The following is a 143,577-nucleotide window of genomic DNA, read 5'->3' on the forward strand; positions in this document are numbered from 1 at the left end:
GCAGGTTCCTGGCTCTGACTAGATTTAGGTGGACTGCTCCAGCTAAGATGGAGGCAATTCCCAAGGGACAGCTGGGACTTTTATTGATACAGGGATCCAGTGGACCCTGTATCGATGTGGAAAGGTGGGCAGTAGAGTGCCTGATTAAGTGCACATATTATCATGAGCAAGGACCTGGGTTCAAGTCCCCACTCCCCACCTGCAGGAAGGAAGCCTCATGAGCGGTGAAGCAGTGTTGCAGGTGTCTTTATCTCTCTACCTCCCCTCCTCTCTCAATTTCTGTCTGTCCTACCAAGTATAATAGAAAGGAAAAAGAAAAAAAATAAGGCAAAACTTAAAAAAAGAAAGAAAGAGCGGCCGGGTGGTGGCGCACCTGGTTGAGCTCATGTATTACAGTATGCAAGGATGCGGGTTCGAGCCCCCAGTCCCCACCTGCAGGGGGAAAGCTTTACGAGTGGTGAAGCAGGGCTGCAGGTGTCTCTCTGTCTCTCTTCCTCTCTATCTCTCCCTTCCCTCTTGATTTAGGCTTTCTATATCCAATAAATAAATAAAGATAATGATAAAATATTTTTTAAATGTAATTTTAAAATTTTTTTGTTATATTTATTTTTTTCCCCTTTGTTGCCCTTGTTTTTATTGTTGCTGTTGTTATTGATGTCATCGTTCTTGGATAGGACAGAGAGAAATGGAGAGAGGAGGGGAAGACAGAGAGGGGGAGAGAAAGATAGACACCTGCAGACCTGTTTCACCGCCTGTGAAGCGACTCCCCTGCAGGTGGGGAGCCGGGGGCTCAAACCAGGATCCTTATGCCAGTCCTTGCGCTTTGTGCCATGAGCACTTAACCGCTGTGCTACTGCCTGACTCCCAATGATAAAATATTTTTAAAGAGAGAGAGAAAATGGAAGTTGCAAAACCTGGAGGGACTTGATCAAAGTCTTTTTAAAAAAAATTATTTATTGGAGGATTAATGTTTTACAGTTGACAGTAAATACAATAGTTTGTACATGCATAACATTTCTCATTTTTCCACACAACAATACAACCCCCACTAAGTCCTCTGCCATCATGTTCCAGGACCTGAACTCTCCCCCACCCCTGCACCCACCCCAGAGTCTTTTACCTTCATGCAATACACCAAATTTTTTTAAATTAGGGGTTTAATATTGATTTACAAAACTATAAGATAACAGGGGTATTATTCCAAACCTTTCCCACCAGAGTTCTGTGTCCCTATCCCTCCACTGGGAACTGCAGTGGTTCTCCCAAGGTCACAGACATGGCTTGACTATTACATATATATTTTCCCCCACTTTTTTTCTATTTGACCAAAATCTTGACCTTGAGGGGGAGGAGGCTGAACTGCTATTTTTTTTTCTGTATTATTTCCAGGTTACTTTTTTCCCCCCTTACAATAACATTTTTCTTTCTCTTTCTTTCCATCTCTTCTTCCTCCTCCTTCTCTTCCTTTTCCTCTCCCTCCCTTCCACTACCTTTTCTTGAAATTGTTTATTGAATTTTAGTCAACATGGTTAAGAGGTGGGTGCAAGCTCTATTGCCCAGGGCAATCTTGAGGAAATTTGCTTGTCACCCCTCCCCCAAATAAAAGGCTGTGTCTGAAGCCTGAAGAAACTTGGGGAGAAGAACAAGCTTGAAGTGAACCCCCAAAGTACCCAGAGCAGTGCTCATGCATCTCCAGGGATCTGGGTTAATTTCAGCTTTTTTTCATTGCATCCAGAGTGGCCTGAGACTCTATTTCTAAGCTGCTCCCATATAATTGCTGGGAGGGGGGGGGGGAAATCCTGAAGAATGGGGGTCTGGAGAGAAATGTAGGGGAGGTAGTGCAGGTAGGGGACTCTGCCTGAGGTCCCTTGGTTCTCAGAAAACCCTGGGAGTTATTTGAACAACAGATGTTTTCTTAAAAAAAAAAAAAAAAAAGGAAATAAAGTAGATAAGTGCATTAGAGCGGGGCAGGAAAGGAAACCAGAGTGACTGCAGAGAGAAGCAGGGGACCCCAGAAACACTCCCAGTCTTCCCCCCCCACCCTCACCTCCAAACCCAGGACTGGGTCCACATGGATGGGGGGTGTGGCCCTCTGGGGGGGGCATTTAGGGAGGAGGAAAACTGTGTCCTTGGAGCTGATGACTGTGCTTGTCTTTCAGAAAGTTGGAAAGAATGACACCAGTCTGAATGCCACCTTCCAGATTCTTCTGGGGGGTCTGGAGACTCTAGGCCACAACAAAGAGGGTGAACTCTGGTGCTCAGGAAGAGGGGGGAGTCCCAGGATGATCCCCTGAAAAATTCAGAGGAGACACAAAAGTGAGCAGGAGGAAGAGGAGAGCGCATGTGAGAAGGTGTGGGTGTGGGTGGGGGAGATTGAGCCCAGCAGGTACCCCTGTGTCCAGGAAGGGGGAGGGCAAGTGGTCAGCTCAGCATGACCCCTAAGGGCCATGGTCAAAGGGTTAGGACTCCCTAACCTGAAAGCAGCAGGGGGAGACTCAGTCTTCTGTGCATTTGGATGTGGGGCGTCAGGCCACCGGCCCACCTACCACAGAGAGAGCACACTTTTTTCCCTCTGGAAACCAATGGCACAGAATGGTCACCAGTAATCTAGAAGACTCCCTCCTCCTCTCAGAATCTTGTTACTTCCATGTAACCCCAGACAGGGTCCAGATGTCTGTAGCCCCCTGGGATCCTGATTCCCCAATTTCTTCCCAGTTTAATCTCCACATGAGACAGGGACACCTGGAGGTGTACCAGATGGGGGTGTAGCACAGGTGCAAGAAGGCCCTGAGAGCTGTGGTTCTCTGGGCTGAAGACAGAACCTTCATGTTATCAGTATCTTCATCTGCAAAACGGGTCCAACACGCACCTCCCAGGGCAGCTTGTTGCTCACTAAGTTCTGCAGAAGCTGGTTCCATCCCCAGGCCCAACCCTCTTCAACTGACCTCATTCTGCTGTGAATTTGAGGAGCAGGTTGACATGGAGGGTGCTGTTCTATAGGGTCAGGGAGAGGGGATTACCCATAGGGGGAGTGCTACTGCTGGTTTGGAGGCTTGGATATCATCATCATCATCATCATCATCATCATCATCATCATTTTTTTTTATCAAAGCACTGCTCAGCTCTGGTTTATGGTAGTGTGAGGGATTGGACCTGGGATTGTGAATTCTCAGGGATGAGAGACTTTTTTTTCCTTTTAATCTCTAATTTCTTCTTAAAATTTTCCTTACTGAGGCCAGGTGGTGGTGCACCTCGTTGAGTGCATGTGTTACAATGCACAAAGACCCAGGTTTGAGCCCCTGGTCCCCACCTGTAGGGGGAAAGCTTCATGAGTGGTGAAGCGGTGATACAGGTGTCTCTCTGTCTTTCTCCCTCTCTACCTTTCCCCTTTCTTCTCAATTTCTGGCTGTCTCTATCAATAAATAAAATGATCAAAGAAAGTTACAATTTTTTCCTTATTATTCTTACTTATTGGATACAGACAGTCAGAAATCAAAAAGGTAAGGGGAGATAGAGAGGGAGAGAGGGAGAGAGAGAAACACCTAACCCCTGCTTCACCACTCGCAAAGCTTCCTCCCTGCAGGTGGGGACCAGGGGGCTTGAATCTGGCTCCTTGTGGATTGTAGCATGTGTGCTCAACCAGGTGCACCACAACTTGACCCCAGGAGGCTCTTTGCATAACCATTATGCTATCTACCCCAATTATTATTATTATTATGCTTTCATTTAACTTCCTGGTTCCTCTGTCCCTAAGCTCCTTGGTTTTTTAGTAGGATTCTACCTAAACCACCCACCTGAGACTGGGGAGAGGGCTCCTCAAACAGAGTACTGGCAGACCCCACAAGCAGAGAAAGCAGGATGTCATACAACCATTGCTTCTTTCTCTGATTCTCACAGAAAACACCCTAAGACCTCTGAGCTTTGGGGAACCAGGGCCCTTGGTAGAGAGCAGACACCACCCACCACCGCCAAGGTCTGGAAGAGTCATGGATACCTCCCTGGACCTGCTGCTCTGCTCTCCAGACCTCAAATAACCTGCCCTCTTTGGTCATTGTCCCCATCTGCACAAGCAGAGGAAGTAGAACCTCTCTTTGAAGTTGAGAGAGACGACCCACTGCAGACCTGCCCCTTGATGATTATTTTTTGCTTTTGATAGGACAGAGAAATTGGAAACAGAGATAGAGAGAAAGAGACATGTAGCACTGCTTCACATGATCCTGAAGCTTCCTCTCTGCAGGTGGGGACTGAGGCCTTGAACCCAGGCCTTTGTGAACTATAACAGCCGTGCTCAGCTGCAGATGTCCCTGCCAGTACCCCCTCCTTGCCCCGTCATCATTTAAAAAAATATTTTATCTATTTGAGTAGAAACCAAGAGGGAAAGGGGAGGGAGACACCTGCAGCCCTGCTTCACCACTTGTTTCCTCCTGTAGTTGGGGACTAGGGGCTTGAACCCAGATTCTTCCACGAGGTAACATGGAAGCCTAACCACGTGCGCCCCAGCCCAGCCCCTACCCTGTGGTTGTTAAGGTTCTGAGCCCCCTCCTCCCAGCAATTCCAGTGGTGTACCTTCATCAGCTTCCCAGGTGGGCAGTCTCTTGGCCAGGCTGCACACCAGCCGCCTTTTCCCACATGCTCACTCAGTGTCACCGGCACTGCACTGGGGGCAGGCAGGAGAGGACCCTGGACAGCTCCCTGCCTGTTCCCTCAGGAGCCAGATGTCAGGCGTTTCCAGGAAGTCCTCTTCTTGCTGTCTTCCTTGTGGTTTGGGGCGCAGAAACAAAGGCTGCAAATTTTGCTTCGTTGCTCTCCTTCTCCCTCTCTCTCCTTTCCATTTCCCTCTCCTTTCCCTTTTCCTTTCCTTCACTCTCACGCTCTCCTCCTCCCTTGTTGATTTTCCCCTCTCTTTCCCTCTCCCCTCTCTCTCCCTGTTGATCCCCATCTCTTTCCTTCCCTCCCTCCCCGCCTTCCTTCCCCTCTCCCTCTCTTCCTTCCTCTCTCCCCCTCCCTTTCCCTTTCTCCCTCTCCTTTTCCCTCTCTCCCTCTCCTTTTCGCTCACTCCCTCTCCCCTCCCCCCTCCCCTTACTCTCCCTTTTCCTCTCCCTCCCTCCCCTCTCTCTCTCTCTCTCTCTCTCTCTCTCTCTCTGCTCCCCCCTTTTCCGGTGGTGCAGGGGTCCAGGCCCTGCCAGGCCCCCCTCTTAGCTTGGCAGCGCTGCGGGGCTGCAGGAAAGGGGCGGCAAGAATGGGGAGAAAGGCCCGGGCGGGCCGGGGCGGGCCGGCCGCGGTGGGAGGTCTGCACCCCGGCGCCCTGAGCCAGCCCGGCAGCCTGGCACCGGCTCCTTCGGGGCTGCGCAGAGGAACCGGGCACAAAGGCAGGGAGACCAGCCTTCCGCTGCGAACCGCGGGTGACAGCTTCGAGGTGCGGGGGCCAGCCAGGAACCCCCAGAGCCCGGCGCTCAGACTCCGGGGCCCCCACCCCACCCCTGCGGGACCCGACGGGCTCACAGGGCGCAAGGCCTGGACCACTGCCTTGGACAAATGACCCCTGGAGCTTCCAATGAACCTAGAAAGTGTGTGGGGGGAGGTGGGGGAGGGGTGGGGCTGGGGAGACAGCTTGGTGGTTTTGCAAAAGACTTTCATGCCTGAGGTTCAGAGATCCTAGGTTCGATCCCCCAGCACCACTATCAGCCAGAGCTGAGCAGTGCTGTGGTCTTTCTCAGTATCTCTTTCTCAATAAAATAATATATATGTATATATATATATATTTTTTTAATTGTCGGCGTTGACTAAAGGCAGAATCAGGAACGAGAGCACAAGACAGTCCCCAAGGGCTCTGGCAACTGGAAGGTGTAGGCTGCTGAGAGCAGGGTGGAACCCCTAGCTCCAGGCGCCCCCGGAAACTCCAGCTCAGGCTCCGCTGCAGCTCAGGCTGGGCAGCGCGGGGCAGGGGGTCTGCAGAATCCCCAAGGCTGTCCACCCCAGAGACCTCTCCACCAGGCTCCAACTTCTCTCCTGAGCCATGTCTGCGCTCCCCCCCACCCTCACCCCCCACCCCAGCTTCGCCCCAAATTCCAACTTTTCCATCCCCCACCCCGGAGAGAGAGCGCCGGGGGTCGTAGGGCGCAGGGCCGTCACACTGGACAAAAGAAGGAACCGGGCTCGGGGACACGTGCCGCCCGCAGGCCGCTGCCGGGGCTCACAGATGGGGGTGGGGGGTGTGTGTCCGTGTGTGGGGGGCCGGGTCAGGAGCGCGCCTGCTCGCGGGCGCGGCTGGTGGTCTCCGGCCAATGTCCTCACCGCTGGTGGCCGGCCCCCACAGCTTTTCCAGCCTCCCCCGCCCCGGCAATGGGGGGTGCCAGTCCCCTAACTGAACGGCGGGGAGCCTGAGCTTGCGCGTCAGGTTTTAAAGACATCTTTAACCGACGGCGGCCGAGCAGCTGGGAGACACGGCGGGGTGGAGGCTAAGGCCGCAGCCGCCGCGGGGTTGGGGGGGCTGGGTGGGGGTCCTGGGGTGTGTAAGGGGGCGGCCCACTTACCGGCTGGAGCGTCACAGCTCAGCTGTCTTTTCCCGACTCGTTTGCATCCTCACTTTGCTACTTGGAGGCTGATTTCCCAGTATTTATTATTTTTAATATTTTATTTCATTATTTTTGTATTTTATTTATTTATGTATTGGAATAGAGACACAGAAAAGTTGAAAGTAGAGGGGGAGATAAAGACATTTGTAACACTGCTTCATCACAGGTGAAGTCCCCCAAAAGTCCTGGAGCAATGACATACCTACCCCACTGGGAGGGTGATGCTGAAACCCTGTCGCCCAGCCACCCCGGCTGGCGCAGTTAAGGGGCAATCATTTATGCAATTAATTAATTAGTTGCGTATCTGTGCAAGCACCCCCCCTACACACACACACACACACACACACACCAAATCTGTGAAATGGTTGGGGACTGAGGCCCCTCAGAACTGCAGTTAAGGGTTTTGTTTTTGTTTTTTTTTCTTCCTCCAGACTGGGCGTGATTCTTCTGGACCCAAAGATCAGGGTTTGGGGACCCAGCTGCGCTTGGCGTGGCCACCAGCGGGGAGCCCCCGAGGCCTGGAGCAGCAGGCCTCCTAGTCCTGGCGGGGGTAGAGAGGGAGAGGAAGAGGGGAAGGGGGTGGGCGGAGGGGGGGGGACAGGGAAAGAGGAAGAGAGAGGAGAGGGAGGGGAAACGAAGGAGAGGGAGGGAAGGAGGGAGAGAGAAGCAGCGAGACTGCGCCTCTCAGTCCCGGAGCCTTTAGGTGTCTGTCCCGCGCCCCTCGCCCCGAGCTCCGTGGCCCCCTCCACTCCCGCAGGACTCGCGCCGGCTCCGCAGCACCTTCCCGGGCTCGATCCCTCCCGCCTTCGGTCCCAGCGGGGGGCGCCACCCGCCGCCTACTAGACGCGCGCTCAGCTCGCTCGGAGCGCGAAGAAAGGACGCGCTTTGTGCCTGACTGTGGCTTGGGGGGGGGGGGTAGGAGGGGAAGCCCGATGCCCACGTGGGGGTGACACTCTGGAGATGGAGGCAGAACCCACCCAGGAAGAGAGAGCTAGCGAGCGAGCGAGGAGATTCCAGCCCCAGGCTCCTGGGTGGTCCGTTACCCGCGCGGACCCCCAAAGCTTCTGGGTGCGCTTTGGGCACCAGCTCACCGCACTCTCCAGCATAACCCCCAACACATTTTTTGGAATGTGTGGGGGGGCAGCGACAAAGTCTCTCTGCCCTCAAGTACCCACCCCTCTACTCAGCAGGACTCCCTAAATTTCTTTGGAGTGTGTGTGGTGGGAGGGCGGTGACAACCTTTCTCTATCTCCGTGTCCCGCTTTCCCCAGCAAGGACACCCCCCCCCCCAATTCGGGGAGGTGGGGGTGGCAACAATGTTCCTCTACCCCTAAGTCCCAAGTCCACTCGCCCCTGGGTCCAGACCCAGCGCGCCTGCTCTCCCAGCCCCAGGGCGCCTTGCTGGGCTCCCGCGTCCCTCCTCCTCCGGTCCCCCTCCATCACCCCGCTAGAATCTGGGGGCGGCGCCCGCCCATTGGCTGCGCGCGGGGAGGAGGCGTGCGCCCAGCCGGGCGACTTTCATTGAGCGGAATTAGCCGGGTGACATCAGCTCCCCAGCCCCGGGCGGGGCCAACTCATTGGCGCGGCCTCCGCTCCGGGCCCCGCACATCGTCCCCCGCCCCCGCCGCGGCCACCACCGCCACCACCGCGACCGCGGGGCTATAAAACCCGGCAGCGCCGGGCGAGGTGCGGGTGCTCAGAGGCGAGCGGCAAGACAGCAGCGCCCCGGGCTGGCGTCTGCGCTGCGGCTTTGGGGAGCAGCCCCCCTCGAACAGCCTCCGCAGTAAGTGTCCCCGCCCCCCTTTCCACGCACCCCCCATCACCTCCCAGGGACCCCGGAGGGGGTGGGGTGGAGAGTGTGATGGGAGGGGTGGGGTGACCCCCCTGCTGGTCTCTCAGAGCTGCGCGGCTTCGCTCACGCCCGCCCCAGGCTCAGCGCAGCACCCTTCTGCTCCCCGATCTGCTCAAGTGCTGGTGGGTGGCGAGCTCGCCCCCGCGCCTCCGGGCTCTCTGCGTAGGATGCGGGGTTCAGCGCACGCTCCTGGTGCGGTTTGTGCGCGAGTGTTTGCAGCGCGGGGTCCTCTAGAGGGTCAGCCGACGAATCTGGCTGGAGGGATGTAAGCAAAATTGCCAGCCTCCCTGTGTCCCGCTCTCTCCAAGAAAGCGCTCCCCGGTTTCTGCAAACTCCGAAGCTTCAACTTCCCTTGTCTTAACGAAAGATGGAGAAGCGACTGAGTCCCCAGTACCGCCCGGGCTGGACAAACTGGGACTGGTGGCTCATCTCCCTCTCTCCCTCTTCCCTTCTCCCTCCGCCCTCTCTATTCCTCTTACTTCTATCTCTCTTTTCCTCTTCCTCTTCTTTCACTCTTGCTCTCCCTTCTCTCTCCCGCTCTCTACCCTCTGCTTTCTCTCTACCCTGTGCCTTCTCTCTCTCCCCTCTGTCTTCTCTCTCTTTCCCTCTTTTCCTCACTCCCTTTTCTCGCCCTCTCTATCTCTCTTCCTCTTCCGCTTTCCCTCTCCCTTTCCCCTTCTCCCGCCTCTCTCCTGCCTGAGCGCAGTGGCAGATGGTGAGGTGGGCACGTGGTGACCCCGCTGTAGGGGACAGCCTTCTTTCCTCTGTGACTCACTCTCTGTCTCTCTTGTCTCTGTCTCTCTCGGTTGTGCTCAGCGCAAAAAGGACGCGCGGGAGTGACAAGCCAGAGCGGACCCCGCGACACCTGCCTCTGTCCCCCGGGACCATGGACTCGGATGCCAGCCTGGTGTCCAGCCGCCCGTCGTCGCCGGAGCCCGATGACCTGTTCGTGCCGGCGCGGGGCAAGGGAGGCGGCGGCGGCGGCGGCGGCAGTTTTTCCGGGGGCACCGTGTCCTCATCCACACCCAGCGACTGTCCCCCGGAGCTGAGCGCCGCCGAGCTGCGGGGCGCCCTGGGCGCGGCAGGCGGTCACCCTGGGGACAAGCTGGGCGTGGGCGGCTTCAAGTCCTCCTCGTCCAGCTCCTCGTCGTCCTCGTCGTCGTCGGCTACCAAGAAGGACAAGAAGCAGATGACTGAGCCTGAGCTGCAGCAGCTGCGCCTCAAGATCAACAGCCGCGAGCGCAAGCGGATGCACGACCTCAACATCGCCATGGACGGGCTGCGCGAGGTGATGCCCTACGCTCACGGCCCGTCGGTGCGCAAGCTCTCCAAGATCGCCACGCTGCTGCTGGCCCGCAACTACATCCTCATGCTCACCAACTCGCTGGAGGAGATGAAACGCCTGCTCAGCGACATCTACGGCGGCCACCACGCCGCCTTCCACCCCGCGGCCTGCGGCGGCCTGGCCCACTCCACCGCGCTTCCTGCAGCGGCCGCGGCCGCCGCAGCGCACCACCCGGCGGTGCACCACCCCGTTTTGCCCGCCGCCGCCGTGCCCAGCGCCGCCCTGCCCGGCTCGGGGCTATCATCCGTGCGACCCCCGCACGCTCTGCTCAAGTCCCCCACGGCTGCAGCAGCGGGAGGAGCCCCGCTGGGGGCCGGGGGCGGCGGAGGCGGTGGGGGCGGCGGCTTCCAGCACTGGGGGGGCATGCCCTGCCCCTGCAGCATGTGTCAAGTGCCGCCGCCGCACCACCACGTCTCTGCCCTGGGTGCTGGAGGCCTGGCGCGGCTCACCTCCGACGCCAAGTGAGGCTGGGCTGGCGCTTTCTGGCTGCCTGGGAGGCTACTGGGGGCGCCCCGAGGCTGGGGGAGGACTGGACTGGACTGGACGGCGCCTGGGTGGGGAGGAAACCTGGGAGCAGACACTCAAGGAGGAGGAGGAGGAGGAGGAGGAGGAGATGGAGCACAGGAGCAAGGGCTGGGGGTACAGACCCAGGCAGCCTGGAACTGCACACAGAGAGAGGCGTTCGCACCCTGCAGCCCTCCTGGCTTCAAACAGCACTGGCCTTCCCACTCCCCCACCCCAGTGCATCTTTGCACACAAGGCTGGCACCCCAACCTGCCCCCTGTAACCCTCCAAGACTGTTATCCGGGAAAGCCAGGCTGACCTCCGCATGAACTGAGAGCTTCCTAGCTTGGAGGAGCCTGGAGTGTGCTGGGGACACCCTTGCTTCCATCCTATCCCTGGCCCTGGGAAACTCTTTGGGGCCCCCTTTGGGAAGGGTGGTCCCCTTTGGAGGGGGCCCCCTTTGGAGTCCCCTGGAAGCTGGTACCAGAAGCACTTGAAGGCCCCTCGATGACTAGCATTTCAGTGGGGTCTCTGCGGACACCTACAAACTTTCCAGAACTGTCTCCGTTCCTCTCTGTCGCTCCCCTTTGGTCTGGGGGTGGGTTTGTGGTTTCCTAATAAATCTGTCCATGTCCCTTTCTGAACAGTCCGAGCAAGCTTTATATCAGGATGGTCCTAACAGGCCACCTTGGGGATCACTGGAATAAACACCAAACTGTGGACTTCGGGGTGGGGTGGGTGGGTTTTTGTTCTTTTAAAATAGAATCTGTCCCTTTCCCCTTTACTCTTCCTGTCTCTTGAAAACACACACACACACACACACACACACACACACACACACACACACACACACGTTTCGGCTTGAGAAAATTCAAAGACCATTGCTGTGACTAGAGCTTGGGTTATTGGGGGGTGAGGGTGGGTGGGTGGTGGGGTGATTCTGCTGACTTTTTCATTCTTTTCCTAGGGTTTGTAAATAGAAATATCCCACCCCCCCCCACCATGAGGTAAGTGTGTGGTGCTCAACTGTCTGCTCATGTGACTGCCAGCTCGAGTCTGAGCTGGGTTCCCTTTTGCTATCACTATTAACATGACAACCCCCCCCCCACACACACACACACACACACGTGGCTGCCCGAGCAGCAAGCCTTGCAACCCCGGTTCCTAAACACTACCCTAAACCCCCAGCAGCCCACCGCTGTCCCCTGCAGAGAGTGTATCTATCATCTGTTTTATTTTTGTAAAAAGAGAAAAAAAGTGCTAAATAATATTTATTACTTGTTTGGTTTCAAAAGAACAAAAAAAAGAAATAAATGATCGCGTGTTGAGATTTTAAATAAAACGTAAAACCGGGCGTTTTCACAGGGCGGATTGTGTTTGGGGAGCCTCTCGTGGGGGTAAGGGTGAGGGCAAAATTTTGAGCTTTGGGAGACGATTGGGGGTGGGTGGTTGTGGCCCAGGAGAAAGATCGGAGGATGTTCGCTTCACCTCCTTCTCCAGCTACCCTCCCCGACCAGTCCTGAACACTGAGGGGAGGGAAAAGTGTGACCACTGATTTCTCCTTACTCTCTTTTCTAACCCGGAACAGCTTATTTATTTATTTATTTTTGTTTATTTATTTATTTATTTATTTATTTATTTTAGCTTGAAGATTTAGTTGAAACTGTACTTCCAGAGCACTGGTACTTTCGTGTTCTGGCGTGTAACACTTAAGAGAGATTCAGGATGAACTTATTTTTCTAATCTTTTGCTCTCTGTTCAGGAAGAAGGATCCATGAACTGTGCTGACTTTAGTTTTTCAGCCCATTTTCCCTTCAACATTCGGGCATCAAGCACAGAACTTCCGAGGACCCCTGGCCTTGGGTCCTCTCCCAAACTCTATCTTTGGGGGCCCCTAGCAGAAGATCCTTGAACAACCCTGCATACACTGGGTTTCCCTAGCTGGGAACGATCTCTTTCTTTTTCCTTCCTTTCTTCCTGTTGGTAATCAATTTTTTTTTTGCATTAGTGATTTAATATTGATTTGCAACATTAAAACATTATTTATAAAAAAGAAACATTGACAAAACCATAGGATAAGAGGGGTACAGCTTCACACAATTCCCACCACCAGAACTTCATATCCCATCCCCTCCCCTGATAGCTTTCCTATTCTTCAACCCTCTGGGAGTATGGACCCAAGGTCATTGTGGGATGCAGAAGGTGGAAGGATTTACAACATTTTAAGATAATGGAGGTATAATTCCACACCTTTCCCACCACCAAAGTTCTGTGTTCCTATCCCCTCCACTGGAAACTTCAGATATGGGTCACAGATATGGGTTGACTATTATTTCATTTTTATGGGGGCAGGTTTTGCTCTTCTGCACTGGGCCCCAGTTCAACCTCCCAGTCCCCATGTGGCTCTGGGGCATCCTGGGGCCTCAGTGGGACTTCTATTGCTAGCATCCAAGATATGAGAGATTGTCCCCAATCTTCTCCTTCCACTCTCATGGCCTCCAAGAGATCTGCTGGCCCCAGGGCTCAGGGCACTGTGCCCTCTCCTCAATTAAAAAAAATTTTTAATTTATTTGTTATTGGATAGAGACAGAGAAATTGAGAGAGAAGGGGGAGATAGAGAGGAAGAGAGACAGAGAGACACCTGCAGGCCTGCTTCACAGCCTGTGAAGCGACTCCCCTGCAGGTGGGGAGTGGGGGGCTTGAACCGAGATCCTAACCGGTCCTTGCACTTTGTGCCATGTGTGCTTAACCCACTGTGCTACCGCCTGACTCCCTCTCCTCCATTATTTAACTGGACAACAAATAACACACAAACGAAGCCTTTGGGGGTGGTGTGTATGTTGGAGGCGGTGGTCCTGGGTGCAGGGACAAGCAGAATGACTCAAGTGCATTGGGGGGGGGGGAGTGGCTTCCAGGACTGCTAGCAAGGGACATGGGATAGGAACTGGTCCTCCCATTTCCATGGACCCGGCTAAGAGTTCCCGGGATGGGCCACTGGATCCTTTTTTTTTTTTTTTTCCTTGGGGGGGGGGAGGGGTCATTGGATTCTAAATGCTTCCCTCTACCCAAATCTGGAGAAATGTTTGTCTGCCTGTCTGTCTGACTGTAGGACAGGATTCACCTGACCAGCCACCAGAACTCCCTCTTTTAAGGGATCACCTCAGAGTCCCTCCCCAAATCCTAGAAAGCAAAAGACTCCCCATGTGCCAACTTCTCTTGTCATTTCTAAGTTCTTATCATAGACTTTGCCCTGTAGGGAGGGTGGTGAGAGACTCTTGGGGGGAGGGCGCTCAAGACTCGTAAGGGGCTTAAGACATCTATGGGGGGGCCAGGCCCTCTCCTGTCACCTTTGCTGCACATGTGTAAGGGTGACCAGAGTCAGGCTTAATTGGCTACTGGGTTCCTGGCTGCTGCTTGGGTCTCAGCCCTGCAGGGGACAGCAACCTGGAACAGGCTACTTTCCTCAGGTTTGAGATTGCAGCTGGTACTCCAGCTAGACCCCAAAACTCAACCCCTTTACTCAGTCAGAGAGGTGGATAACGATGGGGGCCAACCCAAGTCACACATCCATACATACTTCCTCTCTTTCTTAGGGGGCATTGCTGCAATTTGTGGAATGGGGGTACACTGAGTGATGGAGCTAGGAGGAGCCCAGAGACCAGTCCGAGTATGTATGGGTGCTCAGAATAGTGGGTGAAGGAGACCAGAAGAGGAGCCCCCACATTTATGGAAGGCTGAGAGGTCTTTACATCACTGAGCTAGTGGCTTTTTTGTATGCTCTGAATCCATCCCATTTCTCACCATACTCTCTAAGGATGCTGCTACAATGACTCCATTTTACTGGTGGGGAAACTGAGGCACAAGGAGGATCAAGGGTTCACCCAGAGCCACAGTGAGACTGTGGAAGTCCAGGTCTCCAAGGTCACCTATCTCTGTCCACCACCCTCCTGGCACTAGGGCAATGCCCAGACTGTGGTTCAGCCCCCAGCCTGGCCAATCCTCCAACACTTGTACCCACCCACCCACATCCTAGCTGTCCCCAGGTCCCCTATCCTCAGTCTCTCCATCTTCTCTTTGCCACCTGGGCTAGAGGCGCAGGACCAGAGCAGGTGAGTCTGGGAGGCCACCCTCAGTATCCCAAAACTACTGCCCTGCTCCCCTGCTGGCCAGGCAGTCCGCACTTCCTGCATGGGCTAGATGTCACGCGACTTCCCAGGAACTACTCTGTGCTTTGCTGTTGAGGGGATGCCCTCACCAAAGTGGAAGTGTGCACTGGTGCTGGGGACCCCAAGACTGCAGGGCCTGAGTCCACTGGTTAGGGGAGAGTTGGGGTCCACAGGGAGGTTGGGGTCCCCAGACAGGGAAGTGGGCACACCTGCTGTCCCTAAGTACCTCTGGTGCCCTGGAGTCTGGGATCAAGCATTTGCCCCCACACCCCTGCTGAGCCTCTGAGACTGAGGGAGCTGGAGGCCTGCATGCATTTATCTTATCTCAGGGTTGGGGTAGGGGTGAAGGTGAAGGGTGGGAGGGTGCCCTTAGCTTTCTCTCAGTCTTCTCAGTCTAGCTGTCTGCCTCTGGCTCCCCCAACCCCAAACTTCTAGCTCTTCTGGGCTGCACTGTGGAGAAGGGTCGGGGACTTCTCCCAGGCTCTCAGTGGGACCCTCTGGCCCTGCTTCAGTTTCCTCATCTGTAGAAGGCAGCCAGGCTGAGTGATTTCCCCCAAGCTCCCTACACTCCAGGACTTTTCCCCCAGGGTACCTGAGAAGAGTCCTGGGAGCCCCTGGCCCTGGGAGACAGTGTGGTGGGTGGGAACAGCTCTCCTGGGTTTCCTATGTACTGTTTCCCAAGGTCTCATCCCTAGCATTGCCTATGCCTGGATATAGTAGTAAAATTACTTATTTTATTAATGATATTAATTTTTATTTTATTAGCGATACTTTATTAAATTCATTATAATTATAATAAACATAACTACTGATAATTTATTTGCTATTAATGACTTTATTTTATATACTTAAAAAGTAAAAACAAAGAAAAAAGCAGGTGCACTGTATCCTGCCTGAGTGTGATATGTATTCCACTCATTATTCACACTGGAAATAGATGATTTTCCCAGGAACAACTATTGATAAAAATCAAGTAGCTTTAAAGAATATATTTTATTTGTTTATTTAACAGATAGATTGAGAGGGAATGGGGAGACTGGGAGAGAGACAGAGAGAAAGCTGTAGCACTGCTTCACCACTTGTGACGCTTCCCGGCTGCAGGTGGGGAGTGGGGGCTTGAACCTGGGTCCTTGCCCATCGTAACATGTGCATGAAACCAGATGTGATATGACTTGACCCCAAGTCAAGAAGTTTTCTCTTTGAGTTTGTGTTCAAGGACTCTTATTGCTGTTATCAAACAACCCACATTCCTCTAAAAGACAGCAGCCAGATGGTTTCACTTATCTGTGAAACATAAAGAATTAAAATACATGAGCTTGTAAAAAAAAAAAGTAACCAAACTGTTGATAAAACTTTGTGAAAACTATGAGGGAATATGGAAAGGTGAGCACACTAGGTAGGGTGAGGAACTCTATGCCTGCAATCTTTTGGTTTTATAAGCCTTTATTAAATCAAGAATTTAATTTAATTTACCATATTTTTTGTCACCAGGGTTATTTCTAAGGTGCACTGCCTGCACTATGAATTCACTTCTCCTGATGGCCATATTTTCTTTTCATTTCTTTTCTTTTTTCTATTTTATTTGCTAGGAATGAGAGAAATTGAGAGGGGTGGGGGAGATAGAGATGAAGAGAGAGAGATACCTACAGACCTGTTTCACTGCTCTTGAAGCTTTCCTCCCTGAAGGTGGAGAGCTGGGCCTCGAACCCTGGTCTTGCACATGGTAATGAGTGCTTTCAACTAAGTGTGCTACTGCCTGGCTGATCCCCTAAAATAATAATAAGAAAACAATGAAAGGTAAGACCATGAAAGCATGGATCAACAGTGGGAGAGCATGGAGGACTCAGGGAATTTTCTGGAGTGTGGGGAGGGAGACAGCAGGCTGAGAATTGTGTGCTGACAGGGGACCTGGAGACCTAGAGACTGAGAAGCCTGCCTGTCTCCTCCCAGGGGAGAGCTGGTTTTAGACTTGGACAGACCCTACAGGGAACCGGCAAAGAAGACCTTCCAAAGACTCTGTCTAGTCTGATGTTGATGGAATAATGAACAGTAGCTCTGGACAGTGATGCCACTTTGAAGAGAAAATGGTGCAGTCCCAGCTGTGACAAGGTCTGGCGACTGCCAGATCTGAGCCCTTCTGGGTTTTACTTGGACCCCCAAAGAGCAATATGTAGGTCATGGGGGTAATGGTTGAAACCCAAGGATAGTAGAAGGACAGCTGGAAGTAGGATGACCTGGAAGTAGGATGCCTGGGTTGGGCTCCCCCAGTTGTGTGACCTTGAACAAGGGATGTGGGTTTTCTGGGCGTTGGCCTCCCACAGCTGTGTAATGGATTGATATGAGGACCACCACCCACACCAGGCTTCAAGGAGACCTCTGGTCTTGGGCGTGTTTACTGGGGCAGCATCTTGCTGAGTCTTCTGGGAGGTCCTCTGGGGAAGTGACCCTCAGCCACATGACCTGCCTCAGAGCACAGAAGTGAAAAAAGGCCAGCACTCCACATAGAAACCAGACTTGAGTCCTTCTAGTTCTGGCCTCTGAGCCAGGATCAGAGGAATACATTGGAGGCAAAGCTGCCAGTGAGGTAAAAATCCTCATCTTACTGTCTCCTCCATCCTTGGGGAGAGCCTTCCTGTTCAGGGCCTGGCCTGTGGCTCTCAATGCCCATACAGGGGGTCAGCTGGCAGGAAAGGGAGCTTCCTGCTCTACAGGGAGAACAGGTGGAGGAAGACTCCTGGGAATTGGGCTAGGGGCTCTTAGCTACATCTTGATCTGCACTGCCCAGCCCCTGCAGTACTAATAATTGCATAAGGTGCTGGAGTACTTCCAGGCTTAGCCAGGCTGGGCAAGAAATGACATCATGCAGCTGGGCAGAAAATGAGATCATGCAACTGGACAGGAAGTGACATCATGCAGCTGGGCAGGAAATGACATCATGTAGCCAGAAAATGACAGAGGGGCAAGGAACACAGATGGCCATTAATTCCCCAAGACCAGCGCAACTTGGGGGGGGGGGTTGCTCCTCTTTCCCTCTTCCAGTGACCTCTGTTCCCTCTTCTTCTCAATATCACCCACACTAGGAAGGATCAGGGCGAGGCTCCTGCCTACCTGCAGAACTGTTGGGTTTCACCCACATTACTCTCTGAACCCACAAGTGCCTTCCTACTCACACCTCCTTTCAGTTTGTTTGAGCAGAGAGGATTCTCCCATAGTGTGTCATTAATCACTGGTCGCTACCAGTCCTGTGACACTGCCCACACTGTGTGAACTCCACCTGCCTAGTTCCAAAGTGTCTCCTCCCCTTCCTCAGTGGCTCCCAGGAAACCACCAGACTGCTTTCTATTTAGATCTGTGGCTTTCCCATTGTACAAATGTTATGTAAAGACACTCACACACATTTCGGGTTTCTCCCACTGAACACCAAGTTTTGAAGGCTCACCTGTCCTGTAGCGTGGATTAGTATTTCATTCCTGGGCAAGACTGAATAATACTCCATTGGTGTATGTGCATGCCACATTTCTGTTTATCTGCTTCTCAGATGACAGTCTCAGTCATTGCTGAGTAACTCCATAAGCCCTCGCATACAGCCTATATGGTGAAGAGGATGGTTAGGAATTAGAAGAAAAAAAAAGTCTAGGTCTCCGAGCAGGCTGGAACTACTCATCTGCAAAGAACAATGCTTGGCAAGACTATTTCAAGGCAGATGCTCCGTGAAGAATTTCTACAGACTCTGAAATTGATAGTAGGAAGAATCCATTGTGCTTTCTATCAGTCAAAACTCTGGGTCAGGGACCCTATAATAATAAGAAGTGTCTTCAGGCTTGGAGAGCACCCCTGCCTCACCCCTACCACATCAAGTTTTAGAGAAGTCTGAACTTGGTGAGAAGCTTGGTCAAAGTGGGTAGTGTTTTGTGTGCTACTCCCTTATTGAATCTGCAGTCTGATTCTTCTCCACTGTGATTTGGTGATGAAATAGGTCTCATGATGACACTGTTAAGAGTCCCATCTTAAGGAACTAGATGGTGGCACACATAGTTGAGCACACACATCAAAATGTGCAGATACTCAGGTTCAAGCCCCCGCTCCCCATTTGCAGGGGGGAAGCTTCACAAGTGATGAAACAGTGCTGTAGGTCTCTCCTCTCTCCTTCCTTCAATTTCTCAGTTCCTATAAAATAAATCAAATGAAAAATCAAATGAAAAATAAATCATACATATATGTATACCTTTTTTAAAGAGTCACATTTTAGGGACCATTTAGAGATTAAGCAGATAAAGCAAATGCTTAATTATACTTGAGGCCCTGGTTTCTAACCCTGGAACCACATGGGAGCACTATGGACAGCACCAAGGAGACCCCATCAGTGGTCTCTCTCTCTCTCTCTCTCAAGTAAAGTTGAATCAGATAGATGAGTAGTTTCATGCATGTATGTGATACTGGTCTTATTCCCAAGCACCATGTTCAAAAATATTTTCAGAAGTGGACAGTAGGGGCTGGGCTGTGGTGTACCTGGTAGAGCACACATGTTACAATGCACAAAGACCCCAGTTCAAGTTTCCAGTCCCTGCCTGCAGGGAGGGAGCTTCATAAAAGGTGAAGCAGGTCTATCGCTCTGCCTCTGCCCCACCCTTCCTTCTCAATCTCCCTCTGTCGCTATTCAAAACAAACAAACAAACAAATAAATATCTAAAATGGAAAAAGTAAGAAAGAGAAGAAGAAAGAGGAGGAGGAGAAGTAGTCGTGGTGGACCTTAAATTTGATTGTGAGGATTCAATATAAACCCTCAGGTAAGGGCTTAACACACAAGGAACACCTGCTGTCTGTCCCATCTGCTGCAGGTTGGGGACACTCTGAGAAAAATTAGTGACATCTTTGTTGTCTCTTTAGAGCTTTGAGACGAATCCTGATGAGTGGAGCATGGCTCCCTGATCTTTTGGAATCAAACCTGCTAGGGAAGCTGCCACTATCTCAAGAAGATCTGACATTTCTTTTTTGGAATGCAGAAGCTTAGTAAACTGAAACAACCCCACCTTGCCCCTTTGCAGTGCTCCTCTCTTACCATGGAACTTCCAGTCCCTTTTCTTTCCTCTTTACTCTACATGTGCGTTCCACTGTGTACTTGTTCAGTGTCTGTTCCCAGTGGAACACAAGCTCCCTGGAGGCAGACATCTTTTGTTCATCCTGACCCCTCATGTCCAGTCCACAGGAAGTGCCCAGTCAGTGTTCACTGAGTGACTGGAATGAATGTACACTTTTTTTTTTTTTTTTTTTGCCACAGCCCCTTTCTTAACTAGAGTGGGAGAGGCCTGAGGTTTTGCTGGGACTCCCACACAAGAAAACACACAAGCAGAATCTTACTCTGTGAAGTCTGCTGTTCAACTCCAAATGCTTTGTAGAAAGCTGGTAAGTCTTGAAATTGGTCTACTGGTCCTGGGTTGAGAGGTGAATTAGTCACGATCCAAGATAATTTATTATTTGAGAGCAACTAATATGTTAAAGCTTCAGTATTTCTTATTTTGAAAACAGGGCACTTACACTGCTTAAGCTTTGGCTTAAGGAGGTGCCAGGGATTGAACCTGGAACTGTGGAGATTCAGGCATGAAAGCCTTTTGCATTACCATCACGCTAGTTCCCTTACCCAAAGCTGCAACAGGTTTCACATTATTAGGACTCCAACATTTCTCCAGCTTACTGAAGTCACAGCAACCTCCCAATTAATAGAGCTGTGGCATTCCCCACTGTTTTCCTGAGTCCCTGGGGTGAGTCACTGCACACAACTAGCATTCCGACCTTGAGGTCTACGACTGACCTTAAATTAAATGGATTCATACTTGGGCAATTTGTTTGAATCCTCTAGGGGGCTAATTCTCTGGGTTAAAACAGAGGGAGAGAGAGATTGATTCATTTTGATCAGTCTTTCCAATGAGAAACATGTCAAAAAGAAGGAGAAGGAGGGAGGGGAAGGAGAAAGAAGAGGAGGGGTGGGGAGGACATGAAGGAGGAGAAGTAGAAGGGGAAGAGGGAAAAGGAGAAGGAAAAGAACAAGGAGGAGGAAGCAGGAGGAAGAAGAAAGAAGAAGGAGGAAAGGAAGAAAGAAGAGAGGTAGAAGGAGAAGAAGGAGGAGGAAGATGAGGTGGAGAAGGAAGAGGGAGGAGAAGGAGGAGAAGGAAAAGGAGGAGGAGGTGGAGAGAGAGGAGGAGGAGAAGGAGGAGAAATAGCCGAAGGGAAAGAAGGAGGAAGAGGGAAAAGAAGAAAAAGAAGAAAGAAGGAGGAGGAGGAGGAGGAGGAGGAGGGAAGATCATTATCTTTTGGCAAATTCAAGACTCTTATAAAGTACCCACAGACTGAGAAGATTATGGCAGGGGGGTGGCGGGGGGGGGGCAGTTGAAGCTATGAGGGCTGGCTGTCACTTTTCCATCCAGACAGCTGGTGTAAACCTTCACATTAAATATCTTCAGGAAAAAAAACAAAAACAAACAAACAAACAAACAAAACCCCCTCAGCGATTGTATTGATCTCCAAATGCAAAAGTGGCCCTTTGTTGAGGTCGGCTGAACTCAGGCAGCCGGAGAACAATGTCCAGTCTGCTGGTGGGCCATGTGCTTGTGTGCTCATGCATTACAGCCTGTGACAGATGGCTGGGGTTCGGCCGGCGCCTGCCTGGGTCAGGCTGCGGAGCCCAGGCCTGCCTCCCAGCCCTACCTTGTTAGCCAGACACTGCTTCTCCTCAGAGATACTGGGGGGTGGGCAGCCGTGCCCCCTCTGCATGTGTCAGACACCAGGCCTCAGCACAGGGGCACAGGGGTGCTGATTAGGGGCTGACAGTCTCCTGTTGGAAGCGTAAAGCAGCACTGCAGAAGTGTGTTCCTGCAATCAGATGTGGCAGGAAGGGAGACACTTGCTACACCGTCCAGCTCATGGGCCTGGTTCCCAGTTTCTATCTTCCCCTTTGCCTGGTGTCTAGTTTCTATTTTTCATTTGTGGGAGGGGAGAGGTGCTTACTTCTTTTTCAATTTTTTATTATCATTTTCTCTTTTTATATGTTGAATTTTTAAATATTATTTATTCTTTATGGATAGAGACAAAGAGAAACTGAGAAGGGAGGGGGAGATGGAGAGGGAAAGAGAGAGACACTAGTAGGCCTGCTTCACCATTCGTGAAGCTATCCACGTAGAGGTGGGACTAAGGACTTGAACCTGGGTCCTTACACACTGTTATGTGTGCGCTTAACCAGGTACGCCACTGCCTGGCCCCTTATCTTTATTTATTTATTGGATAGAGGCAGTCAGATATTGAGGGGGAAGAGGAAGATAGAGGAGAGAGACTGAGAGAAACCTGCAGCACTGCTTCACCACTCATGAAGCTTCCCACTTCCCTGCAGGTGGGGAACAGGGGCTTGAACCCAGGTCTTTGTGTACTGTAACATGTACGCTCAACCAGGTACAACACCATCTACCCCACTTGGGTGGGGGTTCACAACTCCTTTATCTCCCTTTCCTTTTGAGGAGCTTGTCTTCTCTTACTCTTGCATGTTCAGTGAATCACAAAGGGAAGGAAGTAACCCCACTTTTCACACACAAACAGAACTGGAGCCGGAGTCTCTGGCCAGCATGGAGAGGCCACTGCTCCCTGGGACACACCTGACCTAGCTCTGCCCCCTCAGAGCACAGGGTGACACCCTAGACCAGAAAGGATGACAAACTCTGACACCCCAACTCTCTGAAATAGACAAATGCACACAGGAGAACTGGTCTGCAGGGCAGGTATAAGTCTCCTAGTGCTTGGGGGTGGGCAGGGGGCTGCACCTGCAAGCTGCCATGTACCCCAATCTCTCCAGCTTTCTGGAATACCCAGCTTTCCTTCTGTTGTTGTTGTTGTTCTTCTTATTATTATTATTGGACAATTGTGCTGTTTCTAGGAGAGGGAGGACACAGATGGCTCAGGAAAGTATTGTCAACACCATATAGGGTTAGGGGACACTGGAGTCAGGTGAATTCTACCTGGAAAAGAAGCTGGGGAGGCTGGAGACAGAGGAGGCCGTGGAAAGGAGAATGGGAGGCATTACTATGATTATTAAGCTTACTTTAAAAATCATTTTTTGAACATTACTGAGAGGCTAAAATTCACAAAAAGGAGAACGGTTAGTAACTAGGTCTGGCGATTGATATTTTTTTGGAGATTTTTTACTTCTTTATTTTGCTTTAAGAGTGTTTTTTTTTAAACTTTTTAAAATATTTATTTTATTTATTTTTTCCCTTTTGTTGCCCTTGTTGTTTTATTGTTGTAGTTATTATTGTTGTTGTCGTTGTTGGATAGGACAGAGAAATGGAGAGAGGAGGGGAAGACAGAGAGGAGGAGAGAAAGACAGACACCTGCAGACCTCCTTCACCGCCTGTGAAGCGACTCCCCTGCAGGTGGGGAGCCGGGGTTCGAACCGGGATCCTTATGCCGGTCTTTGTGCTTTGCGCCACCTGCGCTTAGCCCGCTGTACTACAGCCCGACTCCCAAGAGTGTTTTAAAGCACCTATCCACCATTCCTATTGTTGCATAAGAGAGAAAAACAATTTAACACAGTCTTTTTATTTCTCTCTGCCAAGAACTAGGAAAAAATAGTACTCAAAGTTCAGTATTAATATATAGATCCATTTTCAAATCTTTTCAACTAGGTTACACATTCTGTCAGAGAGAGAAAGAGATAGAGACAGAGATAGAGAGAGAGACAGAGATAGAGAGAGAGATAGAGAGAGAGAGGGAGGAGAGAGAGAGAGGAAGGAGAGAGAGAGAGAGAGAGAGAGAGAAAGGGATCACCGCACAGCAGATTCCTTCACTGTGGTGCGGCTGGGGCTCGAACCTGAGTCACAGGCATGGCAAAGTAGATCCCTACCTAGCCCACTTTGCTCACTCTTAATAGTCTTCCTCTTCCTTTCCTTTCTCTCCCACCCCTTTCTTCATCTCCCTCATCTCCTTCTCCCTCGTCTCCATTTTTCACACAGATGTATCCTCAGCTTGCCCATCAGGGATGCTCACCAAAGATAGGATCAAATCAAGCCTGACAGGAAGAAGAGTGGTGCTTTAACAAATGACATACTGAATAGCCATCCTGTGAAAGCTCAAAAGTTGATCATGGTGGGGAGTGTTAAGTCAGTGGTGTTAAGGCATCAAATCTTCTGTCATCCTTGTGACATCTCTTCTGGTACCTTCTGCTTTATCTTCCTATCTCCAAGATTTCCTCCTGTCCTTCTCAGACTAACACCTGTGTCCGCCAAGCTAGCCCTGATCTCAACAGAAGTATGCCTACTAGCTATCTACAAAACGGAGACCCGCCCCAACACTTCATCTGCAGTATTCCAGCCTTTAGGTTCATGATTAGTGAACAACTTGTTTGGATTTATACGTGAACTCTTTTTTCAGCCACTGGGTTCCAGATGCTACCATGATGCCAAACAGACTTCCCTGGACAGACAACCTCACCAATGTGTCCTGGAGCTCTGCTTCCCCAGAACCCTGCCCCACTAGGGAAAGAGAGAGGCAGGCTGGGAGTATGGATCGACCTGTCAACACCCATGTTCAATGGAGAAACAATTACAGAAGCCAGACCTTCCACCTTTTGCATCCCACAAAGACCCTGGGTCCATACTCCCAGAGGGTTAAAGAATAGGAAACCTATGAAGGGAGGGGATGGGATACGGAGTTCTGGTGGTGGGAATTGTGTGGAGTTGTACCCCTCTTATCCTATGGTTTTGTCAATGTTTCCTTTTTAGAAATAAATAACAAATTAAAATATTTTTTAAATTTTAGATAGAGATGAGGAGACGGAGAGGAAGTTTCATCCTTATGACTGATGAGAAAGGCCCCATAGCACTGCTTCACCACTTGTGAAGCTTCCCCTTTGGGTGGGGACTGGGGGCTTGAACTGGGGTCCTTATGTATTGTAACAAGTGTGCTCTACCAAGTGTGCCAACACCTGGCCCCAGAAGGTTATATCAGTGAGGATACTGTAGCCACAAGAGTAACTTAGATAAAGATAAAGACTGGGAGATGGCTTAAGGGTGGTGTACAGATTTAACAAATTATTACATATGGCACAGAGTTTCACTTAATGCAGAGAGAGAGGGAGGAACACTGAGAGAGAGACATACACACACACACACACAGAGAGAGAGAGAGAGAGAGAGAGAGAGAGAGAGAGACCAGAGTACCTTTCAAGTACATGTAGAGCTGGGGATCAAACTAGGAAGCTCAGGCATTCAAGTCCAATCCTCTACCAGCTGAGCTATGCCCCCCAACCACAGTGGCTTGCAGATTTGAGGCTATAGAAGACCCAAGTTCCTTCCCCATTTGGGCTCTGCTATCGGTAACACATAGCCGCCTCCACTGTGGCCAACATGGTGACGCCAAGCCTTGCATCACCATGAGCATGCTCCAGGCAACAGGAATGGGGCAGGGGCAGCCGGGCCCCAGCTTTCTTGGCATATTCAGATGTGGCATATACACTCCTGATCATAATCAGTGCAGGTGAGGCTGGAAAGCGTGGCCTCGATCTGGGCATCTGTGTGTCTGCTAAAACAGCCATCCCCAATGAGGTCAACAAGCTGTCCATGTCTCACAGGACTGAGCTCAGCACCCACACTACCTGAATCGCTATGTGCAAACACCAAGTGTGGGTTGTGGATTGGAAACCATTTTTTTTTCTTAATTTATTTATTATTAGATAGAAACAGAGAAATTCCTTTATGACTAATGAGAGAAGAGAAGCCTGGGCTGTTTTTATTTTGTATTTTTTTATTGAATTAACCATGGTTTATATCATTGTGTGTTTCAGGAGTACTTGCCCATATCTCTTCAAAAACAAGGTGTGACATCTTGTCCACTTAATAGCGCTATTCTGGCTAAGGTTGTACAAACCTTCCCCTCACTCCGTCCAAAGAACTGATGCTCTACAAAGTGAACCATCTCCCCGGTCACTGGACACACCCTTTTATCCTTTTTTCATTTTCAGTGCAGAAGGAGACATAGAGAGAGACTATCATAACACTGAGGTCTCCCCACAGAACATGGCACTTCCTTAAGGTGCTGGGACCCAGACCTGCGCCTCTCACATGACAATGCATGTGTCTAGCCAGATGAATGACCTCCCTTCCCCCCCCCCCCCAAAGTCTATGTTTTAATGTCTCTGAGGCTGACTACAAATAAACCTAGTCTTTGGGTAACAGGGACAGACTTTGCCCAGTGTCAACCAGAAAAGTGCTGCTGGTTTGACAAGGGACTTCAGATGCTCTGCTGAGGGTTAATCAGAGCAACGCTATTTCACTCTGGGCTGGGGGATTCTCTTCTTTTTGGGGGGAGTGGTGGGAGCTGTCTAATTTTTTTGTAGCTACTTTTAAAATTTAGTTTAATTGACACCAGGGTTATTGCTGGGGCTCAGTGCTGGCACTAGAAAGCCACTACTTCTGGTGGCCATTTTTTTTCCTTTTCCCCCTTTTCTAATTTTTATTAGATAGGACAGAGAGAAATTGAGAGGGGAGGGGGAGATAGAGAGGGAGAGAGAAAAATAGATACCTGCAGACTGCCTGCAGGTGGGCAGTGGGGACTTGAACCCAAATCCTTGTGCACAGCAAAGTGTGTGCTCAACCAGGGTGCCACTACCCAGTCTTATCTGTGGGTTGTTTCTTTGTATCCCTGATCTGTTTCATTAAATTCCAGCAGCATCTCACCCCCAGCTGGGGCAGACAAATGTCTCCAGACACTGCCAAATGTGACCTTGGGGACAGAATCACCCCCAGTTGAAAATCCTTGCTGCTTTTCCACTAGACACACTGTGAACCCAGACAAGAAGACAAAAGAGAAATGAATAAGACAAAAGACAAGAAGACAAAAGAGAAATAAATAAGTCAATAAATAAATGGAATTGATAAGGTCAGATATTTAGATCTGAATCCTTCACCATCCTAAACCTCACTCTCAGAGTTCTCATTAGCAAAGAGATTTCACCCCTGGACTCCAACAAATTGATAGAGATGGGGCCATTTTACCTTCTTTTTAAAAATATTTTTAAAAATTTCTTTATTGGTGGATTAATGGTTTACAGTCAACAGTAAAATACACTAGTTTGTACATGCGTAACATTTCTCAGATTTCGACATAACAATTCAACCCCCCACTAGGTCCTCCTCTGCCATCATGTTCAGGGACCTGAACCCGCCCTCGTTCCACCCTGGAGTCTTTCACTTTGGTGCAGCACACCAAACCAGCACCAGTTCTGCTTAGTGTTTTTTATTTTATTTTATTTTATTTTATTAGATAGAGAAAGAGAGAAGCTGAGAGGCGATGGGGCGATAGAGAGACAGAGAGACACCTGCAGCCCTGCTCCACTACTCGTGAAGCTTCCCCCTGCAGGTGGGGGCCAGGGGCTTGAACATGGGTCCTTGCGCACTGTAGTGTGAGAGCTTAACCATATATGCCACTGTCTGGCCCCAGAGACCATTTTACCTTAATAACTCTAGGACTCTTTTTTTTTTTTTTTTTTTGAAACAAGAAAGTGAAAGTCTCTTACATAGAATAAATGTGAAGTTAAATTTTAAAATCCAGAGATCACCTATCTGGTTGTCAGAGAACTCACGAAGCAGTTTTTGTACAGTAAAACATAGGAAAATAGTCATAACTTTTCCAACACCCCAATATAATGCTACAACTTACCGACTGTTGGCTGAATTCAGTAAAACTTTAGCAGGAAAGGCGTACAGTGACCAGGCTCTTAACAGATACTGAGCATTGTCACAGGTGTCCTGATTCAAGGTATTTTCACTCCTATTTCACAGTGAGGAACCAAAAGCCCAAGGTCTCCTGATTTGTGTGTTTCTGAGATGGGATATGAAATTTCATGATCATGAACCTACCCCATCAAACAATACATGGGTTCCCTCTGAATTTCTGTGACTTAAAAAATATATATTGATTTTTAGACTGGTGAAGTAGTGCACTGCTTCGCTGTGTGTGCAACCCAGGTTCAAGCCCAGCCGTACTTCTTTGGTGCTGTGGTCTCTCTCTCTCCCTCTCCTTCTCTCTCTCTCTTTACTTCTCTGTCTCTACCTTAAAAAATATTGATTTTTGGGAGCCGGGCGGTAGCACAAAGGGTTAAGCTCACCTGGCGCAAAGCACAAGGCATAAGGATCCTGGTTCAAGCCCCCGGCTCCCCACCTGCAAGTGTCTGTCTTTCTCCCTTCCTCTCTGGTTTCCCCTCCTCTCTCCATTTCTCCCTGTCCTATCTAACAATGGTGACATCAATAACAACAACAATAATAACTACAACAACAATAAAAAACAAGGGCAACAAAAGGGAAAATAAATAAATAAATATTAAAAATTTAAAAATATTGATTTTCATACTCCCAGAAGGGCAAATGATAGGGAAAGTAAGTCAGAGGGCTCTGAACTCCAATTCCACCAGGACCCAAAGTATTTGTCATCAGGAATCTTGTTTTTATACCATCACTGAAAGGGAAGTGAATTTTGAAAACACCAGAGGAAGCCAGGCATTCTTTCTCTTATCTCAGAGAGAAAAGGGGAAAAAGGAAAGACACCCAGAAGTAGTAAGAGCTATAGAGGTGACTTAGAGAGGAAGTGAAGGCAGGACTATTAACAAGAAATGGGAGACAATATATAAACATAGTTATAGACAGATAGCTATAAAATCAGCCTGTGTCAGTGATCTTGGGAGAACTACTGCAGTTTCCAGTGGAGGGGATGGGGACACAGAACTCTGGTGGCAGGAATTGTATGGAATTTTAGCCCTATTATCTTACAATTCTGTAAATTAATAAAGTCATTAATGAAAAATAAATTTAGGGGCCGGGTGGTGGCACACTTGGTTGAGCGCATGTATTACAATACACAAGGACGCGGGTTCGAGCCCCCGGTCCCCACCTGCAGGGGGAAAGCTTTGTGAGTGGTGAAGCAGGGCTGCAGGTGTCTCTCTGTCTCTCTCCCTCTCTATCAGCCCCCTCCCTCTTGATTTCTGGCTGTCTCTATCCAATAAATAAAGATAATAATAAATAAAAATAAATAACTTTAAAAATACTGATTTTAAATCAACTTTTCATTGGGGCATTATTTTATTTTTAATGATTTATTTACTTACTTAGAGAGCACAAGAGAACCTCAGCATTATTTTGGTATATGCCATGGTGCCAGGAATCGGAACCCTCTGAATGCAAATCCTGTGATCTCCTCCTGACTCACCTCCCCACCACACCGAGCTCCCACACACCCCTCATACTCCGGTATCAACATCCCACGCAACTCTGAAGCACTTGGCACGACTCTGGAATGGGCATTGCTACTTGGAAATTAACTGGACCAAAGATCCCTTCTGGAGTTTGCCAGCGTTCCCACCCGTGCCCTGTATCCTTATATCTGTTCCAGGGACGACCAAAGACCAACCAACCAAAGATGTCATGTTGCATATATCTGGTAGCTATTTATTTTTAAATTAAATCAAATTATTATTATTATTGTCACCAGAGTTATGGATGGGGCTCTGTGATAGCTCACTACAAATCTATTGCTCCAGGCCAATTTTTTATTCCTTTCAATTTTATTTGATAGGACAGAGAAAAATTGAGAGGGGAGTGGGGGAGTTAGAGAGGGAGGAAGAGAAACACCTGCAGTACTGCTTCACCATTCCTGAAGCAGCCCATCTGCAGTTGAGAAGTGGGAGCTCGAACCCCAGGTCTTTGTGCATGGTAATGTGTGCATTCAACTGGGTGAACCACCACCTGGCCCCCTTGGTATATGGAAAATATCACGGAAAAAATTCCACTGTTGTGAACAACGGAGGCCAGGAAAGCTAATCAGCCCTGCCTTAAGGCCTGGTAAAAGGAGGTTGATGAGATTAGGGGGGAGTCAGGTGAGCCTGGGAGGAAGTATTAACATCCCGGAGAGTGGAGGAGGCTTGAAACATCCCCAGAGACCACATAATTAAAGCACAAGAGAGGACAATTCCCTTAGAAAAGGAAAAGGCTGGAGGGAGAGAAGTGTTACCAAGACTGCTCCAGAGAAGCTGTTGGGGTAAGCTCTGTTTTTACAAGGCAGCAAGAGAAAGTCCCTCTCAGAATCTTCTGAGGATCTAATTTCTACCGTGACCCAGACTGCTGGGTGGTTAAGTGCTTATCAGGGGAAAGGCAAGAGAGAAGAGGCCTGTAATGGTTGGGGTAGCTGACTGTGCCTGTCCCAGAGCTGCCAGCAAACGAGCCAATGGGTGTCACTTGGGTAGTGGGGAAGAGTCTGGCTCCTCTCAGACCTGCAGTGTAGACACTCTGGAGAGCCCAGCATAGCAGGTCCCACAGATAAGGAACTTCAAGGTCAAGGCACCAGCAGCAGCCTTAACTGGCTCTTTCATTTTTTTTTTTAACAATCTTTATTTATTGGAAAGAGAAAGCCATAAATCAAGAGAGAAGGAGGTGATAGAGAGGGAGATAGATAGAGAGATACCTGCAGAACTGCTTCACCACTTGCAAAGCTTTCCTCCTGCAGATGGGGTCTGGGGATTCGAGCCCAGGTCCTTGAGCATTGTAACAGGTGTGCTCAACCAGGTGCACCACCACCCAGCCCCCTAGCTGACTCTTTTATTCAGTACTTTCTGTCAGGAAGTCAGGGTTCCATAGGAGGCCCAGATAGATTCAGGAGGACACACATTTCTGTCTGGCATATGACTCCTCAGTCCCCGTCCTGCAACACCCCCTCCCCTGACACCCCCAAAGCTCTCTCTGCTATCTCTTCATATACATATTCCTAATTTAGAGTCATCATTCCTTGCCTTCATATTTTCCTCCGTGATGAGAGAACATATAAACGGGTGAGAAAAATAGAAACGTGATGTCACAGAATGTCTTCTAAACCGAAGCAGAAATCTTCCAGATAACCAGAGAAACCTGACAACTTCTGGAAACAAGTGAACCCTGCCTTCAGGCTAATGAAATCCCAGGGAATGCACACACAGGGGATTTGCACGAAGGGGACTAAGATGGCTGAGCGATGCCACCTTCCTCGGGGAAGGAGAACGAACGGGAGGGCAGGTGCTAAGCTGACAGCAGGTGGAGTGATGGTCAGTGCACTTGGATGCTCATGGGTCCGGCCACTGGAAATCAGCCTCCACGTCTCTCTACACCACCTATGGGTTGCCTTGTTCATTTGGCACATGTAAGGCTTGACCCCAAACCTAGTAATCAGCATCTCCGGGGGCTCGGTTTCAGGAAAGGTGTGTCTGTATTCATTCTACTCCAGAGGGCTCCTCCAAGGCTCCATTTCAGAGGAAGAAAGCAGGATGCAGGGAGAAGACACAGCTGACTCACTGGACACATACTGCATCCACTTAGCAAGGGAATTTCCAACTGTCACCTCAGCCTCGCTAGGGGAGTACTCTGTAGCCCCTGAACCTGGGGGGCAAATGAGTGACACCCAACACTTCTCCTATCTCTTCCACGGAGTGAGTGTGAGGGTACACTGAAGCTTCCATACCACGTGGGTCAGCATCGCTGTTGATAACTCATGCAGTGAGAAGGAAGAGGAAGCAGGGCGGGCTGTGGTGCAAATATCACCACGTACAAGGCCCCACCTCCACCTATGAGGGAGGATCTTAACAGGCAGTGAAGCAGGGCTGCAGGAGGCGTCTCTCTGTGTCTCTCCATCTCTCTCTCTCTCTCCTTCCCTTTCAGTTTCTCTGTCTCTATCCAAAATAAATAAATGTATTCTGAAAGAAAGAAAAGAAACTATTTCCATGGCAGACACAGTTGAGTAAGTGGGGTGTGGGGTTGGGGGCTCCCATTCCTGAGTCCACAGTTCCAGATTGGGGTTCTCGCTAAGTCTTCTAGGCTCTTCTGTCTCTTTCTGCAAGGATGTATGCAAATATGCTGGCTCTATCCTGCTTCAGGCCAAATGGATGGGTCCATATGAAGCCCTCAGGGCTCCAGTGTCCCTCAGCAACTCACCCAAAAGGCCCGAGTGCCATCCCATCCCCTATCTAAAGGTTCCTCTCCAGATACTTCCGGATTCCTCAGCCAGACCATTGCCAAGGTCTGACCTGCCTGCAACACTTCCTCCCATAAGGCTTTGCAGCCCTTATGAGCTGGTTGCTCAGTCATCTTCCTCTTCTGGCACTGCCCACATCCCACATAGGCAGGCAGGCAGGCAGGCAGGCAGGCAGGCAGGCAGGTGCTGTAACAGACCAGCTCTTGGCTGCTTTTAACCTTGGTGGCCCCACCCTCTGGCTCGGTCCTCAATGTGTCTCTTTCAAGACTTCCTCCCTCTCCTTCCAAAGGTTAGGGGGTCTCTGGCCATTCTCTGTCACCTGCATGTTGTCCTTCACTGGGACAGAAGCTAAGGCATAGGATGGAGGACTCTGGCCCAGGTGGGTTTTCAAGAGCACATTACAGCTCTGTGTATCCTTCTCTCTTAAATATTCATTTATCTATTTATTCCCTTTTGTTGCCCTTATTGTTTTATTGTTGTAGTAGTTATTATTGTTGGTGTCATTGTTGGCTAGGACAGAGAGAAATGGAGAGAGGAGGGGAAGAGAGAGGGAGAGAGAAAGACAGACACCTGTAGACCTGCTTCACAGCCTGTGAAGTGACTCCCCTGCAGGTGGGGAGCCGGGGGCTCGAACAGGGATTCTGACGCCGGTCCTTGAGCTTTGCACCACATGTGCTTAACCCACTGCGCTACTGACTGACCCTCTGATTCATACAATTTTTTTTTAAGAATGGGAGCTAATTTCTACCCTAATCCAACTTTCTTGCCCTTTTCTCTACTCTGACAGCATTTTCTCAGACAATATTTTTATCTAGCTTCATGTTAGCTATCAAACTCAAACAAAAACTACCATAGTCGTGGGCCTTTAGAAACATGCCTAAAATGGACTTCCTAGCTTTCTTCCACCCTAAGATCCCTAATCTCATCTGCTCTGTTCCTATTTTTTGGTTTCTGCTCATGAACCATTTTGCCTCACTTTATATCCTGTCACCTTCCAGACACCAAGTTGCAGATGCTACCATGATTCCATACTGACTTTCCTGGGCAGCCGACCTCACCAGTGTGTCCCAGAACCTTACCTCTCCAGAGCCCTACTCACTTGGGAAAGGTAGAAATAGGCCGGATGTATGGATCAGCCTGCCAATGCCCATGTCCAGCGGAGAAGCAATTACAGAAGCCATTTTGCACCCCAGAAACCATTTTGATCCCTACTCCCAGAGGGGGAGAAGTGATAGGAGGAAGAGGATAAGAAGGTTCTGAACTCCAGCTCCATCAAGACCCAGAGAGAGAGGAGGAAAAAGAGAGAGACGTTTGAATGTAGTACTAGGGTTATGTGCGTCTTGGAGAAGAGAGGACTGGACCTGGAAGAAAAAAAGGGGGCAATTATGCACAAATGTAGACAGAATGTTGTAGAGATGACAGTCAACCTACGTCTGCAACCTTGGGAGAACCTCTGTGGCTTATAATGGAGGGACTGGGGATTCAGAACTCTGGTGGTAGAAACGGTATGGAATTATACCCCTGCTGACACGTAATTCTGTAAATCAATATTAAATCATTTATAAAATTTTTTAAAAAATCCCCAAGATCCTAACTCCCTGAGAAAAACAAGCAAACAATAAGAAAGTAAATCATAATGCTGGTATTTTTACAGATGGCTCATCTGCACCCCTTCACCCACACCAAGTATGAGCCTGGAGATATTTTTGTGAAAACAACACTTGTCGTCAGGCTCTTTAAAGGGATGAGAATGGGAGGCTCTAAATGCATTCTAATAGATTTCGAAAATATTCATCATCTTGTGCTGGGAGCGAAGTCCCATTTTGTGGTTCTTCAAGGAGAGCCTTGTTTGTGACAGCCCCGAGGAAAGGCTAGCATTGTGTGGCTTCATTAGATATTCGCTGTGCTAGTGTGAGTGACATGTGTCTTGTCACCAGGGCCCTGCTTCATGCAGATGATGGCTCGCAAGTGTGAGTTCTCCCAAGGACCTGAGGTCCCAGCCGGCCCTGGCACAGTCAGCTGTAATTCACCGATTGGTTCCGCTTTATTAACAGCCTATGAACTTCTCATCAGCTCAGAGGCTGGTCCTGCAACGGCTGGAGCCTAGGGTCCCCTGGCCTGGGAGATGGGCTGGGCCTGAGTGTCCTGGGCTGGGCCCTTTGGACTTTGAACACAGAGAGCTGTGTATTCAGAGAGCAGCCAAGCGCACAGGTGGACCAACAGCCCAGCATATAGAGAATTCCAGACAGGAAGGCTACCCCAGCCAGATTCAGAGATGAAAAGCTAAACTAGACTTGAATCTTTTCCTTTCTTTTCTTTCCTTTTTCCTTCCCTTTTCTTTTCTTTTTTTTCTTTTCCTCTCCTCTCCTCTCTTTTCTCTTCTTTTCTCTCCTTTTCGTTTTCTCTTCTTTTCCGCTTTATTGGGGGGGGGGAATTAATGGCTTATAGTTGACAATAGCATGCAGCACAGTTGGTAAGTGTGTGCCACTTCTCAGTTTTCCACATAACACTCTAACCCCCTCTAGGTCCTCCTTTGCCATCACGTTCCAGGACCTGAACACTCCCTGTCCCCCACCCCAGAGCCCTTTACTTTGGTGCAATACACTAAATCTATCTCTTTTTTTATTTCTAGGTTTGCCTATTTCTTTTTATGAAGACAAGAGGGACCGGACTGCTCGGCCTGGTACACGGCAGTGTTGGAGAACAAACTTGGAGAACAAACCTGGGGCTTCGGACCCACAAGTTCTGTGCTGCCCCTACATGCTGAGCTGTCTCCTTGGCCTATCGGAAAATCAATTAAATTTTTAAAATTTAAACACTTCTTTAAATTTCTATTGTTTCTTTCTTTCCTAACTTCTTCCCTTTTTTTTTTCTTCTCCATTTTGTTGCCCTTGTTGTTACCCTTGTTGTGGTGGTTATTGTTGTTATAGCTGTTGTTGTTGTTGGATAGGACAGAGAGAAATGGAAAGAGAAGGGGAAAACAGAGAGGAGGGGAGAAAGAGAGACACCTGCAGACCTGCTTCACCGCCTGTGAAGTGACTCCCCTGCAGGTGGGGAGCTGGGGGCTGGGATCCTTACCTGCTATGCTACTGCCCAGTCCCCTAATTTTGTGCTTTTCTAATTCTCTCTCTCCTTCCTTTCCTTTCTTCCTACCTTTCTAGAGGCAGAAAGAGAGAGACAGAAAGACAGAGACCACAGCACTAAAGCTTCCTTCAGTGCAGTGAGGGCAGGGCTCAGAGCTGGTCGCACACTTGGCAAAGCAGTGCAGGAAGTGAGCACTAAGTGAGCACTAAGTGAGCACTAAGTGGGCGCTAAGTGAGCGCTAAGTGGGCGCTAAGTGGGCGCTAAGTGAGCTTTTGCACTAGGTCTCACTCCTCAATTTAAAAAATGTGTATCTTTTGGTTTTATTTTATTTTTGTATTGCTGCAGGTTTTAGAGGTACACTGTCAGACCTTTGCAAAATGTATGTTATCCACACCAAACGCAGCACGCAAGCATGCCTTTTCTTCCACTGTAGAACTCTGGACCCCCTCTGTCTTTTTCATTTTAAAATTATTTATTCATTTATTTATATGGAGACAGAAATTGAGAGGAAAAAGGGAGACAGAGAAAGAGACACCTGCAGCACTGTTTCACCATATATGCAGCTTTTCCACTGCAAAGTAGGGAACCAGGGTCTTTGCACATGGTAACATGCACTTCACTGGGTACACCACTGCCCAGCCCAGTCCCCCTCCACCCTGTCAACTCTCTCCCCTGCTTGTCGACCTTGATGCTAGAGTTGAAAGATTTGTCTCTTTTTACTTTGTCCCCTAGCTTTCTTTCTTTTCTTTTTCTTTTTCTTTATTTATTTGTGAAGAAGATAGGCAGAGAGAGGGGGAAAAAAACCAGATGTCTGTACACTCTGGTACATGTACTGCCAGGGATTGAACTCAGGACCTCATGCTTGAGAGTCCTGTGCTCTATCTACTGTGCCACCTCCTGGACCACCTTGCTTTATTTCTTTATAGCTCATATTTGCATGAGATCACTCAATGTTTGCCTTCTTCTTCCTGAGTTCTTTCCTTCAGTGTGTCCCGCACAAAGTAACTTCTGGCTGCCAGGAGGCCACAGCCTAGTGTTGTTTCCTAATGTCTCAGGGAGAAAGAGGAGCTCTCTCCTCTGTCTAGAGCTGTTTTGGGGGTCCTGGTTTCTGGCTGAACAAATGACACCCAGAAGACTGGGAACAGAAGGAGGTAGGGGAGGCTAGAATTGACTTGTAGGAACGATATGCACCTTACCATGGACAGGGCCTGGCTTTGAGTAGAGTTAACCACACAGAAGCCCCGGGAATGGCACCAGGGGAAGCTCCACGGATGGTGCTGTGGTGCTGGGATGTCTCTCTCCTCTATCTCTGTCTCTCTAACATCAGTATGGTCTGAGGGAGGTTGCTGAGCAGAAGGTCCCTGCACACTCATGGTCCCCCATAAAAAATAACAGGAGCCAGGGATTAAGGAGGGCTCTCTTGCCAGGCTAGCTTAGCGGGTGGGAGACAGACGACCAGGGACTCATGGCTGAGCTGGGAAGCAGTATCTCTTTATTCATGTGGAACGCAGAGCAATCTAAGCTACCTCTAATCACAATCCTGTCCTTACATATACTCACCAAGTAGGGTGGAAACAGGATGTGGCGTAGAGAAGGTGGAGCAAAAAGAGACTGGTGGAAATCAGGGTGTGACTACGAGAGGGGGCGGAGCAAAAAGACATCATGAGCCAGTGGGGATTAAACCAGTGCCCTGCAGGCAGGGTGGTGCTTAGTTAACAGTGGTTATGTAAATAGAATACAGTGTTAAGCAGGGGGGATTAAACCAATGAAACAGAAGGGGTCTTAGAAGCAGAATTAGAAGCATACCAACAGTTTCTCTTTAGAGGGTTACTGTCAGGATAACGTTCTCCCCCAACCTCGACTACTCACGGCTTCCATGGGGAAGTGCTGCAGATTAGAACTCACCACCAGGCTCCTGTAGAAAGGGCGTCCCTCCCCCCCATCTGAGTGCATATCAGAAAATGGGGTGCATGCAAAAAAGGGCAGTATTACTTCATTGGTTTTTCTTTTTTCTTTTCTCTTTCTTTTTTTTTTTCCTCCAGGGCATGGTGCCTGCACTACAAATCCACTACTCTTAGAGGCCATTTTTTCCATTTTGTTGCCCTTGCTGTTATTGTTGTTGTTACTGTTGGATAGGACAGAGAGAAATCAAGAGAGGAGGGGAGACAGAGAGGGGGGACAAAGAGAGACACCCGCTTTACTGCTTGTGAAACGACCCCCCCTGCAGGTGAGGAGCTAAGGGCTCAAACCGGGATCCTTACATCTGTCCTTGTGCTTCTTGCTACGTGCACTTAACCCGCTGTGCTACTGCTCGACCCCCAATTTATTGATTTTCCTTTTGACACCAGGTTTAGGGCTAGGGCTCTGTGACAGCAGGACACCATGGTTCTTGATGGACACTGCTCAATCTATTCCTTTCTCTCTTCTTTCCTTTTAAAGAATGAAAGACAGAAAGAGATAGAGAGGGGAAGAGACAGAGGAGAGACATCTGCAGTTGCTTCACCACTCCTGAAGCTTCCCCCAGCTGGGGCAAAAGCATTTTGCAGACACTCATGCAAAGCTAGGGAACTGTGCCCATGTGGAAACCACTGTATTGTAAACCATTGACACCCCATCCCCACCCCCAAAAGAGAGACAAACTAGTGATTCCCAAACTTTGCAACTAGAACTCACCCACCCCATTTCTCCAGATGCTGTCTGAGATTTAGCAGTTCACCTCCATCTTACCCACCTCCCCAGAAGCTCTGGCGGTGGACACACTGATCACACCAACCAGCCTGGGGTGGTAAAATACTCCTGGGTGCAAAAGGAAACAGAAACCATGTGCAGAGTGAAAGCAGTTGCTCAAGCCTGATGCTGCTGGAGGCAGCCTGCCAGCAGGCAGGACCAAAAAGAAAGCCCCTCTTCCCCCACCAAGACAACCCAAGGGAGGAATCAGGGATCTTCTTCTTGGTCCTTGCAACTGTTTAGTTTTCCCGAGTCTCTCTAGAATTCGGAGAAGAGCCATGTTTATGCAGCAAAACAACCCAAAGATGATCAAGAAGCATCATCCATCCATCCATCCATCCATCCATCCATTCACGCAAGCATTCAAGGTGTTTCCAGGACTTTCTATGGCCCAGGCACAGTCCTAGGCCCCAAGAACAGAAGTGCATATGCTTCAGTATTGGAGAAAACAGGAAGCAAAACCCACAGGACAAGGGGGTGGTTCTTACAGGGCTGGGACAAGGCGCAAAGCTGCCTGCTGGGCGTGAATGAAAGAGGCTGGAGGGAGGGGTTTCCCAGGAGGGGAGACTGTAGAGGCAGTGGTCTGGGGAGGGGTGAGGTTGAGATGATGCAGAGAGGGGCCTGGGGCCTCTGTGATCAGGCTGAGGGTGGGGTGGAAGAAAGGCCCTGCGGGGTCTGGAAGGCAGGTGTACCTCCTGTCGTTTGGGGACTTCTCTCTTTTTCTCTCTCACTGTCTCCAGAGCTCTCCTCCCTGCAAAAAGTTGCTGGACCACTCTTATTTCTTTCTCTATTCATTTAGTTATTTTTCTGTGAGAAAGGAAGAGGCCAGAGCACTGCTCATTTCTGGAATATGGTAATGCTCGGGATTGAACTTGGGACCATATGCATGCAAGCCCTGCACTTTACCACTGAGCTAACTCCCAGGATTTTAGGCCTGAGGTTCTGATAACTACCTCAATTCTTACCTTTGTCAAAGGGCTAAACGTTCTCTCTCTCAAGGCAAGTAAAAGTGTCCCCCAAATGTCCTGGGTCCACCATGGAAACTGAGAAGGGATGTCTGTTATTAGTTGCAGGGCACTTCTTCTGATCTCCTCCTGCAGTGACAGACAGCTGTCATGTCATGGAAACAAAGTCCTAATGGGGGGATGAAGGAGTGTGGAGCTGGTCCTAAACTCAGTCTCCATGCCATGTGGGAAGACAGACAGCCACTCTCCACAGCTGCACCCTCTCCCTTCCTATTGGAAGGAGTGGGGGGCTGATGGAGATCAAGTGGAGAATTCTGGAATGTTCTAGCATTCCAGCAACCATGCGGCAAGACTGGGCCCCATCCTGAAAAGAAACTCTGGTGACCCAGAGTCACCCTTTGCACACTTCCTGGGAAGGGCTTTCTCTGCCTCCTCCCCCCTCTGCCTCCCCCAACACACACACACACACACACACACACACACACACACACACGAGCCAGGCAGAGACATGACATGAAAGAGAAAAAAGGGTCTTTCCCTGTCTGTCTCCATCTGGGCCCTGGGCTGGTTCTGACTCTCTTTGGGCTTCAGTTTCCTCCCCTTAAAGAATGGGCAGTTTTCCTCTCACCCTGACGGGGATTCTGGAAGGCTGAAGGGGAGATGGTCAGTTACAAAAGCAGCTTGCATCCACCTGCAGGGGGCAGCTTCATGAGCAGTAAAACAGGGCTGCAGGTGTCTCTCTCTCCTTCTCTATCTCTCCCTTCTCTCTTAACTTCTTTCTGTACTACTGATAAAATAAAATTAGTATCTTTTTGAAAAAGAAAGCAGTTTGAAAACATAAAGCAAAAAGATGCATGTAGAAATTATTGTATTCACTGTCGAATGTAAAACACTAATTCCCCCATAAAGAAATTAACAACAACAACAAAAAAGCAAACAGAGTCTGAGGGTGGTCCCCCGGCAGATGCTAGCCCCACCCCTGTTGGCCAGAACGGGCCTCTGGGCCGCCACTAAGCAGCTGTCCTCAAGCCCTGGGCTTCTGCATGGCCTGCCCAGAGCCAGCGCTGCTACCCACAGAGACATTGGGCAATCTTGGGGTTGCCACACTACTGACAAGATGTTCTGAGCAACTGACAGAGCCGGGGAAGGTGGTGCGTCCCTGTCCCCACCTTTCTAGGAACTGTTTTAAAAAGAGAAGATTGGGGGTGGGGTGGGGACAGAGGAGGGGCTCTTATCTCTCTCTCCGCCAGATTGATCTTTGCACCCTGTTCTCAGCTTTCCAGTCCAGACTCATCTTTGCCAGCCCCCCCCCCCCCGCCCCCGTCTCACAGCAGTACTGCTGTCCCCTTACATTCCTTCCTTTTAATTTACTTTATTTTTAAAAGTTTACTTGTTTGTTGACATCTGAGAGAAGGGAGAGAGAACCAGGGTATTATTCTGGCAAATACGCTACTGGGTGTCCAACTTGCAACCTCACACCTACAAGTCAGTCTACAGCTCTGCCCAGGGCACCACCTCCTGAGCTGCTGCTTTCTTTCTCCGTTTATTTATTTATTGATTTATTCATTTATTTGTTTTGCCACCAGGGTTATTGCTGGGACTCAGTGTCTTTTCTATTTTGACAGGACAGAGAGAAATTACAAGGAAAAGAAGAAATAGAGGAGAGAGAGACTCCTGCGGTCTTGAATCACTAGAAGCAGGTGGGAACTGGGGGGCTTGAACCTGGGTTCTTATGGATGGTAACATTCGTGCCCTATGGGTGTACCACCACTCAGGCCAGCATCTCTCTCTCTCTCTCTCTCTCTCTCAGCAGTGCTAGGAACACACTAGGGCCTCACACATGGACAATACCACAGCCACCAAGTTGGCACATTGTTTTTCTTCTCTATTTTTTAGGGGTGGAGAGACACCAAAGCCCAAACCCACCATCCATGGGATTCTACCTGTTTGGTTTTTTTTTTTTAATTTTATTGTTGTAGTTATTGTTGTTGTTATTGATGTCATCATTGTTGGATAGGACAGAGAGAAATGGAGAGGGGAAGGGAAGACAGAGAGGGGGAGAGAAAGACAGACACCTGCAGACCTGCTTCACCGCCTGTGAAGCGACTTCCCTGCAGGTGGGGAGCTGGGGGCTCAAACCAGGATCCTTATGCCAGTCCTTGCGCTTTGAGCCATGTGTGCTTAACCTGCTATGCTATCGCCTGACTCCCCCACCTGTTTTTTTTTCATCCTTGATGCTATCCAGGATGCTCCAAGATGTTGCTGGGGATCGAACCCAGGGCCTCCCACATGCAAGACCTGTTTTCTATGCACCGAACTCACCTGCCACTCTGCCTCATCTCACATCCCTTCCATCTGCCAAACTCTCCCCCAAGAGGACCGGCTACAAGCAATCTCTCCTTCTAAGCACCAAGGCCCAGGCCCGGCCCTCTGGCTCCAGCAATTCCATCTCCGGCACATGTGAATGTCATAAACATTTCGAGTCCCACCTGGAGCTATTGCCTCCCACCCCCCAGCCCCCCCAGCACTGTAACAAGCTCGGTGTCTGGGGACTGAGGGCTATGGCAGCTCAGATTCCCTCCCTCCCCTGGCCCCACCAGGTAACCTGATACTTCTAATAGCATGTGTGCACCTCCTATGCCCAAGCAGCTTGGTTCAGGGCTCTACTCCCAGACAGAAGTCGATCAGCTTGATACGTGCAGCCTCTGCTCCCTTTCATGGGCGTTTAGTAAGCACCCAGGAGGCACGGAGCCATGGCATCAGGCTGCAGCAGAGAACATGGGAGCCCACTCCCAAGGGTGGAAGAACAAGGGAGTAGGTGAGAAAGTGACAAGGCTGGCTCAGCACCCCTCATCCCCCCCCCCCAAAAAAAGAAAAACCAGCATCAGAGGGAGTGACATTGTGGCCAGCCAGCAGGGAGGGGACATCTCGAGGGTCCAGGGTTCATATCTGCACTCGGGGCTCAGTGGTGAGATGACATGGGGCGAGGCTTCCAGCAGAAGGCAGATCGGGGACAGGGATCCTCAGGAGGACAAATCTTGGTACCTTTGCCCTCTGTCCTCCCCCACTCCAGGCAATCACACACACACACACACCCCAGTCTCAACAGTCCCCCACCTGCCCCACCTTCCTGGGATCATACATATCCCCGGTCTAACGTTCATCTGTCTGTCTGTCTGCTTTGCCAACATGCAATGCCCCTTACTGTGGGACTATGTGGAAGCTTGGTAGAGCTTAGGGGAGCTCTCCCATCCTTGGGTGGAGATCTGGAAAGACACCCCACTTGTTAGCCTGTCTCCTTAGAGATGAGCCAAGAGGGAAAAGTCTCCCAGACTGTTTCTCCTTCTTAGTCCCTCAAGCTCACAGATCCTACAGGCCGCTCACACTTAAGTTTCTCCCTGCTAAGAGGCCAAATAGTTGCCTGCTTTAAGGTTCATTCAAAGTTCATGAAAGTCACTCAAAGTTCACACATCCACTTCACCTTTTGATCACAAAGGAGAACACACTCTATCATACACCTCCCCAACACCAGACAGAGAACCCCCCCAAATCTTATTTCCTTATATTCCTTGATATCTATGATTTACATCACGCCTTGTTTTTCTTTTCTCTACCTCACCTTACTGGCTTAACCCCTATGCTTCTCTCAAATGCCTTTGGATAATTAACCTGCCTGCATGGAGACTAATTGTCTTGACCTTTATGTATCTGCATCAATTCTTGTCATACTAGCCCTTTACCATAGGGGCAAGCTGACCTTTAAGAAACCTGTAATTTCTGACATATTTGAAAAATGTTCTTTGTTTAACTTTCTATATAAACCCAAACCCACCTTCAAATAAACGAGTGTTTGTACCAAAATACTCCCCAATGCCTCCTGTCTAGATCTCTAGGCCCCTTAGAGCCACAGAGGGAGGGTCGGTGACTTGCCTCCTGGCTGGATCCACTCCAGGGAAGTGCCAGCACCGTACTAAGGGGATCCCACTCTAGCCATTTCTTTGTCCTTTTTAACCCCCAAACAACTTTGCTTTTTCTTTAAATATGGTTGACAGCCAGAAGCACACATCAATCCCACCAATCTGTCTTCATCCTCCATCACAGGGCACTGGGCCCAACCCTTCTAACAGTCCCTGCTCCCCTCCACACAACTCTTTCCTCCTTCCAGTAGAGATCTTGCATTTGCTGCAATAAATCACAGCTACTGGAAGTTTCAGCTGTTTTCTGTTTCTTTTCTTTAAAAATATTTTTATTTTATTTTATTTTATTTTATTTTGCCTCCAGGGTTATTGCTGGGACTCGGTGCCAGCACTGCAAATCCACTGCTCCTGGAGGCTATTTTCCCCCCATTTTTGTTGCCTTTGTTGCTCTTGTTGTTATTATTGTTATTGATGCTGTTGTTGTTGGATAGGACAGAGAGAAATGGAGAGATGAAGGGAAGACAGAGAGGGGGAGAGAAAGATAGACACCTGCAGACCGGTTTCACTGCTTGTAAAGTGACTTTCCTGCAGGTGGGGAGCCAGGGGCTCAAACCAGGATCCTTATGCCGGTCCCTGCGCTTTGCGCCACCTGCACTTAACCCACTGTGTTACCACCCAACCCCTCAAAATATTTTATTTTTAAAAGAGAGAGAGAGGGAGAGAGAGAGAGCAGCTAGAGTCCTGTTCAGCTCTGGCTTATGGTGTTGCTGGGAATTTAATCTGAGACCTCAGAGCCTCAGGCAGGAAAGACTTTTGCAGAACCACTGTGCTATTTCCCCAGCCCAATTCTGCTTTGCAAGTGGGGACTGGGGGACTGGAACCTGGGCCCTTGAACAATGTAACATGAATGTTCAACCAGGTGCACCACCACCCTTTCTTTGCTATTTAAATCTCATCTCTGAGGGAGACCACTCAGTATTTCTCCTCTAATCTTCACTGAGCTAGACAGAATTATAAATTTCATTTAACAGAGGAATTAGCCAAGGTCCAGGGAGAGGCAGGGATGGGTTTGAATCTGAGCTTTTGAGTCCTGTAGCCTGCCACACTCTCCAGCAGCTGAGTTATGAAGGAGTGAGCTGACAGGGGCGGGGGCTATTAGTCAGTTAGGTTGTCCTTACAAAGACCCTAGACCAAGGCATGAATGTGTTGCCTGGTGGCTGAAGGTGTTTGCAGGACACTCCCCCCCACCCCAGCTTTTTTTCTTTTAATTTGAAAGAACAGAAAGAAATTGAGAAGTGGAGGAGGGAGAGAGAGAGAAAGAGAGAAAAAGACCTCAGCCCTGCTTCACCACTAGTGAAGCGTCCCCCCTGGAGGTGGGGAGCGGGCTTTGAATCCAGATCTTTGCACGTGATAACATGTGTACTCTACTGGGTGTGCCACCGCCCAGCCCCCTGGGAATAAATGTTTATCACTCCCATTTTACCGATGAGAAAACTGAGACTGCACCCAGAGTTCTTGAAAACAGAGCTGAGGTCACAGAGGAAGGGCTCCCCCAGATCCAGGCATCAAGTCTGATCTTTGAAATGCACAGGTAGGCTGGGGTCTCGGAGCAGAACATCGTTCGAATGCACTAGCCAAAGAGATTTGCATGTTTAAGGCAGACAGTCTTCCCCATCCTGCTTCATATTTATTTCCAGGTCAGAGGAAGGAGGGTACCCCGCCACCCCAGCTTCAGTCTCCTTAGCTGCACCCCAGGAAGCCCTCACACTGCTTTTCTGTCCCCTCGGGTGGGCTCATCAAGAGTCAGAGCCAGACACCGGCTCCTCCAGATGGGGAAGGACTGCAAGCCAACAGGCAAACAACAGGTGAGCTCTGAACAGTCCCCCTCTGTGCCTCCGCCAGCGTGTCTGCCCAGGCTGCTGACCGCAGGCCACACTGACTTCCAGAACCTTCTGTCTCTGCAGGTGTTTTCGGAACTTGGCCTCAGTGCTTCAGTGACCCATATTTTATTACCTTTCAGGTCGCCTCTGATTCATCATTCACTCCTTTCTGAAGAGCAAGAATGAAAGTTTTGCAGCTCAGCGGCCCCCGGTCTCTCTCTCCATTCTTTCTCTCAAACACATCGGCCTGTTTGTTCCTTTTTTCATCTCCCAGCTTCCTGTTGCATTCTGCCCCTTTCAATGGGGAAAGAGTGCAACCGGATGGCTGGACCCAGTGTGGGGAATGACTTCAGAGCCACCTTTGTTCCTTCTCATTCCTTTAAGCACCCTTGGCCCCCTCGTCTCTATGAAAGGAGCTGGGTTTTTGGAACATTGAGCAGGAGAGAGATGCTGTAGCCAGAACCGCTCACAGCTTTTCAGGCTGCCTGAGACTCTGGGCTAAAGTGCCAATTTTTTTTTTCCTCGCTACAAAACTAACCATGACATTAGACAGTGTGTAATAAATTAGCCACAGCCTTTCAAGCAAATTGTCTCTTTTCATTGTTATTAGTGTAAGCCTTGGGGACACTTGGCTTCAGCTACTGACTTTGGGGAGACAGCCGGAAGATTTTTGTTTTTGCTCCCAAATCAACTCTTTGGATGACAAGCAAGATTCATGGGTGATATCTGGCTTCTTATGCCCAGTGATGCTTACTCAGAGATCCGTTTCTGCACCGGAATCTGACACTATGCTCTGATGTCTGTATGTGACAGAAACCATGTCCAGTCAAACCTTCCTTAATACATCAAAATACTCTTCTTTTTTGTAATGTTTTGAATGTGTCTACTTGCAGTTTCTTTTAAAGAACTGTCTTTTGACACACACACACACACACACACACACACACACACAGTGAATTACTGAAATGTATTACTATAGACATCTAGGGAACATGTGACATTTTAGAATATGGCACATATTATATAGAAGCAATCGGATTTTTCATTGTTAGTGCTCCTGAATTTGAAGGAGAGAGAGCAAGCATATGCTCTTCAGTCTAAGCTGTGTCACCAACCCCCAAATCAAGCTTTTCTGCTTAAAAAAATAAATCTGAAAAAAAAAGTCCCAGTGCTACCAAGCTTCTCTTTCCCACTGGTCTGCCCTTTTAACTTTCCTCTGAAAACAAGTCACAAGACAAATTTGGACTCAGAAATCATCTTAAGTCATAAGTTTCATTAAAAGTCAGATCTAAATGACACTTGTTACAAAAATAAAATGCAATGAATGCCCCTATAATACTTGTTTTGACATCCAATACATTTGATTATCTTCAGTATTCAAATCAGAACAGAGAGCTTTGCATCATTGCTTCTGAGGTTTGGATAAATGGGGTAGTTATGGATCTTTTGTAATAACAATACAAGTAACTATACTTTCCATCCGTGTCCGTCTGACATCTCAGTTAACACACACTCTTTGCAGAGAAGGAACAGAACTTGTACCCTTTGCAATTTTCCCAGCAGAAAATGACTTACTCTCAACTGTTCTCTGTGACTTAGACTCTGCAGAGATGGCTCCCAGCTAGGAGGGCCCATTTGTCTGTTAAGGAGCTTTTCTTTGTTTGTTTGTTTGTTTGATTTCAGGCAAGAGAAAGTGGTCAAAGTTCATCAGCATCCTCTCCTCACCCTTCCTCTCTCCTCCCCTCTGCTACTCCCCAAAAGAAATTGAGGGCCTCTGGCTGTGTGAATCCTTCCTCAGTCTCTTGTTGTAGGCAGAGGCGCATTGTGTTGGGTTGGGATGGGTTCACTTGCACTTGTCACAGCAATAGCATGGATTTTAGCACCCCTTGGTTAATTTAAACCTTCCAAAGAATGTGGACCTTCTAAGAAGAAGGCAGCACTTGGCAGTGTGAACTCCATTCTTTCCCCCAGGTCTAAGCCCCAGCCGGTTAGCCAGCAGTGACAGCATTTTCCACTTAGCTGTCAGGGGACAGTCTCTGGGAAAAGGACAGGGCACTTCAAGACAAAGGTGGACAGGCGACCGTGCTTACAAGGAGCTAAGTAGCTTGCTTCACACAAAACTCACAGCTCCTCTTAACACACTCACGGGCAGCTCAGGTCCCTATTGTTTGTATTTTTAAAAGCTAGGTGCTCCAAATCAAAGGTGGACAGCAGGTTAGGAGAAACAAGAAGAGGGGGTGTGTACCTACAAAGAAAAGGAACACACACACACACACACACACACTCACACACCACAGCCCCTCAGGCAAAGACAAGAGCGGTTGTTATGGCGGAAGCCAGTTGCTCCCCAAGTATGTCCTGAATGTGGGAGACCACCGCAGCTGCCGCCCTGAGACAGCCCATGGGGTTCCTGCCAGGGACAAGAATGCCTTGCGGGTCCCTGCCAGCCGTCACACTTTGCATGCCACTGGAGCGGCCATCCCAGTCGCCAGCTTGATGAGCGCCAAATCCTGTGTCCAAGCTGGGCCGGGCCGGGGGCTCTCTTCTGGGGCCTCTTCAAGAGCACTGACCGGCTCACCCACCTGACTGTGACCTTGGCCAGGAGAGAGGGGGTGTTCCTCCTTCCCCAAGTGGAGATGCAGGGAGGTCCAGAACGAAAAGGGGCCCTGAGGGGACACCCACAATCAGAAAGGACACAGGGCATGGAAGGGGGGGCGGGTGATGATTGGAAGAGCAGCATGTGCTGGGAATCAAGGGGCACACAGGCTGGGGTGCAGGGCCCTGTGTCCTGGGGGTTTGTATCTGTCTTATGTGCCTGTTTTTCCCTGCTGCCCAGGAATGTCTCTGATTCCCATCTAGGGCCTGGGCAGAGGAGGAACCCTGGAGCTGCCCCAATCTGGAATCTTAGGGCAGAAAAGGTCTCCGGGTGAGGGCTGACATTGTCACAGGGGGTGGGGGTGGGGGGCTGGTGCCAGAATCACAGGGGTGGGATTGTGGTGATGTTTCACTGGGAATGTGGCTGAAGCCCACCCACTCATCCCTGCTGGCGTGGCCTCAGTTGCCCTTCCATAGCTCCATCCACCCGTCCACCACCACTCCCCAATGTTCCCCAGCAGTCCTTTTCTCCTCTTTTTGAAAGCCTGGTTCAACCAGAGGGAATTTGGGAAATTGATGCCGCAGCACTTTCTTCTGACTCTAATTGCTAACCAAGCCCACAAGCCCACCTCCTCAGCCTGGAACCTTGTTTTCATTATCTAAAGCAGGAAGGAAAAAAAAAAGCCCAGTTAGGGCAAATGACCTCACCAGTGTGTCCCAGAATCTCACCTCCCCAGAGCCCTATCCCACTAGGGAAAGACACAGGCTGGGGGTATGTATCCACCTGCTAACACCCATGTCCAGCAGAGAAGCAGTTACAGAAGCCAGTACTCTCCCCTTCTGCACTCCCAAAAGAGTTTTGGTCTATATTTTTACTCCCAAAGTGGAAAATGTCAGGGGAAGATGACCAGAGGGCTCTCTACTCCCATTCCACCAGGACCCAGCAGGAGAAGAGGAAAAACAGGAGGGACATTCAGAAGTAGTAACAGGTGTGGGTGTAACATAGAAAGGAAGAAAAAAAAAGAGCAATATAAGTATGAGTATAAAAATGAGCAATATAAGTATGGGTAGGTATAGAAATAATAGTCAACTCATGTCTGTGGCCTTGGGAGAACTACCGCAGTTTCCAATGGAGGGAGTGGGGACACAGAGCTCTGGGGGTGGGAATGGGATAGAATTATACCCCTTGTTATCTTATAATGTTGTAAATCAATATTAAATCACTAATAAAAAATGCCCAGCTCGCCAGGCTTGTATGAGAACAAATATATACAGCAGTGTCCATAAAAAATAAATGCTTTGGGAGTCCGGCGGTAGCACGGAGGGTTAAGCTCACATGGCGCAAAGCACAAGGACCGGCCTAAGGATCCCGGTTCAAGCCCCTGGCTCCCCACCTGCAGGGGAGTCGCTTCACAGGTGGTGAAGCAGGTCTGCAGGTGTCTCTCTTTCTCTCCCCCTCTCTTTCTTCCTCTCTTCTCTCCATTTCTCTCTGTCCTATCCAACAATGATGACATCAATAACAACAACAATAAAAACAACAAGGGCAACAAAAGGGAAAATAAATATAAATAAATAAATAAATAAATGAATGCTTTGAGGAACTGTCCTGCACTGCTGTTGGGAATGTAGATTGGTCCAATCCCTGCGGAGAGCAGTCAGAAGAACTCTCAGAAGGCTAGAAGTGGACCTACCCTACAACCCTGCAATTCCCCTCCTGGGGATATATCCTAAGGAATCCAACACATACATTCAAAAGAATTTGTGTATACCTATGTTCAAAGCAGCACAATTTGCAATAGCCAAAACCTGGAAGCAATCCAGATGCCCAAGAACAAATAAGTGGCTGAGCAAGTTGTGTTATATATACACAGTGGAATACTACTCAGCTATTAAAAATGGTGACTTCACCTTCTTCAACCCATCTTGGATGGATCCTGAAGAAATTGTAGTAAGTGAGATAAGTCAGAAGCAAAAGGTGAATATGGGATGATCTCACTCAGACAGAAGTTGAAAAACAAGATCAGCAGGGAAAACACTGAGCAGAACTTGGACAGGAATTGGTGTGCTAAGCCAAAGTAAAAGACTCTGGGTGGGGGGTGTGTGTATTATTATGTGTATTATTATTATCATCTGGAACATGATGGCAGAGGAGGACCTAGTGGGGGTTGTATTATTATGTGGAAAACCTGGAAATGTTACACATGTGAAAACTATTGTATCTTACTGTTGACTGTAAACCATTAATCCCCCAATAAAGAAAATTTTTTTAAAAATGCTTTGAGGGGGAGTCGGGCGGTGGCGCAGTGGGTTAAGCGCACGTGGCGCAAAGCGCAGGGACCGGTGTAAGAATCCCGGTTCGAGCCCCCGGCTCCCCACCTGCAGGGGAGTCGCTTCACAGGCGGTGAAGCAGGTCTGCAGGTGTCTATCTTTCTCTCCCCTCTCTCTCTGTCTTCCCCTCCTCTCTCCATTTCTCTCTGTCCTATCCAACAACAAAGCAACGTCAACAATGGCAATAATAACCGCAACGAGGCTGCAACAACTAGGGCAACAAAAAGGGGAAAAAAAAATGGCCTCCAGGAGCGGTGGATTCATGGTGCAGGCACCGAGCCCAGCAATAACCCTGGAGGAAAAAAAAATGCTTTGAGGGGCCAGGCAGTGGCACACTTGGTAGAGCCCACACACTACAGTGTGCAAGGACCCAAGTTCAAGCCCCCGTCCCCATTCTCACCTGCAGGGGGGTAGGGGTAGGGGAGCTTCATGAGAGGTGAAACAGTATTATATTACAGGTGTCTTTCTGACTCTAGATGTGGTCGGGAATGCCGAGTAGAGCCGGAGGTGGCAAGCAGAGACTCCAGTCTGCTGAGAGGGTGAGCTTGGACGGGCAGAAATGAGAACAAAGCTATCTGAGACTCAATAAACCCATCCATGGCCTCTGAGAGCAGGGACAGCTGTCATGGTGGCCAGCTCTCTCTCTCTTTAATACTTATGTTTTTATTATTGGATAGAGACAGTGAGAAATTGAGATGGGAGGGGGAGGTAGAGAGGGAGCAAGACAGAGATAACACCTGCAGCCCTACTTCACCACTCCTGAATCCTTCCCCCTGCAGGTGGGGACCAGGGGTTTGAACCTGGGTCCTTGTGCACTGTATGGTGTGCACTTAACCAAGTGCACCATGACTGGTGGCCAGCTCTTCAGTACATAACCTTTTTCTCTCCCCCAAAGAGAGAAGCCAGGTGGAGGAAATTCAAATTCTTTCTGTTGCTGTTAATCCCAGCACTGCCAAGTAGAACTTCCCACAGTGATGGGAACATTCCCTCCTGCTCCTCAGCCTCTTCTTCTTCCTCCTCCTCAAGAGACAGAGAGAGAGAGGGAGAGAGGGAGAGAGAGGGAGAGAGGGAGAGAGAGGAAGAGAGGGAGAGAGAGAGAAAGAGAGAGAGAGGGAGAAAGAGAGAGAGAGAAAGAAAGAGAGAGGGAGAGAGAAAAAGAGAGAGGGAGAGAGAGAAAGAGAGAGAAAGAAAGAGGGAGAGAGAGAAAGAGAGAGAGAGGGAGAGAGAGAGAGAAAGAGAGAGAGAGAGAAAGAAAGAAAGAGAGAGGGAGAGAGAGAGAGAGAGAGAGAGAAGGACCATAGCACCAAAGCTTCCTTCCATGCTTGGCTGGAACCTGAGTCACACACATGACCAAGGAAGCTACTTCAGCAGCCCATTGACGGACACCTTCTATCAGTTCTGTCCTGCCGATGGCTGACCAGTAGTCACCTGAACCCAAGCTCGAGCAGCTGCAGAACTAGAGTGCTGACTTCATTCAATCCTGTGAATTAAATGGAAGCAAGTAGGGGCGGGTGGTGGCTGAGGATTGGATGCCTGAGGTTTACTCCATTGGGCTGTGTAAGGAATATAAACAGCCTTGGAAAGAGGAAGTCACCTGTCTCCAAGGACTGCCACCTTATTTAGAGAAGAGATTGAGTCAGCCCCACCCTGGGCTGATATGAATGGGGCGGGGGGGGGGGGAGTGGTGGTTGTTGAAGTTTGGTTTCCTTCTGCCACTTTTCCTTGTGAGGCTTCTGCTTCAGCAAGTCACCTGTAGAACAAACACACTTGCCTTGGTGGTGGTGGTGGTGGTGGTGGTGATGGTGATGCTGGTGGTGGTGGTGAAGAAAGTTGCCTCCCCCCACCATGCTTCTTAGCTCTTAAAAATCTTTTTAATGGACCAGGCAGGCTGGGTGGGAGGTGAGGAGTAGGAAGTAGCCTTGCTGCCTGCTGGCAAATCACATATTTACATTTTTCTATTTATTTTAATCAGTCCAGAGCACTGCTCAGCTCTGGCTAATAGGAATGCTGGGGATTGAACCTGGGCCTTCAGTGTCTCAGGCATGAGAGTCTTTTGCAGAACCACTATGCTTTCTCCCCAGGCCTATATTTTATTTTAGCTAGCTGGGGAGATAGATAGCATAGCAGAGAACTGCTCAGCTCTGGCTGAGTGCTGGGGGGTGAACCTGGGACTTCAGAGCCTCAGGTATGAAAATCTTTTGCAGAGAACTTGGACTGGAGTTGGTGTATTGCCCCAATGACAAAGACTCTGGGGCTGGGGGAGGGTTCAGGTCCTGAAACATGATGGTAGAGGAGGACCTAGTGGGGGTTGTATTGTTATGTGGAAATGTTATACATGTACAAACTGTTGTGTCTTACTGTTGACTGTAAGCCATTAACCCCCGATAAATAAATAAATAAATAAATAAAAATAGAAATAGAAAAATCTTTTGCAGAGTCATTATGCTGTTTTCCCTCAGCTTAATCTTTATTGTTTTTAATAGAAGAATGGGAGATGGAGAGGGAGGGAGAGAGAGATACACCTGAGCACAGCTCAGCTCTGGCTGATAAGGGTGCTGGGGATTGAACCTGGGACCTCAGAGACTTAGGCATGAGAGCCTCCTTGCATAACTATTAAGTTATCTTCCCCCCAGCCCGACAAATCACATTTGTAAAACATCAACATGCACGTGCACAGCGGCATCCTTCAGAACAGCCCCCAGAGGAAAAGCCACTCAACATGCCCACTGCGGCAGAGAAATGGGTTTAAAAAAAAAAAAAAAGGTGCAATGTGGCGCAGACAGCCAACGGAATAGGATTCAGCCTGGAAAGGGAAGCAACTCCAAACTCCAAAAAGGAAAGTTTCACTTTGCAGGAGCAGAAAACAACAAAACAAAACCAAAAACGCTCTGAGGCCCGGTTGCACCATCTTGAATGCGGTCAACGCAGGTGAAACGGACATTTCCAAGTGACCACCGTGCTGTTGTGTATTTAGGCTTCAATTTACACCCAGAAGCAGACAGGCCAAGTAGGCATCCAAGCTAGAGGCAGGTAGGCAAAGCGCGCGGGGTGGGGGGTGGGAGGCTGCGGTAGCGTGCGTTCAGCCAGCTCCAGCACAATCTGGGGGGTGTACCTGTATAGGAGGGCTGGGGTGTGGAGGGGGGGGTGCTGTGGGACTCCTCCAGCCCCCGGACTCACAATGACCTCTTTGAGCTTCGCCAACCCCGGGCGTGGGGCGCCAATGAACGCGCGCCTCCGCCGAGCCCTGCACCCCCATTGGTTGCGCGGATCCTCGAGTTCTCCCGCGGGTTTAAAGCGGGACCCGCGCAGGGCCTCGGCTTCCCCGCGTTCCGGTTGGCAAGGAGGAAGAGGAGGAGGAAGAGGGTCGCCTGCGGGAGGGCGCACCCCGGGGCGGCCTGCCCCCCGCCTCCCCAAATGTTCCACGCGGTCCCCTCCACCATGCTGCGTCCTCAGCTGCCCGGCGACGCGCACGAGCTGGGGGGCTACCTGACGTCCGCCTCCGCCGCCGCCGCCGCGCCCCTGCTGCCCAAGGCGGCCCGCGAGAAGCCCGCCCCCCGCGGGGACCCCAAGATCGAGCAGCAGCAGCAGCTGCGGCGCAAGATCAACAGCCGCGAGCGCAGGCGCATGCAGGACCTGAACTTGGCCATGGACGCGCTGCGCGAGGCCATCCTGCCCTACTCGGCCGCGCACTGCCAGGCGGCGCCGGGCCGCAAGCTCTCCAAGGTGGCCACGCTGCTGCTGGCGCGCAACTACATCCTGCTGCTGGGCGGCGCGCTGCGGGAGCTGCGGCGGGCGCTGGGCGAGGGCGCGGGCGCGGGGCTGGGGGGCGCGGGGCCCCGCCTGCTGCTGGCCGGCCTGCCCCTGCTGGCCGCCGCGCCCGGCTCGCTGCTGCTGGGCGCCCCCGAAGCGCTGCGCCCCGGGAAGTACCTGTCGCTGGCTCTCGACGAGCCCCCCTGCGGCCAGCTCGGCCTCCCCGGCGGAGGTGGGGGTCCTGGGGGTGCGGGGGGCCCCGGACTGTGCCCCTGCGCCGTCTGCAGGCTCCCGCACCTGGTCCCCGCCGGCCTGGGCCTGGCCACAGTGCAGGCGCACTTCTCCAAGTGAGCGCCCGCTGGGGGGTCCGGGGAGGGGAGGCCCGGGGCTGCTGGGGGCTCCCGGGCTGTGCCCCTGCGCAGTCTGCAGGCTTCTGCACCTCGTTCCTGCCTGCCTGGGCCTGACCACCGAGCAGGCGCACTTCTCCAAGTGAGCACCGCTGGGGGGATTCGGGGACCCTAAGTGATCACGCGTTCCCGCGGAGAAGGACCCCTTCTAAAGGGTGGTATCGGGGGTGCTGGGGGCCCCAAGCTGTACCCTGTACCGGGGTTCTGGGGGCCCCAAACTGTACCCTCGCGCCATGGGCAGGTTTCTGCACTTCCTCCCCGCCAGCCTGGGTCTGACCACCGTGCAGGCTCACTTCTCCAAGTGAGCGCCCGCTGAGGGGGGCGGGCGGGAGCGGAGAGGGAGACCCTGTTTGCGGTCGGGGATCCACGAGCCTGGGATCAGGGTCGGGGAGGGCGGGGCGCCCCCTTAGGCAGGCTTCTAGCCACTCAGCTTCTTTCTCTGCTCCCCCCACGCCCGAGCCCGGGGGTGGGCGGGTGCCCGGCCCGGAAGCTCGCCGGGTCCAGAGGAAGGGACCCCGGCGCACCCCTTCCCCACACCACCACCCAGGAAATGAAAGTGACCCGAGCGGACGGGGACCCGGGATCCCTTCCAGCTGTCGGGAGCCCCACACTCACCAGGCTCCTGGATGTGAAGGCGCAGTGCCAGGCGACCTCCGCTGAGCCTGGGAACCCAAGGGCGGTTCTCTGAGGGTGCATGGTGTGTGAGTGCGTGCGTGTGTGCGTGTGTGCGTGTGTGTGTGTGTGTGTGTGTGTGTCCTGTTGGAGGTCACAAGCCACCACCCCTTGGGCGTCCATCGGCCAAGCTGTGGCTCAGGAACCACAGGACGCGGAGTGACACCAAGGAGCAGGGGCAGGTGACCACGGCGCTGCAGGAGGGGACGCTGGCGACACCGGGCTTCCCGGCAGAGTCCGGATCCATATGCTTCTGCTTTCGACTGGAGGATGAAGATTGAGAACCCCCCCCCGGGGGGGCTTCTAGCGCCCCAGTCCTGGGGTCTCCTTGGAAAGCACTTTAGAATTCTAGAACCACTGTTTTGGCGCCCTCCGCCACCACCCCAAGTCAAATTCGCAGAGCCAACACCTGGGCTTGCAATAAATAAACAAAACAGAAACAGCGGTTCCTGGCTTATTAAAACAGACAGCGAGGCATTGCCCAGAGGGCGCCTGGCTCGAAACTCCGCTGGCTAATGTCGGGTCGGTCTCTTTAGAAGCAGAGGAGGACTCTCTCGCTGGCTCCTGGACAACTGACAAAGTGACATCCCCACTGCGCCCTGTGCCAGAATATGTTATCATCTGACAGCAGCTTGCTTTGTTGTTGTTTTTGTTGTTTGTTTTACTTTTAAAGTTTTCTTGGTTGTTATAGTAGGATCACAGTCGGATTTAACGGGCATCTTGTCTGATCTCTAACTTGGTTTTTATTGCCCCCCCCCCGTGAGGAATCAACACAATAAAATATTGAAAGTCATCTATCTTTCTTTCGTTCTTTCTTTCTTTCTTTCTTTCTTCTTCCCTTCCTTCCTTCCTCCCTCCCTTCCTTTCTTCCTTTCTATCTTTCTGGAGGACGATCTGCTTTGTGTGTTTCTAAAAGTGTCCTGGTACCCCCTCCACCCATGAGTTGAGAGTCTCGAGGTGAAAGGTCGTTGTGAATGTGACAGGGAGGGTTGCAGAGGTTTAAACTTGACTTGATAGCTTGGAAAATAATCCAACGAAATTGTGAGTACAGGTCGAGTTCAAGCACCAAGTAGTAACTACAGATAAGAGCAGGTGAGTGAGAGAATTAGCTCTTAGCCAAGCTTGAGCCCTCTGGGTCTGTCTCCACTCCAACTTTCTCCTCTAACTAACTAACTAACTAACCAAACAATACAGTTAGCATAAAAATACTTAATACATCAACTTCTTTCTGAGAAATGCCGTTTTCTGTCAAGGGGGCACAAGCGTAAAGAGATCACCCAGCTAGCTAGCTGTTGGCTCACTTTGCCGTCTCCTCTGGATAAGGTTGGAATCATCCTCTAAGAAATTGTAACCTTGGGCTTGATTGTATTCAAAGAGGTGAAAGAAGAAACTATTTGTGTCTGACAGATGCTGTCGCAAAGACTTTGGAAGGCTGACTTGATCACATGGGACACTTCAAACATTTTCTTGTTCTTATGAAACTCAACCACAGGGCAAAGACAGAGAATCAGTAGCCCTTTAACCTGTAGGGAATTAATGAAAACCTGAGGACAAGTGACTTAGTTTCACCACATTGGTTTATCTGTGTGGCCGATATACACGTGTCTGGGGGGTGGGGTGGGGGTGGGGAATGCAAGGTTCATTTGGGAAACACAGGGTAGGTGGGAGACGTCCTCAGAACATGGCACCACGTCCCACCCCTGCTCCTGCATCCTCTGAAGAGAAGGGAGCGCCCATCTCATTTCACGACAGAATGACTCATTCTTTTTAAACTTTGTCACCAGAGAACTCACCACCTTTGCCAGTAATAAATAGATGATAATGTGGTCCTGCCTGGTTATTCAGTGTCCTGCTTTTTCACCTTGACAAAGAAAGTGAAAACCAACGAATAAACTCAAAACCAAATCAAAATCTCTCCCTCCTCCCCCACAAAATTCATTTCCAGGAGATTAGAAATAAGTTGTTTGTCTGCAGTGCCCCCCCCCCTACACACACACACACACACACACACACACACACACACCCAGCCCCAATTCCTCCACCTAGAACCTCTGGGAGAAGCAGAAGCCTAAGGAGGCAGAAAGGGGGTGGCCTCCTCCCTCCTGTGCCATGGGATAAGTACCTTGTCTTCTAGCCAAGGAGAGACTGTGTGTGAGCTTTTACAGTTTAAGACAATTATTGTGTGCTTCTTCAGAGATGCCAGAGGACATGAAGAAATCTAACAAATGCAAGTATTACTAGAAGGCATTTGAAAAATTTTATTAGTGATTTGATACTGATTTACAAAATTATAGGATAATAGGGGTCTATACCCTATACCGTTCCCACCACCAGAGTTCTGTGTCCCCATTCCCTCCATTGGAAACTGCAGAAGTTCTCCCAAGGTCACAGATATGGTTGAATATACATACTTTTCCCCCCTGTGGTCCTGTCTTCTTTTTCTTTCTAAATCATACCCACACTACTTCTGAATGTCCTTCCTTTTCTTCCTTCCTTTCTTTCTTTTCTTTTTCTCTTCTTCCTCTGGCTCCTGATGGAATTGGAGTTCAGAGCCCCTCTAGTCATCTTCCCTAACATCCCCTCCCCTGGAAGTATGGACCAAAATTCTTTATGGAGTGCAGAAGTTGGAATGTCTGGCTTCTATTTTTTTAAATTTCTTTATTGGGGAATTAATGTTTTACATTCAACAGTAAATACAATAGTTTGTACATGCATAACATTTCCCAGTTTTCCATATAACAATACAACCCCCACTAGGTCCTCTGTCATCCTTCTTGGACATGTATTCTCCCCACCCACCCACCCCAGAGTCTTTTACTTTGGTGTAATATGCCAATTCCATTTCGGGTTCTACTTTTTTTTTTTCTGATCTTGTTTTTCAACTTCTGCCTTAGAGTGAGATCATCCCATATTCAAGGTCTGGCCTCTGTAATTGGCTAGAAGGCAGTTTTGAGTGTCATCAAAACAGTTAGATGATCTGCTTTCTGGTCCTTGTGCCAAGCCAGATGAGCAGACTTGTTCCTTTTAAGGAGTTTACATCCTGAAAAATAGCACCAGTAGGTCTCCAGGGGTCCTGTAGGTGATGAGAGAGCAAATAGTCTCACGGAACCTTTCCACCTCTGCCTACGGCAGGTGGGTCTAATTTGCAGGCATAGTCTGCAAACCTGAGCAGGAGTGTTGTACAACCGGGTGGGGGTTGCTTTTTGAAGCCTGCAGATGTGTGTTTTGCAGAAGGAACAGGTCTAAGTCGGTTTTGGAAGGGCTGGGAAGGACAGAGAGGGTGTAAGGCAGACTTCTCAAGAAAGGTATGCAGGTCTCAAGCAGGATGAGAAGAAGCATGTGGATTGATGCCAAAAAATGGAAAGAAAAAATAAGTCTCTGTAGCCAACCAGCAGAGTGCCACCCTAGCAACTGGAGTGAACGGAACCTAAGGAGAAAACACTAAACCTCCAGAAGCTAAGTGGTTCGAAGTGTGGGAGTCCAGGTGAGCATTTAGTAGATGGAGAGCCGAGCCAATGTGCTGTGGGATTTGCACCCGGCTCCCGGTGATGGTCTGTTCACAGGTGCACTCCTCTAAGGGAAACTGATTACACCAGGTGTGAAGCTGCAGCCTCAGTGTCACTTAGAAGGCGGGTGGCCCCCATCAAGGAGGAAGTTCCGCTCATGTGCAGAGTAGTGTTTGAGTCCATGCAAATGCAGGCAGTTGCCCACAATGGCTTCCACTTGGCTCATCAAGTTCAGGGCAGTCCACCTGGGCCTCGGCTGCCATCCTGGGTAGGCAGGTGAGGTGGGGCACTCTCAGAGTCTCCGAGGGCAGGAAAATTTAGTAAAGTCACAGACCCCTTGGAATATACCTAAATTAGATTTCCTAGCTTTTTCTAAAATGAAGACCTCCAAATCTTATCTGCTATATCCTTACCATTAGACTTCTGATTATTAACCAACTTTTGTTCTGTTTTATATCTTAATGCTTTCCAGTCACCAAGTTGCAGATGTTACCATGACGCCAACCTGACTTCTCTGGGCAGACAATCTCACCAAATGTGTCCTGGAACCCCACCTTCCCAGAGCCCTGCCCCACTAAAGAAAGATAGAAACAGGCTGGGGGTATGGACCAACATATCAATCAACGCCCATGGTCTTTTGGAGAAGCAATGACAAAAGCCAGACCTTCCACCTTCTGCACCCCATAATGATTGACCCTGGGCTCATACTTCCAGAGAGATAAAGAATAGGGAACTTTCCAATGGGGGGAATGGGGTAAGGAACTCTGGTGTTGGGAAATGTATGGAATTTTACCCCTCTTACCCCACAATCAATTTAATTGATCATTATTAAATCAATAAAAGGAAAATTAAAAAAGGAGGAGGACAGACCCACAGGGAAGCCAGCCAGAAGATTTTTCTCTCTGCCACACAAGAGCACTTTGTGAACCTGCCAAGAGCAAAGTGAAGCTTAGGCAGCTCCGTTAAATCAGCCCTAGCTTGTCACGGGAATGCACATTTTTCTCCTTGCTCCTTCCCTCATCAACACCATCAGTAAATATTTCATACAATGATGGTCATCTTTAATGAAGTAGATTCACCATATAATAGATCCAGGAATTCGCCTAAAAAAAAAAGAAAAGAAGAGAAGAGAAAAGAAAAACTCAGAGCACTGCTCGGCTCTGATTTCTTGGGGTGCCAGGCACTGAACCTGAGACCTCAAAGTCTGAGTAATGGAAGTCTTTTTTTGTAACCACTACACTATCTCATCGGCCTCACAACTTCACTTTTATGTGGGTAGATTTTAGCTGTAAGAAAATAGTCTTCACAAGCAAGTCAGTCTATTCCATCTGACAGAAGATATGAAAATAGGTGAGTGAACTATTCCTCAGAACAGACATAGAGATAAACAAGTGTCACTGTCTATGGAGACTTTGAATATAACCTCTTTGAGCAGTTTCTCATCCTGCCTTTGGCTATTACAAATTGTGCTGCTGTGAACATAGGTACACATATATCTGTTTGGATGGGTGTGTTGGGCTCCTTAGAATCTATCCCCAGGAGAGGAATTGCAGGATCATAAGGTAGGTCCATTTCTAGCCTTCTGAGAGTTCTCCAGACTGTTCTCCACAGGGGCTGGACCCACTGACATTCCCACCAGCAGTGCAGAAAGATTCCTTTGTCTCCACAGCCTCTCCAGCATTTGCTGCTGTTACATTTTCTGATATGTGACATTCTCACAGGAGTGAAGTGGTATCTCATTGTTGTCTTTATTTGCATTTCTCTGACAATCAATGACTTGGAGCATTTTTTCCAAATGTTTGTTGGCCTTTTGGATCTCTACTTTGGTGAATAGTCTGTTCATTTCCTCTCTCCATTTTTGGATGGGGTCATTTTGTTGTTGTTGCTGCTGTGTTTGGTGAGCTTTTATATATTCTGGTTATTAGCCTCTTTTCTGATGTAATGATTTCCCTTCTATAAGGGGTCTCTTTGTTTGGGTGGTGGTTTCTTTTGCTGTGCAGAAGCTTTTTAATTTAGTGTAGTCACATCCTGCCCTTTGAATGTCACCATCATGTGCAAGGACCTGGGTTCAAACCCTTGTTCCCTACCTGTGGGTGGGCTGGGTGGGGGGCAAAGCTTCACATTCAGCGAAGCAGGGCTGCAGGTGTCTTCTTTCCTCTCTCTATCTCCACCTCTTCCCTCTCAACCTCTCAATTTCTCTATGTCCTATCAGGAAAAAGAAAGACAGACAGCTAGGAGTGATGGATTCATCATGCAGATACCAAGGCCCATTGATAATCCTGGTGGCAGCCAAAAAAAAAAAAAAAAAAAGTCTCAGCCCAGGATAAAGTGCAAATTAACAGAAAATGATTGTGAAAGTCATCATAAATTAAGCCAGGCAGGAGATCATTCAGTATGTACAGCACAGACCTGGCTGTACCCAGGGCCTTAAGTTCAATCCCTGGCACCACACGGGAGCATCCTGGACAGCAGCAGTGGGACCAGGAACGTTTGTGGTGGAATGGTGCACTGGGGTTTCTACCTCTCTCTCCCTCTCTCTCCCTTTGCTCTCTAATTAAGCAGAATCTTGCTTATATGAGATTAGCCACCCCATCAGAAAATTCTCCCTTTTGCTGCTTTGGGGCTGAAACTGGCTCAGGTTCTGAGCTTAAGCGGATCAAAGCTCCAAGATTTTACATGTCACCAGCTGTGTGATGCTGAGGGTGGGGATGCCTGCTTGGTGTGAACGCTAAGGAAATGCACTTCTCCTTCCTGTTCATCTTCCCACAATCTCCACAGAGGACAGAACACACAGGTGGGCCACTGCTGGGGACACAGGTCACAGGTGTCAGGTCACTTCTCTGAGACTCACAGAGAGAGGGCCAGTGGGACAAGGGACCTCCTGCTTCTGAGTGAAGCATTCCCATTCTGCTTCACTGCTGGTGGGAATGCAAACTGTGTGGAGAGTCCTTCAACAAGTAAAATGGAATTAAATTATGATCCGGCAATACCATTCTTGGACGTTTACCCAAAGGACACACAAACACTAATTCAAAGGGATACATGCACTTCTCTGTTCACGGCTGCACTATTCACAGGAGCCAATGAAGGGAAGCAGCCTAAATGCCCATCAACAGATGATGGCTAAAGAAGTTATGGGATATACTTCATATATTTTACTGGATTTTTAAAAATATTTATTTGTTCATTTGATAGACACAGAGAGAAATTGACAAGGGAACCCAAGATAGAGAGGGAAAGAGACATCTGCAGCTCTATTTCACCACTTGTGAAGCTTTCCCCCACAGGTGGAGACCAGGGACTTGAACCCAAGTCCTTGCACACTGTAATGTGTACACTTAACCAGGTGTGCCACTGCCTAGCCCCCTATACATACACTTCACAATCAAAAAAGGAGCTGGGGAAATATCATAGTGGTTTTACAAAACGCTTTCATGCCTGAGGCTCTGGAAGTCCCGAGTTCAGTCCCCAGCACCATCATCAGCCAGAGCTGAGCAGTGGTCTGCTCTTTCTCTGTTACCTTTCTCTCTCACAAAATAAATAAACACAATAAAAATAACTGTTAAAAAAGATGATACTGTGTCCTTTGGGTTAAAATGGATGGAACAGGGAGCCGGGCGGTGGCGCAGCGGGTTAAGTGCAGGTGGCGCAAAGCACAAGGACCGGCATAAGGATCCTGGTTTGAATCCCTGGCTCCCCACCTGCAGGGGAGTCGCTTCACAGGCGGTGGAGCAGGTCTGCAGGTGTCTGTCTTTCTCTCCCCCTCTGTCTTCCCCTCCTTTCTCCATCTCTCTCTGTCCTGTCCAACAATGACGACGTCAATGGCGACTACAATAAACAACAAAGACAACAAAAGAAAATTTTAAAAATCAAAACAAAAAGAATAACCATCCCTTTAAAAAAAAATGGACGGAACTGGAGGTGATCGTGCTTAGAGAAATAAGTAAAGAGATGAAAGACAACTACTGGATAATTTCACTCATATGTGCAATCCAGAGAACTGATACAGGTGAATTTACCAAAAAAATAATAAACTGACAAAGAAGCAAACAAATTAAGACTTGTGGGAACTGTGGTGGTTCTTTGAGGGGCGGGAAGATGGGTACACGATTTTGGTACTGGGTGTAGCATGGGACTTACTACACTGTAATCTTAAAATTAATAGCGTAACCCACTATTAATCACAAATAAAAAAATTTAAAAAAATAACTGAGGTCCTAGAAGCTCAGCTAGAGGGAGACAGCCATGCAGGGCAGGGCCCAGTACCTGCCTTTGAGGACACAAAAACTGCTCCCTTGCTTTGTCCTGATGGAAGCGGACTCCTCTGGAAACAGGAACCCTGGCAGGAAGTGCCCACCTTGAGCTGAGCACTGTCTTCCTGGCCCTTGAAGGAAAGCCTCCAGTTTCTGACCTTGCCAGGTTCTCTGCTCGACCCTTATTCTGCCCAGGAGAAACTACCTCAGACCCAATTCCCAGCTGGGTGACCTGGCTGCAGCCACCCCAACTCTCTCCAGCAGCCTCAGGCTGTTCCCCCAGGGAGGCCCGAGGGAAGCCCAGATTGGTGACAGGGAGAGGCAAGGCAAGCCCTCAGGGACCTCCCCTGATGGCTCCATGTTTGTCATTAGGGCTTCAGAAACAACTTCTAGAAGGTGAAGGAGGAGACAACTGACAGAAGACCAAGAGGCGGAGGGGAATCCTTGTGTTGAGGGTCAGTCACAAGGATGCCCTCCTTCATGACTACTGTTCAATGTTGCCCCGTGGCCACACAGTGCCCTGGCCCCAAGAGCCTGATCTTGCCAGCGGTGTGGGAATCTTTATGCTGAGTGCTTTTTGTGGATAAAGGTGGTTCTCTAAGGAGCTGCTTGGCAGAGATGAGGCCCCGGCTGCCTGGGAGCCCATGACAGAGATAGACAGCCCTGCTGGAGTCCTGTGCGTCCAACACCAGCCAGAGGTAGGCGACGGAGCCCCAGAAAAAAAAACAAAAAAAATGTTCTCCTTCATTACTGAGGGTGCCAGCACTGGGAATGAGAAGGGCTACTCTGTCCAGAAGCTTCTAAATGATGTGGGTAGCTGTAGAAGAGAGGCTGGGAAGACAGCATAGTGGTTCTGTAGAGGATTTTTATGCCTAAGGGTCTGAGGTCTGGGTTCAATCCCTGGCATCTCTATCAGCCAGAGTTAAACAGTCACCTGGGCGCATTCTCTCTCTCTCTCTCTCTCTCTCTCTCTCATTAAAAAATATAGAGACAGGAGTTGGCCAGTAGTGCAGCGGGTTAAGCACAGGTGGCACAAAGTGCAAGGACCTGCATAAGGATCCCCGCTCCCCACCTGCAGGGGAGTTGTTTCACAAGCGGTGAAACAGGTCTGCAGATGTCTGTCTTTCTCTCCCCCTCTCTGTCTTCCCCTCCTCTCTCCATTTCTCTCTGTCCTATCCAACAACAGTGACATCAATAACAACAATAAAGCAACAAAAGGGAAAAAAATAAATAATAAAATATTTTTTTAAATAGAGAGAGAAAGACCTCTTTAAAAAGCTGTAGATAACAGCATCAGCTGATAGTGTTCACCTGTGGGATGAATTGGAGAAAGACTAGTGAGGGAAGAAGAAAGAGAGATAGCACAATGGTTATGCAGAGACTCTCATGCCTGAGCCTCCAAAGTCCCAGGTTCAATCCCTCACATGACCATAAGCCAGAGCTGAGCAGTGCTCTGGTTGAGAGAGATGGAGAGGTAGAGGTAGAGGTAGAGGTAGAGGTAGAGGTAGAGGTAGAGGTAGAGGTAGAGGTAGAGGTAGAGGAAGGACTGGGAACTAGCCTACCAGACTTGCATGCCTGAGGCTCCAAATTCAGTCCCCAGCATCACATATGCCAGAGTTGAGCAGTGTTCTGGTCTCTCTCACATACAAAAGTAAATATATGCATCTATATATATTTAAGACAAAGAAAAAGAGAGGGAGAAAAGGCAGGCAGGCAGGAAGGAAGGAAGAAAGGAAGGAAGGAGAGAACTGACACAGCAACAGGCAAACAGCTCAAGTAGAAATGGCCCAGCAACACCACTCAAATGAAAATGGCTACAGAGGCAATAAGAGCAGACACTGTGCTGACTAGACACACCAGTCACCCTGAGCCTTTTATAGCCATGGCTTCCTCTGTAGACACTACTATTCCCCTAACTTCCTAGTGAGCAGAAGCGTCAGGAGGCAGAAGACTAAGGAAGCTGAGGCAGAGTGACTTCACAGAAGCAGACACCTTGCAGGCTTTGCAATAAGGAGGACCAGGGACACCACTCTGTCACTTCCTTCTCAGCCCCCGCTCCCCATCTTCTCACTCTGCTGAGCCTCAGCTGTTTGCCCAGTGGTTTTCACTCTTCTGCCGGGTGCCCGAGCTCAAGGAGGCTGTTGGGACTCTTGGTGCTTTGGTCTGGAGTAACAGAGCCCACCTCAGAGAGGGTTAGATGAAGCCCACCCCAGAGAAGGTTAAACAAAGTCCCGCCCAGAGAGGGTTACACAGTGCACGAAGCAGCTTCCTCCCGCTGCTCTCCTGGTCTCCACAGGGCACGTGACATTGTTTGCACGGTTATTTATACTGTTGAGGGTGGGTTCAGAAAAACAGTCAGAGGGTGAGGGCAGGATGTGGTGTAGACAGCAAGGACCCAGGTTGGAGCCCCTGCTTTGAGGAGAAAAGTCACGAGTGGCGAAGCAGGTCTGCTGGTGTCTGTCTTTGTCTAGCTCTATCTTCCCCTCCCCTCTCAAATTCTCTCTGTCTTATCTAATAATTAAAAGAGGGAGGGGAGAGGCAATGACACCTGGGTTCAAAATCCCCACTCTCCACCTGCAAGCAGAAAACTTCAGGAGCAGTGAAGCAGGCCTGCAGGTATCTCACATTCTCTCTCCCTCTCTAGCTCCCCTTCCCCTCTCAGTTTCTCTCTGTCCTGTCAAAAACTGACACCCCCCCCAAAAAAAAAAGCCACCAGGAGTAGTGGATTCATCTCACAGGTACCGAGCTCCAGTGACAACCTAGGTGAAGAAAATTAGTAAATAAGGGAGTCGGGTGGTAGCGCAGCAGGTTAAGCGCACGTGGCACAAAGCACAAGGACCTGCTCAAGGATCCCGGTTTGAGCCCCCAGCTCCCCACCTCCATGGGAGTCGTTTCATAGGCGGTGAAGCAGGTCTGCAGGTGTCTGTCTTTCTCTCCCCCTCTTTGTCTTCCCCACCCCTCTCCATTTCTCTCTGTCCTAGTCAACAACGACGAGTAAATAAATAAGCAACCTCTTGCGACTTCATAGCTAGCACCTATGACTGACTGCATCAGCTGGCTCCTAGCAAAGTGTTCAACCGTCCCCAGCTCCTTCTAGAATTGGTTTAATTCCAGTGATTTCCTCTGAGGAACTTTCTGGATCTTTTTGCTGTTTGGGCCACAAAGGCTCTGTGCTAACAGGATGCCACCACCACCCCCTCTACCTCTCATCTCGGGGCATCAGCCCCGGACAGCTCCAAAGAGTATCAGTAGGCCTGTGATCAGAGGCATAAACACCAGGCCCACTGAGTGAACTTACTGGCGGAGTCATTCTCCACACAGGGAGGCTGAAGGAAGGTGCTGGCAGGGTCCCCACAGCAAGCCCTTTATTTTAAGCCTTGCTTGAATCTGGCGACGGGGGCACATAGCAACCTGCCTTCAGAAATCCCCCTCAGTGGGGCTGGGGAGGGAGATAGCCCACCTGGTAGAGAGCATTTGCAGTGCCAGGTGTAGAGGCCCGGGTTGGAGCCCTGGCACTGCAAGGGACACCGTGGAAGGCACCAGGGGAGCTCCAGGGATGGTGGAGCAGGGCTGTGGTAGCTCTACCCCCCTTTCCCTTCTCTTATGATGGAGGAGGAGTGGAGGAGGAGGAGGAGGAAGAAGAAAGACTGAGAAAATGAGGACAGGTGGAAGCTCAGAGATACCCTATACAGAAATGACCTTGGATTCATTCCCCTCCTTGCCCCCTCCTCCTCCTCCTCTCTCTCTCTCTCTCTCTCTCTCTCCTTAGCATTTTTGGTTCCCATTTATGGCAGGACCTGGAGTTGAAACTGAAAGCTTGAGACCTCAGGCATGAAAGCCTTTTGCATAATGGTTGTGCTTCTTCTTCTAGCGTTTGCCCTTCTTCCGTAGCCAGTCAACAGCGTCAGGTTGAGCCTGATGTAAAGTTTCGAGACCTCCTTTGAATCTGGAGAGGTGGCAGTCGTTGACTATGTGGGTCGTAGTCTGTCTGGAGCCGCAGGGGCAGTTCGGGTCGTCTCTGGCTCCCCAGCGATGGAACATAGCGGCGCACCGGCCATGGCCTGTTCGATAGCGATTGCGGAGGGCCCAATTATAACGTGCTAGGTCAAAGCCGGGTTGACGCTCGCAGGGGTCTGTGATGAGGTGTTTGTTCTTTACCTCAGCTGACTGCCAGCTCTGTTTCCAAGAGTCTGGAACAGAGAAGTTCAGTGTAGGCGTAAGGGACCAGATTGGATGAGACGTCAAGCGTTGAACAGGGTGGGTGAAGATATCTGCGTATATTGGCAGGTCCGGTAGAGCGTAGATGTGGGAAATGATGTGTTTCTTGTAGGCAAATGGCATCTGCCTGATGCTGTATCGCCAATTGACCAATAAGAACGCGTTTGGCAAAGGACAGCCCCTCAACATTAAGTTGGAGGACCAACAGCTTGAAAGCTGTCAGGAGCTGCTTGTTGCTGGCTTTGAAAGTGACTGGGATCCATGTGGATTCAGTCGGCTAGGAAGGATCGTCAGTTTCCCCAATGAATGGGTACTCACGGGATGCACCATGGGAAGGTCGATCCAATGCATCCCATGGCTGTGCTGCCTCCCACCCACACACACCCTGGATCCACATTGAAAAAAGAAATGTGGGGGAGAGGGAAAGAGGTAAGGTTCAGGAGTTTCATTCTCCAGCTCTTTGTGTTCAAGAATTCTTTTTTTTTTAAGGATTATTATTACTATTATTTATTTTCCCTTTTGTTGCCCTTGTTGTTTTGTTGTTGTAGTTATTGTTGTTGATGTTGTTGTTGGATAGGACAGACAGAAACAGAGAAAGAAGGGGAAGACAGAGGGGGAGAGAAAGACAGACACCTGCAGACCTGCTTCACCGCCTGTGAAGCGACTCCCCTGCAGGTGGGGAGCCAGGGGCTCAAACCGGGATCCTCACACCGGTCCTTGTGCTTTGCACCATGTGCACTTACAATGCTGCGCTACATGTTCAAAAATTCTTATTGCTAGAGCTTCTGTCAGTTACCAAATGACTTGCATTTCTCTGAGATAATTAGCGGGTGCTTTCATTCATATGTGTAATGTAAGGGATTATTGAAACTTATCAACTAGATTAAAAAAACATACATATTTCCAAACGGTCTCTAAGCATTTGTGAAAACTCTGTTGGTTAGCCTGTGGGTGGGGGACACAGAAATGTGGTGAGTGTGGTGTGGAACTATATTCCTGTATTTATTGATTTATTTCTGTGTATATTTATTTAATCAGAGCACTGCTCAGCTCTGGCTTATAGTCTTCCAGAGAACTGAGCCTGAAACTTTGAAGACTCAGGAATGAAAGGCATTTGCATGACTACTATTATCTCCCCCTCCTTCAACCTTGTAATTTCACAACTTTGTGAACCATTATTAAATAACTAATTAAAAAAAATTTAATTCCCTTTGATGGCCAAAATGCCCAAAGGAAGGAGGGAAGAAAAGAAAGAGAAGAAAAGCCTCACTGGTGTTTATATTTCAATATGTTTTTAAGATTTAGATCATGTGTTTCAGTCAGATCAAAGACTTGAACCTAGGGCCCCAGGCATGTAGGGTCTGCACTCTACCAGTAAGCCTCTTCTGGGGACTCACGTTTAAACTAGCAATTCCATTTTGGTTTGGACTCATGAATTAAATAGATGGGCAGCTTACACTGGTCAACAGGGCACACAGTCAGAAACCCATTCTAGTGAATGCGAAATGTTTGTTGAAGTGACTTAAAATAAACCAGAACTGCTTTTTTGCTCCTGGGAACACAAAAGGGTATGGAGCACTGAGAAAGAAGCAAGGAGAGACAGGACTAGGTGCAGCTGCTTTTTCTAGGCACCAGATGTTAGCAGTGTGAAAACTTGGGTCTTGGTTTCTTTTTATTTTATTTTTCCCTTTGTTGCCCTTGTTGTTTAACATTGTTGTCGTTATTGCTGTCGTTGTTGTTGGATAGGACAGAGAGAAATGGAGAGAGGAGGGGAAGACAGAGAAGGGGAGAGAAAGACAGACACCTGCAGACCTGCTTCACCGCCTGTGAAGCAACTCCCCTGAGGTGGGGAGCCGGGGGCTCGAACCGGGTCCTTACACCGGTCCTTGTGCTTTGCACCACGTGCGCTTAACCCGCTGCGCCACCGCCCGACTCCCTGTCTTGCTTTCTTTACCCACTTCTCTCTGTTTTATTCTTTCTAGATAAAAAAGAAAAAGACAACCCAGAACAGTGAAGTCCTGGAGGTGACCCAATAAATAAGTAAAGAAAATGCAAATTAAAAAAAAACTCTACTTAATTCAATTTAATTTAAAAAACTGAATGGTTGTGACATGCAGTCAGTAGGCTTGCTAGTGACAACTCATAATAGGCTTGCTATATATGTGATTGTCATTTGCCTTCTATTAAACACACACAAACAGAGAGAGAGAGAGAGCGCAAAATAAATTGAGGTCTGCCATACAGCACTGTGTCCTGGCGGGGTGTGTAAGTCAATCCCTTTTCCATCCGGCCACATTGTGAAGCCTTGATATTCTTGTCTGTAAAATGGGAACAGGCTGCTCTTCCCCTCCCACAGTCAGGCGACATCTTGAACACTTGGATAGTAGAGCTCCCAGGAGCATCGTTTTACAGACAAGACCACAAGGCCACCAAATCGTCCTACCCTTTGGAACAGTGGTCTCTCCTCTCTCTTTTTCTCCCTCTCCCTCCCCCTCTCCCTCTCTCTCTCTCTCTCTGTCTCTGAAGGAACAGTTCCCCTTCCATTGTCAGCTCTCTCTGTGGAGACTGGCATGACTCCCTCTCCTTGTGTCCCTGATCCTGGGGACACAAGCGCTGGAATTATGTGTGCTTCTATAAGTAAGTAGAAATGGAAATAGTCGTGACAGTAAAAACCAAATACGGACCAGTGCACCAAAGAAGCCGAAAGGCGTCATGCCAACTCTTGTAGGAAGGGAAAGGATTTTACTGCCGTCCGCAGTGCAAGCAAAGTAAGAGCTTGAGTCCCCCTCTAACTTCTGGATGAGGGTGTATTTTTCTGAGTGCTTCTTCCTTGTAACAGGTCTTAAACTCTGTTGTTTGCCTAGAAGGAAAAAAAACAAGAGAAGTAGGGCTAGGAGGGATGGATTTCTGTTTGCTGTTCTTTCTTTGCAAATTTTATCTTAACATAGTCACAGTTGGTTTTATAAACATTTTCTTGGACTGAGTGCAAGAGAATTGCTATCTTTCTTTCTCTTTCTTTCTTTTACTTCTTCATTTATTATTGTCACCAGAGTTATTGCTAGGGCTTGTTACTACCACTGTGAATCCACTGCTCTTGTTGTCATTTTTTTTCTTTCTTTTTTTCTTTCTATTTTATTTGATAGGATAGAGAGGAATTAAGGGGGTAAGAGTGAGAGGGAAAGACAACTACAGACTTGCTTCACTGCTTGTGAAGCTTCCCCCATGCATATGGAAAGTGGGGACTCGAACCCTGGACGTTGCATATGTGGTAGCGTGTATGCTCAACTGGGTGCCCCACCACCTGGCCCATGAGAATTATTTTCTTCCTTCCTTCTCTCCTCCTCCTCCTTCTGCACTGGGGTGTCAAACATGTACAATTTCATTTCTTCCAAACCTACTTCTTTCATTTTTTTTACTCCAGATCTTCACTGTGTTACGAGGACTACATGTATGCTTGCTGTGAATAAATCAGACCATTTATAAAAGAATACATATGAAAACAGGAATGACCTAGAGTCTTAGCACTCTGAGAAAGCCACTAACTATGATCCATTCCATTCTCCTTCTTCCCGTCCTCCCCCCCTCCCTCCTTTTTTCTTTTGTAAAAAGAGGAAAAGAGGGAGTCAGGCAGTAGTGCAGTGGGTTAAGCGCACATGGAGCAAAGTGCAAGGACCAGTTAGGATCCTGGTTCGAGCCACCGGCTCCCCACCTGCAGGGCAGTCGCTTCACAGGCGGTGAAGCAGGTCTGCAGGCATCTCTCTGTCTCTCTTCCTCTCTATCTCCCCCTTCTCTCTCAGTTTCTCTCTGTCTCTATCTAATAACAAATAAATTTGAAAAATTAAAAAAGAGGAAAAAGAAAGGAAGGAAGGGAGGGAGGGAGGGAGGGAGGGAGAAAATTTGGGTTCCGGGACACATTGGTGAGGTCGTCTGCCCAGGGAAGACAGGATGGCATCATAGTAGCATCTGTAACTTGGTGGCTGAAAGGCAGTAAGATATAAAGCAGGACAAGTTGTTGAATAAACAGGAATCCAAAGGTAGGAATAGGACAGACGAACTTAGGGGTCTTTGTTGAGAAAACTCTAGGAAGTCTTTTTTTAGTTATGTTCCAAGGGGCCTATGACTTTAGTAATTTTTGCTTGAGTCTGATAGTCTGATAGACTAAAAATATTGTCTGGGAAGAGACCCACTCTACTCTTATACATTTTCTCTGTTGCATATCTTGTTTCTTTTAAAGAAACATCATGATAATTTTAATGTTTGGTGCTTATTGTCACCATGTAACATGGTCACTTCAGAAATTACCCAAAGACTTATCACCTGGGGAAGCCAATAGCCTCGTCTACTTTATTACCAACATATTTCTTCTTTGCACACACAGTCTTATTAAAAAAAACACAATGAAAATTTTAATATGTTTGGTCCCATGAGAACATTGATATTTACCATTTGACATAAAAGAAAATCGATCCAATTTTAGACTGCTAGAAGCTCAAAAAGCTTCAAATATCATTATAGCTAGAATCCATTGCTGTACATGAATAAACACATAGCCCTGAAATTCGAGTACCCCAGATTTCCTAATTGTGCTACATAGTGTCTGTCACACTGTTTTTCTCGTTATAGTGGGTGAGTCTCCCAGTACTTATGCCTCTGTGCTCCCAGACCACTCACCCTACAGCATATGTGTGTGTGGGCGGTGGGGGGGGGGGGGGGACACCATGTAGAGAAGTCTGTCTTTGGTCCAGGAAGGGAGGACCCAGTTACAGTCCCATCCACAGGTGCTGAGAATTTAGTTCAGGGAGCATCTGCGGCAATATTTTTATTTTAAGAAATTAGGTTGGTATGTCTGTTTACTAGTTTCTACATCAATAATAATGATAATAAAAACTGACCTTAACTATGTATAGAAATAAACAAACAAATAAAGGTCTGGGTGGTAGCACTGTGCGTGTTGCCATGCTCAAGAATCCAGGTTCAAGTCCCCATTTGCAGGAGGGAAGTGTCACAAGTGGTGAAACAATGTTGCAGATGATTCTCTTGCTCTCTCCCTGTCTATCTCCACCTTTCTTATTGATTTTCCTATATATGTCTCTATCCAATAAATAAATCAAATATTTTTAATCAAATATCTTTTAAAAGATGTTTAAAAAGAGAAAAAGAAACTAAAGATGAAAATTTTCTCTCTCCAGCTTTCTGCTATAGCCATAACCTTCAATTAGTCTGTTTTTATATTATATTATTTTATTTATTTTACTTTATTTACCAGAGCACTGTTCAGCTCTGGCTTACAGTGGTACAGGATACTGAGCCTGGGACGTTGGAGCCTCAGGCATGAAGAGTCTCTTTGCAGAAGCCCTGTGCTATCTTTGTCACTCTCAGGTCTTATTTTGGTCACTCGAAGAAGAACATTTTAGCTGCCTACAATATTTAAATGGACATTCTTGCTCACTGATCTGTGTGTATGTATAGGGCTATGCTTAGATTATTCCTAGAAAAACACTTGGGTCTGCACACTGAAAAGGTTAAGAGCTGGGAGTCAGGTAGCAGTAGCGCAGCGGGTTAAGCGCATGTGGCACAAAGTGCAAGGACCGGCGTAAGGTTTCTGGTTTGAGTCCCCGGCTCCCCACCTGCAGGGGAGTCGCTTCACAGGCGGTGAAGCAGGTTTGCCGGTGTCTATCTTTCTCTCCGCTTCTCTGTCTTCCCCTCCTTTCTCCATTTCTTTTTGTCCTATCCAACAACAATGACAACAATTATAACTACAACAATAAAACAACTAGGGCAACAACAGGGAATAAACAAATAAATATTAAAAAAAAAGGTTAAGAGCTTTTACCAAATCACCTCTAACAAGCAGCTCTGCAAATCGCATCTGAGACATCTCTTTTTGTGAAAACACTTAAGCAGATTCTGGTGTTAGGTACATCTACTTTTTAAAAAAAATATTTTATTTTTTTGTCTTGGATAGAGACAGAGAAAAATTGAGAGGGGAGGGGAGGAGATAGAGATGGAGAAAGAAATCAGGACATTTGCAGACCTGAAGCTTCCCCCTTGCAGGTGGGAACCAGGGGTTTGAAACCAGGTGCTTGTGCACTGTAATGTGTGCGCTCTTCCAGGTGTGCCACTGCCTGGCCCCTTTCCTAGAAAGAAAAGAGGGTTGTGAGAATCCTTGAAATATAGTTTATTATTTTTATGATCTTTATCTATTGGATAGAGAAAGCAAGAAATCAAGAGGGAAGGGGGAAATAAGGAGAGAAAAAGAGACACCTGCCGCTCTGCTGGTGTCTCACCACTTGCAAAGCTTTCTCCCGCAGGTGGGGACCAGGGGCTTGAGCCTGCGTCCTTGTGCGTTGTAATGTGAGTGCTTAACCAGGTGCACCACCACCTGCCCCCTCCCCATGGATTTCCTATCTTCAGGGTTACCTGGAGTCAACAGTCCAGGCTAGATATTCCTGGTGCTAGTCAGGTGATGCCCTGTGACAGGAGATGCGGCTGAAATCCGGGGCAGAGATGGGTAAGTGTGCTTCTGAAAGAGGGTGTTCTTCTAAATCATCAGAGGACTGTCAGGGACACTTCCAGAACAGAAAGCAAACAGATATGATCACATCCTTGTTCAAGCAGCATTGTTTGCTATAGGCAAATGGGGAACACAACTCAGGTGTCCATCTGGCAGAAGCGGTTCTGCTACTCCAGTTGCTGTGTAAGTTAGAACTGAGTCAGGAGGGCCCCTTGGACTCTAGTCTCCAACCTCCCCTTTCTGGCTACCCCAGGTCCCTCATCCAATCTGAGAGTGTTCAGGTGCGTCACCATGCTTGAAAGGAGTGAGTTGACTGACACCAGCAATGCCAATCACTTGAAGCTGTGCCTCCATCTTTAATTCCAAACACATGTCAGCGTGGATGGGTAGGTAAACAGCAGGGGTTATTACCTAACTCAAAGTAACCCTGCAAAAATTCGATCTGTCCTCATTTTCTTACTGGGTTGCTGCCACAAGGCTGTTCTGCTAAACAGTAAACTCAGACTCTCTTTTCAATGTCTAAATTTTGCTTTTAGTGTACATGAGAGATAGCGAGAGAGAGAGAGAAGGAGAGAGGGGGGAGGGAGAGAGAGGATGAGAGAGAAATAGGGAGGGAGGGAGAGAGATAGAAGGAGAGAGAAAGAGAGAGACAGAGACAGAGAGAGATAGAAGGAGAGAGAAAGAGAGAGAGAGACAGAGACAGAGACAGAGAGAGAGATCTACTACTCTTTGGATTAAATCAAATTCAGAGTCAGTTTTGGATCTTTGTTGAGGGTTCCATGTCTGCAATACTCAAATTCCCAGAATCTTCAGGTTGGAAGAAGACTGTAAGGTTGACAGAGTAGGGATAAGAATCACAGTTTCTTTTTTCCTTATCACCAGAAGAGCTCGGGGCTCTCCTAATCCCTCTGCGGTGACCTCCACCCCATAGAGAAGGGTGAGAAGCAGAGTTCTTTTCTGATCTCGGTGCCTGTATTCAAGGCACTGCCTTGGGAATATCTATAACAGGTTCAACCAAAAATAGCTGAACCCCATCCCCCTCCTTACCCCCCAGGGGTAGGGTAGGGAGCCTGGAGGCCTCATCACAGAGTATAGGGAAAAAAAGAAAAAAGATAAAGAGAGAGAGAGAGAGAAAACAAGGAAAAAAAAAAAAAAGAGCCCTGCTAGGAATGTAGCACTGATTTTTACAGATTTTATTTTTCGACTATCTCCCTTTGTAAAAAGCCTTTTTTCTTTTTTTCTCTATTCTTTCTTTCCTCTTCTCTTTCTTTTTTTCTTTCTTCCTGTCATCATCACAAAGGCTTCCTAATCTAGGCAGATTTTACTAACATAGAGAGATGAGGGATGGAGAGGGGAGGGGAGAAAGATCATAGCACTGAGGAATGTGGGTTGTGTAATTGGTTGGCAAAGCAGTGCACAGTCCAAGTAAGCTATTTAACTGACCCTTGACAGCTTTTTTTTTTTAAATTAAAATTGAGATGGAGAGAGACCAGATCAACACTCCACCAATTATGATGTCCTAAGGCTTTTTTTTTTTCTCTCTCTCTATAGGGTGCTGGGATTCAAACTTAGAACCTCACACATGCAAGGCCATCTCCCTGGTCTGCAACTGTCAGCCTTGTAATGTGAGAGCTCACGTCTGTTCTCTTCCCTCTCCCGGAGAATTACAGTGACCAAGGAAACAGGAACTGGGAGTCATTTGTTGTAGTTTTGGGGTACAAAGGTTAGTTGTGAGTAGTGTTCTGGTATGAAGAACATCCTTAACTTCAAAACCCAGTTGATCCTAGACCTCTTTTTTTTTTTTTTTTTTGTCTCCATGGTTACTGCTGGGGCTTGGTACCGGCACTATGAATCCACTGCTCCTGGCAGCCACTTTTTCCATTTTATTGGACAGGACAAAGAGAAATTGAGAGAGGAGGGGGAGACAGACAGAAAGAGAAAGATGGAGAGGGGCCTCGAACCAGGATCCTTGCGCTTCATACCATGGGCACTTAACTGGGTGTGCCTCTGCCCAGCCCCCCTTAATAAGTCTTTTTAAAATTATTTATTTACTTATTTTAGATAGAGACAGAGAGAAGTTGAAGGGAAGGGAGAGAGAGAGGTAGATAACTACAGTACTGACTCACCACTTATGAAGCTTCCCTCCTGTAGGTGGGGACCAGGTGCTTGAACTTGGGTCTTTATGCCCTATGATGCTTGCACTCAACCAGGTGTGCCACAGCCCAGCCACTGGTCTCAGACCTCTTCTCTTGTTTCCAACACAGACTTCACAATTGACCTGTACACACACACACACACACACACACAGACACACACACACACACGAAAGACTCAGTGGTCTGAGTCTAGTCAGGTGTGGGATAATTGAGGTCATTTCAGTCAGAAATCTTTCTGATTTCATTTCCAACTACCACTTGGCGTTCTCAGTTACCTCCCATCCCTCCCCCCCCCCAACACACACACCTAGGAGACTTCCAGGCTCCCTGTGGGCCCAGAGACAGTTTCTTCAGGGAAGTAGATATTATTTATATCCAAAGACAGATCAGATCACGCAATGTCATTTCAATGATAGCAAGAGGCTGGAGAGAGCAGCAAAGTGCTTCTAAGCAGAGTGTTTATTTGAGACCATGTTTGGGCAGGGTATTCAATCATTGCATACAAATACCCATAAACAACTTGAGAGCCCCCTAAGAAGCCAGTGTACTTTGGAGAAAAAAAAATGCCTTATGGGGAGAGGGGCGGTAGCGCAGCAGGTTAAACGTACATTGTGTGAAGCGCAAGGACCGGCGTAAGGATCCCGGTTCCAGCCCCCGGCTCCCCACCTGCAGGGGGGTCACTTCACAGGTGGTGAAGCGGGTCTGTAGGTGTCTATTTTTCCCTCCACCTCTCTGTCTTCCCCTCCTCTCTCCATTTCTCTCTGTCCTATCTAACAATGATGACATCAATAACAAAACCAATAATAACTACAACAATAAAAAAACAAGGGCAACAAAAGGGAAAATAAATAAATATAAAAAATTAAAAATAATTTAAATAAAATATCAAGACTGGTGGAACTGTGCAGACACTGAGTCCCGACTATAGCCCTGGTGGTAATAATAATAACAACAACAGATAAAAAGCAAGTAGGACTGAAATACTAGCATTTGCAATTCCATGAGTGAGACCCACGTTTGAAACCCCAGCACCACACAGGAGGTCCTAGGGGAAGGGAAGAAGCTCCGGTGCTGTGGTGTCTTTCTCCTCCGTCTCTTTCTTACCATGTACATCATGTTCAATGAGAGAAGCCAGGAAGAGAAGGATGAACACCGGATGATTCACGCACGGGCAGAATTTAAGAAACAAGGACAGAAAGGAAAAACACAAAGTAAAATGTGGAGACACTTGGTGTATTGAACCAAAACAAAGGACTCTGGGAAGGAGGGGAAGAAAGGGAGCTGGTGGAAGGTGATGGGGTCCTGGTGTATGATGGCAGAAAAGGACCTAAGTTGGGGGTGAGAGTGTTTTGCAGACACTGGTCATGGGGAGGTGAGAAATTATACCCATGTGCTAACAGCCATTAACTTTCCAATAAAATGGTAAAAGATATAAAGAAGGAAGAGGAGGAGCAAAAGTGCCCTGGTGAGCCCCCACACGTATGGACATCTAATCTTTGACAAAGGGGCCCAGACTATGAAATGGGGAAAGCAGAGTCTCTTCAACAAATGGTGTTGGAAACAATGGGTTGAAACATGCAGAAGAATGAAACTGAACCACTATATTTCACCAAACACAAAAGTAAATTCCAAATGGATCAAGGACTTGGATGTTAGACCAGAAACTATCAAATACTTAGAGGAAAATATTGGCAGGATGCTTTTCCATATAAATCTTAAAGACATCTTCAATGAAATGAATCCAATTACAAAGAAGACTAAATAAAAAGTAAACCAATGGGACTACATCAAATTAAAAAGCTTCTGCACAGTTAAGAAACCAGCACCCAAACAAAGAGACCTTTTACAGAAGAAAAAGTGCCCTGGAGTAGTGAAATCATGTGTATGCAAGACCCAGAGTCTCTCTCTCTCTCTCCCTCTCCCCACCCACACCCAAAACCATGTGGTTGCAAACATACTGCTCAATCTATGTGTTCTGTTCAGTCTAAGAGTTTATCACTAACATTTCTCAGACTGATGGATCAAATCTCTACAGGACAATACTCCAAATACAGCCATTCCCAACCCCTTGGCCCTCTAACCCTAGGCTCCTCACCCCTGCTAAGCCCCCCCCCCCCCACCTGCTGCTAAGAGCCCTGCCTCACAGTCATCCATGTCTTGGACTTTTCCACCTCTGCCAGATCCCTCACCACACAGCCAATCTCACACCCCCACCGCCACACTCCACACCCCTTTACACCCTGGCAGACACACTCTCCCAGTCTTTGGCAAATCCTTCAGCTTGGGGGATCATGCTGAACCCCACCGTCTGTCCTCTCTGTGCCTGGAAAGACAATAAAGTCTGCAGGGGTGTGGGAGGGAGAAAAAGAGGAAGAGGAAGAGAAACTCAAGTCTTGAAATGTCACCTCCTCTCCTGCTGAGTTCAAAGAGAAAGCAAAGCCATTCGGGAAATGGAAGAAAGACTCCCTTGGTTTTCTTACAGTGCAACGCAAGTGTTGACCACAATTCCAGCAGCTTCCCAGGCTGTCGGAGCTACTTGGTTGCTCAGGAATCTACAGCAATACACCCCTCAGATGGATTTGGACACATTCGCCTTGCCAGCACACAAGGCCACATGGAACTCAAAGAAGCATTGTTAGTCTTCCAATCTTAGGAGCTGATCATTCACCGTTTTTTCTGCCACCAGCCTTCAGTTCTTCCTATGAAGTTACTCACAACCTGGCTTTGTTCCTGCAGAGGTAATAATAGTCAGAAAAAATCATGGAGTTTGCAGCATCCAATCAACCTAAACTCAGCCAACTCCAAGTATACAGGGTGATCACTGCAGATGGTAAATTCACTTATTTATTTGTTTATTTATTATTAATTATTACTGCTACCAGGTTCATCCCTGGGGCTCAGTACCTACATGGCAAATCCACCGCTCCTGGAGGCCATTTTCTTCTCTCTTTCTCTTTAAAATTTATTTATTTATTTACTCCGTAGGATAGGGAAATTGAGAGAGGAAGGGGAGATAGGTAAAGGAAAAGAGAGACCTTTAACACTGCCTCACTGCTTGTGAAGCTGCCTCCTGTACGTGAATCCAGGTCCTTCCACAAGGTTAACATATGTGCTCAATCAGATATACCACTGCCCAGTCTTAAATTTAGGGTTTTTTTTAAATCATATATATTCCCTTTTGTTGTCCTTGTTTTCTTTTTTATTGTTGTAGTTGTTGTTATTATTGATGTCATTGTTGTTGGATACAACAGAGAGAAATGGAGAGAGGAGGGGAAGATAGAGAAGGGGAGAGAAAGACACCTGCAGACCTGTTTCACCACCTGTGAAGCTACTCCCCTGCAGGTGGGGAGCCAGGGGCTCGAACCGGGATCACTGTGCCGGTCCTTGCGCTTCACGCCACTTGCACTTAACCCACTGCCTGACTCCTGAAATTTAATTTTTAATTGACAGTGTGAAACAAGTCTAAGAGATTGAAATACATTTTGTTTCTATCTTCTGTTTGCCTGTTACTATTTAAAAAATAAAGGCTTCTTATACACTGGTAAGTGCTTTATGAACTTGCTTTTTTAAATCCTGTATCTAAAAGCACCAACTCTCATTCCGTAAGATAGCAGAATCACTTCTGGTAATTCAACTAAACTCACAATGAGCTCACATACCCAAGTCCAAAATTTTACCCAAACTGAGAGCCTAGCAACTAACAGCATATCAGTATCAGCAGGGCCAGATCCCAATTCTGCACAAGGAAGAGAAAAAGTTTGATGTTACTTAGAACCACTTTTCTCTTGCTTATGACTTTTGAATGTGCTCAGATAACTCAGCTGCAATAAGATTTCGGATCCACCCAGGATGAATTTCAGTCCTTCTTTACTTTCTTTCACGCTTATGTTCTTGTGTGGGGCCCCCGGGGAGCTGCACTAAGCAGAAACTTCTAATCCGGGAGTCACTAGAGCGTCCTCTGTCCCTCGAATCTCATTTCACTAGAGCGTGCTCTGTCCCTCGAATCTCATTTCCACAATGGTTCCCAAATCAGATGCAGCAAATTTTAGAGGGTGTTTGCTTCCTTTCTCTCTTTTCTTTCTTTATTCTTTATCATTTCTTTCTTCCTTTGCTCCTTCCTTCCTTCTTTTTCTTAATTTTAGAAAGCCCTCCTCAGTACCAGGCATAGATCAAGCCATTTTGACCTAATCCGTTAATTCTACCTTTAGGGAAATTTCCTGGAAACACAAGACAAGTTCCTTAGCCACACCCCTTAGACCAACACAATCTTCTGGCATAATGCTATAATTATACAGAAATACTGGGCTGTCAGAAAAGGCATGCACATTTTCTGCATAGAAAACATAGAAAAATACATCGTGACTTAGCCGACAGCCCAATACATCATAATAATACACAGGAAATATACACACAGAGAAACTAGGAAAAATTATATCATAGGATAAAGATCTCAGTATCCTTTGTAATCAGGAACAAATGAAAACATACCAAATGTTGAAAAATATGATCTGAGGTTCAGCAGTTCTTATAAAATCCCAGCAAAGGATTTCATGAAGCCACTGAGGGAAATTATTTATAAGAACACTAAATGTAGGAGCCAGGGTGGCAAAGGTCTCCAAGAGCCTTTGGATGAGGTCAGGGAAGGACTCGCTGTGTTGATTTACGGCAGATGAAGCAGGTCCAGAAACTGCATCCTACTGATGATGTCTCCTAAAAAGACAAATGCACCTTGGCTATTTACACTGCCAACAACAGAGGAGACGTGGGGAGGTGAGTCTATAAGCCGTGTTCTTGTTGTCTTTACAATTTAAAAAAATTTTTTAAATATTTATTTATTCCCTTTTGTTGCCCTTGTTGTTTTTTATTGTTGTACTTATTATTGATGTCGTTGTTGTTGGATAGGACAGAGAGAAATGGAGAGAGGAGGGGAAGACAGAGAAGGGGAGAGAGAAAGACAGACACCTGCAGACCTTCTCCACCACTTGTGAAGCGATTCCCTGCAGGTGGGGAGCTGAGGGCCTAAAACTGGGATCCTTGCACCAGTCCCTGTGCTTTGCGCCACATGAGCTTAACCCGCTATGCTACCGCCTGACTCCCTGTTTTTACAATTTATCTGTGAGTCTAAAATTATTCCTGAATAAGTTTATTTTTAAAAAATGCACCGCTGGGAGTCGGGCGGTAGCACAGCGGGTTAAGCAGATGTGGCATGTGGTGCAAAGCTCAAGGACCAGCATAAGGATCCGGATTCGAGCCCCCGGCTCCTCACCTGCAGGGGAGTCGCTTCACAGGCGGTGAAGCAGGTCTGCAGGTGTCTATCTTTCTCTCCCCCTCTCTGTCTTCCTCTCCTCTCTCCATTTCTCTCTGTCCAATGACTGCTTCTGTCCTATCCAACAATGACAACATCAATAACAATAATAACTACAACAATAAAACAAGGGCAACAAAAGGGAATAAATAAGTTAATTTTTAAAATTTAAAAAATGCATTGTTAAGATTTATTAATAAATGAATGGTCTGTACTGTATTATTAGTGAGAACATACTAGTCTCATAAAAACTTACTAACATGATAGCACATCATTTTGATACCTACTTTTAACATTCAACATAATAGAACCCATTCTCAAGTCCAAAAACAGACAAAGACATGCATATGGTATACCATGAGTCTATTCACATGGAAGTTGCAGAGGAAGAGTATCTCTAGTAAACATACCAAACTAATAACAACAGCTGTATCTGTAGGATTTGAAATGGTTTTTACTTTTTCTTGAGTCCTTCTGAACTTTGGTAATTTTTTTTCCCTATAATACCCGTAAGATTCCTTGTATTCAGTTTTATTACTCACACAGTTATATGCCAGGCTCATCATTGTCTTATACCAGACAAAAAGTACAATCGCTGCCACAAGATTTTCATAATCAGAAAAAAAAAATAAATGAAATTAGTCTTGCAGACTTCCTGAGAGCAGCCAGAAAGCAGAAATTACACAGAGCCAGGCACGGCTTGTGGCAGGAGCCGGCTAGGTGTGTGCTGCGGATGCTGTTTAAAGTCTAGGTACTGTGTGTGGTTGATATAAACAGACAAAAAGTAATGAGTGAGTGCAACTTTGGAACTACAAAGTCACTCTGCTAATCCTAGCGCCTCTAAAACAGTACAATAAAAAGCTCAGCAAAGATTGCCCACACAGTGAACAGGAGACAGAAAGAAAAGCCTGTTTGCATTGCAGAGCTTAACGTTAACATCAGCGGTATCTGGTACCTTAGGTGCAAAGCAAGAAAAAAGAAAGAAAGATCTTATTCAACTGGCAGTGTGCCGGCCCCCCACCCCCAGATTCGTGTCTGAGGAGTTCATGTGGTGGATAACATGCCAGAGAGAGACTTGAGACTTGTCAACAAAAATCACTTTGGAGGCGTAGAGGGAAGATTCAATAATTCCAAGTTTGCATGCAATGAGTGGTACTTCTCTGAAGTCTACTCGTTGTTTCCAGAGAGTAGACGGGAGACAGACAGTGGAAGAGACATGGCATAACACCACAGTGATCAGACCGCCGATTCTGCTGTGTCGGCTATAAAATGCAAACACTAAGCCAGGAGTGAGAAGATTCCAGATTTTACCCCGAAACTAAACATTCAGTCTGCTGCTGTTGGTTTGCGTTTTTTTTTCCCCCTTTTCTTTCCTTTCCTTTCCTTTTCTTTTCCTTTCTTTCCTTTTTATTAAGTGCAGGATTTTGAGTGGAAAAGTAGTCTCCACTTGTCAATCAGCTAGGTTGCAGGGACTAAGAGATTCTGGTGTTTGGGGGTGGGGGTGGTGGGGGGGGTGGCCGTCAACTCGGAATTTAATTTAACATCTCACAATACGCCCACATGCCCAGAAAATGTGGACAGCTTGATAGGGTTCACTGAGCCAAAGAAGCAAGACCCAAACAGTGCATTAATGTATAGCGGAAGAATAGTTGCAATCAGCCTCTTGTGAATTGCACAGAGGGCTTGGACATGAAGCAATTATCAGCCATCGGGGATTAATAGTAAAGTGTGAATACCAAGCTGTATATGTTAGGGGCAGAATATGTTGCCTATAGAAAACCACAAAGGACGTTTCTTACTATTAAGTGAGATTAAACGTAATGGCCTGATTTAATCACAAAGGCAGAATTAAATTCAGATGCAACTTCAAAGTGGACCCAGGCCCACAGGGCTACCACATACATTTACATATAGCTGGCATCGCTTGGCCTGCTGCACAATAGGATAAAGTTTCTTTGGCCACTTAAACAATTTTCTATTCTTCACTTTTGGGGGGAGGAGGCGAGGAGGGAGGGTGTGAAGATGGTGATGAACATTCACTGTATTTCTTATTTTGTTTAAAAGAGAGGGGTGGTGGTGATATTTATTCACGGAGTCTTTGGTTTTCAATTCTTTCAAGTTATGGAAAAAAAAGGGAATGGCGTGAAAGGTCAATAAGAGGAATGATAATTGGGTTAGTGACAGGAAAAAAAAAATAAAAACACAAAACAGAAATTAAGTAAAACAAAGGAAAACTCTCCAGTAAAGTGAAGTGCTGTCTCCCTGCTTGGATCTGACATGCCGTTTAGGATTTCATCACCTGAGGCCAAGATTTAGCTCCTGTGAAGGGAGGCCCACTTTCGGCTGGGGTGGGTGTGCATATCACCATCACGAAGTTCTGCCCAAGCTGCTGAGAACGTGGCTTCTTCTCTGTCCCCACTTTAAAGGGAGACCTCTGCAAAAAGTTGGGGAGAGGGGCAGAAGCTTGTCACAGGGATAGAGGTAATTTACTGTGGGTGGGTCCCTGGGGATTTTCAAGCATGAAGGAAATGAACAGAAAATTTACCTATGGGTCAGGGAGAAAGCTCACTTGGTTAGTGCGCTGCTTTCAAACCTGGCTCCTTCTGCGTTGAAGGAAGCTTTGGTGCTGAGGTTTCTTTTACCCTGTCTCTCTCTACTTCTCTGCCTCTAGCTATATATATAAAGTTATTTATACTTTACTAGACATGAGTATTACAGTTCAATGCCTAGAGACTGAGCACAGCCAAATCTTTGGGTTCATAAAAGTCCTTAACAGATATGTATATATAATATAATTAATATATATTATATATAATTAATATACATTATAAGCTTTAATAGAAATATTAAAGTTTACATATATGTGTAAGATAATTACATGTGGTGATTATATGTAATCTTATAGATGTAAAATAGTAATTCTATATAATATTATAATTGGCTTGTGAGAGAGCATTCATCATATAAGGAATAGACTATAGATTGCACACACTAAGTATAAGTATTCTGTGAGTCTCCTCTTCTGGCTAGCAATCCTTTTTCAATGAATGTATTCTGAGTGGGCAGAGCATCGGGGCTTAAAGATTTACACATTAGGACATTTATCACAAGGTTCCTTTTAATATTAAAATGAAATAGAAACTGACCAAAACACCCACACAGATTTTGTCACCTAAAGATAAGACAATGCTGCCCTTTCTAATGACCTGAATCTGAAATAACGATCCTGAGTTATAGTTGACTAGATAGGGAGGTTGAGAGAAAGAGAGAAAAATGTCATAGGATATTGTTCAGTGTTTGTAGAATTCGTGTACACTGTGACCTTAACTATATCTGTGTGTGTGTGTGTGTGTGTGTGTGTGTGTGTGTGTGTGTGTGTGTGTGTGTGTGTGTAAGAGAGAAATGTTCAGGAAATGAAAAATGTTGGTCAGAAGTTAACATTGTTTATTTTTTGGTAGTGGGGTTTGATTATTACTTTTAAAATATTTTAAACATTTTACTTATTTATTTAAAAGGCTTTTTGTAGAACCATTGTTCTGTCTTCCCAGCAACCCCTTTCCCCTTTTTAAACTAGTAATAAGAATTACTTAAAATTTTCTTTTATAAAATTATTTTGGGAGTCGGGCGGTAGCGCAGCGGGTTAAGTGCACGTGGTGCAAAGTGCAAGGACCAGAATAAAGATCCCGGTTCGAGCCCCCGGCTCCCCACCTGCAGGGGAGTCCCTTCACAGGCCGTAAAGCAGGTCTGCAGGTGTCTGTCTTTCTCTGCCCTCTCTGTCTTCCCCTCCTCTCTCCATTTCTCTCTGTCCTATCCAACAACGACGACAACAACAATAACTACAACTGTAAAACAACAAGGGCAACAAAGGGGAATAAATAAATAAATAAATAAAGCTAAAAAATTTTTAAATTATTTTTATTATCTTTATTTATTGGAGAGAGGCAGTCAGGTTCAAGCCCCCCCAGTCCCCACCTGCAGGGGGAAAGCTTTGAGAGTGGTGAAGCAGGGCTGCAGGTGTCTCTCTGTCTCTTTCCCTATCTCCCTCTTTGCTCTCAATTTCTGGCTTTCTCTATCCAATAAAGATTAGAAAAAATTAATAAGTAAAATAAAACCCACCTCTCAGAAATAATCACTGTTCACATTTAGGAACAGTGATTATTTCTAGGTGTTTTCTAATTACATATAATTAGAATGTATATTTTTATAGATGTGCATCATTTCATTTTCTGATTATATTTTATTTTATGAATTTTTCTTTTTTATTTGATAGGACAGATAAATTGAGAGAGGGTGGGGAGATAGGGAGAAAGACAGACAGCTGTAGACCTGCTTCACTGCTCATGAAGCACCCCCCCCACTCCCCCGCGCACAGGTTGGGAGTGGGGGCTTGAACTCAAGTCCTTGTATGGGTCTTTGCACATAGCACTATGTGCGACTAACTGCATCTGCCACCACTTGGCCCCTTTATGAATCTCTTTCATTGCTACCAGGCTTGTCTCTGGGGCTCAGTGCCTGCGTGATGAATCTACCTCTCCTGGTGGCCATCACTGTCTTCCTCCCTTCTTTCCTCCCTCCCTCTCTCCTTCCCCCTTCCCTTCTCCTTCTCCTTCTCCTTCTCCTTCTCCTTCTCCTTCTCCTTCTCTTTCTTCTCCTCTTTCTTCTCCTTTTTCTTCCTCTTCTTCTCATTCTTATCCGTATCCTTCTTCTTTCTTTCTTTCCTTTCTTTCTCTCTTTCTTCTTCTTTTCTCTCTCTCTCTGTTTCTCTCTAGATAAATCAGTTTAGAGACCAAAAATTAAGAAGGGAGGGGAAGCTAGCGATGGAGAGAAAGAGACCTGCAACACTGCTTCACTGCTCATGAAGCTTTCCCCTTGTAGGTGGAGATCAAGCCTTGAACCCAGGGCCTTGAACATAGCAATATGTGCATTGTACCTGCTGAACCCTTGCCAGGCCTCTCCTCTTTTAATTTTAACCATCCAGCAGAACATAAAATTACAGTGACCAGAAATTCTACTTGGAACAGGGTTAGTAATAGCATTTATTAACTTATTATTATTTTTTTTAAATACAGATCGCGTTATACACCAGACTCTTCTCTAGGGAACTAAAAGTAGGTTGAATTTACTTTTCTTTCTTTTTTTTTTAATTTTATTTATTTATTTATTCCCTTTTGTTGCCCTTGTTGTTTTATTGTTGTAGTTATTATTGTTGTTGTCGTTGTTGTTGGATAGGACAGAGAGAAATGGAGAGAGGAGGGGAAGACAGAGAGGAGGAGAGAAAGATAGACACCTGCAGACCTGCTTCACCGCCTGTGAAGCAACTCCCCTGCAGGTGGGGAGCCAGGGTTCGAACCGGGCTCCTTGTGCTTTGCGCCACCTGCGCTTAACCCGCTGCGCTACAGCCCGACTCCCTGAATTTGCTTTTCTAATGGACCTGGGGACAAGGGCAAATCCTTAACTGAGACTGTGGGAAGAAATGGGGTGATTTCTGGGCATCACGTGATCCACAGAGTCTGCTCTGTAGCCAGAGTTGGGGGATAAGACCTTTCTTTTGGCCATAAGCAGGGAACATTAATGCAATGCTACCCTAGAATGTGGGTTGGTGTTTCATGTATGTGCACACACAGTTGCAGCCATGAAACACACACATACATGTGGGCATGGTATACACAGGCAGGATCATGGACACACATATGAACATACACACACACAAACACACACGCAGGGTCAGCCCGGATGTTGGGTAGGCGAGGCCCTGCTCCAGAGTCCTGCACACAGGCCTCTCTCTGCTGGCCTCCTCTCCTGAGAAGCGACCTTCCCTGTGGGTCACTTAGGGCGGGTTGACAGCTGTCCTGCCCTCATCTGTGTCCTCTCCTCAAAGAGCAGGAAGACCAATTGCTCCACACAAAGACCTAAAGTGCTGGTGTGAAAGGTCACTGAGTACTATGCTCAGGCAGGGGCCTGATCTTAACCTCTGCCTGGGGCCTGGGACCTCCGGGAGAGGTGGGGCCCTGAGGGAGCACAGGAGGGGGGCCAGGAGGGATGCAGGCAGTGCCTGGGGCCTCAGGACCGGGTGGGTGGCTGACACTCTGAACTCTCTGCAGGTTCTGAAGAGAGGTCCCATGAACCAGTTTTCTAGAAACCTGGAGCCACTAAACAGAGGACATGATGTCAAATTCCACAGCATTTGAGTATGTAAATGGGCTGGGGTTAGGGTAATGCTTATTATTATTAGCATAATGCTTATTCAATGAGACTCTGAGGTCCCAGGTTCAATCCCCAGCACAATCAGCCAGAGTTTTGCAGTATCCACGACTCCTTTCTTTCTCTTTCTTTTTCCTATTTTTTTTTTTTTTGCCTCCGGGGTTATCACTGGGGCTCGCTACCAGCACTACAAATCCACTCCTCCTGGTGGACATTTTCTCCATTTTATTGGCTAGGACAGAGAGAAACTGAGAGAGGAGGAAGAGATAGAGAGGGAGAAAGACAGACAGATGAAAGATAGATACATGCAGACCTGATTCACTGCTTGTGAAGTATCCCCCCTGCAGGTGGGAAGCTGGGAGTTTTAACTTGGATCTTTGTATGGGTACTTGTGCTTAGTACATGTGTGCTGAACTTGGTCTGCCACCGCCTCATCCCTTTTTCTTCCTTCCTTCCTCCCTTCCCTCCTTCCTTCTTTTCTCTCTGTATCTCTCATTGAAAATAAATGAGCAAAATAATTTAAAAAGCAAACAAAGAGGAAAAGAAAACTAATACTATAAAATGAAACAAAGAAGTGCTTGCCTAATTGTCTCCCTGAGCTGGGGACAAGATCCATTGTTATTTATTTTTCATTAGGAGCTTGAGTGTGGCCCAGAGGACATCAGTGTCCTGAGGGGGACATGGTTTAGAAACTGCAGGAGCCTGAAACCCAAGATGACTCACTGATATTTTGAGACAAGAAGTTCAGTCTTTCTTTTTTTTTTTTAATACTTATTTTATTTATTTATTCCCTTTTGTTGCCCTTGTTTTATTGTTGTAGTTATTATTGTTGTTGTCGTTGTTGGATAGGACAGAGAGAAATGGAGAGAGGAGGAGAGAAAGATAGACACCTGCAGACCTGCTTCACCGCCTGTGAAGCGACTCCCCTGCAGGTGGGGAGCCGGGGTTCAAACCGGGATCCTTATGCCGGTCCTTGTGCTTTGCGCCACCTGTGCTTAACCAGCTGCGCTACAGCCCGAATCCCAGTTCAGTCTTTCAAACCTGAAAAATCACAGGACGATCTTCAGACCAAAGACAGGTTACCGAGACGCTGCCCTTTCCTTGTCTACAGATTGGCATGTTGGGGGCTGATGTGGCCAGGGGTGTTTGCCTTCAACATTCTTACCTTCTTTTTTTTAACTATTGAGAGAGTGAGAACATCACTTTATCATTTTGTGTGGTGCTAGAACTCAAACCCAGGGCCTCATGAAGGCTAGACTTGTAAGTGTCCATTGAGCCTGCTCCTTGGCCCCTAGTTGTTGGAATGCTATTTAAATAAAACATCATCCCAGGGCTGGGGAGACAGCATAATGCTTATGCAAAAAGATCTTCATGCCTGGGGCTCCAGTGCTCCAGGTCTAATCCCTAGCACCACAGCAAGCCAGATCTGAGCAGAACTCTGTTAATAATAATAATAATAACCACCAACCACACAATCACAATCCAATCCCCAGCACCACAACAAGCCAGAGCTGAGCAGAACTCTGATAATAATAGTAATAATAATAATCAAACAATCACAGTGCAGTAGCTCATTGGTCTGAGCTCATAACTATTACCCAAGGGGCCCTGGTTCCAACCCCAGCACCACCAACAAGGTGCCATGGCGCTGGAGGAAGACACCTGCAGATTTGCTTTACTGCTTATGAAGTGCCCCTTAGTTGCTGTTGCGTTATTATTACCCTTAAGCCTGCAGTCCCTGTATATGCTTGTACCATCCCTTTGTTCGAGGCTGGAGTTCTCAGAGAGATATGAACTCCTGGCTCACATGTAATAAAACTCCTTTCTCCCTTTATCCACTCCGGCTCCAGTCTTCTTGACTTAGAACAAATTTTTAAAAAAATATTTATTTATTTATTCCCTTTTGTTGCCCTTTTTATTATTGTAGTTATTGTTGTTTTTATTGATGTCCTTGTTGTTGGATAGGACAGAAGGAAGTGGAGAGAGGAGGGGAAGACAGAGAGGGGCGGAGAAAGAGAGACACCTGCAGACCTGCTTCACCGCCTGTGAAGCGACTCCCCTGCAGGTGGGGAGCCGGGGGCTCAAACCGGGATCCTGAGGCCGGTCCTTGTGCTTAGCGCCAGTGCACTTAACTGGCTGTGCTACTGCCTGAACAAATTTCTTTAACAGTACCACCGACAATCAGAGCTTCCCCTGCCTGACAGGAAGGCTTACCTTCTAGAGTGATTTTGCAAAGCTTCTCCAAATCAAGCACTCTCCCCCTGTCCTCCCCTCCCCCACCCCCAATTTCCCCTCTCAATCCCTGGCTTTGCCAAGTACTTCTGAGCAAACAGAGCCTCCCCTCCCCCCCAGGGCATCATCCCAAATGCCCTGTCTCCACTCCTCTTCTGCATTCAGTCCCAATGCCTTTGCAAAGGAGTGCCTCTGAGTGGCGTGTGCTTCAGTGTCCCTGCTCACACAGTCTACCGCCACCGAAATGACAAGGCACCTTTCCAGATGGCTGCGATCAAGAATACTTGCTAGCCCTCATCCTACTGTGCAGAATTCCCAGGGACAGCCAGTCTGGCTTTGTGCAGTATGTAGGTGATTTCTGAGATCCGCATGCTCTCCTGGCTTCGTCCTACTTATCTGACTACATCGCCTCAGGCTTTCATGTTTATTTCCTCATTGACGTTTAAAGGTGGATGTTTCCTGGGGTCTGAGGCAAGGCTTCCTTCTCTCTTTCTCATCTCTGTCTTTCTTATACTTATTCTTTTTTTTAATTTATCGAGGAGTTAATGGATTACAGTATAGTCTTTTTCTTTCTTTTTTTAAAATATTTTTTGTATTTTTATTTATTTTCCCTTTTGTTGCCCTTGTTTTATTGTTGTGGTTATTATTATTGTTGCTATTGATGTCGTTGTTGTTGGATAGGACAGAGAGAAATGGAGAGAGAAGGGGAGGACAAAGAGTAGGAGAGAAAGACAGACACTTGCAGACCTGCTTCACTGCCTGTGAAGCGACTCCCCTGCAGGTGGGGAGCCGGGGGCTTGAATCAGGATCCTCACGGGGGTTCTTGCGCTTTGTGCCACCTGCGCTACCACCCAGCTCCCAGTCTTTTTTTTCTCTCACCACTGCTGTCACCAAAGGTCTGTGTCCCCACCCGAACCTCACCCCCACAATAACCGTAATTGTTCCCTCACAGTCTTAAGATATAAGTTAACATTTTTTTTCACATTTGTATATTAGCTCTCTCTACTCCGCCCATGAGGGAAGCCATTCTGTAGCTGTCCTTCACCTCCTCACTCACTTCACTAAGCATCCTCTTCTCCAATTCCATCCACTTTATCCCAAAGTACACAATATCATCTTTTTATTACTGAGTAATACTCCATTGAGTATATGTCCCATAACTTTTTTATCCAGTCATCTGTCGAAGGGCATTTGGATTATCTCCAAGTATCTGGCTATTGTGAATGAAGCTGCTGTGAATATGGGGGTACGTATAACCTTTCTTTTTTTAAAAAAATTTTTTATAAAAAATAATTTTCTTTTTTAATTTTTTAAAAATTTATTATTGGATAGAGATTGAGAGAGGAGAGGAGACAGTTAGGGAGAGTGGTGTCTGCAGACCTGGTTCACCACTCACGAGGCTTACCCCTGCAGATGGTGTGACCAGGGGCTTGAACCTGGGTCTTTGCACACTGTAATGTGAGCACTTAACCAGGTGCACAACTGCCTGGCCTTGCAAATATGCCTTCAAATCAATATTATTATGTCCTTTGGGTAAATACCTAGGAGTGGAATTGATGGATCCTAGGTATTTCCCTCTGTATTTATTTAAAGATTCTCTACAGTGGCGGCCCCAGTTTGCACAGCCCCCAGTTTTCACTCCCACCAGCAGTGTAACAGAGTTCCTCTCTCTCCACATCCTCTCCAACACTGATCTTCTTTTGTTTTTTCTTTTCTTTTTTTGTAATTTTATTTTATTTTATTTATTTTTAAAATTTTTAAAAAATAGTTTTTTATTTAGTCCCTTTTATTGCCCTTGTTGTTTTATTGTTGTAGTTATTATTGTAGTCGTTGTTGTTGGATAGGACAGAGATAAATGGAGAGAAGAGGGGAAGACAGAGAGGAGGAGAGAAAGATAGACACCTGCAGACCTACTTCATCACCTGTGAAGCGACTCCCCTGCAGGTGGGGAGCCGGAGGCTCGAACCGGGATCCTTAAACAATCTGTGTGCTTCACACCACATCCACTCAAGCAGCTGCGCTACCACCCAACTCCCCGTAATTTTATTTTATTTTATCTTATTTTATTTTATTTTTACCAGAGCACTACTCAGCTCTGGTTTATAGTGGTGCAGGAGACTTGAACCTGGGACCTTGGAGCCTCAGTCATGAGAGTCTCTCTGCAGAACCATTATGCTATCTACCCCTTTCTCTTGTTTTATTGATGAAGTCCAGTCTCACTGGTGTGAAGTGGAATCTCAGTGTGATTTTGATTTGCATTTCTTTGATGATGTGTGAACTGGAGCATTTTCACATATGCCTGTGGGTCAGGTGAGTCATGGCTCCCTTTCTAGGCAGCCTGCCTGCTGGATCACAGTGCCAACATTCCAAATGTTCACCTTTTGGAGGTCAGCTATGACAACCTACTCCATCGTTTCCATTTGAAGTTTTACAGATACCTCTTATTAAAAATGTCCAAAATAAAGTTTAAGATCATATCTCTCTGAAACCTGGGTTCTTCCCATCTGTTGTTAAAATTCCGGAGGCTCCAGCTGGCCGGGCTAGCTTCACAGGCGGGTAACAGAGACGACCAGAGACATACGGCTGGGCAGGGAAGCTGTATTTCTTTATTCAGGAACAACGATTCATAAACTAAACCAAACTAATCACCAAACAGAACTCTGCTGTCTCTTTGCGGTGGCGCAAGCACTCTCTAACTCTGCAACTCTGGAACTCTGGAACCCTCCCCAACTCCGGAACTCTGGTGGGGTTCTTAGGGGCGGGGCCAAGCAGGCCGCGAAATTAGCAGGACTGATCCAATTCTCTTGGCGGGGGAGATCTAGAACAACCCAATGTAAAGCATACAACACCCATCTCACCCCATCTCAGTGTCTTTGGAGCCAACACCCAACCAGCTATAGAGCCGTTCTCAAATCTTTCTTCATGCTCACTTTGAAGGAAATTTGAAATCCTCTTTCTCCGCTGCAGAAACGTTTAATTCACCTTCCTTCTGTTCTGAAGAGCAGAGAGGAGCCAGCACTATGTGTCTGGAGGCTTCAGAACATCCCAGTACTGACTGCACAAGCTACAATTTGAATTCTTAATAAAATGTTTTGCATTGCCGTAACAAGGATTCCAGTTGGACCATTATCCAAGGACCTAATTTGATTTGCATAGTGGCTGAAACTTCCTAATGGATGACATCTCTCGAATCTTGATTTCACAAGAGAAAGTAATTCATGGGCAACCTTTCCATCACTGTCAGCCCCAGAATGCCCAGTTGTTATTCCAAGGTATAGCCAACTGTCCAGCACAGTTTCTGCAAATATTAAACCACAAGATAATTGCTGGGGGGAAAATCTAAAAAGATGTTTCTGAGCTGGAAAAAAACCACAAGGAGGTATATGAAATAAAAATCTTTGTAGACAAATAATAGATGTATAATTTAAGTATATTTGGAATTCTAGTAATTTTTTTATAAACTTTGGAAGATTTAAATAATTCTATCTGGAAAGCTGTCACCAGAGAAAGAAATAGGTAAGATTATTAGGCCTGTTAGTAGGTAGATTAATGTAGATGCTAACCTTATTCAAATGAATTATCAAAGTTCACACCTTGCTTATTTTGTTGTTCAGTAATTTCAAGGGGCTTTGTCTGAAGGTAAATCATCCTCTCAGCTACAAAAGAGATAGTCTCCATTTCATCTAAGTTTATTGACAAAGAGTTTTGTGTGGAATAGATGTAGATGTCTTTCCAATGCTTTGTCTAAGCATTAGATTCTCTCTTGGAATTTTTATCAGAGCTAATTCCTTCCTGTAGCAGAGAAATGGGCAATGTGCAGGTACCCTTGCCAAGTGAAAAAGTCTGGAACTCCATCAACATGAGGTGGCGTGTCTTTTTTTTAAAAGGAAAGCTGTGTGGGGGTAGAGGACTTGGGAATCTTCTTTTTCAACTTCGTCTTCACCTCTTACTATCTGTGTGACCTTAGGCTAATTGCCAGACCTCTCTGAATTTCCGTTCACGACCTATCAAGTGATAGTAACTGGATTTACACCATCAGGGTAATGTTGTGATTAAGAAATATCCTCTGAGAGAGATTCTTGGTATACTGTTAATGCTAAACATATTTCGGTTTCCTTGTGGATCTGTTCTCTAATCATAGTATATGAATGTTATTAAGGAAACATCTTAGGTACAGCATTGAAAATTTACTAAGGATTGCCTCTCATGAAAAAGGTCATTAAAAGTCACATAATTTGATAATTTGTCTGGGACCTTGCAAGTTTATAGAATTCGTAATTACAATGTGCACTTGCCCTGAGCTGCCCTGGCTTTCCTGTAACCCCTGCTGACATCATAGTTGAGTAAACTGAGTGACACATGAAGGCCTCACCACTCCTGATGACACAGCAGTCACCATACACACACAACTGAGCCAAACTCATCTGCCAAAGCATTCAAACCTCCAGCCACTGTGTTTAAAGTTCCCAGCACTGAGCCCCAGTCTCTAACCGGTTTTGACTTCCTTTTGTGTAACTACTTAAACCCAGATGCCACAGCCTCCTGCTTATTCAGACTGTATGGGACAAGCTCCAGGGACCACTGACAGACAGACAGACAGACAGTTTGTCCTTAACTGAAAGGACACTGAGGGTTGCATTCTCGGACAATTAGGAATCTCCTTTTTACAGAGAGGAAGACATTTGCACCTAGGGTCATCCTGAAGTTGAGGCACAGAGAGGAGCTGAAGGCCGGAGAGCTGACACTGCAGACCCCAAGTGGTGAGAGGTCCTAACTGTCACCTTGGGCCGTCTGCTGAGGAGATACTGCCTGTTGCGGGAACTGAGTGAGACTGTCACTTGAAAATCAGGAGGGATCATGGGCAGAGCAGAGGGCCCAGCTGGCTGCCTTGCGTGAGGGCCCTGAAGGAGAGACAGAGTCCTTGGGGCATTGCAACTGCTCAAGACTCCAGGGTTCAGACTTTCCATCAGGGCCCTGAAGGATCATCTTGGGGCAGCAGAGACCTCTGGGGGTGGGGAGGGTGCAAAAGAAGCTTCATCCCTCAAACCAAAAAATAAATAAATAAAAATCCTCTTCGGGGCCTGAATTCTTTATATATAAATATAAACACACACACACACACACACATATATATATATTGCAGTGTAGTTTTTAAAAGGAGGCATTTGGAATGTTGTTTCCTTAGAGCACTGCTCAGCTCTGGCTTGGTGGCTGGCAGGCGGGGGGTGGGGGAGGATGGAACCTGAGACCTAGGAGCCTTAAACGTGAGAGTCTGTTTGCATAATCATTATGCTATCTCCCTCCCACACACATACACACACACTCTGCCATTGGAAAAAAGAATTCAAATGTAGGCAAATCATCCCAGATCTAGGTGTTCCCCAATGAGGCTTGGGAATCATTTCCTGGAGATAACAAAACCCTAGGAAAGATCATCCAGGGGCCATGCGCTAGTGCACTTGGTTGAGTGCACACATTACCAAGTGCAAGGACCTGGGTTTGAGCCCTTGCTCCTTACCTGCAAGGGGGGTATGCTAAACAAGCTATGAAACAGCTGTGTGCGTGTGTGTGCGTGTGCGTGTGCGTGCGCGTGCGCGTGCGTGTGCGCGTGCGTGTGCGTGTGTCCCTCTCTCCCTTCCCCTTCGCTTTCAATTTCTATTTGTCCTATCTAATAAAAAATAGAAAAGAAAAAAGGGGGCGGGGATAAACACGGGGAACAGTGGATTTGTAGCGCCTTCACCGAGCCCCAGCAATAGTTCTGGTGGCAATAAAAAGGAGGAGGAAGAGGTGGAGGAGGAGGAGAAAAACAGAAAGAAAATAGATAGACATACAGATGATAGATAGATAGACAGGCAGACAGGCAGGCAGGCAGGCAGACAGACAGAATCAGTCACTCTTGCCATTGGTCTTAAGTCTTCAGGGCTTTGGCCCAAAAACATCTATATTCTTAGGACAGAAAGCTCTCTCTGAACTTAAAGTCTCTGGACAGTTGTCTGCTGGGAATGTCCCATCACAGCCACCACCCATGGCCTGCGCTTTACTCCATCTCCACCTGCAGTTCCTATGGGATTTGGCCTCTTGGTAAGTTTCTGCATTAGTATCTTCTCTTTCCCCTCCTCCTCCTCCTCCTCCTCCTCCTCCTCCTCCTTCTCCTTCTCCTTCTTCTTTTCCTGACAAACCTCTCAGAGCACCACTTCGGGTGGAGTTTCAAACTGAAAGAAAAGAGTCAATTTTATATCCAAAGGGAAAGTCACAGAAGTTCCTGGATCACCTTCAGAGGCCGTGCTCATGGCTATTTCCCACTGTGTGGGGCACCGCTCACTAGCCTGAGAAAAATCCCTATCAGTTTCTCTTCCTCCCTCCCTCCCTCCCTTCCTCCTCCATCTCCCTTTTCCCTCTCTTTCTTTTTTTAAAAAATTTAATTTTATTATCTTTATATTTAATTAATTACTTACTTATTGGATAAAGACAAAGAGAAATTGAAGGAAGAAGAGATAGGGGAGAGACAGAGAGACAGAAATATCACAAGGGCACTGAAGCTTTCTTTAATACAGTGGGGTTTGGGCTTAATCCTGGTTCACACATACGGCAAAGCAGCTCACCATCCAAATGAACTAACCTGCTAGTCTACCTTCAATCATTTTTCTTTATTTCCTAGGGATGGTGGGGGTGAGGGAGGGGCAGACAGAGAAAGGGGAGACACCACAGTGCTGCTCAACCATCCACGGGACTCACCTCTCTTGTGCTACCATGTGATACCAGGACTTTGAGCATGGTAAGGTCTATTGCAAGAATATATTCTAGCCCCTGGATTTCTGCCTCTGAAACTCAAGTAGTTTAGCTGAATGCATGGTCTTCTGATAATTGAGTCATTTAGTCATGGACCATTTTTGTCATGGATGTATCAGTCTTTTGTTTAAATCAATCTTGAGCTGAAATACATGAAGTGGCAAGAAAAAAAAGCAGAAGCAAACAGTCTGTCTCTAAGGCTTTGTGAGAAATATGGTGGTCACCATTAGGAGGATGGGAACACAGATCTTTGGTGCTGGGTGTGGTGTGGAACTCTCCTCTCTCACCTTACAGTCTTGTAACCCACTGTTAATCATGAATAGAACAAAAGAATGGCTTGTAAAAATAAATCTTACTTCTGGGATCCAAAAATAATCAACCAATCTACAATTGGAATATGGACAGCTCTCCACACCAAAGATGTCCCCAGTAACTATTGGACTGAGATGTCTCTCCTCATCACAGTGTAGCTTTGACCCCAAGGGGTTCAGAGAGATGGGACCCCCCCCACCCCTCAGTGGTCTCCACAGGAAAGCATGTGCTCTGGGACTAGAGAACCCACTTCTTTCTTTTTCTTTTCTTTTTTATTTTATTGAATAGAGGCAGAGAGAAACAGAGAGGGAAATGAGAGATAGTGAGGGAGACAGACAGACACCTGCAACACTGCTTCACTGCTTGTGAAACTTGCCCCTTGAAGGTGGGGACCCGGGGCTTGAACCTGGGTCCTTGCACACTCTACTGTATGCGCTATCACCCTGCAGCCCCCCTCCCCATTTTTTCTCATGTATAATATAGGGGGTCTGATCTGCAGACACTGGTGGAGTAGCTTCTCATCAAAATTAGGAAGCAAAGGTAAATTTCCGGGCCCAGAATGTGGGGAAATGGAATTCTAACTGCAGCAAAGCTTCCTGCATAAAAAAAAAAAAAAAGCCACGTGATAACGTATGTATGTGTGTGTGTGAGAGAGAGAGAGAGAGAGAGAGAGAGAGAGATAAGGGGGAGAGAGATAGGGAACGGCTAGAGAGACAGGAAGAGAGGCGGAGCCGGGGAGAAAGAGAAGGGAAAAAGAGAGAGGAGAGATACGAAGAAGACAGGAGGGGAGAGAGGGAAGAGGGAGAGGAAAGATAGATGAAAGAGGAAGAGGGGAAAGAAAGGGGAGAGACAGGAAGAGGGGCAGAAGAGATGGGAGGAAGTTGGGGGAGAGAGAATGAGGAAGGGGGGAGGAGGGGAGGGGGGATAGGGAGGAGAAGAGAGAAAGAGAAAGGTGTAAAAGTAACAAGGAATGAAAACACCCCCATTTCCTGACCTCATTGCAAACTGGAGCTGATTCCCTTTTTTCCCCCAAGCGGAAGGTGAGAATGTCTGTGGGCTGAGCTGAAAGTCGTCCCCCCCACCCCCCGCCCCCACAGGAGGCTCTCATCTGGGCTGGGCTGAGCTGGACTAGAGAGCTGGAGAGCTCCAGGCACTAAGATTCATCCTTCTTTCCCATAAAGGCCACAAAGTTAATGCCTGCAGAAGAAAGAGAAAAAGAAAGAAAGAAAGAAAGAAAGAAAGAAAGAAAGAAAGAAAGAAAGGAAGGAAGGAAGGAAGGAAGGAAGGAAGGAAGGAAGGAAGGGAGAGAGAAAGGGAAAGAAAGAAAATGAAAGAGAAAGAAAGAAAGAAAGAAAGAAAGAAAGAAAGAAAGAAAGAAGGAATAGCCTTCATTTAATTGGCTAGGAAACAGGATTCCCCCGGCTAGGGCCTGGCCAGGCGTTCTCAGCAGCACTCTCCTGCCCTTAGAGCTTAAAGGGGAAAAAAAAAGGATTAAATTCGGGTCCGGGCTGGCGGAGGGTGCAGATTGCATGCTGAGTGTGCAGTTGGTTTTCAGGGAGCAGAAAAGAGAGGAGACTCCAAACAAAGTCCTGTTTCCATATGGTGGGAGCCTGTTTTGTCTCCACAACAGGCACCATCGGACCCCAGCCATGCTTGGTTGGGGTGGGGTAGGGTAGGGAGGGGCTCTGTCGTGACAAGGTTTCTTTCTTTTTTTATTTTGCCTGTTTTTTCTCCTCCCTAATGAAGCCAGAGCCTCCCTCTCCCCCTACCCCCACCCCCCAACCCCGAGGTATTGCAGCTTTAATTGTGTCTAGTATGATCTACGGAACAATGTATTTCCATCCATCTGAATGACAAGGCCAGGCCTGGTCCCTTCCTTGCAGGGTTTTTTATTTTTTTATTTTTTTATTTTTTGCTGCAAAGCCAGCCCTCACTTGGGCCAGGCTGGTCAGGAATGTGGGTTAATTCACCCGACCCTTTCTCCCCCCACAGCTCTGTTTTTGTGAGGTTGGCAGAAACTGACACGTTTTCTTTTGCTTAATTAAGTTGTTCAGGAGAAGGCTGGTCAAACAGTTGCAGCGACGTGGGGAGTCTGTCCACACACAGACACACAGAAAGCCGTGGGCGTTCCCGACATAAAAAGGGGGGATTCTGTTATTGTTTGGGTGTAGACGGGTCATTTTTTCAAAGTTACTGCTGCCTGAGTGACCACAGTCCCTTCTCGCAGCCCTGAAAGGAAATTAAAGCTGCTTAAAGTCAGCTACCTTGGGTTCTAAAGTTTATTTTTGAAGAGAGAGAGCCCGAGAGAGGAATTAAATGGTTGCATTTAGTGGTATTTTCTTTATTTCTTTATTTCTTTATTCCTGGTTCTCTCTCTTCTCTCTCCCAATCTGGCAAACAGCAGGCTCACTTAACTGAGAAGCCCATGCATTAGGACTCACTGCTACTATAATGAAATCTTTCCAATCAGGAGGACAAAGCAGGTGCCCGCCAAACCCGCCTTGGCTCGGGGTCCAGTGGGCACCGCGCGCTTTTTATACAGGACTGGGAGTGCGGAAACCCAGTCCGTGAAATTCCGCCTTGCTGGCGTTATGACAGCCACGCACAGTATCAGTCTCCTGAATATTCCGTGAACCTGGCCCCCACCCCCTTCAAGTTTCTCCTATTGCTCAGCTCACTCACCTTCATCGTGTTGCTACGTTTTCTCCTGGATTCTGGAAGGGGTTTGGTCTCAACAAATAAAAATAGAATAATAAAATAAAAATAAATATAAAAATGAAATGACTTAGGACCCACTACTGGGTTTTTATTCAAAGGACATGAAAATGCAAATTCAAAGGGTTTTATGAGTACTTGTCTTCATAGCTGCACTATTTACAACAGCCAAAATAGATGGGGAACCAAAATGCTCATCAGCAGGTGAACAGATAAAGAAGTCAAAAGCCCCCGGCTCCACACAGGCCGTGAAGCAGGTCTGCAGGTGTCCTATCTTTCTCTCCTTCTCTCTGTCTTCCCCTCCTCTCTCCATTTTTCTCTGTCCTATCCAGCAACGACAACAACAATAATAACGACAACAACAATAAAATAAAAAACAAGGGCAATAAAAGGGAAAATAAATATAAATATAGAAAGAAAGAAAGGAATGAAGGAAGGAAGAAAGGAAGAAAGAGAAAGAAAGAAAGAAAGAAAGAAAGAAAGAAAGAAAGAAAGAAAGAAAGAAAGGAAGGAAGAGGGAGTCAGGCGATAGCGCAGCAGGTTAAGCGCAGGTGGCACAAAGCGCAAGGACTGGCGTAAGGATCCCGGTTCCAGCCTCCGGCTCCCCACCTACAGGGGAGTCGCTTCACAGGCGGTGAAGCAGGTCTGCAGGTGTCTGTCTTTCTCTCCCCCTCTCTCTCTGTCTTCCCCTCCTCTCTCCATTTCTCTCTGTCCTATCCATCATCAACAACAACAATAATAACTACAACAATAAAACAACAAGGGCAACAAAAGGGAATAAATAAATATTTATAAAGAAAGAAAGAAAGAAAGAAAGAAAGAAAGAAAGAAAGGAAAGAAGGAAAGAGAGAGAGAGAGAAAGTCATAAGAGCCGGGGGCCATGCAGTGGTGCACCTGGTTAAGAGCACATAGCAGGAAGCACAAGGATCCATGCAAGGATCTGGGTCAGAGACCCCATGCCCCACCTCCAAGGAATGGGAAGCTGCACAAGCAGTGGAGCAGAGCTGCAGGTCTCTCTCTCTATCTCTCTATCTCTCCCTATCTCTCTCTATCTCTCTCTCACTCTCACTCTCTTTCTCTGTCTCTCACTCTCTCACTCTCACTCTCTCGCTATCTCTCTCACTCTCTATCTCTCCCTCTCTATCTCTCTCTATCGCTTTCTTTCCCTCCCTTTCTCTTCCCCTTCCCTCTCCCTCTCTCTCTTTCTCCCCTCTCTCTCTCTCACTCTCTATCTCTCTCTATCTCTCTCACTCTCTCACTCTCTTTCTCTATCTCTCACTCTCTCTATCTCTCTATCACTTTCTTTCCCTCCCTTTCTCTTCCCCTTCCCTCTCCCTCTCTCTCTTTCTCCCCTCTCTCTCTGTCTCTCTCTATCTCTCTATCTCTCTCACTCTCTATCTCTCTCTCACTCTCTCTCTATCTCTCTCACTCTCTCACACTCTATCTCTATCTCTCACTCTCTCACACTCTCTATCTCTATCTCTCACTCTCTCTCACTCTCTCTATCGCTTTCTTTCCCTCCCTTTCTCTTCCCCTTCCTTCTCCCTCTCTCTCTCTCTTTCTCTCTCTCCCTTTCTCTCCCCCCCTCTCTCTCCCTCTCTTTCTCTCTCCCTTCTTCCCCCTCTCTCCCTCTTTCTCTCCCTCTCTTTCCCTCTCTCCCTCCTCTCTCTCCCTCTTCCTCCCCCCTCTCCCTTTTTCCCTTTCCCTCTCTCTCCCCCTCTCTCTCTCTCTCACTCCCCTCCCATTTATCTCTGTCACTGTGAGAAGAAGAAATTAATCAAATAAGCAAAAGACAACTACTGGATGGTTTAGTTCATTCATGGAATATGGATAATTAAAAAAAACTTGAGGAAAATGATGAAGTGTCTCTTAGATGTTTTGAAAACTCTGATGACTATCAGAGGAATAACCAAAGAGGATCTGGTGGTTCATGTGATTTATTTATTTACATTATTATTATTATTATTACCAGAGCACTGCTCAGCTCTGGCTTATAGTGGTGTGGGGGATTAAACCTGGGACTGTGGAGCCTCAGGCATGAGAGTCTCTTTGCATAACCATTATGCAATCCACCCCCGCTGTTTATGTGGTTTGTAAACACATACAAACATGTAAAACAGCATCCCTGACATCTTATAATTTTGTAAATCAATACAAAATCAAGAATATATATTTTTTTGCCTCCAAGATTATCACTGGGGCTTGGTGCCTGCACTACGAATCCACTGCTCCTGGAAGCCATTTTTGTTGTCCTTGTTGTTATTGTTGTTGTTGTTGTTGTTATAGCTGTTGTTGTTGGATAGGACAGACAGAAATGGAGAGAGGAGGGGAAGACAGAGATTGGGAGAGAAAGATCGACACCTGCAGACCTGCTTCACTACTTGTGAAGCAGCCCCTATGTTGTTGGGGAGCTGGGGGCTCAAACTGGGATCCTTATGCCAGTCCTTGCGCTTTGCACCATGTGCATTTAGCCCAGTGTGCTACTACCTGGTCCCCAAGGATAATATATTTTTTAATTTTTAAAAAAAATTTTAATTACTTTTTTTTTATTTTTCCCTCTTTTGTTGCCCTTGTTGTTTTTTTATTTTTGTAGTAGTTATTATTGTTATTGATGATGTTGTCATTGTTAGATAGGACAGAGAGACATGGAGAGAGGAGGGGAAGACAGAGAGGAGGAGAGAAAGGCAGACACCTTCAGACCTGCTTCACCGCCTGTGAAGTGACTCCCCTGCAGGTGGGGAGCCAGGGGCTCGAAGCGGGATCCTTACTCCGGTCCCTACACTTTGCGCTATGTGTGCTTAACCCGCTGTATCACCACCCGACCCCCAAGATAATATTTTTTAAACAGTGTTTTCCTGATTTCCATGTGGTGTAGTCAACTGGAAACACAGGTAGACCTTGAACTTGAATTCTGTTGTTAACAGCTAGGTCCATGTATTGCCTGACACTCTGAGTAGTTGGTGCTACCTCTGTACCTCACTTTACCCACAAAAGCAGCTGTCCAGATGCTGAATGTGGCGGCTTCCTCACTTTATAATAAATGACTATCTGGTCTACCCCTGCTTCCCACACACCCCTGGTGTTTGTTCACCAGCTCTGAAGCCCTAGCACCATCGGCCTGGGGGCCTCTGCTTATGTATCACAGTGTGGGACTGCTTGAGGGGTCTGTCCATACAGCCAGTCTCAGCACAGAGAACCATCTGTCTGCTCCAAGACCACACAATGCAAATGTTCTAGCAGGTTCTGCAAGAGCAGCTCTCGGGAAATCGAAAGGTAGATTTTGTCTTTCACTTAAATTTTTACTTATTTGTTTATATACGTATAAATAGAGACAGAGAGAAATGGAGATGGGAAGGGGAATTAGAGAGGGAGGGAAAGAGAGAGAGAGGGAGGCAGGGAGGGAGAGAGAGGGAGAGGAGACAGAGGGAGAGAGAGAGAGAGACCTGCAGCACTGCTTCAACACTGTGATGCCCCCCCACCCAGGGGGGTGAAGACTTGAACCTGGGTCCTTGCATATGATAGATAACATGTGCACTCAACTGAATGCACCATCAGCCAGCCCAGATTTTGTCTTTTTAAAAAAATATTTATTTATTTCCTTTTGTTGCCCTTGTTGCTTTATTGTTGTAGTTATTATTGTTGTTGTTCTTGATGTGGTTGTTGTTGGACAGGACAGAGAGAAATGGAGAGAGGAGGGGAAGACAGAAAGGGAGAGAGAAAGACAGACACCTGCAGACCTGCTTCACCGCCTGTGAAGCGACTCCCCTGCAAGTGGGGAGCCGGAGGCTTGAACTGGGATCCTTATGCCGGTCCTTGCGCTTCATGCCATGTGTGCTTAACCCACTGCACTACCGCCCGACTCCCATAGATTTTGTCTTTCTAAAGAGAGAACAGAACAGGGCAGCCAAACATCTTAAGGGTTTTTTGTTTGTTTTGCTTTTGCTTTTTAAGATAAGACAGAGAGAAACTAAGAGAGGAGGGGGAGAGAGAAAGGGTGAGAGAAAGAGAGATACTTGCAACCCTGCTTCATTGCCCATGAAGTATTCTCCCTGCAAGTGGGGACCAGGGGCTTGAACCCAAATCCTCATGCGTGGTCGTGTGTGCTTAACTGGGGACGCCACCGCCCAGCACCTCCCACCTTAAGAGTCTTCACTGTGATTTATTTTCTGCTTCTTTTCATAAATAAAAATACAGGGACTGGGGCTAGGTGGTGAAGCACCTGGCTGAGTGCGCACATTACAGCGCACAAGGACCTGGGTTCCAACCCCCTGCCCCCACCTGCAGGGAGGAAAGCTTCAGGAGCGGTGAAACAGATTTGCAGATGTTTCTCTCTTTCCTCCTATTTCCCTTCTTCCCTCTCAATTTCTCTCAGTCTCGATCCAGTAAATAAATAAAACATTTTTTAAAAGCTAGTAAAAAAAATACAGAGCAGTTTTTGGTTGATTTTGGCTGCTTGGATGATGACACGAGACTTGTAGGCAAAACAACAAACAAACAAAAACCACCATGAACACCCACACATCCCCTTTGGAGCATAGCGTGTTTGTCTACACCACCACCTGTTCATTACGGGCGACTTTTGCCAACTCCCCAGACAGGACCAGCGTCGGCAGCAGGTCTACACCTAGAGCCCTGGCTTTCTATATTGAGGTTGTGTGAAACCAGGAGGCCGAAAATACACACGCAGGTGCCCCATATCCCAAGTCCTCCCAGCCTGTCAGTACAGAGGTTTGCACAGCAGCTCCCTAAAGGTTTTCATGTTTTGCAACATGTTTCTCCTGCTTCTGGCAGCTAGTGGCTAGGAGTAGGGGCCAAGTGCAGAAGGCCTCCGTCCTCTCTCTCTCTCTATCTCTCTCTCTCTTTCACACACACACACACACACACACACACACACACACACACACACACACACGGCTGTGCAGTAACAGCTGACTGGCTGGTCCCAGCAGTTCCTACCTAAGTGTGTGTGTGTGGAGGGGGTGGTGAGGGGCCAGCAGAGGCCTGAGCAGATGGGAAATTGAGATGCCGGAGAATTGAGCACTGGCTCAAGTCCCCCCCTCCTACCTACCGCCTGGCAGCCTTCCCACCGTCTGGAGGTGGTGTCTTCCTGGCTGGCAACTGGCTTCCCACCCGAGGTGACCAGTCCTGTCCCCTCCCTGTCCAATTCACTGACAGCCCAGGCAGATAGCTATTCCTCAGGCTCCTGAGAAGCCAGGACACACAAGGGCTCCCACTTGCCAAGCCTCATCTGCTGGGGAGAGCCTGACCTTTTGCTGTGTCTGTGTGCCCACCAACTCCATTGCGTCTTTGCACTCCCCCCCCCCTTCAGGGCAGGAGGGTCCGTAAGGGTTTCAGAGGCTGCCCGCTTGGGTCCCGGAGACCCTCACAAGGGCTGGCCTGGAGCCATGTCACTGTTCTGGCATTTGCCAGAACTCTGTGGCTCTTCAGGACAAAGGAGAACTTTTTTCTTTTTTTAAAATCATCAGCCCGATGTTCTGCTGACAAACGCAGAATCGACTGACAGAGAGCAAGCAGGCAGCGTTTGAAACCCCCCACACACACACACACTACCCCCACCCCACCCCAGTCACCGGAGGCCAGGGCCTGGGAGAGGATGGTCACTTTCTGCAGGTGTTCAGCCACTGTCCCTGCATTTGCATGCATTTGCATAGACTGTCAAACGGTTGGCTGACAGGAAGTCTGAGGAGGTCTGGACACAGCCCAAACCTGTCAGCGGCTTTCTCCTTGCCAGTCAAGGTTGGCTTGGGCTGCAATTAGAGCAGGAAACAAGTACTTCTGACATTGTGGTAGACCCAGCCACAGCTGGGCCAAGTTCAGCGGAAGCCTGAGCTTCATTTAGAAAGGCAAGATGCATGCTGGAGAATAAAAAAAAAAAAAAAAAAAGAATGAAAGAAAGAGAGGCTTAATGCTTAGAAAGTGACACCCAAAGACCTCCTTCAAAAAAGAGAATATTCTGGGATCCTTTTAAATTGCTGCACTGTGCTGTCTTGCTACTCCTGGGGGTGCTGAGTGGGTCCCCCACTGTGTGGCTTCAGGAATAAGGAGTGATGGCTGGCAGATGGGAGCAAACACAAGCCCAAAAGGCACTTTCTTACAGGAGCCTCTCCCCTGGAAGCTTCTAGCATGCTGTTCCCAGCTGATGGAAGTGGCAGGGCTCTGGAGAGGGTAAGAAAGGGCCAGAAGCCAGGTCTAGGTCTCCTCTGGTTCTCTTGTCTCATTGCTGCATGTGGGTTACAGATCAGACCTGTATCTGGATAGTAGTGCGAGAGGAACAAAAGTCAAAGTCTAGGCAGTACCGCACCCTGTTGAGTGCATGTGCTACAGTGCACGCAAGGACCCAGGTTCAAGGCTCTAGTCTGCCCCTGCAGGGAGGAAGTTTCAAAAGCAGTGAAGCAAAACTGAAGTGCCTCTCTTTCTCTCTTCCTTTCTGTCCCTCCCTCTCAATTTTTCTCTGTCCTGCCTAATAAAAAAAAAAAAGGGAGGAAAAAAAGAAAAATGGCTACCAGGAGCAGTGGATTCATTGTGTAGGCACCGAGCCCCAGGAATAACCCTGGTTGCAAAGAAAAAGAGAGAGAGAGAGAGAGAGAGAGCAGAAGAGTAGAGAAATCAGTAGTTTCTGTTACTGTAAGAGCTCTCGGTCTGCCAGAGATGGGGGAAACTGGGAAGAAAGAGGACCAGAGAGAAAGGTTGAGAAGAAGGGGTATGGGGGGGACTTTTTGTTATAATGCTCAAGGACCCTTGTTCAAGCCCCCCACTCCCCACCTGTAGGGGGAAGGCTTCAAGGACAGAGAGGCAGTGCTGCAGGTATTTCTCTTCCTCTCTCCTTCTCCTCTTTCTCTCTTTTCTCTCTCTCTCTCTCTCTCTCTCTCTCCCTATTCCCCCTCCCCTCTCAATAACACTTTTTTTCCTTTGAAAAGAACACCTGAATGGCAGCAAACTATCTCCTTTAAGTGCCCTGACTTCTTATGTGAGAGAGCCAGGCTCCAGCCGGGCAGCCCCCTCACTGAAGGAAACTTCAGTACTATGGTCTCTTGTGCTCTCTCTCTCTGTGTCTCTTTTAAAAAACAAATAGGTGGGGGGGGGGCACACAAGATTTCTCTCAGGGGAGGCCTGCATCCTTCTGTGAGGTTTCTTCCCAGATTCTTTAAGCGAGACCTAACCATTTCTCCGGTACTTCATCTCTGCACAGTGGTGGGCACTAGAGTTTCATGAGCAGTGGACAATGGCTGCTGTTGATGCGGCCACAATGCCCACTCTGTTCCGCTCGGGACTGCAAGTGGCTCAGCCATCTGGCTCATATCTGCACAGTAAAACATTGTCCGTGCCACAAAAAATGACTCCATCCCCAGGACAAACTAGTGTGACCTCGAAATAAAGCCTTCCTCTGAAGCTATGATATCACACTGCACAGGGGACACCAGCACAATTGAATCTGGTCACCAACAGCCCAAGTGAGATAGGCCTATGTAAATGGGACTTGATAGGAGACGTTTTGTCCTCCGTCCACAGTGCTGAAACATCTTTCTCATTCACCCACAGGACAACAGAGTAGTTCTATTTGGGGGCCTGGCAGTTCCCTTGCTCCCAAGGCCCCGGGCCCAGGAAGCCCACGTCATGGACACAGGAGACACCTGCAGATGCAGCTTCCAACAGCGTCGCCCTGGTGGAGACCCACCTGCTCCAGTCTTTCTGGACGGATGTTTCGGGAACAAGGGGCCCTTTCTCCTCCCTGCCAGGGCCAAGGTTCGGGCTGCCAGCTTCTTCGCAAACAAGCCGACAAGTCACCCACAGCCTGATGCCACCTGAAAGGGAGCTTCTCTAGGCAAACAAGCGCACACACACACACACACACACACACACACACACACACACACTCATGCACACGTACTCCCTCCCATCCAAATAAAAAGGGGAAAGGCCTGTTTCAATAGATGAAGTGTCATGCTCCAGGAAAGACCCAATTCTGCCTCCACAAGTGAGGCCTTTGTGTTACCACTGGGTGGGAAAATGTCCTTCCAGACACGAAGACCTGGTGGAGAGAAGACTGGAAATAGGGCTCTGCTCGAGCCTTCCACCTGGTCCAGCTGCTACTGTCTTGATGGTTAAAGAAAGAAGCCCAGGGACTGAGCAGGAGTGTACCTGGTTGAGCACACATGTTACAGTGCACAAGGACCTGGGTTTGACCTCTGGTCCCCCCCCCGTGGGAACTGGGGGGAGCTTCAGAAGTGGTGAAACAGAGCTGCAAGTATCTCACTATCTCACCTTCTCTGTCTCCTGGCTATCTCTCTACGCTTCCATCTCTATTCAATAAATAAAAAATAATCAAAAAATGGAAAGGAAAGAAGGAAAGAATGGAAGGAAGGAAGAAGAAAAGAAAAGGTGTCAAGGGGACTGGGGAGTGGCACACTGGGTTAAGCACACATAGTACAAAGTGTAAGGACCTGCACAAGGATCCCAGTTCCAGCCCCTGGCTCCCCACCTGCAGGTCGCTTTACAAGCTGTGAAACAAGTCTGCAGGTGTCTCTGTCTCTCTCCCTCTCTGTCTTCCCCTCTTCTAGCAATTTCTCTCTGTGGTATCCAAAAAATTGAAAAATGGCTGCCAGGAGCAGTGGATTTGTAGTGCATGTATCAAACCCCAGTGATAACCCTGAAGGCAAAACAAAAAAAAAAAAAAGAAAAGAAAAGAAAATAAAGAAAGAAAAGAAAAGAAATGAAATGAAATGAAATGAAATGAAATGAAATGAAATGTGCCCCGATTCATGTCTGCCCATGCGCAAAAACAGTTTTCATTTGAATGCCTGGAAAAAGCAAAAGTGTCACTTAGCATCTAGCCTCACATGAATAACAACACAGGTACACAAGGAGTAAAAAATAACCTCTTTGGAAAAACACTGGCAGTGGGCTGAGTTCCATTAAAAAACAGGCTCCACACCTGTCACCTTAGGGAGAGACTCACTTAGCGTCAGTGCCCAGTCTCATCGGAGGGGGCCAGGTAGTGGTGCACCCTGCTTAGTGCACATAGCCCCAATCTCATCAGTAAAAAGGAACATGGGGAAAGTGTATGGCCAACACTTCTTACCATAGTATCTGGCTGTAAGTCTGCCAGGATGGACTTAATGAATGGCAGCAAGACAAACAGCTTGACTCCTGGCTGATTTCTAGGACTTCTGATTAAGTTCAGTCCACAAGTCAGTCATCTGCTAAAATGCACTTGACCCCTGATAGCAATAACATCGTCAGCACTGCCATTCAGCATGAAACACAGTCACCTGGCAAAATCGGACTGTTTGCTGTCCTACACACTGACTTGACTGTAGACAGTTTGCCTCAGAGGTTGGGCAGTAGCGCAGCAGGTTAAGCGCAGGTGGCACAAAGCACAAGGACCTGAGTCAGGATCCTGGTTGGAGCCCCCGGCTCCCCACCTGCAGGGTAGTCACTTCACAGGCAGTGAAGCAGGTCTGCAGGTGTCTGTCTTTCTCTCCCCCCTCTCTGTCTTCCCCTCCTCTCTCCATTTCTCTCTGTCCTATCCAACAATAATGACATCAATAACCACAACAACTACAGCAATAAAACAATAAGGGCAACAAAAGGGAATAAATAAATAAAATAAATATTAAAAAGGAAGTTTATCTCAAGGGGCCAGGTGGGCTCACCTGGTTAAGCACAGTGTTATGTGTTATAGTATGGAAGGATGTGAGTTCAAGCCTCTGATTCCCACATGCAGGGGAGAATCTTTGTGAGTTGAGAAGCAGTGCTGCAAATCTCTCTCTCTCTCTCTCTTGCCTCCAGGGTTGTCTGGGGCTCGTTGCCTGCACTACAAATCCACAGCTCCTAGAGGCCATTTTTTTCTATTTTGTTGTTATTATTGTTGGATAGGACAGAGAGAAATCAAGAGAGGAGGGGAAGACAGAGAGGAGGAGAGAAAGACAGACACCTGCAGACCTGCTTCACCACCTGTGAAGTGACCCCCTGCAGGAGGAGAGGCAGGGGCTCGAACTGGGATCCTTACTCTTTTCCTTGCGCTTCGCACCATGTGCGATTAGCCTGATGTGCTGTCGCCCAGCCCCCTCTCTTTTTAAATATTTATATTTATTTACTATTGGATAGAGATGGAGAAATCAAGAGAAGGTGGAAGGAGAGAGAGAGACAGACAAAGAGACACATGCAGATCTGCTTTCCCCTTGCAGGTGGGGACCAGGGGCTTGAACCTGGATCCTTCTGCGCTGTAATGTGTATACTTAACCAGGTGCTCTATCATCAGTCCCCCTCTCTCCCTCTCTATCTCCCACTTCCCTCTCTGTCTCTATCCAATAAACAAACATTTCTAAGGGGAAAGTTTATCTCAGGTATTCAGAAAGATTGAATTTTCTCCATGCAGTGTGATACCGGCCCAAAGTTTTGCATCAAGTCATTCCTGTGACAATCATAGTTTGTTTTTTAAATATTTATTTATTTTCCCTTTTGTTGCCCTTGTTGTTTTTCATTGCTGTTGTAGTTGTTGTTGTTATTGATGTCGTCATTGTTGGATAGGACAGAGAGAAATGGAGAGAGGAGGGGAAGACAGAGGGGGGGAGAGAAAGATAGATACTTGCAGACCTGCTTCATTGTCTGTGAAGCGACTCCCCTGCAGGTGGGGAGCCGGGGGCTTGAACCAGGATCTATAAGCCGGCCCTTGCGCTTTGCGCCACATGCGCTTAACCCCGTTGTGCTACTGCCCGACTCCCTACAACCACAGTTTTTAATAACAAGAAGCCACAGGCAAAATAGCCCTGTGTTGGGTGTAAAGGCATCATCGGTAGCTGCTGGCTATCTGAAAATGATTTTGCTTAATTTTACCTTGTTGCCTATCAATTCCAAGGTTTTCACTGGGCAATTCATGGAGGGTCTCGGCACACAAGACTGGCTGAGTTCTAGGACTCACTGTCATGGTTGCTTTTTCTCAGTCATTTGCTTGAGAGGCTCCAATCCAGATCCAGCCTTGGGAACAATGCCTCATCAGAATGCCAACTGTGAATTGAGGTCTGAACCCTGTGGTAACCGGCATTAAGTCAACTTTGTAAATCTAGATCACAGCATGTACACAGGTCCACAAGTTCACTGACCTGCTGTGTGAGTTTTCCAAGACATTTTCAGTCAAAATTTAAAGTGATCCCAGAAGGGGCGGGGGTGTGTGTGTGTAGATAGCATAACAGTTATGCAAAAAGGCTCTCAGGCATGAAGCCTAAAGTCCCAGATTCAATGCCCAGCACCACCATAAGCCAGAGCTGATCAATGTTCTAGTTAAAAAAAAAGGTGATCCCAGGATGTCAAAACTAGTGGAAATGTCCACTTGAAAAACATCTTCCAGGCAGTATAACTTCCGAAAAATATTCCCATTTTCTGGTTAGTTCTGTGTGCAATTGTGTTTTAAATATTTAAATGTGGGCAAGGGGAGGTAGCATTATGGTTATGTACAATGACTTTCATGTCTGAGGGCCCAAGGTTCCCGGTTCAGTCCCCATCAGTACCACAAGTGAGAGCTCAGCATTGCTCTGGTTTTTTAAAAAAGTATATATCAAATATTTAAATGTGGAAATTGTGGTTTTGGTTCATATTCTTTTTTTTTGCCTCCAGGGTTATTTCTGGGCCTCAGTGCCTGCACCATGAATCCACTGCTACTGGAGGCCATTTTTCCCCCTTTTGTTGCCCTTGTTGTTGTAGCCTTATTGTGGTTATTATTGTTATTGTTGATGTCATTCGTTGTTGGATAGGACAGAGAGAAATGGAGAGAGGAGGGGAAGATAGAGAGGGAGAGAAAGACAGACATCTGCAGACCTGCTTCACTGCCTGTGAAGCGACTCCCCTGGAGGTGAGGAGCTGGGGGCTCGAACCGGGATCCTTATGCCGGTCCTTGAGCTTTGTGCCAGGTGAGCTTAACCCGCTGCGCTATGGTCCGACCCCTTATATTCTTTTTTTTTTTTAAGTATTTTATTTATTCATGAGGAAGATAGGAAGAGAGAAAGAACCAGACATCACTCTGGTACATGTGCCACCAGGGATTGAACTGAGGACTTTAGGCTTGAGAGCCAGTGCTTTATCCACAGTGCCACCTCCTGGACCACTTGGGCTCATATTCTTATGAATCCTGGTGTCAACAGAAAAATCTGGGATCTGATATCCAAAGATGTCAAGCTAAGTCAAAAGAACATAATCTAACTTAAATTATTGGGTTGTTGGAAAAGTCATGAGTAATTTTTTGCATAGAAAAAAGTCATGGATTAATCCCCCAACAAAGAAATAAAAAGAAAAAGGAGGAGGAGGTAAAGACGAAGAAGAAAGAGGAGGTAGAGGAAGAAGAGGAAGAAAGAAAAAAAAAAGTCATGGCTTTTCTGACAACCCAACATACACAGCCCAATATGTAAGGGTGCTTGCAAACCTGAGTTCCAGTCTCTGGTCACCACCCACAGTTTGACCCCCGAGCCCTAATAAGTAAGTTTCAGTGCTGTGGTCTCCATCTCTCTCTCTGTCTCTTTCTTTTTGAAAATAAAATGCAACAATAACAACAGCAACAACAAAAGAATGCAAATTGAGCCACTCGGTTGAAGAGAAGCTCTTGGGTTTAGTGACTAAAAGAAAATGACTGTCCAATGCACAATCCCAGGGCAATTTGAAAAGCAAATGTCAGAGCAGTAAGTTTAGATGTGGACTGTAGATACTGAACACACAGGAGCTTGCAAATAACACGAGAAAACCACGAATCAGGCTTTATGAGAACCATGGTGGTTGTATGTGTTTAGGGGGAGCGAGGGGCACGGTGGGCAGAGGCAGGACACTTTAGTGCTGAGTGTAGGTGTGAACCGCTCACACGCGGTTATCAAATCTCTAACAATCTTCTGTGAAAGCAAATGCAATTAAAAGGCATGTTCCCTAGTAGCAGCAGTTGGCCGTCAGGAAATCCATCCTCCTGGCCAAGGGAAGGTTTTGTGACTTTGAAGGAATAGAGGAAAGAGAATGTGTTGGCCAGCAAAATTTCCTGGACACCCACAGTGAGAAGTTTCAGTGCCAAAAGACTTGGGGGGGGGGAGGGTGATAGCCAGAGAGGAAAAAAAAATCCTTTTCTGTAAGGGATTCCCTCTGGTGCGGTAGCTGCAACTAATAGGATAAAACAGGAAAGATTCATGGTTTACAGATACGTGTTGTTGTTTCTGTAGTGTCACGGGTCACATGATACTCTTATGTCCAGGCTCTGGGAATGAATGGATTCTGCTCTGTCCCTTACTCACTGTGGGAACTGATTTGTCTGCAACATGTGTCTGAGGTCAGCTGTTAAATGGGGGATGAAGAGGGGCGGGTGGGGGCGCACTGGGTTAAGTGCACATAGTACCAAGTGCAAGGATATGGATTTGAGCCCCTGGCTCCTTCCTTACCTGCAGGGGGGAAGCAGAGGAACACAGAACACACACTCTCCTGATTACCCTACGTGGATATTTTAATCTATGTACCTACTGGAGAATTGTCTTTCCTGTGTGATATGGAGACACAGAGGCTCAGACTGCATTTCCTTGTGTGTGCTCTCCTGGCAATTAAAACAGTGGCTGTAGCTGTTACCCCTCCTCCCCTCCACATTCCTAAACCAATAGGCCCAAAGGTAAGATGACTAGGGAGGAATCCAGCTGTCTGCGGACTGATACACACCAGGCACTAGGCCTCCCCTTCTCTGCCCATACCAAGGCCGTAGATAGGAAGCATGTGTAGCCATTACGTGAAAGATCGCCGTTGTCTGTTTCTGCCTACTTTGTAATAGTGAAATAAACCTGCTCCCTCCACCCCTTTGGGGAGGGCAACGGCAGTGAAACTGTGGGTTTCTTCCAAGGTATGGGGAGAACTTCCTGGAGAAATTCGGAGTCTCCTGTACAAGGGTGTAATAAGCTCCTCTCTTTCACCAAGAACTGGCTCTCATCTTGTGCTTTGGGGATCATTTCTGCAACACTTCACAGGCAGTGAAGCAGGTCTGCAGGTGTCTATGTTTCTCTTTCACCTTCTGTCTCTCTCTCCTTTTTCAATTTCTCTCTGTCTTATCCAATAAAATGGGAAAAAAATGGCTGCCAGGAGCAATGGATTTGTAGCACTATCACTGAGTCCCAGAGAGAACCCTAGAGGCAAAAAATAAAATAAAATAAAATAAAATAAAATAAGGCTGATTGTATGTTCTTCTTCACAAGGTCAATGTGCAGTAGCTCAGGCAGAGTCCAGGAGATATTATAGAGAAGGCATCTTCCAGAAACTCAAGGACCAGGAACTAGTTCTTCTTACTTTTATTGCTACTGTCCTTATCCTGACGGTGACTGTGACACCTGATTCTCCGCCCACGCCTGTTCAGGTGGAGGTGAGGAGGGAGCTGAGTCTTTCATTTCTGAGGATGCTCAGACCCATTCATTATTCACCAGAGCAGGGCTTTGTTGACACTGTGTGGAGTCAGCCACTCCCTTCACACTCACCCTGATCTGCATGTTCAATGCCTCAGACTGGGTCCAGGGTCTGTGGCACTGGATAACAGGCAGGTTCACAGGTCAATGTGGAGACAGAAGGTTTGCTGATTTAAAAGACTCTCCAGGGCAGGGGAGATGGCATAATGGTTATGCAAAGAGACACTCATGCCTAGGGCTCCAAAGTCCTGGGTTCAGTCCCTTGTACCACATAAGCCAGAGCTGAGCACTGCTCTGGTTAAAAAAAAAATTACTTAAGACTCTCCACACCCCAATGTTCATAGCTGTATTCACAAAGGCCCAAATGTGGAAGCAATGTCAACATCCATCAAGAAACTGGGATATGACCTCAATGGAAAAATATTCTGCCTTTAAAAAGATAGTGTAGTGCATGGTATGGGGCAAAATGGGGAAAGGTTAAAGTGATGATGGGCCGTGAAAGGTAGTTACTCGATAGTTTCACTTAGGAAGGAAACAGATGACAAAGAAGCAAACTTGCAATAATAATACTAATAATAGCTGCAGTCAAAATGACTCTTAGACTCTGAAGGTCATGGTGATCATCAAAGGGAACAGGGAACAAGGTGCAGAGAGACAGGTAGTCGGGGGGAGTCCTGGACTCCTCTTTCTCCCAAGAATCAACGCATATTATAGGCTACTTAGAAAAACACTTCCGGGAGTCGGGCGGTAACGCAACAGGTTAAGCGCGTGTGGCCCAAAGCGCAAGGACCAGCCGAAGGATCCCGGTTCGAGCCCCTGCCTCCCCACCTGCAGGGGAGGCGGTGAAGCAGGTCTGCAGGTGTCTATTCTTCTCTCCCCCTCTCTGTCTTCCCCTCCTCTCTCCATTTCTCTGTCCTAACAACAACATCAATAACAACAGCAATAATGGAAAACAAGGGCAACGAAGGGGAAAATAAATAAATATTTAAAAAAAATTAGAAAAACACTTCAAGCATGAACTTGAGCTCACCTTTCTCCCTCTCTGTGTTTCCCATTTTGGAAAGCTTTTCCTCATAAGTATTAAGACACACTTTAAAATTTCTTTTCCACGGGGCCTAGGTGGTGGCACACATGTTCCAGTGCACAAGGACCCAGGTTCGAGTCCCTGGCCCCCACCTGCAGGGGGAAAGCTTCACGAGTGGTGAAGCAGTGCTGCAGGTGTCTCTCTTCCTCTCTATCCCCCCTTCCCTTTTGATTTCTAGCTGTCTCTATCCAATATATAAACAAAGATAATAAAAAAGTGTTAAAATTTTTCTTTCCCACACATGCAAAATAAAGTTTCCACACATTAAATTGTGCACAAGAGTACTTTGGCTAATTTTTTCTCGTTAAAATATCTTATTTATTGGACAGAAATAAATTTAGAGAGAGTGAGAAGATACAGAGGGAGAGAGAAAAAAAAGCAAGAGAGAGAGTGAGAGAGATCTGCAGACCTGCTTCACTGCTCATGAATCTTCCCTCCTGTGGGTGGGGGCTGGGGGCTTGAACCCCAATCCTTGCACATGGTAATGTGCACTCATCAAGATATGCTACCATCTGCACTCCCCTGTTTTTTTCTCATTTTTATTAGTGATTTAACAGGATTATGTAGAAGTATAGGATTTCAGAAGTATAGTTTCACAGCCACACGTGGTCAGTGTAAAGTCTCTTAATGAATAGAAAAGTATGAATTGTGTTGAGCAAAATTAGCCAGAAAGAGGCGGAAGATAGACCCGAAAAGCAGAGCAAAGGCCAATCCAGGGTCAGTCCTCAAAGGACTATGGTCTCTGGCGGCAGATTTGGGGTGGGGAGGGCCGAGAAGGGGGAAGGGAGGAGCACTAAGAGAAGTTGGGAGTCTGAGTCCTCACTGAAGAAACCTGATGATAGTTTGGCTGAAGGTAAAATACACTGACACCTGCTTGGGGGTAAGTGGACCCTTGTGTCAATCATCATTGCCTCAATAAAGTGATACTGGAGTTCAAAGTCAATCAGTAAACAGGGCTGGGAAAATAGCCCACTTAGGCAGTGCGCTGCTTTGCCGTGTGCACAGCCCAGGTTCAAGCCCAGCCCCCACTGCACTGAAGGAAGCTTTGGTGCTCTGGGTGGGACCAGAGAGAAGCAGGGCCCCCCCACAAGGAAACGGAGAGACCAAGAGACTCTTTTCTGCAGTAAACACAGTTGGGGAGGAGCCTGGCTACCAGCTATGTGTTCTGTTTTGCTTTTCATTAGGTGATTTAATAGTCACAGATAGGGAAGGCAAATTATAGTCTAAATGAAAAAATATTGTCTTCAGTTTGCTATGTTTGAGGGGTTTGTTTGTCTGCTTTTTAATCGCCACCAGGGTTATCACTGGGGTGCAGTGCCTGCACAATGAATCCACCATCCCAAGTGGCTACCCCCTTCTTTTTTTATTTAATAAGACAGAGATAAACTGAGAGGGGAGGAAGAGATAGAGAGGGAGAGAGAAAGAGACAGACCTGCAGCACTGCTTCACCACTTCTCCCCAGCAGGTGGGAACCAGAAGCTAGAATAAACACAGTCAGTGACCCTCCCCCACGTTTAATGGCATAAGGACAATGTGTTGTGTGCAGAAGAATTACTCCTGCAGGTGGGGATGTATCGCTAGCTCAGTGGGAGAGAACTTGTTTGTGCACTTGTTTGTTTGTGTGGGGTCCTGGGTTTCATCCCTGGGACCCTCACCCTCTCCCCACCCGACCCTGCCAAAAGAGTGAATTCTGAATCCACGCCTGTCAAATCACATGATGTTTGCCTTTCTCTTATTTCACTTAACACAGCACCCTCTAGATCCATCCACATTGTTAAGAGTGGCAGGATTTCACCTCTCTCCACAGCCGAATTCTTTTCCAGTGTGTAGACATTAAGTCTCCTTTTTCCATCCATGAGCCTTCACCATGTTCCCAGTTCTTGGTTATTATAAATAATGCTGCAAACCAAACCATGATTTTGTTGGTTGTTGTTTGGGATAAATGCCCAGAAGTGGGGCGAGGTGGTGGCTCACCTGGTACAGTGCACACATTACAGTGCACAAGGACCTAGGTTCAAGCCCCTGATCCCCACCTATGGGGGGGAAGCCTCACAAATGATGTGGAGCAGTTCTCTCTCTCCTTCTCTACTCCCAGTCCTTCTCAATTTCTCTCTGTCTCTAGCCAAAAATAAATCAAATATACTTTCTAAGTTAAGTTTTAATTTTAAAACAAAATACCCAGAAGTGAGATGACTGGTTCTTAGGCATCTTTTGGACTATTTATTTGTTGTTCTCAAAGATTACACCACTCTGCTCCCCACAGGGACTGCTCCAAGGCATGTTCCCACACACAGAGCACAAGGGCCCCCTCCTCATCATCATCCTCAGCACCTGTTGCTTCTCCCCCTTGGATCCCTTCTCACTGGGGTGAGTTGCTAGCTCATCAAGACAGAGTTGCTTTGCAGTTTCCCAATATAAGAGGCGACGACCACCTTTCTGTGCGCCTACTGGGACTTTCCTTTTGTAGGACCTTCCTTTTTCCTGATGTTTCCTCCTCAAGAGGCCCGTTGAAGCTCCCCAAAATCCAGCTAGAGCTTGGGAGAAGCAGGAAACAAACGCTGAACGCTGAGCATTTGCCTGAATCCACACACACCTGGCTCTTGCCACTTGCAGCGGTCACCCCAGCACGATGAACCCCTATTTTTGTTTTCAGCATGGACAGATGGCACCCACCTCACCCCTCCCGAGATCTCTGGCTGTCCTAGTGGCCGAGTTCCTGCTTCCACAGCATCTGGGAGGACAGTGAGTGACCCCTGTTCCCCCGGGAGCAGTCTTTGCACTCACATGGGCACCCCCAGGGTCCCCAGGGCAGCGGCACACCCACCCCATCTGGAAGTCACCACGTCCTTCTGGTCCTGGCTCTTTATTCACTCAAACAGAAAGAATGTGAGGTTCTTTTATTTTTTTAGAACTGAATAAATAGAAGGCCCTCACCATCACCTTAACCAAGGGCGGCTGGTCCACGCCTACTCAGTTTCCAGTGCCTTTCTCTCCCCACCTCCTTCCACCCAAACCCAACTTAAGCTAATTACGCTTCTCTGTAACACCCTGGCCTGGCTGTAGAAATATCCATTTCATATGGCCAGGACAAGCGGCCAACTGCTGATTTCAAAGGACGATCTGACAGATTCTATTCACTTTCAAAGTAGCTCTCCAGAGCTGGAATAATTATCTTTCAACACCCCACACACACACACTCTCTGACACCTCTCAGGGATCTGTTGACATCTGAAGATTTATGGACCATCTCAGAAGAGGCAGCTGGACTCTCCACCTCCCCCAAGACACAAATGCAGGAAGGATTCCCATACAGCCTCTGAAATAACTCCGTTATCTACCAATGGATCTCCGAATCTGCATCTGAATAGAGTTAGAAGGGCACTGCATGTACCGGAGGGCTCTGAGCTCTGACTCCATCAGGACCCGGAGAGAGAGGAGGAAAGAGGGAGGGACATTTGGATGTAGTAATTGGTGTGTGCGCGACTTGGAAAGGAAGAGAAGATGAGACCATAGGAAAATTTAAAGGGGGGGGGCAAATCTATACACATATAGACAGTTAACCCACACCTGAAAGAAACCTTAGGAGAACTGCTGTAGCTTCCAGTGGGAGGAAAGGGGATCCAGAATTCTGGCGCTGGGAACCGTGGGGAGTTTTACAGCTTGTTATCTTGTAACTTTGTAAATCAGTATCAAATCACTAAAACAAAACAGAATAAAGAAACCTGGTAGCCAGCTCAAGGGAACTCCCACCTCCCCCTCCAAACCTGTGCTCCAACTCTTATGCCAAAAATATTTTTAAAATGGGAACCACTGGAATATTCAGGCATCCAGTGTTTTCAAGTGGTACCCTGGACTGCTCTCCATTCAAAGCAAGGAACGCCGGGCACTCACATTGAATAACTTGCCTCTCCAGGACCCTTTCTGAAATGTTTGGCGGGGGAGCCCTCTGGTCCTGCCTCAACGCCACAGATCATGGTTCACCCCCATCCACAACTAGGCTAAGTCAGGGTGGGGAGATTTTTAAAAAGACGGCATGTAAACAGCATATAAACTATCCAGTTGCCTTCGCAGGTCCCGTTTACTAATAGGAGTGATACCGAAGTCTTAGAATTATTATTTCTTAAAGAATTATTTTATTCCCCACCTGCAGGGGGAACACCTCATGAGCGGCGAAGCAGGGCTGCAGGTGTCTCTCTCTCTTCCTCTCTATCCCCCCTCCCCTCTCAATTTCTGACCATCTCTATCCAATCATAAAGATAATAAAAAATTATTTTAAAAAGAATTATTTTATTTATGTACTACTTGTGTGAGAGAGGGTTTCACATGAGAAAGAGAGAAAGGGAAAGAGACAGAGACAAGACAGAGGGTCACGTGGCATACGGCTGCAGGGTATTATTATGGGAACTGCAGGCACTACCACTTGGGGTATTACTCAGATCTCCTGGAATGCATTTATTTATTTATTTCTTCTTCATTTACTTGATAGGCTAGAGAAAAACTGAGAGGGAAAGCAGTGACAGAGAGGAAGAGAAACAGAGAGACACCTACAGCCCTGCTTCACCACTAGTGAAGCTTCCTCTCTACAGGTGGGGATCGGGGACTTGAACCTGGGTCCTTGCACATTGTAACTTGTGCACTCAACCAGGTGCAGGAGGCTGAGCTGGAACTCTTTTCTCTCTTTTCTGTTCCCCCCTCCACCCCACTCCACACGTCAAATCCCAGTTCCATCAACCAAAACGCCAAGCCATTGGGCTGGGAGAACTAACAGCCCAGGCAGTAAGAAAGGGCTCCCAAACATGCAGGCTGCACTGACAAGCCCTGAGCCATCACAGCTGACCTGATGGGTCATTGGATCCAGGGAAGAGGAAGGAGATTCTGGACAGGAGAGGGGGGTTCCAGGGAGGGTCTGGCTAGAAATCTTTCCCAGGGTGCTGTTTTCTGCCCAGAGGGAACCAGAAGATTGAAGCCACTTGTTTGGACTTTCTGGATCTAATCAGATGGTTTCACATCCCCAGCCCTCGAAAGGCTCCTAGGATCCAGAATGCAGAAAACCTCCCTGGTCACTTCTTTTCCCGGGGCTTCCAGACACTGTCTCTCAATCAACAGCGCCCCTTACTGGCCAGAGGCTTGTAAGTCCAGCCAACCCAAGGGCCCCCTCAGAAAAACATGGTTGACCTGGAAAATTGACATGGGACTTCATCTCTGTGTATAGCGTTTTGAGCACAGAGGTAGAATATTAGCTCTGGAAATCCTTTACCTTGAACCCCTTTGTCTTGAACTCTGGCCTCTGGCAACTGTCAGGTGTATCTGCAGGAATGTTATCATCAGAAGACCAGGTGTCCTCCCACCCGCCCCCCAGAGACCAATAATAACCACAATCGCACCACGTGTGACCCCAGAAGGTCCAGCCTGTCACTGAGCCTCTGTTGTGGGGTAAGTGTCAGAGACCACCTGAGACCAGTTCAGTCGAATTTGAGAGCCTGTTTATTAAGCCGGCCGCTCAGAGTGCAGAGCTGAGCTCAGTGTAGCATAGTCATTTATAGGGGTAAGCGTGGGAAGCAAGCAAGGTTACAGAAGCCAAACATGTGGTGGTTAGGGCAGTCTGTTACTATGGTCAGGACAACCCATTATGGAGACAACGATCAACGATTAATCAATAATTTCAGAACACTAAGATCTACGTCTTGTTGACAAGTAAAGCAGTCGCACAAGTTCAGGTTCAGGTCAAGATGGAGTCAGTTAAGCTAAGGAAGTGGGGGCTCTGTCACGCCTTCACCCACATCCACCATTGTGAAGGGAGAGGCCCTCCTCCCCTCTACCTTGCAGCCAAGCTGAATGGGCCTGAACCCCAAGAGACTGGTGTCAGCAGGCAGTGGCTCTCAACCAAAGAGGAACTGCTTGGTGCCTGGCCAAGGTTCTCCAGAGGAAGCCTCCTCTTTCTTAAAGTGCACAGAGTTCATTAGCAAGGCACCATAGGTTGGCTGGTCCCAACTCTGAGCTGGAGGAACAGCTGGGCCTGCGGCCTAGGGGAGGAGGCTGGTGTGGGTTATTTTAGGTCAGGGAGAGGTGCCTCCCAGAGAGGCAGAGAAGGAGAGGATCTTTATTTTGTTAGCTTGCTTGCTTGTTAGGGTTCACTTCACTCTCCGTTGCCCCCAGGTAATTTAAAGTTTGTAAAGAACCTTAGAATTCCTTTATTGCTGAGGGCTCAGTGCCTGCGCTACAAATCGCTAGGAGAGAAACTGAGAGAGAAGGGGGAAATAGAGAGGGAGGGAGAGAGACACCCGCAGATCTGCTCTGCAGACTGTGAGGCATTCCACTGCCGGTGAGGAGCCGGGGTCTCCAATCCGGATCCTTCTTTGCATGGGTCCTTGGGCTTAGGACTTTGTAGGCTTATCCAGGTGTGCCACCGCCTGCCCCCAAATTCTGGAATTCCTTAGAGCACAAGTACCTATGCAATAAAATACAGAGGTCACAGTGCTGATGTGCATGATACCTCCTCCGGTTCAGTTAGGATGTCTGTCAGTTTCCTTTCCAATTGTCCACTTCTTGCCTGGGGCTTGGGGGCTGAGGGGTGTGCCTGGCTAGAATTGATTTTGCAGGCTCGGTGCTTCCAGGAGCTCATTCATTTGATTCTCATAACAAAGCACCCGGATGAGCCCACTCTGGACCCAGATGCAAACTTTCCAGATGGCCCCCTGGGCTATGCACTTCGGTGCGTGATGCTTGCTGGTTGGGTCCTTTCCATTTGCCCTGCCCAGACGGATCCATGAATTTACCCTAGTATTTCCGATTTTATGTCAATCAAATTTTTTATATTTCTAGTGTCTTCACTGTAAGATAACTAAGCCCCTTTATAATTTAATGAGTTAATGAGTTGCATTGTAGGAAGAGACTTTCATTCCCATCACCATCTTTTTATATCACTTTACCTGGGGGGGATGTTGATTTATAAGATGATTGTTGCCACAGTTATACAGCTTCATGATAGGTGACTGCACACCATGGCCTCCACCAACTGTCATGATCTTCATATGTACACACACACACACACACATTCTTTGTTGGGGGTTTACAGTCAATAGTAAAATACAGTAGTTGGTACATGTGTGACATTTCTCAGTTTTCCACACATAACACTCTAACCCCCCTCCCCCACCTAGGTCCTCCTCCGCCATCGTGTTCCAGGACCGGAATACTGCCCCCAACACCAGAGTCCTTTCCTTTGGAGCAATACATCAACTCCAGTCCAAGTTCTGCTTTGGAATTCATTTTTTAAAATTTTTTAAAAATTTATTTTAAAAAGGAGACATTAGCAAAACCATAGGTTAAAAGGGGTACAACTCCATACAGTTCCCACCACCAGATCTCGGTATCTCATCCCCTCCCCTGATAGCTTTCCTATTCTTTATCCCTCTGGGATAAAGAACAAACACCTCATCACAGACCCCTGCAAGCGTCAACCCGGCTTTGACCTAGCACGTTATGATTGGGCCCTCCTCAATCGCTATGGAACAGGCCATGGCCAGTGCGCCGCTATGTTCCATCGCTGGGGAGCCAGAGACGACCCGAACTGCCCCTGCGGCTACAGACAGACTATGACCCACATAGTTAACGACTGCTACCTATCCAGATTCAAAAGAGGTCTCGAAACTTTACATCAGGCTCAACCTGACGCTGTTGACTGGCTACGGAAGAAGGGCAAACGCTAGAAGAATCCCTCTGGGAGTGTGGACCCAAGGTCATTGTGGGATGCAGAAGGTTGAAGGTCTGGCTTCTGTAATTGCTTTCCTGATGAACATGGGCATTGACTGGTTGATCCACACTCCCAGCCTGTCTCTCTCTTTCCTTAATAGGGTGGGTCTCTAGGGAAGTGGAGCTCCAGGACACATTGGTGGGGTCGTCTGTCCGGGGAAGCATCTGGAACCTGGTGGCTGAAAAGAGAGTTAACATACAAAGCCAAACAAATTGTTGAACAATCATGGACCTAAAGTCTGGAATAGTGCAGAGGAAGTGTTGGGGGGGTCTTCCATTTTGTAGATAGCTGGTAGGCATATCATCATTTTTTAATATCTAAGTAGTATTTAATAGCTAAGTAGTATTTAAATATATATCACAACTTACTCAGCCACTCCTCCATTGTTGGATACCTGGGTTGCTTTCAGGTTTTGGCTACTACAAATTGTGCTGCTATGAACATAGATATACTCAGATCTTTTTGGATGGGTATGTTTAGTTCCTTAGGATGTATCCCCAGGAAAGGAATTTCAGGGTCATGGGATAGGTCCACATCTAGCCTTCTGAGTGTTCTCCAGACTGCTCTCCAAAGGGGCTGGACCCATTGACATTCCCACCAGCAGTGCAGGGAGGTCCCATTGTCCCCACAGCCTCTCCAGCATTTGTTGTTGTCATCCCTACTGATGTATAACAATCTCACAGGGGTGAAGTGGTATCTCCTTGTTGTCTCTTTCATGACTACCATCCCTTCTTCCTCACTCCCCCATTAGTCCTCAGATCTGCTGTAATTTGCCATAGCTGATTAAAGTTCCATTCTCAACTTTCCCTTTATTAGTTTCTTAACTCTTCTCCATATTAACTCATTATTTTACTTTATTTTATTTTTTATTTCTTTATTGGGGAATTAATGTTTTACATTCAACAGTAAATACAATAGTTTGTACATGCATAACATTTCTCAGTTTTCCACATAACAATACGACACCCACTAGGTCCTTCTTGGATCTGTGCTCTCCCCCTCACCCAACCCAGAGTCTTTTACTTTGGTGCAACATGCCAATTCCAGTTCAGGTTCTACTTGTGTTTTCTCTTCTGAGCTTGTTTTTCCACTTCTGCCTGAGAGTGAGATCATCCCATATTCATCCTTCTGTTTCTGACTTATTTCACTTAACATGATTTGATCCTTGGCACACTGCAAACAGGGACCGGTGTATCTTTCCACTGTTTGCAAACTCAGTCCACTAAAGTCATTCTCTGGCAAAAGCAGCATTCCAGGGAAGGCCCTCCATACCAGGGCATATGCTAACCTCAGTGATCATCTGCCAGCATAATTGTCACTTAGCCAAGAACTGTGTGTCTGGATTACCTCACTGTCACCTGGCAGAAAGCAGGAGCCTTGCAGAGGACACCAAGTGGACATATTGTGATGGAGGAATGGGAAGAACCGACCATGGGTGGTGGTCCAGGGCCGGCATTCCAAGGGGAGGTCCCAATGGCACCTTGCCATTGGTGTCCAAGGTGGCTCAGGCCAGCATGTGGCAGGCTACAGTGCCTTCAGGATGAAGCTGTCATTAGTTCAAGTTGACTGATGTGACTCTTGGCGAATGTTGATCAATGAGTCCAGGTCTTCTGATGCCCACTGGTCATTCTTAGCCCTGTACCATCTGCGTGGTATGTTATGCATGTACAAACTATTGTGTATACTGTCAACTGTAAAACATTAGTGCCCCAATAAAGAAATAAAAAAATGAGCTAGGGAGGTGGTTAAGAGGTAGAACTTAGGCATGAAACCTTAGATCCACCTCAAACACCACACTGAAAAAAAAAATACAGAGAAATCAAGAGGAAAAGGGAGATAGAGATGGAGAGAGAAATGGTCACTGTACTGTTCCACTATTCATGAAGCCAGTGGGGAGCGGGGGCTTGAACCCAGTTCCTTATGCACTATAATGTGTGCGCTGTACTGGGTACACCATTGCCCATGCCCTGTAAAAGGATTTGAGAGGATAAAGAAATAGCTTAGCTGGCAGAGTGTAAGACTCGCAGACTCAAAGGTCCTGATTTGATCCTTGGCACACTGCAAACAGGGACCGGTGTATCTTTCCCCACCCCCCTTCATATGAAATAAAATAAACCATCAATTTTTTTTTAAATTAGAAAAGAGTTTGACAAAAAAATAAGCCTGATAAAGGTGTATCATATTTCAAGTTAAGAATGTTGTTTCTCAGAAGGATGAGTGTGGGATGATCTCACTCTCAGGCAGAAGTTGAAAAACAAGATCAGAAGAGAAAACATATAAGTGGAACCTGAACTGGAGTTGGTGTATTGCACCAAAGTAAAAGACTGTGGGGTAGGTGGGGGGAGAGTACAGGTCCTGGAGAAGGATGACAGAGGACCTAGTGGGGGTTGTATTATTATGTGGGAAACTGAGAAATGTTATGCATTTACAAACTTGTATTTACTGTCGACTGTAAAACATTAATCCTCCAATAAAGAAATTTTTTTAAATGCTGTTTCTTGGTTATGCAAACAGTCTCTCATGCCTGAGGCTCTAAAGTCCCAGGTTCAATTCCCCATACCACCATAAGCCAGAGCTGAAGAGTGCTCTGGTAAAAAACCAAAAAAAAAAAAAAAAAGAAAGAAAGAAAGAAAAGAAAGGTTTAAGGGTGATCTGGCTGCGACATCTGTCACCCCACTGATCGCCTGGGTCGATTCGGCTGATCTGGCTGGCTAGGCGGGTGTCCCCTTCCTCCCTCACCACTCTATGTGCGTCCCTCCCAAAGCTGCACTCACGGTCGAAGAGGACAGCCTTCCCCAAATGGAGACGGATCTTTCTTCGGTCCAGGGTGTATGAGTACCTGGCTCTCCTGCTAGAACCTCCAAACAAGTTCTCAAGGTCCATTTGTAGAAGAACATAGGGTAGTCACGCTTCCAAGACTCCAGACACATCCAAATGAGCGCTGCATGTGGCAGTCTGCCTTTCTTAAAAAAAAAAAAAAAATGCTGTTTCTAACTGGCAATGGAGCATCGTGGTTATGACGCCAAAGACACTCACACTCGAGGTGCCAAGGTCCCAGGTTCAATTCCCAGCATCCCCTTTAAGCCAGATCTGAGCAGTGTTCTGACAGAAGAAAAAAAAAAAAAAGATTTTTGTTGTTTCCTTCCTTTCTCTTCCTTCCTTCCTTCCTCTCCTTCCTTCCTTCCTTCCTCTCCTTCCTTCCTTCCTTCCTCTCCTTCCTTCCTTCCTTCCTTCCTTCTTTCCTTCCTTTCTTTCTTTTTTTCCACCAGCGTTATTGTTGGGGCTCAGTGCCTCCATGACGAATCCACCTCTCTCTCTCCCTTTCATTTGATAGGGTAGAGAGAAATTAAGAGGGGAAGGGGGATAGAGAGGAACAAAGACAGAGAGAGACCTGGAGTACTTGACTCACTCCTGCAGGTGTGGATCTGGGGCTTGAACTTTGGTCCTTGCACATGGTACTGTGTATGTGGTTTTGCTTGCTTGTTTGTTTGTTGTGCACAGCATTGTGGTCCAACACAGAGAACAGAAATGTCCCTGGACTGAAGAATGCTGTGTAAACATTCCTCAGGGCTATGCATCCCTGACCTTGATTGTCACCATCCTGTGGACTTCTGACCACAGGGTCTGGATGGAACCAGCACAAAAGCCTTCCCTGAGCTTCATTCTTTCCAATCTGCACCTCATTACCAGGCGGGGGCACGGGGGTGGGGGGGGGTGGGGAGGGGACTGGTTTCTTGCTAACAATAGCTGGTTTCAACCTAACAAGGAGCCTGCCGTGTCTGCAGTGAGCAGAGCCCTCAGAGGACCACAGGTCTCCAGCCGGGAAAGAGGGGATTCTTGTTAAGCCCTGGAAATAGGCTGCTTTCCCTGTGCGTGCCCCCATCCAGGCCGTGTCTAATTGCCCATAAATGTCATTAGGTTGAGAAATGTTTTCCACCAAATTAACTTTGACTCATGATGTCTAATTAGCGAAGGAAGCTGGAAGATAACTTATCAGTCACTGTTTGAGGAAACATGCCGTCCGATGACTTTTGGCAGCAGCTGTGTAGGGCCAGGTATTGTAGCTGTCAAAACTGCATCTGAACTTCTTGCAAGGACATGCAGGAACTAATTCAAAGGGACACATGCACCCTAATGCTCACAGCTGCATTATTTACAACAGTCAAAGATGGGAAGCAGCCTAAATGTCTGTCCACAGATGACTGGGTAAAGAAGTTATGGGAGATGTAATTCACTTGGCTAGTGTGCTGTTAGGCCAGGTGAGTAACTGAGGTTTGAGTCCAGCTCCTACTGCACTGAAAGAAGAGTCAGTTACCTTATAATTTTCCAAATCTATATTAAACCTCTAATAAATAATTTTAAAAGAAAGAAAAGAAGATGGTTGATAAGGTGGAAAAAAAAGTGTAGGGGCCAGGCAGTCAGGTGTGCCCAGTCAAGCAAACACACTACCAGGCACAAGGACCCAGGTTCAAGGCCCTGCTCTCCACCTGCAGGGGGACGCCTCACAAGCAGTGAAGCAGGCCTTTCTCTCTTCCTCTGTATGTCCCCTTTGCCTCTCAGTTTATCTCTGTCCCTATCCAATAACAAATAAACAAGTTTGTTTTTTTTTAAAGTGTGAGCATCTACTGTGACCTCTACACAAGGGTGGTAGGGTGGAGCTTGAGTGAGATCAGCCAGAAAGAGAAGGATGAATACTGGACAATCTAAGAAACAAGGACAGAAAGTTAGATCACCAAGTGAAACTTGGACTGGGTGTGGAGTATTGCAGCAAAGCGAAGGACTCGAAAGGGAAAGGAGGGCAGAGAGGGCATGGTACGAGGCTTTGGATTGGGGGTGCATGGTGGTGGAAAATGACCCAAGTTCGGGTGAGAGTTTGTTTTTTTTTATTTTAATTAATTAATTTATTTATTCCCTTTTGTTGCCCTTGTTGTTTATTGTTGTTGTTATTGATGTCATCGTTGTTGTATAGGACAGAGAGAAATAGAGAGAGGAGGTGAAGACAGAGAGGGGGAGAGAAAGACAGACACCTGCAGACCTGCTTCACCGCCTGTGAAGCGACTCCCCTGCAGGTGGGGAGCCGGGGGCTCGAACCGGCATCCTTACGCCAGTCCTTGTGCTTTGCGCCACCTGCGCTTAACCTGCTGCGCTACCACCCGACTCCCGAGGTGAGAGTTTTTTGCAGGCACCTGGCATGGGGAGAGGAAAAATTATATCCATGTGTCAACAACTGTACAGTAAACCATCAACATCTCCCCAACAAAAATGATATCTAGAAAAAGAACTGTAAACCATTAACCAACCCCCTCCAAGAAAAAAATGATATCAAAAAGAAGAAAAAGAAGATATCAGCAATGAGACCAAGCCTCACGAGAAAACTGGAAGGCAGTGAATCTAAAAGGACCTGGAGGCAGGGCCAGACAGTAGCGCAGCGGGTAACGTGCACATGGTGCAAAGGGCTAGGACAGGCACAAGGACCCTGGTTCAAGCCCCCGGCTCCCCACCTGCAGTGAGATCACTTTACAAGCAGTGAAACAGGTCTGCAGGTGTCTATCTTTCTCTTTCCCTCTCTGTCTTCCCCTCCTCTCTCAATTTCTCTCTGTCCTATCCAACAACAGCAACAACAATGGAAAGAAAAATGGCCTCCAGGAGCAGTGAATTCATAATGCAGGCACTGAGGCCTTTGGAGGCAAAAAAAAAAAAAAAAAAAAAGAAAGAAAGAAAGAAAGAAAGAAAGACAGGAACTGGAGGTGATTATGCCCAATGAGGAAATGAAATACCAGGTGGCTTCACTCATATGTGGAACCCAGAGATCTGATTCACATGAACTTAAAGAAAAAAAAAAAAAAAAACAAAAGCAAGCAAACTATAAGACTTGTGAACTCTGGTGGTTCTCTTTGGGAGACGAGAGGGTGGGGATACAGAATTTTGATTGTGAGTGTGGTGTGGAACTAGACATTATAATTTTACAATCTTGTAACATACGATTGAGAACAGATTAAAAATTAAAAGGGGCCAGGTGGTGATGCATCTGGTTAAGACACCTGCAAAGGGAAAGCTTCATAAGTGGTGAAGCAGGTCTGCAGGTGTCTCCCTGTCTCTCTTTCTCTCTCTCTATCTGTCTGTCTCTTCCTCCACTCTCAATTTCTCTCTGTCTTTATCAACAATAAACAAAAAAAGTAATAGTAAAATTTAAAAAATAATAAAGGGCTGATCTAACAGGATGTTTGGATCATTTGCAAAATGCCCCACTGCTCAGTCCAGCTTCCAGACCACCTTCTGAGTTAGGAATCGGTGCTGTATTCATTCTATACCACAAGGAGCCTGAGAACCAGAACTCATGTAGCCAGGGAGGGTTGAAGTTAAGACTTGAACTCAGCTCTTGGGATTCTGGAGCTGGGATCTCGGTCCCCTGCTCGCACAAGCTGTGTGTGAGTTTGCTTAGGGTCATCAGGACAGTACCACAAAGTGAGTACTTCTTCAAAATCAATAAATCAGTTTAATACCTAAAATAGACATCCTAGCTTCTGCCTACCCAATGGCCCCTAATTTCACTCTTACCTTTGAGTTCCTATTTATTAAACAATTTGTCCTGCGTGCTATGGAACTATACCTCTATTATCTTATAGTCCTATAGATCATATTATTAAATCACTAATAAAAATATAAACAACAACAACAACAAGAATCTAGAATCTGGAAAGTTCTTCCAGGATGAAACATTCACCTAATTATCCCTGGATGAATCCTGAAACCTCCACTTGAACCAAAACCTCAGTGTCTGCAGCCCAGGAAATAATTCAGCTGGTAGAGCACAGTACTTGCTTGCACTGTGCTAAGGTTTGGAGACATTCTAGTAAGCCCACTGTTCACAGTTGCTGCAGGTGTCTCTCCTCTCTGTCTCTCTCCCTCTCTGTCTTTCCTCATCCATCCAAAAGATTGGAAAGGGGGAAGAAGGGGCTGGGGTCCTAGTGCATGTTAGTGAAAAGGTAACTTGAAGGTGAGAGCGTCAACAGACACCTCTCACAGGGAGAGAGAAATTGGACCCATTTGTCAACAACTGTCCTATAGATACTAACTCTCCAATAAAATGATTTTGAACAGGGGGAAAAAGGGGCTGAGTGGTAGCACACCTGGTTGAGCACACATGTTACAATGTGTAAGGTCCCGGGTTCAAGCCCCACAGTCCCCTCCTGCAGGGGTAAAGCTTTGTGAGTGGTGAAGCAGTTCTGCAGGTGTTCCTCTGTCTCTCCCCTTCCCTCTTGATTTATGGATGTCTCTACCCAATAAAAAAGAGGTGGGAGAAAGAAGCAGGGGAGGTCAGGCAGCACCTAGCCCTAGCAATAACCCAGGAGAAAGGGACAGATTGGTAGATGATAGATGATAGATAGATTATAGAGGATGTATGAAAGCATTGACACTATAATTTCGACCTATTCATCTTAACCTTTACTGGATTATTCACAATAGCAAAAGTACAGAAGGGCTTCAAGTGCCTAAAGAAGGAGGGAATGAAGTTGGGAGGGAGGAAGAAGGGGGAAGAAAGGAGGGAGAGGAGGAAGAAAGGACAAGAGAGGAGGAAAGAAAAGAGAAGGAGGTAATAGAAATCTTGCCCAGAAAGGAAGAAGGAAATGAAAGAAAAAAGAAACAAAGGAGCAAAACTGGAAGATCTTCTAGTCTTGAACCCCCCCCCCCAAAAAAAAAAGCACCACTGCTTCTGGACTGTCCCTAAAAGATTTGAAGAATCCCATGTGAATGCCAGGACACAGGTCACTCAAGTCCCCACGTCTCCAAATCACAGAGCTCCCAACACAGAAAGATAAAGTCAACGGGCTGCATAAAGCTTGGCAAACTCCCCCCTCGCCCTGGGAGAAGCGTCTTTTCAAACATATGTTGTTATAACAACAACATTAAGGCGAGGACAGAAACGTTCAATTAGACGGTATTTGGATCCGAAAGTGACAATGGGGACGTCCCGGGTGGCCTCCTGGTTTTACCACAGTGTCTCTGAGCTCTGCTGCCAGGCACATATGGCTCGAAGTAGCATCCAAACAGGGTCACACGTGTGGACAAAGAGACAGCCACATAGCTGGTGCCAGCGTTCCTTTTTTTATTAGTTGTAATGGGAGGTGTTTGTGTTTCTTTTTTTTTGCTTGTTTGTTTTATTAGTGGTTTAATCTTAATTTACAAAATTATAAACTAACGGGGTATAATTCCACACCTTTCCCACCATCAGAGTTCTGTGTCCCCATTCCCTCCATTGGAAACTGCAGTGGTTCTCCCAAAGTCACAGAGAAGGGTTGACTATAATTTCTACAATTATCTATCTATATTTATATATATTTGCCCACTTTTTTCTATGGCCCTGCCTTCTTTTCCTTTCTAAGTCACACATACACCTACTTCTGAATGTCTTTCCTTCCCTACTCCCTTCCCCCATCTTGGGTCCTGCTGGAATTTGGGACAGAGCCCTCTGGTCATCTTCCCCTAATATTTCTCTCCCTCTGGGAGTATGGACCAAAATTCTTTTTGAGGTGCAGAAGATGGGAGCTCTGGCTTCTGTAACTGCTTCTCCACTGAACATGGACATCGGCAGGTAGAGCCACACCCCCAGCCTGTCTCTATCTTTCCCTAGTGGGGCAGGGTTCTGGAGAGATGAGACTTTGGGACACATTGGTGAGGTTGTCTGCCCAGAGAGGTCGGGATGGAGTCACAGTAACATCTGCAACTTGGTGGCTGAAAGGCAGTAAGATATAAAGCAGGACAAAATATCTAAGTCTAGTCCTGTTCTCAACTGTGACACCATCTTCCCACACAATTATTTTTAGTCCACCTGCACATTAGCTATTAAGCTCAAGCAAAAATTACCAAGGTCATGGGCACCTGGGAACATAACTAAAACAGACTTCCTAGCTTCTTTTCACCCTAAAGTCCCTATTCTCATCTGCTCTATTCCTACTGTTACCTTTTAAGGTGTTGTTTATTTGTTTAGATATTTTTTTCAACGTAGTTTTTGTGCTGCTAGAGAAGAATGGAGGGGTTGGGGTGGGGGGAGAAAGTAGCTTGTCTGAGAAGCCTTCCGACGAATGATCTGTGCCCACACGAAGGACTTCTCCAAAGTCCTTGGGGTCTGAGCTGTGGACAAGAGAGAAAACATTTACTCTCAGGGGAGGGGGTGAGCTTCTCTGAGCACAGCTAGGAAGAGACCCCAGTTGTCTGAATTTTTGAAACCCTGCGGAGATGGCCACTGCTGACACTCAGGACTTTCCAGCAAGATTCTGAAGACAAGACATCGCAGGCCCAAGAAGCATGGAATTCTTTTAGCATTCACCGCCTGCGAACTCTGGTGTGTTCTAGGTTTTATTTCGAAGCCTCTGGGCAGTGGGGAGGACAGCTTAAGAAGCTGAGCAGAACATGGAATTTGCAAGCCTGGGGCCCTGGGTTCAATCCTCAGCAGCATCGCATGTGCCAGAGTGGACTGGTGACCTGGTTTCTCTCTCATTAAATAGACTATTTTTATTTTTAAAAAATAGTTTAAAGGGGCCAGGTGGTGGTGCACCTGGTTGAGTGCACATGTTACAGTGCACAAGGACTGGGGGCTTGAACCCGGGTCCTGCAAGGAGAAAGCTTCACAAGTGGTGGAGCAGGGCTTCAGGTGTCTCCCTGTCTCTCTCCCTCTCTATCTTCCCCTTCCTTCTTGATTTCTGGCTGTTTCTATAAAAAAAAATAAATAAGATAATAAAAAATTAAAGAAAATAGTTCATATAGTTATTAATGAAAGCAAGCTATAGATAGATAGACTGACCAGAGCACTGCTCAGCTCTGGCTGCTGGTGGTGCTGGGTACTGAGCCTGGGACCTCTGAGCCTGAGACTCTGAAAGTCGTTTGCACAACCACTGTACTGTCTCCCCAAGCCTTTCTCAAATTTTCTTTTTTCTTTTATTTATTTACCTTTTATTGCATAGAGGCAGAGGAAAATTGAGAGGGAGGGCAACACAGAGAGGGAGAGAGACAGAGAGACACCTGCAGCACTGCTTCACCACTTGTGAAGCTTTCCCCCTGCAGGTGGGAACCGGGGGTTTGAACCCGGGTTCTCGAGCACTGTAACATGAGCGCTCAACCAGGTGCGCCACCACCCGGTCACACCCTTTTCAAATTTCCCCAGCTCTCAGTGAACCAGAGCCGCCTCAGTGCCACACTATGCAGAAGCTGAATATACACTGAAGTTGAATCTACAGTAGTGCGCTGCTTTGCCAAGTGCACAACCCGGGTTCGAGCCCAGCTTCCACAGCATCGAAGGGAGATTAGGTGCCGCCACAGTCTCTATAAAACAAAACACTCTTCTCCATGAAGATTTACAAGGGAAATAGTCACTACTGTCCCCCAGCTCCCATTCCAGAACTCAAGGCAGCACAGGCTTCCTTAGACTTGCGTCTGATTTGGAATTCAAACCTCTTTCAAGACCATGCTCCCTTGCTTCCTCATGTAGTGGTCCCAGAAAGGGACACGGAGGAGGGACCCAGATGACATGCACAACCCCCAGCCCTCCACCCTCCCCACCCCAGGCGCCATGTCCACACACCCCTGTTCTGAACTCCCAGCTTCTCACGCTGACCCCGCCCTCCCTTCCAGCCCTGCCCAGAGCCAGGAACCTGTTGCCCAGCCCCCCCCCCCCCCCACTGCAATCCCCCTTCCCAGGTTGCAAGCTTGCCTTGCTCGCCCACACCAGCGCTGCCCCTGCCGCATCTGGGTGGCCCGGCCTCGCAGCCTCATTAGGAAAGGATTTGGTGGCTGTGAGTTAATTGCGGCCCGTTGCCGCCACCTGCCACTCCAGGCCTCATCTGCACACTAACAGCCCCTAATTGCCATCATACGGCTGGGCCCCGTGACAACTGGAGAACAGACCCGAGCAGGGCGGCGGGCTCCGGGCTGGCGCATTAGAGGGGGGTGGGGCGTGTCAGGTGCACGACGCCACTTCCTTGCTGTTTCTCTTAGAGTCCTGTATGCCTTTTTGTTTGATTGAGTATTTTATTTATTTTCTATTTTCATGAGAGAGGGATACAGAATGACCAGAGCACTGCTCAACTCTGACTGATGGTGGTGCTGGAGATTGAACCTGGGACCTCAGAGCCTCAGGCAGGAGAGTTTTTTGCAGAAGCACTAACTATGCTGTCTCCCCAGGCCAATATTTTATTTTAATGAGCTAGATAGGCAGGTAGACAGGTACCAGAGCCCTGCTCAGTTGTGGCTTCTGGTGGTGCTGGGGACTGAACCTGGGACCTCAAAGTTTCAGTCAAGAATGTTTTTTTTGAAGAACCACTATGCCATCTTCCCCCAGACCAATCTTTATTATTATTATTTTATATTTATTTATTCCCTTTTGTTGCCTTTGTTGTTTTATTATTGTAGTTATTGTTGTTGTTATTGATGTCATTGTTGTTGCATAGGACAGAGAGAGGAGGGGAAGACAGAGAGGGGGAGAGAAAGACACCTGCAGACCTGCTTCACCACTTGTAAAGTGACTCCCCTGCAGGTGGGGAGCCGGGGGCTCAAACCATGATCCTTACCCTGTTCTTGTGCTTTGTGACACATGCGCTTAATCCGCTGCTCTACCACCCGAGTCTCTATTATTTTTAATATGAAACGGGGGTTGCAAAGAGAGAAAGATCAGAGCACAGCTCAGTCCTGGCTTCTAGAGGTATGGAGCAGTGAGCCTGGTACCACAGAGATAACTCACTGGGGCGGAGATAGCTCTGTCCTGCACGCGGCCCAGGTTCAGCTGCACTTCCATCACAGTGAGATCTTTCCCTCTCTCCCTCTGGCTCTCACTTTCTATCTGAAGAAGTGGGTTTGACGCAATGAAGCCGCCCTGGTGATGACCCCAGATCCTGTGAGAGTTGTGTGTCAGGAGAGAGAGCGAGAGCGAGAGCGAGAGGGGGGGGGGAGAGAAGCCTGGAGGAAGACTCTGCCCCTATAGGAAGAAACAGGCTTTTGGGCTCAAGAATTCACACATGACTCTCCTCTCCACACATTCACCTTGTGTGTGTGTGTGTGTGTGTGTGTGTGTGTGTGTGTGTTTCTCCACCCCTTGGAGGCAAAGCACAGCAGAGCTCCTCTCCCCCAACTTCCAGATGGTTCAGAAACAGAACCCAAACTGGCCAGAAATAAAACCCTAGGCTGGTGAAATAGCTCACTTTGGTAGTGCGCTGACCTGCCATGTGTGAGGCCCAGGTTTGAGACCAGCCCCAACAGTGTTGGAGGAAGGTTTGGTGCTATGGTGTTTCTCTATCTCTCACCCTCCCCACCTCTTTCTGTGTCTATCTAAAACAAATATATAAGTAAAAACCCAACCTGGCAATAGTGGTCATGAAAAAAATAATAATAATAAACACCAGTTTGGAAATAAATCCCTCCCACCTAAGATGAAAGATAGAAAAGGAGAGAGGAGAGAAAGGGACAGAGGCAGGCAGATAAAAGAAGACGAGAATGAGAGGAGAGGAAGGAGAGACAGAGAAAAAGAGAGTCAGGGGAGGCTTGAGGGAGAGATATCACGAGGGAAGAAAGGGAGAGGGAGAGGAGGAGAGGAAGAGACAGAACACAGACTCCAAAGTGGAACTGGGCAGGAAGGGAACTATCAACAGCTTCTAAAAGAAGTCTCAGAATTATGATCTCCAGAAAAAACTCCATCCCACCCCACCCAAAATAAACACATACATAAACAAACAAACAAATAAATAAAACTTGCCCGAAGATAAACTCAGACAGGAAAGGCCCTCATCCATTTCATTGATGATTCCCAGAGAGTTAGTGACTGAGAAGACACTGGAGACCACCAGCTTGCTCCTAGAATCTGAGAAAAGACCCCTGCCCGCCCGCCTGCCCGCCCGCCTGCCGGCCCGCCTGCCTGCCTGTCTGCTTGGAGCCTTAACAAGCCTTTTGGCTTCATTCTCTGCACAAGGGGAGGGGCTTCTCCATGCTCCTCTCAAACCCAAGTCTCTTGCACTACCCTGAGGGCCCCCTCTCTACACATCTTGCTTTCTGGGGACCCCTCCTGTCACCCCCACCACTTCCGGATGCCACTCCCCTCTGGCTCTTCCCTATCCATTTCCTCCAGTCTGAGAACCCGAGGGCCCCTCTTCCAGGCTGCTTCTAAAAGCTGACAGATTTCAGAGAAAGAGGAAGGGGGAAAAAAAAAAAAGACACCCTAGCAAGGAAGAATGGCAGTTTGACACGGCACTGTCACTGTGAAAACGGGCCTTGCGCTGACCCGGGCCCGGACAGCGATGCCTGGTGCCCAATCACAGCTGAGCCTGCATCTGCCACAGTTCACAGACCCCACTCCATGCTGGGGCACCAGATGCCTCTGTTTATGCTGCCTCCTCCGGCCTTCTGCCTCGGCACAGCCGTCAGCCACTTCATCTGTCCCACAAGCTTGTCTCTCAATGCTGTCCCTCCTCCGCCGCCTCCCCTCTCCGCACCCCCTCCTGCAAAGGGCCAGAAGGGGAGTATTTCTCTGCTTAAAGTTTAAACCCATAGAACAAGCTGGAATTAAAAAAAAAAAAAAAAACTAACCAGGAGGGTTTTGATGTCTGCCATAAAAGAGTCCAGCATCCCTGTGAGTATCACCCTGGTGATTGAGGAAGCACCTTGAAATGCCAGCATTTAGCCTTTAAAAATGTGTGCATGGCGGGGGGGGGGGGGGGCAGCATAATGGTCTGCAAAAGACTTTCACACCAGAAGTTCTGAGATCCCAGGCTCCATCCCCAGCACCACCATAAGCCAGAACTTAACAGTGTTCTGGTCTCTCTCTCTCTCTCCTCTCTCCCTCTCTCATTGAAATAAATAAATAAGTCAAATATATATCCAGAGGTGGTAGCAAAAGACTTTTTAAAATTTTTTCATATTTATTTTCCCTTTTGTTGCCCTTGTTTTTTATTGTTGTAGTTATTATTGTTGTTATTGATGTCATCATTGTTGGATAGGACAGAGAGAAATGGAGAGAGGAGGGGAAGACAGAGAAGAGGAGAAAAAGATAGACCTGCTTTACTGCTTGTGAAGCGACTCCCCTGCAGGTGGGGAGCCGGGGGCTTGAACCAGGATCTTTACACCAAGCAAAAGACTTCTAATGTTGTGAGAGCCCAGGTTTAATTTCTAGCATCATCTAACCAACCAGAGCTTCTGACATGTGTCTACCTACTGAGATATTTCTCTGGCTACTAGTCAGTTTCCCTCTCCTCTCCCTCTCCCCCCGCCCCGCACTCTCTGATCTCTTTGTTTGAAACTTGAGAGAGAAAGTGGTCCACTAGAAGCCAGCAGTCATCTGTCATCTCACCAATGTTCCCCAGAGTGGCTTCGTGTTTTAAGTAAATCATTCTTGGGACATGTGCCTTCTCTTCTCTCATTCACCCCTTTGGGGCCTTGTGGCCCCCACCCCCTCCCCAAGACAGGGATGAGTATCTCATCACAACTTGATGAATTGAGCACACAGAGCTTGTCACAGTGACATCTGTGGACACAGTTATCTGTCCCCAGGGATCCAACAACTTCATGCTGGTGTCGAGCAAACCAAGCAACTGGGTCATCTTCAGTGCACCCCACACAGCCAGGGTGGCAGTTGGAGACTCTGTGTCACAAAAAAATCAGCAGACGAGGTCTACTCTGCCATGCTCTGCTCCAACAGATTGGCCAGAGAGAGTTGGGAAGACAAGGTGGGTTTTCAAAGACAAGCCCCTCTACAGTTTCCAAATGTGATGAATCTGAAGTTCACAGCAATACCAGGAACATCAATGACAGCTCACCAAGTTCATCGTGACAAGTGTCACATGTTGAAAAGCCTCTGGAGTTGCTGAGATAAGAGCTAATGTGTTTTGCCAGGGATCACTGGGTAAACGCCTCACTGGAGGTGTGTCCTCTGAGTTGATTCTCCACACATACTCAATGCAGACAGGAGGTGGAGAAAAGGAGAGGGACACGGAGAAAGGACCCTGTGTCATGCTTCCATGATTGGGCACAAGCTATGAACGAGACCTGGTGCCAGGTGTTGGAGTCCCAACAGGGACTTGGATTCTGTCCTGTCTCCGATGACCTTTCCGTTATATGCAGAAGTGGGTGTGATGGCATGATTCTTATTGAAATAATACTGTGACTGTCACAGTGAGGTCTGAACAAAGTAACTCATTTTTCACTGAGCACTTGCCTACATAGATCAGTTACAAACTTACTTGACTCCGTGTGGTTCTTCGAGACACCTTGGGGCAGTGTGGTTGCCAAGGACAGTGTAGAGGACCCCAAGAGAAGACTGTCCCCTCCAAAGGCTCAAGTCATATTTCCCTTGTATAAGATTCTTGCAAGTCCTACTAAGAGCTCCTAGTGAATTTAAGAGTCCTGTGGACTGATAGATTTGAATTTGTACCAACTATTGTCTAACAGTTTTTTATTTTTTCCCTTTATTTTATTTGACAAGACAGAGAGAAATTGAGAAAGGAGAGGTAGATAGCAAGGGAGAAAGAGCGACATCTGCAGCCCTGCTTCACCACTCATGAAGTTTTCCCTACTGCAGGTGAGGAGCAGGGGCTTGAACCTGGATCCCTGTGCACTGTAACATATGCACTCAGTTGAGTGTGCCGCTTCCCGGTACCTAAAATAACAATCTGGAAGCCCATTATTGTATTATGTTGTCTTTTCAAAGACCTGTTGGTAGTAATTTGAAGTACTTGGTGTATTATTTTAAAAAATACTTTCATTTCTTTTTTAATACAGAGAGAGAAAGAGATTTGCAGCACAGCTTCACACTTATGAAGCTTCCCCTCTGCAGGTAGGGACCAGGGGCTTGAATCAGTTTACTATTTTAATTCCCCAGTCTCTTGTCAGAGCTGAGGAGTAAGAAACCTGAGGAATTTCTTTCCTCCATCTCTCTCTCTCTCTCTCTCTCTCTCTCTTCCAGAGAACTGCTGAGCTTTGCCTTATGGTGGTGCAGGGGATTGAACCTGGCACCTTGGAACCTCAGACATGAGACTCTCTTTGCATAACCATTATCCTATCTACCCCCACCCCTCTGAGGAGTTTTCTTTCTGAGAACTCTGTCTTCACTGGGCCACTTGAGGATGTGTTGTACCCTGGTAACCAGCTAGAGCTGCCAGACCAGAAAACAAACTTTCCCACTCAGAGTAAATTCAGGAACCAGGAAATATCTTTTTAACCTGGGAAAGATAAATTAAAAGAAAACGGTTTCCTCTTTAGAAACTATATTGAATAGTTATAGTAGTCAAAACAACATGGTAATCACATAAAAAACAGATGCATTTATCAGTGGAGCAGAGCAGAGAGTCAAAAAATAAACACACATGTGTATATAGGATCAATTAATTTATAACAAAAAAATAAAGAATATGTAATGGGCAAGGGCATGTTTCTTTAATAAGCAGTGTTGGATAAACTGGATAACCACTGGCAAAAACAAAATTAGAACTAGACCACTGTCTTATGTCATATATTAACATTAACTCAAAATAGACAAAATACTTTACTGCAGGTCCTAAAGTCATAAGGCTTCTCCGAAAAAACAGACCATGTGCTTCTTGGTGTAGGTTTTCATGATGATTTTTTAAGTCTGACAACAAAAGCAAATATAAGCAAGAGGTAAAGGCATGTTCTGCACAGCAAAGGGAACAACAAAATGAAGGGTCAACTCCACGGGAGGAAATACTTGAAAATATGATAAGGTGGGGGTTGGGTGGTAGCTCAGCGGGTTAAGCACAAGTGGCGAGAAAGGCAAGGACCAGCATAAGGATCCCGGTTCAAGCCCCCGGCTCCCCACCTGCAGGGGAGGGAGTTGCTTCCCAGGCAGTGAAGCAGGTCTGCAGGTGTCTGTCTTTCTCTCCTCTCCCATAATTGCCTGATGTAAGTTCCTGTGTCGCTAGAATCCAATTATCTGGGTGTAGGTGTTTAAGATTAAGGCATACCTGACAGAATTGTGGTGTCATGCCTTCCCAGACAATAGAGCGCAGGAGTAGTGTGCGGACGTCAGGATTATAAACCTTTCTCTCTAAGCTTCTCTTCACCCTTGAGATGAAGCTCGCCAATGACTCATCAGAGCCTTGGTGAAAAGAGTTAATGGGAGCTGATGGATCTACATCAGGTGTGGTCACCCTTTCCCATGCTTGTGTTGCACAGATGCGTACCTGTTCAAAATAACCGGTTGGAAACCTGGCTTCTGCCTGCTGAGCTCCAGATTCATAAGCTCCTGCTCCAAACAAAGCATCAGAATTCCATTCTACCTGTTTGTTACTATTTTCCTGCAATTGCCTAGAGCACTCATCGCGGAAACATGCCTGCCACTGAAGATAGAGTGGGTCTGGGAGTGCAGCACGAGCCAGTTCTTTCCAGTCTTGTGGTGTATTTAAATGCTGGTAAAAGCTTCTCAAGACGGACTTGGTCCATGGAGAGTGCATACCGTCCTCCCTGACTGCCTGCCTGAGCGTTCCAAGTTCTTTCGAGGAATATGGCTGCCACGGCTGAGGGTTTTGTTTAGAAGGGGCCAAGTTTACTGGGAATGTGTGGATTTGGTCCGGTGGCGCGGGAGAGGGAGCTACAGAAGTGGAAAGTTCAGTAGAAACTGCTGTAGTGGCTGCAGGGACGACTAAACGCATATCTACGGGGACGGAGCTCCCGGGGTGGACTGCACATGGTTTAAAATCCTTAAATGCTGAAAAAATATCCTTTAGCTCTCGTAACTCAGCCACTAGGTCCCTTAATGGTGACGTATCAGCAGGGGGCGGGGTCAGGGACAAGGAAGCCTCAGGCGGAGCTGAAACCGCGGCGGCAGGGGCCAGGGGCGGGGTCAGGAAAGCGGAAGCTGCAGGCGGAGCTGAAACCGCGGCAGCAGGGGCCGGGGGCGTAGCTGAAACCGGAACGGCAGGGGGAGGGGCTAGAGAACCGGAAGCCTCAGGGGAAGCAGGGGGCGGGGACAGAGAAGCAGAAGGAACTGAACACATGTCTGTGGGGACAGCTGGGGGAGGGGTCAAAGGAGTGGCCAAACACGTGTCTTCAGGGGCAGTGGGGGGAGGGGTTGTGGAAGCGGAAGCTGCCGCAGGAGAAACCAAACACGTGTCTCCGGAGGCAGCGGTTTTGGGGCTGACTGCAGATTGCTTAGGGTGTTTAAATCCTAAGCAAATATCCTTTAACTCCTGTATCTCAGCCTCAAGGTCACTTAACCTTTTGGCAGGAGGCCTTGTACATATCCTGAAAATAGTAAATATAGCCATGAGAACCCATGGTGTAGCAAAAATTAAAGCGTCTCTGAGATCGAAAGCCTGTCCCAGGAGAGAAGGATAGAATGTCTGGGACACCTCCTCATAAAACGGAAAAAATCCCATGGTGGAGGGAAACGCGGAGCCACAGAAGTGGGCGGATGCCACTTACCTGTGTCTGGGCGGTTTCGGAGACCTCAGGCCGGGCGTGGTGTGGGTACGGAACACGATGGGCGCCAGATGTTGTTGAGGTGGTCTGGTATCGGGCTGCACCGCGGAGAAGAGAGCGGACGTCCAGAGCAAAGGGGTACACAAATCTTTATTATAGGATGGGGGGGAGGTTTGGTTCAGACCACGTGGAGCCAGCCAGCAATGGCCGACCACGGGGGGAGAGCAGGGAGCAAGACCTCAGAGAGGGAGAGCTGAGAGCCCAGAGAGAGCGAGGGGAGGGGTGAGGGGGCTTTTTATTGGGCGACAACCAGGGGTGACGTGTAGGGCCAGGATTGGTTGAAAGGGGGCACTCTAGGATTTAGCGGGGCATAGAAAAACCTGGGGGCGGAGACTGCATCAGAATAAGTCCTCAGCAACAGTCTTCCCCTCCTCTCTCCATTTCTCTCTGTCCTATCCAACAATGATGACATCATTAACAACAACAACAATAACTGCAACAATAAAAAACAAGGACAATAAAAGGAAATAAATAAATGTTAAAAAAAAGAAAGTATGATAAGGGGTAATTTCCTAAATAAAGAATTAATATAATTCAGTAACAAAAAAAATGTTATTTAAAAACTGGTAGAGTGTCTGTATCAATAGCTGTTATACAATAGAACAAAACAGATGTCTAATAATATGAAAAGTTGCCTTCCATCACCAGTCATCAGGAAAAGGCTAATTACAACCACATTACCTCATAGCAGTTGGAACGGTGATTACAAAAAGAAAGAGGAAAGAAAAATGAGTGTTGGTGAGAGTGAAGAGTTAAAGGCACCTTGTGTTAAAGGCACTCTTGGTGGGAATAGCACATGGCACAGGCTCTGTGGCAAACAGAATGGAACTTCATCAGGAAAAAAAAATGTTTAATGCAATTGTCCATATGTCCTGGGTAATTATCTAAAAAATAAGCCACCAACCTGCAATGACACGTGCAGTCCATGCTTATTGCATCATTATTTAGAGTAGCTGTGCCAAAGAAACAGGGCTGCCCAGAGAGCTCACACTCCTGGAGGGTGCATCTACCTTGCTTCCCACAGCACTGGGGGAAGCTTCAGTGCTGTGGTAACTTTCTCTCCCTTTCTCTCTCTCTCCCTCTCTCTCTCTCTGTCTCTCAACAATAATGGATACTTTAAAGGGCCAACTCAAAAAAGTATTGGTGAGTTAATACTGATTTACAAAATCATGAGATAACACCGTTGCCACCACCAGAGTTCTGTGTCTGCACTCCCTCTATTGGAAACTGCAGTAGTTCTCCCAAGACCAAAGGTATGTGTTGACTATTATTTCTGCAGCTGTCTAAATCTGTATACATTCGCCCATGTTTTTTTTTCCCTATGATGCTGCCTTTTTTTCCTTTCTGAGTCACACCTACCACTTCTGAGTGTGAGTGTGTGTGTGTGTGTGTGTGTGTGTGTGTGAGAGTGTGTGTGTGTGTGAGTGTGTGTGTGAGTGTGTGTGTGTGTGAGTGTGTGAGTGTGTGTGTGTGAGTGTGAGTGTGAGTGTGTGTGTGAGTGTGAGTGTGTGTGTGTGTGAGTGTGTGAGTGTGTGTGTGTGAGTGTGTGTATGTGTGTGTGAGTGTGTGTGTGTGTGTGAGTGTGAGTGTGAGTGTGTGTGTGTGTGTGAGTGTGTGAGTGTGTGTATGTGTGAGTGTGAGTGTGTGTGTGTGTGTGAGTGTGTGTGTGAGTGTGAGTGTGTGTGTGAGTGTGTGTGTGTGTGAGTGTGTGTGTGTGTGTGAGTGTGTGTGTGTGAGTGTGTGTGTGTGAGTGTGAGTGTGTGTGTGAGTGTGTGTGTGTGTGAGTGTGTGTGTGTGTGTGTGTGAGTGTGTGAGTGTGTGTGTGTGTGCATCCCTTTTTGTTTTCCTCTTATCTCTCTGGGTCCTGAATAATTGGAGTTCAGAGCCCTCTGGTCATCTTCCCCTAACATTCACCCCTCTGGGAGTGTGGACCAAAATTCTTTATGGAGTGCAGTAGGTGGAAGGTCTGGCTTCTATAATTGTTTCTTCAAAGCACATGGACGCTGACAGGTTAATCCATATCTCCAGTCTGTTTCTATCTTTCCCTAGTTGGATAGGGGTCTGGAGAGGTGAGGTTTTGGGACACATTGGTGAGGTCTTCTGTCCAGCAAGTTCAGGATGAAATTGTAGTAGCATCCACAACTTGGTGGCTGAAATGCAATAAGATATAAAGCAGGACAAAATGTTTAATAAGCAGAAACCAAAAAAGTAGGAATAGAGCAGATGGTAATAGGGATTTGAAGGTGGATAGAAGCTAGGGAATCTATTTTAGGTATGTCCCTAGGGGCCTATGACTGTGGTCATTTTTGCTGGAGCTTGATAGCTAACCTGCTATTGGTGGACTAAAAATATTGTTCCTCTCTCTCTTATCAAGTAAAAGGAAGAAAGGAAAGAAAGAGGCCATAAAGAAGGAAGAGAGAGGAAGACTTCCAGAGGCAGAGCTATGAAGTAGCAGTAGCCATGTTTGGCTCTCTCTGAGCAACTAGGAAAAGCAACGAAAATCACCTGAAAACTCAAGAAGAAAGAGAGAAAAATGAAGACAAAAGGAAACTTTATAAATGACTATCAAATTCAACTCTTTGTCCATTCCTAACGAATTCTGATGTCATTCTGCAAGTTTGTCTCTGAGGCTTCACCATTTCAAACCTACATTGTTTCCAAAAGGCAAGAGATACAGAGATAGAAAGAAAGAAGGAGAGAGAGAAAGATGCCTCAGCACTGAAGCCTCCTCCAGTGAGGTAGGTAGGGTCCAGGCTCAAATCTGAGTCTTGTGCATGACAAGTAGGGCACTCACTAGGTGAGCTGTCTTGCTGGCCCTACACATTTCATTCTAATCTATATATTTTAGTCTAAAAGCTGTCAACATATGTTGACAAGGTGCCATTATAGTTCATTAGGTAGCCGTCTGGGTGCTAAATTACCTGACCTGGCGCCCCACCACTCAGATGGGTTAACACACATTTTCCCAAGCATCTAAACTTCTGAGTCAGTTCTCTGCACATACGTAATGCATAGCAACTCCAAAATATGGCACAAACATTGACTAATTAATCCCCATGACAACACAAGGAAGCCCTCAAAAGCTCTGGGCAACACCTACCCTACTTCCCCCCTGGGCATCACCAGCTTTATCTTTAAGAATCATATTCTTTCTAGGCTTTCCCTGATCAACACACTACTCCACTCCCTCTTCCAAAAATAAGACCAACAACCCAGAGATGTGTCATGTATCAGGATCTCTCTCTCTCTCTCTCTATATGTATATATATATACATATATATATATATATATATATATATATACACACACACACACACACACACATACACACACACATCCTTTCTCTCATTCTCTCTCTCCCCTTTTCTCAATTTCTCATAAAAAATAGTGATATTAATCTTTGGGTGTTAATCAATAGGCTTCCTGTTTATAATTCAGCACCAAGGACATCTCCCATTCTTATAGGACTTGCCAAGGATCACTTTGTCATAAATGAGAACTTAGGTCTAGAGGCCATAAAAACCAGCCTACACCCCCAAAGTGTATATATAAATGCATATCTCACCCCCAGAATAATTCCAACCCACTCTCTGGAAGTGTGTGTGTGTGTGTTTAAATGTTCCATACATGTTGAGATGATGATAGCCATGTATATATATATATACATATATATATATTTTTTTAATTGTCCTATCCTAGTAAAATGCTTTCATTTATCTAGTATGAAAGGCACTGGCATCCAGGTACAGGAGGCCACAGACACTGTCTATTTTGTGCCACATTTTCTACATTTCAAAGATGATGATGAGATAGAGCTCCCTCAAGGTGGTGAGAACTTTCTGAAATT

The 143,577-nt window shown here is 47.4% G+C and overlaps 2 protein-coding genes across 2 annotated transcripts; both read left to right on the top strand.

The window, feature by feature from the left end:
• The first annotated feature begins 8,161 nt into the window (after window positions 1–8,161).
• Window positions 8,162–10,920, top strand: OLIG2 (oligodendrocyte transcription factor 2). The gene is made up of 2 exons (XM_007519709.3): window positions 8,162–8,358; window positions 9,244–10,920. Exon 2 carries the CDS (start codon window positions 9,314–9,316, stop codon window positions 10,235–10,237), a length of 924 nt encoding a protein of 307 aa, XP_007519771.1. The 5' UTR covers window positions 8,162–8,358; window positions 9,244–9,313; the 3' UTR covers window positions 10,238–10,920.
• Window positions 10,921–52,300: 41,380 nt separating this feature from the next.
• On the top strand, window positions 52,301–53,440 carry OLIG1 (oligodendrocyte transcription factor 1). Its single transcript, XM_060197037.1, has one exon. The coding sequence runs from the start codon at window positions 52,378–52,380 to the stop codon at window positions 53,062–53,064; it is 687 nt and encodes a 228-aa protein (XP_060053020.1). The 5' UTR covers window positions 52,301–52,377; the 3' UTR covers window positions 53,065–53,440.
• The last annotated feature ends 90,137 nt before the right edge of the window (window positions 53,441–143,577 follow it).

Source organism: Erinaceus europaeus, chromosome 9 (assembly GCF_950295315.1).
Source record: "Erinaceus europaeus chromosome 9, mEriEur2.1, whole genome shotgun sequence".
NCBI lineage: Eukaryota > Metazoa > Chordata > Mammalia > Eulipotyphla > Erinaceidae > Erinaceus > Erinaceus europaeus.

Bases quoted from the DNA above. Each gene is read 5' to 3' on its own strand.
- OLIG1 (XM_060197037.1), top strand. From the start codon at position 52,378: ATGTTCCACGCGGTCCCCTCCACCATGCTGCGTCCTCAGCTGCCCGGC.
- OLIG2 (XM_007519709.3), top strand. From the start codon at position 9,314: ATGGACTCGGATGCCAGCCTGGTGTCCAGCCGCCCGTCGTCGCCGGAG.